This window comes from Lutra lutra, chromosome 1 (assembly GCF_902655055.1).
Source record: "Lutra lutra chromosome 1, mLutLut1.2, whole genome shotgun sequence".
Classification (NCBI taxonomy): Eukaryota; Metazoa; Chordata; class Mammalia; order Carnivora; family Mustelidae; genus Lutra; species Lutra lutra.
The window spans coordinates 36,071,642-36,215,820 of record NC_062278.1 but is presented as its reverse complement, the minus strand read 5'-3'; the positions used below and the strand labels follow the sequence as shown (position 1 = coordinate 36,215,820).

Here is a 144,179-nt window from a genome sequence, read left to right as displayed (position 1 = left end):
ATAAAAGAGTAAAACTGAAGTAAAATAAGTAAAACAAATACTCATCCAGTGAACAAGATGCCTATCACCCAGGTCACTATATTCAAATTGCCATAGTTAGCCAATAAAAATGCAGGGTGCCTAGTTACACTTGAATTTTAGATGAAGAGTAACAATTGTTTACTGTGAGCATATCTCAAATATTGCACACGGCATGTTTGAAATTAAAAAAAATTGTTGTTTATGTGAAATTCATATTTAACTAGCTTCCTATATTTTATGTGACAACCCTACTATAATCTTTTCTCCAGGCCTTTCTAATTTCTGTAAATGATGTTCTTGGATCCTTCTTCACTTGGCTCAAGGTAGAAAAGCTGACATGAAACAAGGGAATAATATACTTTGTGGGATATCAGCATCTTCCAAAACACAACCACAGTGTTTATTTTCACTCCTTATTTCCTGGGGAGAGGTTTATGGATATGGCAAATAATAGGGCTATTTATGTCAGCTCTCAGGAAGGCCCATAAGAGGGTAACATATTCCAACCTCTGGCAACTTTTTTTTTTTTTTATTATTGGAAAAAGAACACTTCAAGATGTTTGCCCTTTGCACTGTTCCTTAGTTGCAATTTAACTGGATAACACACACTCATATCCCACTAGACAACCTATTCTACACACAGTATCTCCCCATCCTGAAGCATTCGTTATTTTAGGAAAATCGAAGAGGAAAATTACCCAGAGCAGGCCCAGGTTGGCAGGCCCCAGTAGATGGGAAGTTACTAACAATAAGCTAGAGATAACCAGAAGCCCTACTGGGAGCAAGAGATAACCAGCTGTTGCTGTTTCTGCAAATAGGCTTCCCACCACAGGCTCCTTGCACTACTCTTCCCGCCTAAAGCAGCCCCGGCTCCCCCAGTTTAAACCCACCTACCAGCAGCCAGCATAACCCTTGGAACCTGACCCCCTGCACATCTCTATAAAAAGCTATTTAACTCCACTGCCCCGGGGCCCAGAATTTTGAGGGCCAGGTGGTCTGGGCCCACTGGTATAAAATAAATCTGACTTCTCCAAGTGTCACTTGGTTTCTTGCTGTTCTGATTTTTATTTTTCCCCAACATTGTTCAGCTCCTAATTCAGACAGACAACAGCTAATTCATTTCTGGTATAATTTTTATTCCAAACTCATAATTAATGACATTTCTATTCAGCAAGAAGGCAAGTAAATATTATTCTCTTTCCTGTGCTCTTCAGAGTGTCTTCAAGTCTTGCCAAAACTTTCCCAATTTTTTTACAAAACTGCCATTCATTTGTGTTGTTTCAGCCATAAGGCAGAGCCTTCATCCACCCAAACTCAACCTGATTCTAAATGTCTATAAAGCACTGCCTTTCTAACCTCTCCAGAACCAGCTTCTGCTACTCTGATCTGTCACACCCAACAACACCAAGAACCATCTTTTGAAAGTATCATTTTGATAATGCCACTCCTTTTCTCAAACTCTGAAGTACATCAGAGCAGACTTTGAGGCAAAGGAACATAACTTTGAACTATGATAAGCTTTATAAATTGTATCTTCTGTACTGAAATAACTTGCTGGTGTGCAATCTGGAAGTATCTTTGATCAATTATTGGTCATTGAGAGCCATTAGTCAGTTATAAAGCTCCTCTAGTGAAAATCCATAATCAGCTTCATAAGGCACTCCAAGTAACTACTAAATGTGTCTTTACAAGGAAAGACTGAGTTACCCCTTCCAAATTGGTTTTAAACAAATATTTATACAATATGGTCACAGTTCAAGCATTTGATCTTCTGTCACTGTCATGAAAAGGAAAAGATGATTCTGTCACTAACAGTAAAATAGTTGGTCATGTCTCTTAAACAAACAAACAAACAAAAAACAAACAACAACAACAAAAAAAACCCTATCATCAGGGAATATTCCAGTAGTCTGTTTTCACTCTCACTGACAGGAATTAGGTGACTGTTAACAAGCTCCAACTTGATGTATGTTGTCAAGATATTTTATGGAGATTTATCCATAATAGCACTGCCTGGGTAAGAAAAATGTTTATTTTAATATAGTTGTCACCTGCTACAATTGCAAATTATACCAGATAGTTCATAGATAACATATGCAGAAACCAGTTCACCTACTGAGAAGCCTGGAGGACTGAGGTATTCTGTATAAGTGCTTTTCCAGGCAATAGAAGTTAACTGACTTAAGTTCCAATTTGTGTTTAAGTGTAAGTGTATTAAGTATAGGGATTACTCTAAAATGCATTAGACACATTCCTGCCTTAATACATTTAATGTACCAGACATAGGTTTGTGCTTTTGTATTTTCATGACTTGAGCTTATAACTACACACTCAATTATTATCTTCTATGGAAATACATAACTTTTAAAAAGATTTTATTGATTTATTAAAGAAAGAGAGAGAGAATGAGAGGAGGGAAGGGCAGAGGGAGAGAGAGAAACAGATTCCCTACTGAGCAGGGAGCCTAACTTGGGGCTCAGTCACAGAACCCTAAGACTATGACCTGAGCCAGAGGCAGACAGTTAACCAAACTGAGCCACCCAGGTGCCCCTGCACATATATAAATTACTGCAGACTTTATATAACAGATGTATAAGACTGTGAGCCTGCTAACTAAAAGTTGGCAGATTGACAAGATTTATGCTATTCGGAACAGCTTTTGTTTTTTCCTGTCTTCTGTATTTCTTTCAGCTTTTACTCATTTTGTTAATATGTCTACCTCTGGAACTATTACCATCACACTTTATTTAATTAGCAATAATCACACCTTGGATTAACCTCATTGGCTATGATACCGCCACTGCACAAAGCTGACTTTCTTTAAATCTCACTGTTATAAGATGAATAAACAATGACCCTTATGTTTGGCCTGGGGAGATGGCCAGTAAGTCTACAATTATTGGATTAAGCATTCTTGGATGGCTATTTTTTTCTTTTAAGGATGAAAAAAAGTTTAATTGGTTTAGTAGAGGGAGTCTAGCCAGTCTAGGTGCTTCCTTTAAATTATATGAAGAATTTCTGGTTTCAGTTACAACATGTAAAGTCAGAGCTCTTATAATAAGAAAAGAGGCTAACAAATTGTATATCAACTAATTTTCTTGGATTCATCAGACTGTCAGACTGCCACCACAAAATCTAGAGTGGTAAATAAATACAGAAAATCACAACAGAGATCTGCTTACCTGTAGCAGAAGCTGCTGGAACAGCTTAAATGGTAGGAACACTTAAGTTCTAATTTTGACAAATTGCTAGAGGTTGAGTGTGAACTAGTAGGAGAATGAGAAAATCCTGGGGGCCTCAGTGTTAGGAGAAATTCCACATATTCGTGAGTCCTGTCTCCAGGAACTCCACTGGGTTCTCATGGTGAAGAATCAAAAAAATACTCTCATGTTTTGCCAGGAGTAGGGAAACCATTTGAAATTATACCAGATCATTCCCCATAACAAAACCCTATCTTGCAGGAAAGATTTCATCAGAGACTTATTCATCCAAAATGAGTGAATTTAGCAAAAACAAAGATACAGGGACAGCATCTAAGCCTGGTACTCTAGCAGATAAATTGTTTTCCACAATTTATCCACAAGGGTATCCACAACACTCAGTGTTGGAGTGGGAATTTACAGATAAGCAAAGGAGTAGGCTAAAATAATCCATGTAGTAATGGATTAATGTTGGAGGTATCATTAGTAATTCATGTTTAGCTTAATATAGATATGAATAATAATATATACAGCTTAGTATATATAGACTTAGTATACATACACACCTTAGTATACATAGATATATTTTATTACTATGTCAATGGAGAGGACCTACAAGGAATAAATATCCACTAGTAATGATCATACCTAGTATCCAAATCTTAGTTTTTAATACTATTATCCAATAAAAAGAAGAGGCCTCCTTGGAGAAATTGTTGATTCTAGGACTTAGGCAAGAAATAAACAAGATGAAACTGGAATGTCTTGTAGTATCAGAAAATAAAGATATGCCTAAAACAAAACAACTACATACCACACACACACACACACACACACACACACACACAAATAGGAGTATGACAAAGGAGCCTAGATCCTATTGAAAGAGCTCCCAGGGGCCAAAGCTGATACAATTTGATCAACAAAAAAAAAGGAGTAACATAACCATAGGATATCATAAATACCTACTAACCCTTAGTGATATAATTAGACAATTAAGCAAATTAATAAATGAGGGAGAAAAGACAAATTTCCCATACCTTGGAATTCCAAATATTTTATATAGATAATCTTCCCTCAAGAAAGTAATATAACTCCTGACTTCATAAGTGAGGACAGAACACAGTTAATTTCTTCCAAAGAGCACAGTATGGAAAAGGGGTGGGTGAATTTTATGGTGGAGAATCCTGACAAACACCGCATCAGCCAGAGGATCAAGGTCAACATCAATAGTCATACAACACAGTGATTTCTTTACTTTTGATACTATGTGAGGAAATGGCACTTTGCCTCTCTGATCTTCCTCCAATAACCCACAACCTTAGACTTCTCATGAGAGAAACAGCAGACAAATTTGTATAGTGGAGCATCCTAAAACATACTGACCATTATTTCTCAGCTCTATAAAGTTTCGAAAAACAAGGAAAGTTTGAGAAACTGTTCCAGTTAGAAGTAGCCTAAGGAGAGGTGCCTTGGTGGTTCAATGGGTTAAGCCTCTGCCTTCAGCTCAGGTCATGGTCTCAGGGTCCTGGGATCGAGCCCCACATTGGGCTCTCTGCTTAGCAGGGAGCCTGCTTCCCCTTCTCTCTCTGCCTACTTGTGATTTCTCACTGTCTCTCTCTGTTAAATAAATAAAATATTAAAAAAAAAAAAAGTAGCCTAAGGAGACATGACTAAACTACATGTAATTTGATATACTGGATGGAATTCTAAAACAGAAAAAGGACAGTGGATAAAAACCAAGGAACTCTAAGGAGGAGGAGTCAAGATGGCAGAGAAGTAGCAGGCTGAGACTACTTCAGGTAGCAGGAGATCAGCTAGATAGCTTATCTAAAGATTGCAAACACCTACAAATCCAACAGGAGATCAAAGAGAAGAAGAACAGCAATTCTAGAAACAGAAAATCAACCACTTTCTGAAAGGTAGGACTGGCGGAGAAGTGAATCTAAAGCGACAGGAAGATAGACCGCGGGGAGAGGAGCCAGCTCCCAGGAAGTGGCGGAAGAATGGAGCACAAAAGCAGGACTTTTAAAAGTCTGTTCCGCTAAGGGACATCGTACCAGAGGCATAAGCAGGGTGAAGCCCACACGGGGTCAGTGTGGCCTCAGGTCCCGCAGGGTCACGGAAGGATCAGGGGTGTCTGAGTGTCGCAGAGCCTACAGGTATTAGAACGGGGAAGCCGGCTACAGAGACAGAGCTGAGGAGTGAGCTCTCAGCTCGGGGTTACCTTGAACCGGTCACAGCCTCGGTCACCACGGAGCGCGGCTGGAGGCCATGGTGATGGGAGTAATTGGGTGCTGTACTCTGAGGGTGCACTGAGGAGTGGGGCCCCAGGCTCTTGGCTCCTGTGGGCTGGAGACTGGGAGGCCGCCATTTTTATTCCTGTCCTCCAGAACACTATGGAAAGCGCTCAGGGAACAAAAGCTCCCGAAAGCAAACCCGAGCAGATTACACAGTCCAGCCCCTGGAAAGGGCAATGCAATTCCGCCTGGGGCAAAGACACTTGAGAATCACTACAACAGGCCCCTCCCCCAGAAGATCAACAAGAAATCCAGCCAGGACCAAGTTCACCTACCAAGGAGTGCAGTTTCAATACCAAGGAGAGCAGCAGAATTCCAGAGGAGGAGAAAGCAAAGCATGGAACTCATGGCTTTCTCCCCATGATCCTTTAGCCTTGCAGTTAATTTAATTTTTTTTTCAATTTTTAATTCTCTTCTTCTGCTAAATATTTTGTAACTTTTACCCTTTTCTTTTTTAACATTTTTTAACTAGTTTATCTAATATATATATATTTTTTTCTTTTTTATATTTTTTCTTTATTCATTTTCTTTTTTTAGTTGTTTCTTTTTTTTTTTTTTTTTTTTTCTGAACCTCGTTTTATCCCCTTTCTCCCCCCTCACGATTTGGGATATCTTCTGATTTGGTTAAAGCATATTTTCCTGGGGTTGTTGCCACCCTTTTAGTATTTTACTTGCTCCTTCATATACTCTTATCTGGACAAAATGACAAGGCAGAAAAATTCACCACAAAAAAAAAAAAAAAAAAAAAAAAAAAAAAAAAGAACAAGAGGCAGTACCAAAGGCTAAGGACCTAATCAATACAGACATTGGTAATATGTCAGATCTAGAGTTCAGAGTGACGATTCTCAAGGTTCTAGCCGGGCTCAAAAAAGGCATGGAAGATATTAGAGAAACCCTCTCGGGAGATATAAAAGCCCTTTCTGGAGAAATAAAAGAACTAAAATCTAACCAAGTTGAAATCAAAAAAGCTATCAATGAGGTGCAATAAAAAATGGAGGCTCTCACTGCTAGGATAAATGAGGCAGATGATAGAATTAGTGATATAGAAGACCAAATGACAGAGAATAAAGAGGCTGAACAAAAGGGGGACAAACAGCTATTGGACCATGAGGGGAGAATTTGAGAGTTAAGTGACACCATAAGATGAAACAACATTAGAATAATTGGGATTCAGAAGAAGAAGAAAGAGAGAGGGGAGCAGAAGGTATATTGGAGAGAATTATTGTAGAGAATTTCCCCAATATGGCAAAGGGAACAAGCATCAAAATCCTGGAGGTTCAGAGAACCCCCCTCAAAATCAACAAGAATAGGTCCACACCCCGTCACCTAATAGTAAAATTTACAAGTCTTAGTGACAAAGAGAAAATCCTGAAAGCAGCCCGGAAAAAGAAGTCTGTAACGTACAATGGTAAAAATATTAGATTGGCAGCAGACTTATCCACAGAGACCTGGCAGGCCAGAAAGAGCTGGCATGATATATTCAGAGCACTAAATAAGAAAAAAATGCAGCCAAGAATACTATATCCAGCTAGGCTATCATTGAAAACAGAAGGAGAGATTAAAAGCTTCCAGGACAAACAAAAACTGAAAGAATTTGCAAACACCAAACCAGCTCTACAGGAAATATTGAAAGGGGTCTTCTAAGCAAAGAGAGACCCTAAAAGTAGTAGATCAGAAAGGAACAGAGACAATATACAATAACAGTCACCTTACAGGCAATACAATGGCACTAGATTCATATTCTCAATACTTACCCTGAATGTTAATGGGCTAAATGCCCCAATCAAAAGACACAGGGTATCAGAATGGATAAAAAACCAAAACCCATCTATATGTTGCCTACAAGAAACTCATTTTAAACCCGAAGACACTTCCAGATTTAAAGTGAGGGGGTGGAAAAGAATTTACCATGCTAATAGACATCAGAAGAAAGCAGGAGTAGCAATCCTTATATTAGATCAATTAGATTTTAAGCCAAAGAATATAATAAGAGATGAGGAAGGACACTATATCATATTCAAAGGAACAGTCCAACAAGAAGATCTAACAATTTTAAATATCTATGCCCCTAACATGGGAGCAGCCAACTATATAAACCAATTAATAACAAAATCAAAGAAACACATCAACAATAGTACAATAATAGTAGGGGACTTTAACACTCCCCTCACTGAAATGGAGAGATCATCCAAGCAAAAGATCAACAAGGAAATAAAGACCTTAAATGACACACTGGACCAGATGGACATGACAGATATATTCAGAACATTTCATCCCAAAGCAACAGAATACACATTCTTCTCTAATGCACATGGAACATTCTCCAGAAGAGATCACATCCTCGGTCCTAAATCAGGTCTCAACCAATATCAAAAGATTGGGATCATTCCCTGCATATTTTCAGACCACAATGCTCTGAAGCTAGAACTCAATCACAAGAGGAAATTTGGAAAGATACCAAATACATGGAGACTAAACAGCATCCTTCTAAAGAATGAATGGGTCAACCAGGAAATTAAAGAAGAATTGAAAAAATTCATGGAAACAAATGATAATGAAAACACAATGGTTCAAAATCTGTGGGACACAACAAAAGCAGTCCTGAGAGGAAAATATATAGCGGTACAAGCCTTTCTCAAGAAACAAGAAAGGTCTCAGGTACACAACCTAACCCTACACCTAAACAAGCTGGAGAAAGAACAAGAAAGAAAGCCTAAACCCAGCAGGAGAAGAGAAATCATAAAGATCAGAGCAGAAATCAATGAAATAGAAACCAAAAAACCAATAGAACAAATCAACGAAACTAGGAGCTGGTTCTTTGAAAGAATTAATAAGATTGATAAATCCCTGGCCAGATTTATCAAAAAGAAAAGAGAAAGGACCCAAATAAATAAAATCATGAATGAAAGAGGAGAGATCACAACTAACACCAAAGAAATACAGACAATTATAAGAACATACTATGAGCAACTCTACGCCAACAAATTTGAAAATCTGGAAGAAATGGATGCATTTCTAGAGATATATAAACTACCACAACTGAACCAGGAAGAAATAGAAAGCCTAACAGACCCATAACCAGTAAGGAGATTGAAAGAGTCATCAAAAATCTCCAAACAAACAAAAGCCCAGGGCCAGATGGTTCCTGGGGGAATTCTACCAAACATTTAAAGAACTAATTCCTATTCTCCTGAAACTGTTCCAAAAAATAGAAATGGAAGGAAAACTTCCAAACTCATTTTATGAGGCCAGTATCACCTTGATCCCAAAACCAGACAAAGATCCCATCAAAAAAGAAAACTACAGACCAATATCCTTGATGAACACAGATGCAAAAATTCTCGCCCAAATACTAGCCAATAGGATTCAACAGTACATTAAAAGGATTATTCACCATGACCAAGTGGGATTTATTCCAGGGCTACAAGGTTGGTTCAACATCCATGAATCAATCACTGTGATAAAACACATTAATAAAAGAAAGAACAAGAACCATATGATACTCTCAACAGATGCTGAAAAAGCATTTGACAAAGTACTGCATCCCTTCCTGACCAAAACTTTTCAAAGTGTAGGGATAGAGGGCACATACCTCAATATTATCAAAGCCATCTATGAAAAACCACCGCAAATATCATCCTCAATGGAGAAATACTTAAAGCTTTTCCACTAAGGTCAGGAACAGAGCAGGGATGTCCATTATCACCACTGCTATTCAACATAGTACTAGAAGTCCTAGCCTCAGCATTCAGACAACAAAAGGAAATTAAAGGCATCCAAATTGGCAAAGAAGAAGTCAAACTATCACTCTTCGTAGATGATATGATACTATATGTGGAAAACCCAAAGACTCCACTCCAAAACTTCTACAACTTGTACAGGAATTCAGTAAAGTGTCAGGATATAAAATCAATGCACAGAAATCAGTTGCATTTCTATACACCAACAACAAGACAGAAGAAAGAGAAATTAAGGAGTCCATCCCATTTACAATTGCACCCAAAACTATATGATACCTAGAAATAAACCTAACCAAAGAGGCTAAAAATCTATACTCAGAAAACTATAAAGTACTCATGAAAGAAATTGAGGAAGACACAAAGAAATGGAAAAATGTTCCATGCTCCTGGATTGGAAGAAAAAATATTGTGAAAATGTCTATGCTACCTAAAGCAATCTACACATTTAATGCAGTCCTTATCAAAATCCCATCCATTTTTTTCAAAAAAATGGAACAAATAATCCTAAAATTTATATGGAACCAGAAAAGACATCAAATAGCCAAAGGAATATTGAAAAAGAAAGCCAAAGTTGGTGGCATCACAATTCCAGACTTCAAGCTCTATTACAAAGCTGTCATCATCAAGACAGCATGGTACTGGCACCAAAACAGACATATAGATCAATAGAACAGAATAGAGAGCCCAGAAATAGACCCTCAACTCTATGGTCAACTAATCTTCGACAAAGCAGGAAAGAATGTCCAATGGAAAAAAGAGAGCCTCTTCAATAAATGGTGTTGGGAAAATTGGACAGCCACGTGCAGAAAGATGAAATTGGACCATTTCCTTACACCACACACGAAAATAGACTCAAAACGGATGAAGGACCTCAATGTGAGAAAGGAATCCATCAAAATCCTTGAGGAGAACACAGGCAGCAACCTCTTCGACCTCAGCCGCAGCAACATCTTCCTAGGAACATCACCAAAGGCAAGGGAAATAAGGGCAAAAATGAACTATTGGGATTTTATCAAGATCAAAAGCTTTTGCCCAGCAAAGGAAACAGTCAACAAAACCAAAAAAAAACTGACAGAATGGGAGAAGATATTTGCAAACGACATATCAGACAAAGGGCTAGTATCCAAAATCTATAAAGAACTTAGCAAACTCAACACCCAAAAAACAAATAATCCAATCAAGAAATGAGCAAAAGACATGAACAGACATTTCTGCAAAGAAGACATCCAGATGGCCAACAGACACATGAAAAAGTGCTCCATATCACTCGGCATCAGGGAAATACAAATCAAAACCACCATGAGATATCACTTCACACCAGTCAGAATGGCTAAAATTAACAAGTCAGGAAATGACAGATGCTGGCGAGGATGTGGAGAAAGGGGAACCCTCCTACACTGTTGGTGGGAATGCAAGCTGGTGCAACCACTCTGGAAAACAGCATGGAGGGTCCTCAAAAAGTTGAAAATAGAGCTACCCTATGACTCAGCAATTGCACTACTGGGTATTTACCCTAAAGATACAAACGTAGTGATCCGAAGGGGCACGTGCAACTGAATGTTTATAGCAGCAATGTCTACAATAGCCAAACTATGGAAAGAATCTAGATGTCCATCAACAGATGAATGTATAAAGAAGATATGGTATATATACACAATGGAATACTATGCTGCCATCAAAAAATGAAATCTTGCCATTTGCGACGACGTGGGTGGAACTAGAGGGTATCATGCTTAGTGAAATAAGTCAATCGGAGAAAGACAACTATCATATGATCTCCCTGATATGAGGGAGAGACATGCAATATGGGGGGCTAAGGGGGTAGAAGAAGAGTAAATGAAACAAGATGGGATTGGGAGGGAGACAAACCATAAGTGACTCTTAATCTCATAAAACAAACTGAGGGTTGATGGGGGGAGGGGGGTTGGGAGAGAGGTGGTGGGGTTATGGACATTGGTGAGGGTATGTGCTATGGTGAGTGCTTTGAAGTGTGTAAACCTGGCAATTCACAGACCTGTACCCCTGGGGATAAAAATATATGTTTAAAAAAAAATTAAAAAAAAATAAGAATCCAGACCAAAAAAAAAAAAAAAAAAAGAAAGAAAAAAAAAACAAGGAACTCTAAACTAAGAACTTTAATAATAATATATTAAAATTAGTTCACTAATTGTAACAAAAGCACCATATTAAATGTGGTAAAAATAAGGTAAACTGAGTGTTCTGATTATGAAAATTCTATTTTTTTAATTTTCCTCTAAAACTGTACTAAAAATTTAGTCTATGGGTATGTTACATATGCATACATAAATATATGTTTATTCCTGTGTGTTTGTGTGTGTGTGTGTGTATGTGTATGTACACAAATGGGTATTCTAGAGTCTGCTTAGTAGGGTGAAGGATTTATCAAACTTAATGTGCTATTGCTGTAAGTCAATAGTTGTACTAAAAGAAAGAAAAAATATAAGAGGCATTGCGATCAGATGAAAAAGGCACTTGACTCCACTTGGATGGGGGTCAGGAGGTCAGGATAACAAAACTAAGATCTGCTCACAGCCTGAGTAGAAGTTCATCAGACAGAAGAACATGGAAGCAGAACAGAAAGAACCATAAAAGGAGGGAGAAGATATGAGTTTCAGTTTGGTAGAAGTAATCTGAAGGCTTTTCTGTTTGATTATTTTCCTAATGTTATTGAATTAAGAATACAAATCGTGGGCTGAGAATCAATAAGGATATCATAGGGTCAGAACTTTGAAAAAGTGAAAAATGATTTAATAGGATAGTGTTGTCAAGGGACTGGAGAAGATTATTGGGTAGAAGGAAAGAAGAAAAGAGTGAGTTAAGGGAGCCAACGAATATGGAATGTTAGAGTGGGATTCTGACACTAAATCCAGTGTTGCTGTTGTTATTTTTCCATACAAAGCAATTCTTAGACACCAGCTGGGTGTCCTATAGTGGAACTCAATTCTGATACTACATATCTGGAGATAGTTACAGGTCCCACAAATTAAGGCCTCAGTCCCACAAGATTGGCCCCCTTCATTCCCACTTCCAATGCCAATTACAAGCCCAGATTGTCACCTGTGCTTTTAACCAACTGATAATAGAATGAAGTTCTACACACCCCTTCTTTGGGTTCAGTTCTTTTGCCCAAGTGGCTCTCAGAACTCAGAGAGACATTTTACTTACTTGATTACCAGTTTATTATAAAAGGGTATATCACTCAGGAACAGCCAAATGGAAGAGATGCCTAGGGCAAGGTATGGGGCAGGGGCTCCAAGCTTCCATTCTGTTTTTGAGTGTGCCACTCTCCCCAAATCGCCACATATTCACTAACCCAGAGGCCCCTGAATTCAGTTCTTTGGGGTGTTATGAGGGCTTCATTACATAGTGATGATTTAATTAGATCATTGGCCATTGGTGATCAAACTCAACCTCCAGCATGTCTCCCTTCTGGGAGGTGGGGAAAGGGGTGGGACTGGAAGTTCCAGTCCCCTATTACAAGGTGGCTCCACTGACCTGCCCCAGTCCTTAGGTGGGGTCCAAAACTCACCTCATTAACATAACAGAAGACACACCATTAAGACTCCTGTCACAGGAAATCCCAAGGGTTTTAAGAGCTCTGTGCCAGAAGCAGGACTAAATATACACACACACACACACACACACACACACACACACACACACACACACATATATATACATATATGTATATATATATATATTTATATATATATATATATTTTATATATATATTAAATATATATTAAATATATATATATTTGTTATTATAAATCACTTCATATACCTTTATTATTTCAGAGGTATAATAGTTTGAGGGAAATGACAAGATCTTAGTTTGTTGGCACAAAGTTTGTGGCTGAAGTACTGTGGAAGGGAACATTGTACTCAAGTGGATGATTTACAGTGCCTGCATTACCTGTGTGGAAAATAATGTCATCCAGCTGATACAGGTGGTAAGATAAATAGGAAGACAGACAATGCATCTCTAAAACTGAAAGGGAGTGATTTAGAAGGTGATTGAAAGGGAGTGATTTGAGTGGAGGGAGGGTATTGGGTGTAGAGCTGGCGGGACATAAGGGCATAAGAACAGATGGGACTTTATATAAGAATGGTAGAGTAATAGAAGGGGCAAGGGCAAATCAGAAGAGTACCCAAGTGTTCTCCCAATTTAAATTACATGACTTTGAGAGAATATATATATCCCTCATTACTGTACAGGAAGTGATAGATCCCAGGAGAAACCAAAAAGATAGAGAAAATACTTTGTGGATGTAGAGGGGCTACAGTGTGGATATTTTTTGTGTTTGTGTTTGTGTATATGTGGTGGGGAGGAGTCTAGCTACCTATCTTTTTGTCTATTTATGTTTCACAAAGACATTAAATTCAATTGTATGAAATATACCTTAAAAATTTAATGTAATATACTTTTATTATTCAAGATATTTAATATTTCTGAAAGATAACAGGAAATTTTGGAAAATACATTTTCTGTTTAACTTTAGAACATTGTTTTATTCATAGACCCAAATATGTATATGAGCAGCTTCTGCCATGCTGAACATAAATTAATATAAAGTTATAATTTTGGAGGGTTTATAGTGTGATTTTCAAAACACTCTTTTTGAAAATGGGCATAAACTTTATTCCTAAGTAAGAAGAGCCAGTTGTCCAGTTGCATAAAGGATGTCAATGAAGGCAAACTTGGAGAACCATCATCAGAAAGGATAGCTTTTTCCAATAATACACAGAATATATTCGGTGTGACTTTTAAAGTGTTATTAAATTTTTTAGCGGCAGCGAACAAAGACTACCTGATTTAAAAAAATAAAAAAGATGCCTTTGGGTAATTAGGAATTCAATAAGTCTGTGCATACCTACAGAGCTGGCAAGCCCTTTCTATTCTTGTTTTACCATACTTCATAGAGAAGTTCCCAAGATGTTTTAAGCTATTACCTTAGTTCTTGACTGGGTAAACTGGCATGTCAACTGGATTTAAAAATAAATCTTTCACACTCTCCTCTTTGACTTACATCTCCTTGTTTCTTAAGCATTTTGACTTTTCTGGTGGTTAATAATTCTTCAAAGTTAAACCAGCTTGTCTTCATTGATTCTTTTCCCCATCAGATGCTCTTGTTGCTCTCCTGTGCTTTTGGGTTGTTTCTGTGAACCACTATGGCCTTAAGGTGATCAACTTAAAAGGAAGGGGAAATGAATGCTTGAATCTTCTACTAAATAAAAATGAATTTGGCTTTTCTACTGTGCTGTGCCTGCCTTTTGTTTTCCACGGGTTGTTTTTTTTTTTAAAGATTTTATTTATTTGACAGAGATCACAAGTAGACAGAGAGGCAGGCAGAGAGAGAGAGGGAAGCAGGCTCCCCACTGAGCAGAGAGCCCGATGTGGGACTCAATCCCAGGACCCTGAGATCATGACTTGAGCCGAAGGCAGCAGCTCAACCCACTGAGCCACACAGGCACCCGGGGTTTTATTTTTTAACTTGGTCTTTACATCCTTTCTAGGTTTCAGTTTTCATTTTTCTTCCTTCTCCTCCTGTAAGTTTTATCTGTTCCAGGAAGAATTGTACAGTGATCTGACTGACATGTGTAGCTTTCCTTCACTGCAATGCTGAGCCAGGTCAACCATTTATGTTTGTCTTTTTGCTTTCAATAGCTTGCAGCCAATGCAGCCTTGTTTGACTTGACAACTGGTTTCAGAAGTATATCTAGTAGAGAGCAATTTTGCAAAATCAGCCCAGACCCCAGGCTCTTGAGGGCTCCATGTTGTTGAATCCTATTTAGTCATTGAAGGAGTTGAACCATGAGGGCTTTGCAAACTGAAACTAAAAAACTCAGGTGTATGACACCTGAACCTTTTAAAAGTCAGTCCAGAAACTCTGCCATCATTACCAGAATAAAGAAATTATTCTTCCTTAATATATGTGTATCAGGTTTCATTTTTAATGTATTATTTTCTTTTCTTTATGGCCACTAATATTGTTAATTTTGCTGTTATTGAAATGACAGGGTGAAAGAAATTATCAGGAGAATCATAGTATGATTTGCTTCAGTGTTTGTCAGTCTTTAGCTGATACTTAGTTTTTAGAAACTGATACTTAGTCTTGACTATATTATTGTGTTCCTGTGAGTTATTTTCATTTTCTCTATTCCCAACATATTTGAATACATAACATCATCACCTTTATCATAAATAGGTACCACATATGCATAGCAAATTTTCTCATTTCTAATTTCTCTTCTCATTTTTAGACTATGTCTCAAAACAGAACATTTTTTTTAATTCTTACATAATTTCATTGCTCAAAATCTGTAATTTAATTTCTCTTTTCCATCATACTCAATTCAGTATATCTTTACTTTTAAAAATCTTCTCCCAAACTGATTTCATCTTATTATCCATCTTATTTCATCTTATTATCTTATTATCCAAAGATATTTCAAATATTTATTTTTATTTTTTGTTCATATCAGCTGAGTATCATTCTTGTATGAGAAATCAAAGTCCTCATTTTTTTTTCTCAATCTTTTTGGATTTATGCATTCATGAATCCTACTCCATTTACCTGTGAGTTTCTCCATCCAACATTCTGCTTATCTGAATCCTGTATATCTCCAAGCCTCCCAGAGAACCTCTGTGTAGTCCTTCCCACTACTTTATTTTTTATTGCTTTTAACATCCCTGAATACTCAGCTATAATAACTGAACAATAGTAGTTAACAAATATATTTCTATATCTTCAGTTCTTATATATGATATATTCTGTTCTGTTCTTGTATACTGGATCTACAATTATATTCTTGGATCTTGGATCCACAATTATAACTTGTGCTCTTTGACATAATATTCCTATGTCTTAATTTTTCATGGTAAGTTTCTCTGTATATATTCTACAGATCTTGCTGAAAGTGAAACATATACCAATTATAATATATTCTACCTCTTTAAAAAGTGTTTCCTTATATATTTTCTTCATTACTGTTCACCCAGACTTTGGGATAGGTAAATATTACTATTCCCATTTTACAACTTAGAAAATGGAGTCTAAAAGAAGCTGAGTGAATTGTCCAAAGCCCAGGGTTGATACTTAACCAGTAAATACTAAGTAATTTCCTTGGAAAAAGGAAAGCTATTGGGCCCTTTGGAGCAAAAATTAAACCATCGCTAGTTTTACTTAGGAAATCTTAGGCACTTTAATCATTAATATTAATATCTTAAAAATTCAAATGTATCAAGTGCAAAACATATCACCCTTTTTTCTCTTCATCAAATACCTTGATGCAGACTCTGAAGCCCTTTTTTCCTCTTTGTGTTTTGTAATGTCTGGCTTAATAAAATAGAATGACAAATGTGAAATATTAAAGGAAGACAGCCTCCCAGTAAGACTTCAACTTTTCATGTTCTCTGGTTGTCTGGTATCAGGGAATTTTAGCCCTGGGCATAGGAAGTGAGAATACACCAAGTGGCAACATCTCAGCATCAGTGAGCAAACTAGCAATGAAATTGCTTATAAGGAAATTTGAAGAGCTATTCAGCTGACACAGAGTTCAATGGGAGCTTGACATTGAACTGAAAAGGTATGTGTATCAACTCAGCTGGAAAGAGTTGTGTGGCAAGAGCTTTTGATAGCCTCCTACTCCCTTAGGGAATAACATAGGGATTATCCATTTTTACAGCATAAAGCTACAAAAAGCAAGATTTTCCTTTACCCTGTAACATCTGACTAAATAAAGTATACAATAGAGTTTCTGGAGGATAACTATAAATGCTATGGGAAGGCTTAAGTTTGGAAGACATGACCCCAACTGTTTTTCTCAATTCCTCAGAGTCTTTTTCTTATTTGTTCCTTTCAGAATATATTTTTAACAAGAGTATACTGCATTTGTCTAGGTTCGTGGTCTATAAAGTGCTTTCATATGCACTCTTCTTTGTGAGGTAGCTAGGGCAGGGATTATTAACTGTGTTATTATATATTATATACATATATTTATTTATTTATTTATTTATTTTTTTAAGATTTTATTTATTTATTTGACAGAGAGATCACAAGCAGGCAGAGAGGCAGGCAGAGAGAGGAGGAAGCAGGCTCCCTGCTGAGCAGAGAGCCCGATGCAGGGCTCGATCCCAGGACTCTGAGATCATGACCTGAGCCGAAGGCAGCAGCCCAACCCACTGAGCCACCCAGGTGCCCCTATATACATATATTTATATTTAATATTTATATTTATATTGTTTACATATTTATATTTATTTATATATTATATTTTTATTTTATTATATATATTATGTCTATAGATCTCTATCTATGTCTGTCTGTCTATTTATCTATCTATCTATCTAAAGAGAGTGATTCCAGGATCACAAAGATACAATTTAACCCCTATCCTCTGGTTTCCAAATCAGAAATCCAATATTTTTTGCCCCCAAAAAGAGAATGTTTCTGATGAAATTGTGCCACTAACTCTCGCCCAGGTAAAATTCTGGCTTGAATACAATAAAAGTATTTTAAAATTTCTCTTACTGGGAATTCATTTTGATGAAAATCCCATTGTGTCACTAAATTCAATGTGAAAATATGCTTAGAAACTGAATAATAGATCACTGAATTAAAAAAAAAAAAAAAACAAAAAAACAAAAAACCAAAAACCCTGCACAAGATAGAGAATTCAAGGTCAGGTGAAAAAGTTGAAATGTCTAATAGTGGACTTATTTAGGTTTAATGTTGGAAGGCCAGAAACAGAGAGGAAATACCCCTAACACAGACCATAAAAAATTACCTCTGCATCCAAAAAAGTATGTGAATATATTAAAAAAAAAAAAAAAGAAAAGAAAAAAAAAAAAAGAAGCATCAGCAGAAATTACCTTCCTTTGACAGGTAAGGAGAAACACTGACCATAGACAGCAATAAAGCTTTTAATGTTGGAATAAACCTGTTACCTGTAGCATGGAATGAGAATCAGGCTGAAATGAGAAAATATCTCCTGGAAAAATTGAGAAGAATTCAAATCAGAACATCTTCATATCATGTGCCCTGAGGGTAATTAAGGAAATGTCAAAAGTCTTTGATGAACCATTTGCCATTATCTTGAGGAAATCATGCAGGACAAGGAGTTCCAAAAGACTGGAAAAAGGAAAATGTTGTGGCCATTTTTATTTTTCTTTAGTGACTTTGTTTATATATCGGTCAGTTGAAAATCCATTCTAGAATAAATCATTAATCCCGAAGAGTCACAGTTAAATTTTCCTGAAAAACTTTATATAATATGTCTAACTTAAAAGCTAAACAACAACAACAAAATTTGTGTTATTTGATATTCTGTGCAAAAGCATGGCTTGCAAAACAAATGTTTACTAAAGTAATTTTTGAAAACAACTTATTAAGGGATGTTTATATTTACAATAAATATTTGCAAGAGGAATAGATTATGCTACCTCAAAATAGGCCATTTTGGGATATTGATTATTTTGAGTTAAAGCTATTTACTTAAGAAACAGCCAGGGCAAGGACACTCTGACCCTTCTTTGTCACCGAAAGCAGGAAATGAACCTGCCATGTGAAAGGTACATTCTTTGTGCCATGAGAGTAGAAAACATCTTTGTTACCAGAGATAGGAAATTTTAGGGCCAAGAAGGCTGGCTGTATAATAAACTTTGTTACTTCTTTACTAATTTACTATCCCAAGCCCAAACCCCTTTATTTTATTAATTCTACACAATTTTATTGTTTCTTTATATAAAGGTATGTAAGATGCCTGCTATGGTCACTTCTTTGCATCTCATATTTATATGGGTTCCTGCATATATGAAATTAAATTTGTTTTTCTCCTTTTAATCAGTTTTATGTCAATTTAATTATTAGGCCAGCCAAACCTAGAAGGGAAGAAGGGAAAAGTTTCCTGCCCCTACAATTCTATCAAATAATTTGAACATTAAAATAAAATAAAATATATAAAATGCATCAAAAGGTCTTATACATTAATTAATGAGCAAATATCATGAGGAACATTTTAAAAACACTTAAAGGCAACACATGCTTTAGTTATAAATTATATTAACTAAAAATGAACTGGAAAACCAATTCAAAAAAATACAAAATTACAAGTAAACTAAAAAGAATGTCCAAACCTAAATGTTACAATAATTAAAATAAATTTATAAGAGCTGCTAAAGATAACTAAATGCATTTCTATAAAGGCAATTAAAATGAAACATGATCTGTGAATCCCCTATATTATCTAAATATGTGTGTAGATACACATGCAAATGACAGTAATATAAATGTGTACTATCTTTGTGTGTATTAAAGACCATAGCAAAAATAATATGGTCTTAGGAAATTCATATTACAAAGATGAACTTTTAAAAAAATATATAGAAAAGTCAAACAGAATCTAGAAGGCAAAGTTACATGCAGATAATACTGATGGAATCAGTTAAAGGAACTATAACTACAACTTAACTTTCTAAATTTAAAAAAAAAAGTTTATGGGCCGCCTGGGTGGCTCAGTGGGTTAAGCCGCTGCCTTCGGCTCAGGTCATGATCTCAGGGTCCTGGGATCGAGTCCCGCATCGGGCTCTCTGCTCAGCAGGGAGCCTGCTTCCTCCTCTCTCTCTCTGCTTGCCTCTCTGTCTACTTGTGATCTCTCTCTGTCAAATAAATAAATAAAATCTTAAAAAAAAAAAGAAATTAAAAAAAAGTTTATTGTAATTATGATTGCTGTCATTAAATAAAATATTTAAAGGAATTGAAGGTTTTATTGAACATAGTCAATAAATTGTGGTGATCTTTATTATTTATTATCATTCATTTTCCTTTATAACTGCCACATAACACAGAGAAGAACAAAGTAATCAGTTTAACTGAATTCTTGAAGTTTGCTTATTTTGATGCTCTCAGGAACTTTCATCCTAACTTTTGTTTCTGGTTGTGTTTATATTTTAGTAACAGGTTTTTGTCCTAACTCCTAAATCTGCTCACTAAAAATATGGAGACATTTGATGATGAATTATGATGAATTCTTGCTTCTTAGATGTTCTGACATATACTCCTAAGATTCCTTCATAAACAGAGAACCATACACCTACCACATTCAATCTTGATCTTAAAATATGAAAATCACATTTTTAGAACCTTCTATGTCCCTCATTATTTTAGCCCCTTTCTTGAAAAGCTATGAGAATTTGTTTTGCTAACAGAGCTCAATATGTAAATGTGTGCCATATTACATTAAGGTTGTTAATGACTGCTGATCAAAGTCTAGAAAATATTTTGGCCTCCATCTTTCCTTCCCACTAGATCTGTATATATCAGTGCTGGTGGTTAGACTAGTAATAGGCTTTGGGGCTGAACTGCAAGATAGTTGCCAATAGCTAAATGTGGGTGGGACATTGTGTGGTATCCAACAGGAAGCATTCTTTATTTCTGTTCTTTCAATAAAAAATAGCTGGATGATTTGGACACAGGAATTGCCAATATGCTCACTCAATTCACAGACAAGAATGATGTGTCAGGGTGCGCCTTGGTGGCTCAGTGGGTTAAAGCCTCTGCTTTCGGCTCGGGTCATGATTCCAGGGTCATGGGATCGAGCCCCGCATGGGGCTCTCTGCTCAGCGGGGAGCCTGCTTCCTCCTCTCTCTCTGCCTGCTTCTCTGCCTACTTGTGATCTCTGTCTGTCAAATAAATAAATAAAATCTTAAAAAAAAAAAGAATGATGTGTCAGGAAGCTAATATTGTTAAAGGTAATAACAAAATCTACATTACCTTTAAGATTTAGTCAACTGTCCAAAAGAAATAATAAAAACCAATCAAGATCAAAAACTTAAAAATAACATATAATATTGCATAGAAGACTGGCATAGCTCAAGTACAGATTAAAACAAGAAACTGTCAAAACTGATTATAATATATTATAATTATAACCAATGTAATATTTTTCATAGCTAGGAAACAATATAAATATTCAGAAAATACAGAGAGTAAAATAAATAACAGTGTAATTTGAATAAAGGTTAACAAAATTTTGTCATATTCACTTTAATTTTTGTACTAAAAAATAAATAATTAGATATAAGAATGAAATCAAACTGGTAACTACCTCATTTCCTTTTTCCTCTATCCTTTAACCACTATAGTTTAGCTCTATTATGAATAAGGTTTTTGAAGTCCATCCTCTGTATAATATATTACACACAAACACATACATGCACAAACCTCAAAAGCATTTATACCACTCTGTGTTATACAAATTTTCCATAAATTGTATGATACCATACATACCTTTCTGAAAGTTGCTTTTCACCCATTTTATGATTTTGACAATTATCTTTATTACTCATATGAATATAATACATTCTAACAGCAATATTTCTATATTACAAACCCCATTTTTCCTAAACTTTTCTATGTTGCTTGATTTCTTTCAAGTTTTCTTTATTACAAAACTATTAAAATTATTATTCTCTTATGTACATGAACATAATTATTCCAGAAAAGATACCCAGAAGATACTTTTATGAGTCTCCAGAAAATTAGTATCTCTACTAATTTAAATTCATGATATCAGAATATTAGAGATTCTTTTACTCCACATTCATTTTAATGTTTGATATATACTTATAAATAATTTTTATAACACAGTTTATATAATAACACTTGGTTTATTTTATTTTGGTAATATATTCTTATTAGAACATTAGTTTTAATATTGATCATATTTTAAGATAGACAGAAAATGAGAAAGTCCAGATAAAAGTAAAATGGTTGGTTAATTTTTATTAACAAATAGATTTTACAAGCATAATCTGTTCATGTTGGAATATGTAATACAAATATTTTATTAGACATTCTAAATTTTAGGGCATGCATTTAATCATATCCCTTCATATTCATGAACAAAACAGGCAAAAGACCTGAATTAAAAGCAGAATTAGAATTTGCTTCCTCTTGGGATGTAGAAAGGTAAAAAGAGCATTGCCCCCATCCTTATTACAAGAAAAAGTCAATTTTAACCTTTTTTTTTTTTTTAATTAAGTAGTACTAATTCAAGGAAGGGAGACCAGCCTCTCCAAGGAGAAACAGAACATAAACACTGGCGCATCTGTGGAAAAGTATGGGAGGAACAGCCTCTGGTTGCCACATAGTCAGAATAAGAATATAATTCTTATTACTCAGAATAAGAATGTTACTCTTATAAGAATAAGAATCAAATTCTTATTCTAAAAAATTTAACAAAGAGTTAAATGCCAAGTATGTGCTAAGCATGAAAGCATAGAAGACCTTAAGCTAAGATAAAAAGGGAGTTTGTATTGGCATGTATATTTTTCTCCTCTACAGGGGAATCATGAAAAAAAATTGAGAAAGGGAGGAAAATTGGGAGTCCCCTTTTATGGTTCAAACTTGAGGGAGGGCACCAATTACTGAGATACAGGAAAGATTTTAAAATGGACCTAGACCCTTCTCTCTTAAAGAGCAGAAACCAGAAGGGGAACAGCCATTTTTTTTTTTCACTCTGAAGGCATAGTTGAAGAATTATTGCCACTAGGGGAAGGAAGAGTAAAAAGATAACAAATAAAAAGCCTCTACATTGGGACGCCTGGGTGGCTCAGTTGGTTGGGCAGCTGCCTTCGGCTCAGGTCATGATCCCAGCATCCTGGGATCGAGTCCCATATCGGGCTCCTTGCTCGGCAGGGAACCTGCTTCTCCCTCTGTCTCTGCCTGCCTCTCTGCCTACTTGTGATCTCTCTCTCTGACAAATAAATAAATAAATAAATCTTTAAAAAAAAAAAAAAAAAAAGCCTCTACATTTGTGTGGCGCCTAGGTGACCCAATCAGTGAGGCAACCAACTCTTGATTTCAGCTCAGGGCATGATCTTGTGGTCATGATCAAAGGGCTGTGAGATCCATCCCCACATAGGACTCTGCACTGGGCAAGGAGCTAGCTTAAGATTCTCTCTCTCCCTTGCTTTCTGCCATCTCTCTCTCTCTCTAAAACAAAACAAAACAAACAAAAAATGGCCTACATGTGGGACAGTAGTAGGGACAGGAAACAATTATGGGCCCAGAATTCTATATTGGATAACTTTCCTTTTGCTGCTGTAAGAAATTATCACACACTTTGCATTTTAGCAATACAAATCAATTTGGTTATATATGTGCAGGTCAGAATTCCTATACATATCTCACTGAACAAAAATCACAGTGTCCGTAGGTCTGTGCCTCTTGGAGGCTCTAGGGGATAATCTGTTTCCTTGTCTTTTTCAGCTTTCAGAAGGCAACCACATCCCTTGGCTCTTGCCCCTTTCCTCCATCTTCAGAGACAACATGTCAAATCTCTCTCTGATCCTCCGTCGGTTGTCATATCTCTGACTATAGTCAGGAAAAGCTCTTCACTTTAAAGACTCATGTGAGCAAGTCAGACCCACCTGGATAATCCAGGATAATCTCTCCTCTGCCTCTGTAATGTCCTTCTTAACATTTAAGGTAGCATATTCACAGTTCTAGGGACTAAGACATGGACATCATCTTATCAGCTAGGGCTGCCATTACAAAATACACAGACTGGGTGGCTTAAATAGCAGACATTTATTTTCTCACAGTGCCAGAGCCTTGAAGACTGGGATCAGGGTGCCAGTATGGTCAAGTTCTGTTGATACCCCTTTTTGGCTGGTAGAATACCACTTTTTTGCTGTGTCCTCACATGACGAAAAAAGAGATCACTCTCTCTTTCTGTTCTTATAAGTCACAGTATTATCAGTTTAGCTTGAACACTTATGACCTCAGTTAAACTTGATAACATCTTCAATTCCTTATCTCCATATATAGTTACATTGGGGGTCTGGGCTTCAACATATCTAACATATTTGGACAAACACAGTTCAGTCCATAGAAGACACCTCTGGATGATCTTTTTTCTACTTATTACACACAGTTGACTCTTGAATAACACAGGGGTTAAGGGTACAGACCCTTGCAAAGTCAAAAAGTTGTGTATAACTTTTGATTCCCTCAAAACTTAACTGTTTATAGCCTACTATTGACCAGAAGCTTTACTGATAACATACATAATTGATTTAACACATACTTTGTATGCTGTGTGTATTATATACTATAGCCTTACAATAAAGTAAGCTATAGAAAATAAAATATCATTAAGAATATCATAAAGAAGGGCATCTGGGTGGCTCAGTCAGTTAAGCATCTGACTCTTGATTTCAGCTCAGGTCATGATCTCAGGGTGGCAAGATTGAGCCCCACATCAGGTTCCTCACTCAGCAGGGAGTCTGCTACTCTCTCTTTCTTCTTCTCCTTCTGCCCCTTCCCCTCTTTTAAAAATAATTCATAAATCTTCTTTTAAAGAAAATGAAAAGAAGAGAAAATATATTTATAATACTGTACTATAAAAAAAATCCATGTATATATAGATTTGCACAGTTCAAATCCAAGTGTTCAAGGGTCAACAGTATACAAATACCATTAGAAATTTCTCACAGCTGGCAGAGGAGATGGAAATTCTCCTACAAAGGTCCCCAAAATTTATAAGATAGATTTTGACAGCAATAAGGAGGAGAAGCAGGATCGTTTAGAAAACCCCACACTGGGATACAGGCAAACATACCTTGCCTGACTGGGATGAACGATGACATCAGATAATGACCAGCTTGACCACCAAGCTAGTAAGCATGAAGTAAGCATCAACAAATGAACCACTGGGAGTGGGGCAAGTACATGGAGAAAGCATCCCTTAATGGCAAAGGTGTTCAAGAAAGGCTGGACATGTTGAGGGGAGAAGGAAAACATTAATCAAATCTCTCAGAAAAAGGAGCAATCATCCTATGGCATCCAGAGCTAGAGGAATTTGAAGCTTTTGGCATTAATAAACAGCAACACAAATATTCAACCCCAGCTTAACTCCTGAGTAGATTGACATAGCCTGCCTCAGTGATAGCCTAGCAAAAGACATGTCCATTTCTAGGTATAAAAATTCTTTACCTTAGTCTCTGCCATTCTCTACATGATTTGGGGCATTCAATTAAAAAATCAACCCTGTGACACATACAAAAAGCCATAAAATATATTCCATTGTCAATATAAAAGCTACAAACAGAAACAGGCTCAGAGATAACTCAGATACTAGAATTCATAGAGAAAATTTAAACATCATTGTCATCATCTTCATCATCTTTATCACCATCCCCATAACTGATTTATAAGTTAAAAGTTCTAGTGGAAATGAGACAAAATGCATGATCAGTTTAGCAACTCTGATTCAAAGAGTTGCTAGAAACAAAATAAACAGTAAAGAAATGAAGAATTCCTTTAAAGTGTTCATTAGTAGTATTAATACAAATGAGGGGAGAATTAGTGAACTTGAAGGTGGTTATCAAAGTGAAAATTTAAAAAAGCACTGAAAAATATCAAATGAAGTAATATACATGTAATGGAATCCTAGAAAGTGAAAACTGAGAAAGAACAGTACAAAAAATAATACTTGAAGAGATTATGTCTGAGAATTGTCCAAAATTAATGAATGATGTCAGAGAATTATATTTTGTAGAAGTACCAAAACAAACGAACAACACACATGCAAACACATCATATTCAATATGGAAAGCAGAAATAAAGAGAAAATAATGAAGGCAGCTAGAGAAAATAAGACATTCCTTGCAGAGAAATAAGGATGAGAATTCTAGGAGGTATCTCATGAAATCAAAGACAATGGAGTTTCTCCAGCAATGGAGTTCTCCAACACAAGCTTGATATCCTATAATTCAACTAAATTCTGACACTATCTACTGAGAGCAACAGATTCCACAGGTCAGGGCACAGTCCCATAAAACTGTTTCCTCCTCTACCCCTCCAATACTTGAGACCCCAGTAGCAAGTTCAGGTTGTTACCCGTGCTTCTGACTGCTGGCTATAAACTGGAAGAACCAATGACCCCCTTCATGGTTTCAATTAATTTATTAGAGTGTCTCACAGAGCTCAAAGAAACACTTTACTTAATAGCTCCGTGATTTATTATAAAATAATATAACTCCAGAATAGCCAGATGAAAGATATAGGGCAAAGTATACCGAAGGGGCCTGAAACTTCCAGGAGTTCTCTTAGCATGATACTTTCCCCAAATTTCCACATGTTCACCAATCCAGAAGTTCTCTCAACCAAGTCCTTTTGTGTTTTTTTATAGAGGCCTCATTACATACACATGATTGATTAAATCATTGGCCATTGGTGATTGATTCAATCCCCTAAGCGGGGGATTGAACGTTCCGACTCTTCAATTACATAGTTAACGCCTCTGGCAACTAGTGCTTGTCCTGAGGTTGCGTCCAAAAGTCACCGCATTAACATAAACAGATTGAAAGGGGTTTGTTGTGAATATCAGGACACCTTTATTGTTTTTATCACTTAAGAAATTCTGCAAGTTTGGGGCGCTTGGGTGGCTCAGTGAGTTAAAGCCTCTGCCTTCGGCTCTGGTCATGATCCCAGGGTTCTGGGATGAGCCCCACGTCGGGCTCTGCTCAGCAGGAAGCCTGCTTCCTCCTCTCTCTGACTGCTTCTCTGCCTACTTGTAATCTCTGTCTGTCAAACAAATAAATAAAATATTAAAAAAAAAGAAAGAAAGAAATTCTGCAGGTTTTAGGAGCTCTGTGCCAGGAACTGGGAGGAAAACCAAATGTACGTTTCCAGTTATAAATCACAACATCACATCTATCAGTCCCTGAAGTCATTGATCTGAGACTTTTCTTTTATGATATAAACCTTTTGTTCTCTACATTTCTCTTAAAGTACTGCTTTAACAACTTTCCACGTAGTTTGATATGCTGAGTTATTGTTCCCATTCAGTACAGACACTTTCTAATTTTCATTTTAATTTCATCGTTTTCATTTAGAAGTGTACTATTTGGTCCAGATATTTGGAAATTTTCCAGATATAATTATATCATGGAATTCTAATTAAATTTCACTGGGGTTAGAGAGCATACTTCGGGTAATGAATAATATTAAATTTATTTAGACTCCTTTTATGTTCCAGAATATGTTCTATTTTTGTGAATGTTCTTTGGTGTAATTGAAAACAAAATATATTCTCCTGTTTTTAACTGAAGTGTTCTATAAATTTCAGTTAGGGTAAGTTGGTTGATGTTAAGTCCTCTAAACCCATACAGATTTTCTCTTTACTTTTTCTATCAGTTATTTAGAGAGGAATAGTAACTCTCTAGCTATAATTGTGGATATGTCTAATTCATCTTGAGTCTATTTTGAATATGTATTAATAGGTAGCATATTATTTTTTAGAATTGCTATGTGCAATTGATGTATTTACCCCTTTATGATTATAAACCAAAACTCTTTATTATTAGTAATATGCTACTTTGTATGAAATCTACCTGGCCTGATGTTTTAACATAGGTATCCCTGCTTCTTTTGTTTGGTGTTAACACTTTATACTGCTTTACATCCTTTTACGTTTAATGTATTTGTATTTGTTCTTTGTATTTAAAATATGCTTCTTATTGACAACATATAGTTAACTATTTTTTTTTTTCTGATAATCTCAGCTTTTAAGTTGGGTGGCTAGATCATTTATATGTAATATGATTATTGCTATAGTTGAATTAAAATTAAAATTATGTAGTCTTTTGTCCCCTTCCTACTTTTCCTACCTTTTTAATTTTAATTAGATTGTTTTTATTTCTTATTATCCTATTTAATTTTCTTTATTAATTATGTTTTTGTTTTATTTTATAGTCGTTGCTTTAGATTTTAAAGCATACATTTTATACATACCACAGTCCATCCTTAACCACATCCGTAGTTCATGTGCCTACACATATAGTCTAAAATCCTTACAAATTCTTTTCCATTTTTCTTCTCCTGACCTTTGTATAATTATTGTTATATATCTTATTTCTATGTATGTTAATGAGCAAAAGGACTTCACAAATATTTCTATTGAAATAGTCAATTATCTTTTTACAAGATACCTTTTATGGTTATCCCACAGCATTTCTGATGTAATTCTTCCTTGTCTAGGTGTAGATTCCTGAGTGTTTCTTTTGCCTAAAGGATTATCTTTCACAATTTTTGCATGTCAGGTCAGCTAGTTATCAATTCTTTCAACTTTTATATGTCTGTAAAAGCATTTATTCCATCTATATTTTTGAAAGATGTTTTCACCATATGTAGAATTCTAAGTTATCATTCTTTTTCTTTCAGTTCTTTAATGATGCTGACCCATTTTCTTTTGCATCGCTTTCAATGATAAAACATTGCTATCATTCTTTTTTTTTCCCAGTGTTCCAATACTCATTGTTTATGCACCACACCCAGTGCTCCATGCAATGCGCGTCCTCCTTAATACCCAATAGGCTCACCCAAGCCCCTATCCCCTTCCCCTCCAAAACCCTCAGTTTGTTTTTCAGTGTTCACAGTCTTTCATGGTTTGTCTCCCCCTCTGATTTCCCCCAATTGATTTCTCCTCTCCTCCCAATGTGTGTCTTTCTTATTTTTGTTCTTTTGTATATAATTTATATTTTGCCTTGCAGACAATTTTATGATTTTGTATTAATTATTGGGCTTAAACAATTTGACTCTGATAGGTCTATGTTTTCTTTTTCTTTTCTTTTCTTTTTTAATTTTTTTAAGGTTTCTTGTACCTGGAGTTTACTGAGCTCCTTGACACCGAGGAATTACAGCTTTTATAAAATTTGGATAATTTTCTGCCATTATTTCTTTCTTCTATTTTCATAATCCAAATTACTTATATTCAGGTGCTTGATGTTATTACATAACATATTGGTGTTCTATTTTTTCAGTTTTCTTTTTTAGTACTTTACTTAAAACAGTTTATACTTCTGTGTCTTTAAGTTCATTGACCTTTTTTTTTTTCAGTTACTAAACAGAATACCATAGATTATACATCAGGTATTATATTTATAATATTTATTAAATTGAATCTGATTTATACATATGTGCTATATTACCCATATTATGATATAATATATGATATAAAATACAAATATAATGTCTTTTGTGTCTCCACTTAATCAGCTCAAACTTTTCTAATTTTCTTATTTGAAATATAATTGCATTAATTGTGTTAACGTTTGTCTATTTATTCTATTTCCATTCCCTCAACACATAAATCCTGACAGTCTCCTCCAACTTCCCTTATCTTACACTATGACTTGCGGACTATGTCCATTCAGTATTTTGGGTTGATCATTAGCACTTATTTTATTTGTTTCCACTCTCTCATATATTAGAGTCCTGCATTGCCTAATGAATTAGGTACTAAATTTAGTACCTAAATACCATTTTGTTGTCACCCCTCACCCAGATTTTAAGTTGTACTTTAGGCAAAAAAAGCGAAGTTGTTCCCTGTTACTCTGTTGACCAGAAAAAGTCCCCAACTGGTGAATATTTCTATAGGTAAATCATACTTCAGTAAACATTACTTTAGAAAATAAATAGGTGAGTAGCTTTTAATGGGAGGGTGGGAAGGAAGAGATTAGTTGCTTTGTTGTTGCTGTGAAGAATAATTTCTTGAACATCTAGGTGAAAACTATGAAATAAGACAATGCATATGTCTTAAGGAGCAATCTATGTGAAAAGACCCATATGGTCTAGATGGTTTGATTTAGCTGTCCCTAGTTTTTAGAAATGAATTTTAATAGCACAAAGACAATTAGATGGAGAGCAAACTCAGGGACACAGAGAAATGAAAGATTCAATAGATTCAATAAAAGATTATTTGGGCTGAAATAATAAGCTTTTCATTAAGTAAGCAAACACATCCCAGATGTTTAAGCCTATCATTCATTGCTACTAAGTAGGAATTATTTACTCCATATAAAAATATTGACTTTTCTGTAAATTGATTTAAAGTAGTATTAAATGAAGTGAGTTTTATCTGGAGGAGAGGCAGCAGAGATTGGGTTGTCTTTGTAAAACAATCAAAACAATGGGGTGGGTTTGGGGAGTCAGAGGGAAGAACTAGAGAAGTTGGACAGAGTTGCACTAAAAGGATTGAAGTCTATCTTAAGCCTGTGCAATTTTTCCAGGAGCATTGACAGTAAGAATTTGTCTACTGAGTTGTTTCTCAAATAATCCACAACATTATACACAAATTGTTTACTAGAACAAGATTTGAACTCATGGAGTTAGTACCTACACCTTGACCCTCTTGTTTATCTCCTTTTAAAAATTAAGTAAATCACAGCTGCTGTTTTCTCCCCTGGCTGTGCAAGGAAGACATATTCATTGTTAATAATACATCATGACAAGTGTATAAATTAAAAAAATTAAAGTCACCTACAATCTCCTCTCTGCCACCACAGAAGTAGCTGTTATTGCATCTACTTATTCTAGTATAAATAATTAGTGCATTTATATTGTAAATTCAGTTAATGTCCTGATTTTTGCAATTATTATAACAATTTCTTACAGCACGTATATGTTTCATAAGCATTTAAATGAGTACATAATTATCCATCCCCTATTTCAGGACATTTAGATCATCTTCATTTTTCAATTTTATTAATAAAACTGTGATAACTTATAAATCTTTATTTCTTCCTCCCCTTAATAGGAAAATTTATACATTCTGGTTCAAAGTTAGAATCTGATAGAATTTCTGGGATAATTTGCCGGTTTATTGTTCTGCTATCCTCAAGTATTCCTATCATTAATGACTATATGTGATTTACCTGTATATATTTAATGAGATTATTTTTTAAATAATTTACATGGAATTTTCTTAAAAATTAAAAAATCTACACCACTACATAATAATTTACCTTTTATGTCTGGGGCCACATTTATTAGAATTGTAATGTCACTGTAAAATCATTGACAATTAACAGTAGACAGAACTTCTGACCCACACAAATAAATTAATCTCATAATTTCAGAGACACTGTTTCTGATGGAAGAGGGTTGTAGATTTTGGTAAGAATTTTTAGTTATTTCAGAAAGTGAAAGTTATCTTTTAAATATACAGAGCTGGTTGTAACCAAAAGAACATTCTGGCAGTTCTGGTAAAAAAAAAAAAAAAAAAAAAAGTTCCAAAAATAGCTTGAGAAATTTAGCACACTAACAACTCCCAAAACAATTACTCAAAGGGAAAGAAGCTTACATGAATATATGGAATTTTGAGTGTACGTTGTTCAGGTCACTCTTTTATAACATTATAATGTTAAGCAATGTTACAAGCTATAAGAATTAAGATTATTTGGGTCAAGGATATTTGACTTAATCTCCTGAAAATTGTGGACACTTGCAATATTCCAAGTTGCTTGAGTGCTTATTTGCAGAAATATGTTTTCTTGGACCTCATTAAACAAATTACTGTTTTTTAGCCTACACATAGTTTCATTGTGCTTACCCAGCTACCTTTAGAGAGACAATTCCCAAAAAAAAAGCAGGACAATTGTGTAGCTCAATGAGTGGTGAGAACAAGTAACTCCCAATGAATCATTTAACAAAGCATCATTACACATCTCTAATTTGGCTATCGGAGAAGAGGGAACAAATCCATGTTGGATACCTAATTTTCCTACTCTTACTTTGTTCAGTTTCTTGTTTGCTTGCTCTTTTTAAACTAAATTTAAATAACATATTCAGATACTCTGAATAGAATATTTTAATATACCTTACTGCACTCTACTTTTTAAATTGTCATAAGTCCTGTATATTCAGAAAAACTTTTCCAACATAAATAACAAAAGGGAATGAAGAAACAAAAGACTTCGCGGCACTTTTCAGAATGTGGAATGGTTCTTTTTACATTGTTTTTCACAAGGGGTATATAGATATTTATCAATTATTTAGGAGTATAAAAATCAAGATTTATGCATATTTTTAGCAAGAAAAATAGACAAATAGGCTTGCTTGTGCAAATTCATCTATAGATGATTAATTATGATTCCACATTTAAATGCATGCAATATTATTTTCTACTTTTACATGTAATTTGATGTCCTGTGAATATTACACAGTTGGCATTGGTTAAATATAACTAATAACAAAAACTCCAAGTTGAAATTGTATTTCAGATTTTCTTGTGTCAAAAGGTGGTATCTCATGTATACATAAGGTAAAATGTTCATATGCTTTGCCTATCATGAAATCTTACCAGCATCATCTCTCCAAATTTGATAATGTAGAGTAGCACAATTTTAGAAGATTTCAGAGAAACTAGAAATGGTCTTTGTAACATTTTACTTGGTAAAGTAATCCATTGTAAAGTAATTCTATTTCATCTGGGTAATCTCTGTCCTGTCTTTTAATAAACCAAAATATGACCGGATGCTTAAAATATGAATGTTAACATATCAAAAAACATCTTTATGGTGTAAATATAGGATGGAAATAACATAAGAAAGAAATATTTATATAATAAAAACTTACAGATGGGTGAAGTATTTTCAGTAAATTAATCATAACTGTTCCTCTAAGTCACTGTTTGCAATCCACAGTATTTCAGGCTTCTCTTCAAGCTGGCCACCTGTTAATTTACTTGATTTCTTGTTTTTGAACTACTCTGTGACTTGCCATTCCCCAAAAAACTGAAAAATAGAAGTATAGTTTTGATTTAACCCTCACCTCATGTGACTTCTCTGTGTCTACTCTCAATATCAAATGACTCAGTGTGAAATATAGAGTTCCCTCTTCATTTATTTGGTCTACATTCTTGCTCTTTTAGCCTTTGTGACACACATGATGTAGCTAAAAAAGGTCTGTGATTAGAAGATGGGCTCCAGCAATAATATGACTTTAGATGAGTTTGTGTTTCTGTCACACCTTCCTCATCTACAATATGAGAGATTGCAGTGAACATTCACTAAGCTTCCTCTTATTTCCAGTATTCTAAGATTTACTCTTCTCTCTCATAGAATCTTGGAAATGCCTATGGAAAATTTCAGGAAGCTAACGTTAAAATTATTTCCCAAATCATATTGCCTTTGTAATGAGAAAGATTTAAGCACAGGGACACATGCTTCTTTTATTTTCTACCCTTTTGTAGGTAATACCACAACAGATACTTTCAGGATGAATATTAAAAAATTTCCCACTAGCGTTTCATCTTTTAAATGTATATATTAGCATAAGTGAATTTCAATAATATATTCTGGCTGTGGTTCCTGTGTACCTAATAATAGCCATTCTTACTTTTAAAAGAGTCATAACTGTGGGGACATCTGGGTGGATCCGTCTGTTAAGCAACCAGCTCTTGATTTCAGCTCAGGTCATGATCTCAGTGTCATGGGATCAAGCCTTGCATCAAGCTCTGTGCTCAAAAGGGAATCTGCTTGAGATTCTCTTCTTTTCCCTCTGCCCTTCCCCCTGACCCTGCTTTTTCTCTGTCTCTAAAATAACTAAATAAAATCTTTTAAAAAATTAATCAATCAATTCTAATTGTGACAATAAATTATATAACCACCTAACCCTTAATCCATAGATTTTTAAAATTCCAAATAATCTTAAAACCTTAAAATACATCTCACCTCTAGTAGAAGGTATCATTTAAAACATATCTAGCTTCATCTTGACTATCTTCACCAAGCAAAAACAATTTGTGGAAAGAGAAAGAAGAATTTACAAATGTAAGATTTTGTCTTGAAGGAAGGGAAACTTTTTTTCTAATAACTGTAGCTTTCTTTCTTTCTTACTTTCTTTTAAGATTCATTTACTTGGGGGAGAGAGAGAGAGAGATACCACGAGTGGAGGGAGGAGCAGAGGAAAAGAATCTTCAGGCAGTGTCTCCACTGAAGACAGGGCTCAAAGCCGAGCCCAACTCATGATCTGAGCTGAAACCAAGTCAGAAACTTAACCAACCTAGCCACCCAGGTGTCCCTAACAGTTCTAAAGATGGATAACAACATCAAAAGTAACAACAATGACAGTGACAACAATTAATAATTATTCCATGCCTATGCCATGTTAAGTACTTTCCAATTATTATATCGTTTAACCCTAAAAACAGCTATGCAGTAGGCACTACAGTCATTTTAGAGAGAAAAGAACTAAATCTTGAAGATGTTAAGAAACTCTTTCAAACTTGTCAGGTCAGCAAGGATAGAACATGAATTTGAACATAGGTTATCTTAATGAGGACTCAAGTACATTGAAAGTTTTCAAGAAAACTTGCACATTTGCTAATATAATTATTAATATTCATAATTCTGATATTATTATTAACTCCTGAGTTTGGGAGATAGAAATTTTAATGTAAAGATAAATCATGGATTTCTTGATTTTCCCTCACTCTACTTATAGGACACTTATAGATGTTAAAATTGGCTTTCCTTTACTAGAAAAATAGTAAATTCAACTTACATTATATTATATTTCAAACAGACGGTTCCATAGTAATTGGCAACTACTGAAATATAAACTTAATTGAGAACTAGGCTAAACAGTTAAGCTAGAAGCAAACCATTTATGATACTGTAAAATAATAAAATAATCATAGTAACCAAATAGCACACCTTATTATATATATTTATTCTGTTCTCTATTTTCTCTTGCCATTAAATGGAATTTTAAGAAATTTTAATTTAAACACATAATATATGATAATAATAAAATATTAAACGGTAATAATGAAATTACTCCTTAAAATGTCAAGTGGTGTGTGAATATGGTTAGAAAGAAGGCAATAATAAGGCTTTTTTGTGGGTAATAGGAAAGGCAGGAAATTCTCATAGGGGATGCTGGAATATCTCTAGTAGCTCCTCAGTGCCCTCTGTACACAAGGTATTGTCACATCATCAGCATCAAGAGAAAGTATCCAACCTCCAATGTACCAAAGAAACAAAGGGCCTAAAGTGAGGTAAGTGAGGCCATTGTAACTGATGGCCTTTGAGCATTCATGGGACTCCTACCCTAGGAAAAGATAGAAAAAGGTATTGACATACATACACATTCACACATGCATATCTATGCAAACAGACAATGCATACCTGCATACATACATAAGCAAGTTTATTCTTTCAGAGTACTTACTTTGGTCAATCTAATGCACATGAAGGAGGGAGTCTAAAATCAGAGTACATGCTTGGTACATTTTAGTCATGTCTTATCCAAATAGACCCATGCATATCAGAGGGAAACATGCATTATGACTTTAATTGGCATTCTTTGTTTTAAGCACCAGACTTCAGAATTTCTAACATTGCTATCATCAAAAGCTAAAAAATAAAAAGGATTTGTTTTCCAATCAATTAATACAAGCAAACTAGATTTGAGGATACATTTAACTAGGAAGTTAATGAAGATAAATTAGGTCAATATACATGATAATAATTTGTGAAAATGAAAACAGTTTAGGAGAAAAGTGCCTGAACCATTGATTTGCTAATTTGTTTTGGATAGTTTCATTTAAACTCATGAGTATGTGTATACATATGTATGTATGTATGTATGTATGTATTCATTCATTCATTTAGTGGATGATGAGTTATAAGTGCAAGGATCTCATTCAGAAGTATCTGCAGACTGTTTAGGGTTTAAAACATCTTACTCACTTAACAGTGGTTTGCTTATGAATTCTTGCCAATACAGATCTGAAAAACTTACATCACCTTTCAAAGTGAGTTCTTTTTCTGCCCTTAAATTTACTAAATAATTATAAGAAATGGTGATTTTCACCTGTTTCCGGTGAATTTATATATTTGATACTTTATTTGACTCAGCTATTCTGGTCAGACAATATCATAAAGAATAAACTGAACTGTGAACCATATTTACATGGACCCAAAATGGTTTTCTCATATGCCTAATCCTAGTATGTGGGATAAAGAGGTAGCTTCATTGCAGTCTGCTCAGATTCTGTTTCCATATATTTTGGAATACTCTTGTATTTAATCTCTTCTTCCCCACCCCACTTTACCTTCACTTAAAGATGTTTTGGCATTATACATTTATTTTTAAGATCAGTTTGAGTATAAGATAACCATAATCTTCAAGGCATAAATGTTGCCTGCCTGAAAATTGTTCATCTAGTTCTCTATCTCCTTCCAAGGAATGGCTATCTCACAGCTCTCCTTCACCAAATCAATATTAAGTTATTCCTTCAATGCCATAAATATTATTATGTAACATTTCTGCAATAGACATGTTTACTTTCAAGTTATTTATTGTTTACATAAAGGTCATTTTCTTGGTTCAACTGACTTTATTGATAAGTTACTGGTAAAAATTATTCAGATATTTTGGGTTGGATAGTAATTCATTCCCTTAAAGTGTATGGAAATATCTTATTCATTTAATGTATTTTTAATTTGTGGCAGGTATTTCAGAAACAATGTAAAAAATTGAGAGATAGGGGCATCTCGCTGGCTCAGTCAGAAAAGCATGCAGCTCTTGATTTCAGGGTCATGAGTTCAAGCCCCACACTGGGTCTAGAGATTACTAAAAAATGATTTTTTTTAATTTATTTTAGGGGTGCCTGGGTGGCTCAGTGGGTTAAAGCCTCTGCCTTCAGCTCAGGTCATGATCCCAGGGTTCTGGGATCAAGCCCCACATCGGGCTCTCTGCTCAGCGGGGAGCCTGCTTCCTCCCCTCTCTCTGCCTGCCTCTCTGCCTACCTGTGATCTCCGTCTGTCAAATAAATAAAAATAAAAATCTTAAAAAAAATGATTTTAAAGTAGTCATAGTGAAAAATAGCACAAAATACAGAATTACAACTACAAAAAGAAAGGTACATTTATGATAGGCAGGCTTGAAAGGAAATAATGCTGTATTTTGGGAGGAAATATCCAGGGAAATTAACACAAACACAGCTTTTATGTTTATAGAAATAAATATTCAGTTACATTCAGCAGAATAACAAAAAGAACGAGAAGTCAATTCCCTAATGCAATGAACTACTGAAGTTCTCAGTTTATAAAATTCAAAATCCATTGATGATGTACATAATGTCTGAGTACATATTGAAATTCAGAGCAGTATTGGTTGCATCCTGCTCCAACAAGATTCCTAGCTATTCCTTGAACATAACAGCTGGAAGACACTTTACTGCTTTGGTGTCTTTGTTTATAGATTCCCTCCTTTACCAAATATCCATTTGATCTTTTCCATCACCTCCCTCAGGTCTTTGCTCAGATACTAACTTTTAAGTACGGCTGAGGCAGATGGTCTGTTAATACTTCAACTTGTCCTTCTCCTACCATGTCTAGCATTTCCAAACCTTCTTTCCTCTTCTATATTTTATTTTTCGATAGAATGTATCACCAAGTTACATACTATATAAATTATAGTTAAAGCCTATGAAGGCTTATATAAAATAGTTATTGTGATTAATAATGAGGCCTATCATTTAATATCTGGCTTCCTCATTAAATGTACTCTCACTGAGAGTAGAAATCCTTGACTTTTGGTTAATTCACATTGTTCGAGCACTCGAAGCATAGTTGTTGACTCAATGAATGAATAGACTATTCAGATTACTGGGTAATAAGACTTCATTTAATGATATTTATAATCAAATCCATAGCTGTCATTTAAGATATAATAGATAAGGGCTAGAATAAAAACTAAGGATAAGAAAGAAAGATTAATATAGAACCTAGGATAATAGTGGACAAAATATATACTTGTTTTATTTAAACAAAAAGCGAATTTGAGTTTCCAAATTAAAATAGGGAGTTGAACACATATTTTAGATCTCTTCTCTCTTGAAACTCAGGTTGAGAGAAAAAAATCTTTACCCTACTTCAAAGGAGTGTAATAGGATAAAGATAACTGACTAATATTTTGAAGGATGATAATAATATGAAGAAATAGCAGAGAAGAAAGCCTGAACACCAGACCAGAACAAGTGAGTTCTAACAAGAAGCAACATGAGTTTCTCTACTGAAGTCCCCAAATCCCCAGGCTTTGGATGTGTCTAATAAATAGGAAGGAGAAATAGAGGTATGACTGAAACAAAGGATTTGTTAGAAAGTCTATAAAGGAACAGACCATGCTATCTTCCCCATGTCATCCCCATGCTGTCTTTTAAGTGTGGAGCAAATTAACTATTTACTCTCAATTCCTGGCTTATTCTACAAGAGATGTAGCTAGAAGAGTCCAGACTCAGGGATCTCTGTTACAGAAGGAGCAGGGGAAAAGCAAGTTCCAAAAGACTGGGATTAAATGAAAATCTTTACATCAAATGATTAAAATTTCTGCCTTTCTTGGGGCTGCTCAGTTTTAGGATGATGATAGTCACCTGTCGACATTTATTCTCTTCCATTACTTCACATTAGTCAGCAACTATATGGTCCCAGAGGAAAGACTAACACATGCTCACATTTGGGAATCACTTGCCCAGAAATCCTAACAATTGCCAAGTCCCTGACACACCCCTATTTTTTCATAAAGTTTATGACTAGCTATTTAGTGTCTCAGAATCTCATATGAGTGGACATTCAAAAATATTTGGAGATTTGAGGAATGTCAGTGAGAAACAATATCAAACAGGAAAAAAATTCTTGAATAAAAAGGTAGAGATAGGGGCATGTGGGTGGCTCAGTGGGTTAAAGTCTCTGCCTTTGGCTCAGGTCATGATCCTAGGGTCCTAGGATTGAGCCCCACATCGGGCTCTCTGCTCAGCAGGGAGCCTGCTTCTCCCCTCACCCCCGCTTGCCTCTCTGCCTACTTGTGATCTCTGTCTTTCAAATAAATAAATATCGTAAAAAAAAAAGGTAGAGATAATCTCTGAGAATATGATATACTACAAATGGTGAGATATTTTTATTCATGAAACAATAATTAGCTATTTAAAAAGCGGACATTAAAGAAACCATTTTAAAATTAAAATTTGAGTCAAAATATAAAAATCTTGTTTTTTATATTGCTGAGAACATTAAATACAAGTCATACTGTAGAAATTATAGCAACCCCAACGGCAAAAACAAAACAACATAAAACAAAAACAAACAAACAAAAACCAGAAGAAAAAGAAACATGCAAAGTTGGAAAGAAAAATAAGAAAAGTAGAGTCTGGTCTAACATACAACTAATAAGAATCACAGAAAGAGGAAATGGAGGAAAGAGAATCATCAAAAGCCAATACAGGGAAGTATCTTAGACTAAATGACATAGATTTGTAGATTGAGGGTATCCAGAACAAATAATGAACAAGCGACTCACACTGAGCATATTGTTCCACCTGAAATCAGGAAGGCCTGAGATTTTACCCACTTAAACGCTTGTCTGCCTGCAGATCCCCAGGTAAGAGATTGAACCTTTTAGTACTCATAGCAGCAGGCAGAGTAGCATCAAAATACCAGTTCCCTACACCCCAATTCCCTGAAGAACGATTCAAGGGACAGAGCCAGCTCTAACCTGCATGTGCAGTAGTGTTGCACCACAATGAGGAAAAAAAAAACAAAAAAACTCCAAAATCTTGTAGCTTATACGGGGAGGATGAAACATCTGGCCCTCCTACCTCTTAGGAGATTGAGAGAAAGGACAGTGATAAAGGCCTTTGTTTTGGAATATAAACAAATCCTCTCTAGAAAAAGGAGAATATCTACCTTTAGTTCATCTCTTTGGAATCTAAAGAAATGGCTTCAGGAAAGAGAAGGCTTTAAATTCCCCCAGAGAAGTAGACATTTACTATGTCCTATGCATGTTTGCCATTCAAGCATACCTTTAACCTTGGTTGTTAGTAATCCTTGTTCAGTAAATCATGATCAATGTAAAAATATTCACAGAGAATTGTCTTCCAACACATATTTTCAAACTTCTGAAAAATAATGGTAAACTGAAGAGGCTAATAAGCAGTGGGGGAAAGAGATAAATACATGTAAACAATTTATGGCATTTGATTACCCAATAAAATGATCAGAAGTGAAATGTCAAAGGCATAATGCCTTCAAAATTCTAAAGGAAAATAATTTTCAACTAGGATTCTTTATTCATTAAAATCTTCAATTAAAAATGATGGTAAAATAGAAATATTGTCAAGCTTACAGTATCTCAAAAATGTACCATTTATGCAAATCAATATCAGTACTTTCCTGGAAGCCACTTTCTAGCAAAATGAAGGAGAAAACTGATCCAAAGAAGAAGACCAGTAAGAGGAAGAGCCAGCTGGGCTGCTGGCCTACAGAACTAGAGTACAAATAAGGGCAAAAGAACAGAGAGCGCCAAGAGGACCAACTCCAGGAAAGAAAATTAATTGGAACTGATACATCACCTGATGTGCTTCACCATGTGGGAAATTGTATTCTGATAGAAGGTTTGGGAGAATTATAAATAGTGTTATAAAATACGCAAGAGATGAAAATTGAACTAAATAACTCTAGGAAAAAAAATGTACAGAAAGAAAATGATGTCCTGGTACACTACTTGGTACCACACTAAAAATGTCCACATCATCATTTGAATTCTGATTCCACCACTCATTCAGAACACTGAATAGTTTCATTAAATTCCCTGGGTAAGTTATCTAATATAAAAAATGAGGAAAATAATTTACCTAACATAATGAGTATTGTGAACATTAATGATATAATGCACATTAAGTGATTAAGAATGTTTAAGTGTTCAATAAATATTAGGTTAATTAGTAACAGTAGTAGAAGTAGTGGCAGTAGTAGCAGTTAATTTTTTTAACCAGAACTAACCTTTTTCTCTTATTTAAATATTAGAATTGTCACCTGGAATTTACTTCAGTGACACAACTAATCAACAGAAGATGCTCTGGAAGAAATATATCACCACTTCCTTATTTATATGAATAAGCACAGTATAGTTTCTATGGCATTTGGATTGATAATGATCATATATCATATATTTTCATGGTTCTGTCCAAATTATTTATGGAAAAATGTAAAAACTATTCATATTAGTATAATTGATCTCTTCCTTTTTGTCAGCAATACCACTAATTCTCCAATATAGTAATTAGTTGTGCTATTCATCATAAAGTAAAAAAAGCTCAAATGATAACTCTTTTTGAAGACTCATGGATAGGGATGATATTTTCAAAGTTCTGGAGACATTAAATCAATTTTTGAGAGAATTGCATATATAGCATTTCTGAATTTGGAATTTTGTTCCTTGACATGATTTGACATAGCATTTCATTCCTTTCAAAATCTCAGTAGTGGTAGTTCCATCCACCCAAACTCCTTTTTTTAAGGCTATTTTCTCTAAGGAACTTCTTCCAATTAAGCATTATGGAAAAATTAAACACATTTTTTTCACAGATAAAAGCACAAAACAAATTACTTCCCTGTGAAATCTATAATACATTTTAATTGGATATGAAACAAGGAAGCATAAATATGCATCAGGATCACAAAGATGTGCTATCCTTGTCTTCAGGGAAGGCGCAAATATAGATTGTTGTATAAAGCGCAATGCTATGGATTCACTCAAAGGGTAAAAACACAACTTATTTTGATTGTTTTTCAGTGAATTTCGCAAGATTAAATTAACAAAGTATAGATAATGTGCTTGGATCATTCAGATCAAAAACAGTTGCAGTATATTACAGTCAACATTATAATTGATAGATTTGATGTATTTTAAACATCCTCCTGTAATATTCTGTACACTGCACTAAGATAAGTAACCTTTAGGATGAAGTTAACATCAACCACTTTAATAAAGTAGCTCTAATCTTTCCTTGTGAATGCCAAAAGACAGAGTAGGAAGTGCAATGCTTCTAGGGACCAGCAAAAAGGAGCAAGCATTTGGAAAGCACTCCTTTAATTGGAATTCAAGGGTTGGCATATTATTTAGTGTTTTGGTTCAAAGTTACATTCACCAAACGTCCCAAACAGAATTTTGTACAATGTTATTAACATTTCTATTTTAGCACTTATGAAATATTATTATTGCACAGTTTGTTACAGACTTTTCAATTTTTTCTACTTACCTTCTATTCTGAGGTTAAGAAATAGATCTTCAATTTCTTTGTATCCACAAAATTAGATGAGTTATTATATGCAATAGGTGTAAAATAAATACTTGGTAAAGGATGAAAAATATATAGAGAGGGTTATTTTATAGGAGGAGTATCTCCAACTCATCTTAATATATTAGAGAGTTTCTGGTGTCTGAATCCCCAACAGATAGCAATGTAAACATTATTTAAACAAACCCAGATTTCAGTCACAAACTGGCTGAAGATTGGGTTTGAGCTTTTCACTTACTACCTTTGAAGGGCTCTTTTTCTCAATGTGAACTCCATTTAGCCACGTCAGATGGATATATTTCTATCTTGAATCTACTCTAAGTCTCAGCAGTATATTCAAAAATAGGTGATCCTGCTCTTTAGAAAACGTTCTTCTATCTTACCGTCTGTGACCTAACTTTTTAGGACCTCCTTCTCATTTTCTGTTTTTTGGTTTTTACTCCTTTAAAATTCATGAAGCTTTTGATTTTCTCCACATAAGTTCTTTTTGTTTGTTGTATTTTCTCTGGTCTTGCTCTAAACATCACTGTCATTGAAGACTCATCCTATTTTCTTGGGTGAGAATCAATCATTGATTTGACATTTCCATTTTAAAGTCTAGCAGACCTCTGAAACTTATGTGGAAAATAGATCATTTGATTACCAATATTAACCCTGAGTTTTTCATTATACATTCTCCTTAATTTTAGGGAATTCCTTCACTATACAACAGTCACTTGGGTCCAAAACCTAGGAGTTCTTAATTTATACCATATCTCATTCTTCACATTGAATCTATTAGTAAGTCTTCTGGGTTCCACCAAAATGTCAAATTCTAATCCATCCACTTCTGTATGCATACTGCCACCCTTGAATTTAAGTCAAGATTTTCTCCCCTGAGCCTTGAAAATAATCTCCTAATCATGTTACCTGCTTTAATTTTTGCCCCCATCTTCAACTTTTTTTTATACAGAAGTCAGAGTTTTTTTTTTTAAACGTAACTTGGTTATTGCCTTCCCAATTTGCAACCTCTTAAATGGTGTGTGATATACTAAGAATATAGTCCACATCCCTTACCTAAAGGACTCTATATTATCTGGCTTCTGCTACTTTTCCAACCTTATCTTGAACTGTTAGCATCCTCACTCACCAAAATCAAGACACACTGGCTTCGCTGAGTTTTTCAAGAACTTTCTGGATTCAGAACTTAGCTGATTTTCTATTGGACTGATCTTTGTCTGAATCTTTGTATAGTTAGCTCTTTAGTTGTTTTTTTTTTTAAGATTTTTTTATTTATTTGATAGAGAGAGACAATGAGAGAGGGAATACAAGCCTAGGGGGTGGCAGAGCAGGGAACCTGATGCAGGGCTGGATCCCAGGACTCTGAGATCATGACAGAGCCACCCAGATGCCCCTTAGCCCTTTAGTTTTATTCAGGTCTTATGCCAAATGTCATTTCTGAAATAAGCTTGCCAGGTAAAACACTGGATGCTCAGTTCAATCTGAACTTCAGTTAAACAATATTTTTTGGTGCTATGAATATTGTATAGAACATAAACATACAAATAGAAAATGGTTATTTGAAATTTAGATTTAACTGGTATCTTTTGTATTTGTTTTTGTTTTTTTCTAAATATGGCAACTCTATGGCCACAGTCCATCTCTGGTGTCCTATAATTCACAATCTGTATTGGTTGTATTGTACTTAATACATTGTGTGATTATTTCATTTATTTGTATAATTGTTTCATTAGGTTACAGAGCTCAGGACGAAAGCGACCTTTTCAATCATTTTTAGCAGAATATTCTTTCTTGACACATAGTAGGCACTCAATACATAACTCAGTCCTAATGAATTAAACCAATACATTGTTTTGAAAAGTATGCCAGAGTAGAGCCCAGAGGCCCAAGTTCTGGCCTGGCCTCCTGTTAACGAGCTTATACGAATTGCATAATTTTTCTTAAGGTCAGATTTTCACCTCTATATTGAGAAAAAAATAATACTGGTTCTTCCTGCTTCCCAGAGTGATTGAAAAGACTAAATACATGTTTGTAATATTTTTATATTTTCTACAGTGCTGAAAGTAAAAATGTAGCATTATGAAAACACAATGTATATACAATAGTAATTTTTAAATGTCCATTTTGCCTGCTGACATGTGATAAATGAGACCAGATAAGGTACAGCTGAATGTAATTCAAGACTAAAGATATAGCCTTACTAGGTGAATCTGTAAAATACTGTTTAAAGAAAATGTAGACTATGTATTTCATTTACTTTAACTTCTCCTCTGTCATCTTGAAAATAATCAACTGAAGATTGTGTGGAACTAAATTGAATGTGGTATGTTTTTCTGACCATTCATTAGCCATTAAGGGAACAAGAGTTACACTAAAATTTTAGTTCAATAAGTAGAAGAACTAACTTCTGTCAATGTATGAGCATCACAGATCTGCCGTGAAGAGGAAAGGTACTGTTGTAAAACCCTGTGGAGCCCAGAAGGGACGAGTCTACAGGAAAGATATACAGTCACATATTCCCATATTCTCTGGGCTTTTTTCCAACTAAACTTGTGGAATGAGACAGCTGTGCCCTTTAATCTGTTCCCTATTGCCTCTTTATATGGTTAGTTCCAAATGAGATATTTTGCCTGGTGCTTCTATTGTCACTTTATGAATTCATGTCTAGTTTTGTGGAAGCACAATGTGTTGGCTTAATATTTATTGATCTCACACAATATGTTAGGAGTGAGACAGAAAATACATACAATGTGGTCCTCAGTTTCTAAGAATTTTTATTTTAAAGTCAAGTACTACACATATCTGCTGCGAATATATATCACATATACAAACACACTCTACTATTTTGTTAGTGACTATTTTTTAACTGTATTTGTCTGTATGACAAATCAGCATAAGCACTTTGGAAGACACGTGTGATCAATATTTTTAATGAAACCAATCTCTTTAGCCAATGTGGTTAGATTTTTTGATGGCTTGCTGTCAGAAGTTTCTTGATGGAATTGCTATTAGACAACATACATTTGGTAAACATTAATCAAAAAGAAATAAACCAAATGTGCTTCCTTCAATATCTTTGGAGGTTAGACAGTTTTTCTTTTAAGGAATTTATTCCCAAGGTGCAGTGTTTACAAAGAAAAATAGAAATTGTTTCTTAATTGATGTCATTAACAATTAAAATGTGATAGAACAGAAAATTAAATGAGAAAAAAGAAAAATATCCATGTCTCAACATTGTGGTTAATACATTAATTAATCTATCTCTTACTCTTTGAGGTAAGTATAATTATCACTTTTTTTCAGAAAATATAGCTGAAGTTTCTGAAAATTATTCAAATTCTCACATCAAATAAATCACCTAACCAGAAATCAAATCCTATCTTGCTGACTTCAAACTGAAAATTCTCTGGGAGTATTTTCCTAAAGAAACGCAAGAGAAAAGATCTGATGACATGTTGGATTGAAAGCTAGATTTGAGGGGCGCCTGGGTGGCTCAATGGGTTAAGCCGCTGTCTTCGGCTCAGGTCATGATCTCAGAGTCCTGGGATGGAGCCCAGCATCGGGCTCTCTGCTCAGCGGGGAGCCTGCTTCCTCCTCTCTCTCTGCCTGCCTCTCTGCCTGCTTGTGATCTCTCTGTCAAATAAATAAATAAAATCTTTAAAAAAAAAAAAAAAAGAAAGAAAGCTAGATTTGAGGGACGCCTGGGTGGCTCAGTGGGTTAAACCGCTGCTTTGGGCTCAGGTCATGATCCCGGGGTCATGGGATCAAGTCCTGCATCCGGCTCCTTGCTCGGCAGGGAAACTGCTTCTCTCACTGCCTCTGCCTGCCTCTCTGCCTGCTTGTGTGTACTCACTTGCGGGCTCTCTCTCTCTCTCTCTCTCTCTCTAGCAAATAAATAAAATCTTTAAAAAAAAAAGAAAGAAAGCTAGATTTGAATGAGTAATGTACTACCATAGTTTAAAAAGTAAGTGAGCAGATCGGGAAAAATGGTCATTCATTTGTGTTTCTAAATTTCTTCAAATATCCCCACAGAAACAGACAGGCCAATTAAGGTGACAATAGAGAAAAAAAAAATCAATAAAACCAGTGACATAGTATGCTGAAGGTTCTCAGAATATAAGTGAAGAGAAGATTAAGAAGAGTCCTGCATTCAGGCAGCAGGAAATGACATCAAATGCTAGACAGTGGTTTAAGGCCATACCCCAGCCACACAAGATGCGTCTCCTGACTGGTACCATCACTGAGCTCTCAGCAGACCATTCCACTACTCTGTCAACACAGGTGTTTCTGAATGTGGGAGTATGTGGTAGGAGCAGTAAATACTATGAACTCAATTTCATTGTTGCCTTCTTTCTTTTAAATGTTCTTTGGTTAGAAGTGATGTTGTACGGAACACGATGGCTATGAACTAGGCATTTCTGTTAAGTCTATGCAAACTGATGTTGGAGAAAGAATTGAAAACCACAAACAAAAATTCATAACTGGGATGCATTTTGTAATCCTATATGAAAAAAAAAAAACTGTCCTCACCAGGTTGCTGATTTCTAAAACAATACTTTGCCATAGTAACTAAAAGTTAAAAGTAATTTGAAACCAATGAATAGAACTTTTAAATCAAATTGGTGCTACAACAACACAGATAAAAATTATTTCAAATGACTCTCTATCCTTACTGAGATTTACACTAAAACAATGATCAAAATATCTTAAATAGCATCATAGTCTTCATTTTGGTAAGAACAATAGTATTTAGAAATATTAAATATTTAAAAACAGGTTAAAGCAAATAAGGAATGATGTAGAAGTTATTAGGAGCAAAGATTTTGTGTGTAAGCAAAACAAATATAAATAAAAGTAGAAGACGGGCACCTGGGTGGCTCAGTGGGTTAAAGCCTCTGCCTTCCGCTCAGGTCATGATCCCAGGGTCCTAGGATCGAGCCCCGCATCGGGCTCTCTGCTCAGTGAGGAGCCTGCTTCCTCCTTTTTCTCTCTGCCTTCTTCTCTGCCTGCTTGTGATCTCTGTCTGTCAAATAAATAAATAAAATCTTAAAAAAAATAAAAATAGAAGAAATTAAGAAGTTTAAATTGGAATTAGAAAAAATATAAAACACATGATTTTTTTTGTTTTTCTAATTGTAATTATTTTCTGCTTTGTCTTTTTAAATATTTATGACAAACCAGTAACAATGAACACATGAAATCTTCAGATTGTGATCTCTAAATGTGGATTAAAAGAACAAGAGCTCTTTGGAGAAATGAGTAAATCTAGATCTGGGGCAGGAAATATACAGGATGTGCCTGGGCTTTTGTTTTTTCAGATAGTATGGTAAGTATCAATCTCCCTAAAAGATCACAGGCTCCAATTTGAAGTGATAGGCACAGGCCAAGTCTTAGAGAATTGAAGCAACAAACAGAATATTGACTGTAAATCAATGAAACACATACAATTAATTATTAAAAAAATAAATGCATAAATATAACCAGGTATTGATATGACATTTCCTTTAAAACTCAATTTCAGGGTAACTGTAGCTGATGAATAAGAGTTCTTAAAAGAAGGACTAAAAGTAATTGCAGAAGCATTGATAGAATTAGAAAATCATCATTTGCAACCTATAATGAAATAATTAACTTAGAAAAAAACACATCAGTAGTTAGCAAAACAAGTTGGATACATTATGATAGAGAACAATGAATGAATCAGTATGACAACATCAGAAGTTACTGATCAAACTTAACAAAGTAAATGTCAAAAAATCAGAGACTGTGGACACCTGATTTGCTGTAGCAAAACATACCCAGAACTTTTTTTTTTTTCCAGAACTTTTAACATGAAGTATTTTTACTTTACTTTTACAAAAAAGATATGTAATATTAATAAGGCCTCTTTATTAAACAACCAGTTCATTAGAAATATAAAAAATAGAGGTACAATTTCAAATAAAGTTGAAATTAGACAGATGCTACAGGAAAAATTGTCCAAGTTCTTCAACCAATAATAACATAAAAGCTTAGGAAAGGGAAATCTGTTTTAGAATAAGGAGATAAAAAATATATCAAATGACATTGGGTGGCTCCAAAGAAGAGCTATAAATGGCCAACAGGTACTTGAAAAGATGTTCAAATTCACTAATTGTTGGGAAAATCATCACAATATCACCTCAAAGCTGTTTACTATTGAAAAGACAAGAGATAAAGGCTGGGATGATGTGGAGAAAAGGAAACTCTTGTGTACTGTTGGTAGGAATGTAAACTGGTGCAGTCACTATTAAAAAAAAAAAAAAAACAACAGTATGGAGTTTCATCATATATCTGAACTCCCATATTCACTGCAACATTTTTCATAATAGCCAAGTTATGAAAACAACCTAATGGCCATTAATAAATAAAAAAATTAAAAAGTGATTGACTATATATATCCATATTTCATATATATTATAGCAATATTATTAATATATTGCTATATATATGAAATGTGGATTTATAAAATATGGCATATACATATTTTCTATGTAAAATGGAATGCATATATACACACTGAATATATATTAATATTAATTATATATTATATACAATAAAAATATATAAATGTGATATACATATATTATCTATGTATATAATGGAATATTGTTCAGTCTTTAAAATGAAGAAATTTTGTATCTTGCAACAATATAAATGAAAGTGGAGGACGTTATGTTAAGTGAAATAAGCCAGGGAGAGAAAGACAAATACTGCATGCTGTCACTTATATGTGGAATCTATTAAAAAAAAAAAAGTTGAACTTCTAGAAATAGAATAGAAAAGTGGTTGCCAGGTATTGGAGGGTGGGGAATAGGAGGTGGTTGGTAAAAGGGAACATGCTTTCAGTTATAAGATGAATAAATTTTGAGGATCTATGTATAACACAGTCACTATGGTTGATAACACTGTATTTTATAATTAAAATTTGCTAAGAGAGTATAACATATATGTGTTCACTAAAAAAGAAAAAATAAGTAAATGTGTGAGATGATGATGTGTTAATTAACTCAAGGCGGGGAATCCTGTCACAACGTAAATGTATATTAAATCACCACCTGGTACAATTAAAGTATCTTACAATTTTGTTGGTTATATCTCAACAAGCTGAAAAAAAGCTGAATAAAGGACATATTAAGCAAATGTAAACTTGTTCAGATTTTAATTTAAATATCAAGAAGAAAAAATTAATTTTTGCAAATAAAATAAATACAGAAATTTTAACAGAATCAAAACCTTAGATAGCATTGAATAAATACTGTTAATCATATTGAATCAATAACTTGTGAGACTGTTTTTAGAGTTTTACTTGTTGGAGGTGAATGCTGTAATATGTATCAGCAAAATTCAACCATATCTGGGGTTTGTCTTGAGACTAAAACAGCAAAAAACAAATAAATAATTCTAGTAACTGAAGGAAAGTTTTCAAAATACTAGCAATTGTGAAAGCTGAGTGATGAGGGTTTATGACACTATCGTCTAATTTACAAATTTTTTAAATATTCAAAATACAGTGGGAAATTTACAAAATACCAAAAAATGGAAATTCTGAAGCTCCTATGGGTGAGTCATTCTAAAGCTGCACCTTGATAATGCTGTTCTGTTTAGGAACCCCTAAACTGAAGGATTATATAGAGTTCAGGCAAGAAAATAAATATTTAAGAAAATCTGTGGAACAAGTCATTATAAATGAGAGTTGGTAAAAATTTTAAAAATATATAATGTTAAGAAAATAGAGGTGTAATGTCTTTCCATTTTGATTATTTGGTCTAATTATTATTATTGATCATACCACTGGTAAATAAAGAACTAATGAAACCATTCCTGACTGTGGTGCTACATAGCCAATGTATCTTGTGAATTTGTTTTTTTCTTTGGAGACGTACTTTGATCTCTCACTCATGAAGCTGATCTCTTCTTTCAGTTATCTTTGTCCCACTCCTCTTTTCTTCAAGTTTAAGGCCTGCGATCCCCATGAAATATTTCCTGACTGGTACAGCTGCCATTATTTTCCATTTTCTTTGATCTCCTTATACAAGTAGTTATACAACTACTTACTACTAGATTTACTACAATATCACTATTTAATTTTATATCCCCTATGCTATTTTAATAACTCATGAATTACACTTCTCACCTACTATTATCAGAATCGTAAATTTAACGTTTAGTGTTGTATTGCTTGTTTTTTGTTAACATTGTGTGTATAGTGTTTTTTTTCCATACATTTATTTGAATCTATTTTCAGTGAATATTTATACAGGGAGTAATTTTCAACAATTTCAAAGAAGAAAAACAAAATATATGGAACCCTAGGATACCAAACACCATGCTTGGTTCTTTACTTATGATGAATATTATTACATAATTTTCCCAGGTTTAGAGAAGAATAAACTAATGATCTGAAAATCTATGGAATTTTTTCAGTGTTGCTATTAAATGGAGAACCTAAGATTTGAATCTCATATTTGAATGACTAAAAGTTGTATTTATTTTATTGTTTTTGTTGTCTTTATACGTGTGTTAGTAAAACGAAGCATGAAAATTTAAGGATAATGATGACAGTAACACTATCATGGTATGAAATTCTTTTTATTAAGATTTTATTTATTTATTTGAGAGAGAGAGAGAGAAAACAAGAGGAGGGAAGGGACAGAAGCAGATTCCTGCTCAGCAGGGAGCCCAATGCAGGGCTCCATCCTAGGACCCAGAGATCATGACCTGAGCTCAAGGCAGATGCTTCACCAACTGAGCCACCCGGGCATCCCTAATTCTTTTCTTATTTAAGAATGTTTTGTTCTATTTTCACACAATTTTTTGTTTTTCTCATTAAGTTTTATGCCCTTTTTGACACTTTCTCTCTAAAACCTAGTTGCCGGGGCACCTGGGTGGCTCAGTGGGTTAAAGCCGCTGCCTTCGGCTCAGGTCATGATCTCAGGGTCCTGGGATTGAGCCCCGCATCGGGCTCTCTGCTCAGCAGGGAGCCTGCCTCCCTTCCTCTCTCTGCCTGCCTCTCTGCCTACCTGTGATCTCTGTCTGTCAAATAAATAAATAAAATCTAAAAAAAATAAAAATAAAAAAAATAAAACCTAGTTGCCACCTTATTCATATATATTTGTTTAGCCTTGCTTCTGGATCAGTGACTCACCCCAGGAATATATGGGTAAGAGATCTTTGACCTTTTAATTAAAAATTGTAGACGCAATCAAGCTTTAAGAGATTAGCACTGTCATGCTAAGACCCAGAACAGTGGGAGTATCAACAGTATTTTCTTCTCTGTTAAGGTGTCCACTAAGTTACCTGTAATGTTTTCCACAATTCAAGGCATCTCTGTGAGAAAGCACATGGTTTCCTTGCCATCAGGAAAATAAATAACTTGTAGAAAACATAAATAGGTGATAGATAGATAGATAGATAGATAGATAGATAGATAAAATAAATTTGCTTCATGAGAAAGACACTCATAAACTCTGGATTTTCCTCTAGGATTGTTCAGTAATCAGAAAAGGGAACTCTTCTTGTGCAGTCCAAGAAATACATCCAAACTCTCTTATTTCCTCTCCTGCCAAGCCTATTTTACCTTTGATATAAAGATATGCCATACTCTCCATTAGTTGCCCCACCCTTGGTTCAGTGGGAAAATACTATTACTCCCACTGCTCTCCTTCACTTTCTTCTGTGCTCAGTACCACTGGCCCTAAATAGTGCAGGAATTACTGCTACTAAATGGAGCATGTGATAACAGACCAGGAGGAATGACAGGCTATAACAGCAAAAACAGAGGTGATGCTCCTCCACTCACATATTTTATTTTTTATTGAGAATTTCAGAAGCTTAATTACAATTTATTTTCTCCTATGCTTCATTCATAATTTTCTATAGCTTCTCCATTGTATTCATTTCCCTGAACCCCAATCTTTTGATATTTTTTCCTACAAAATTGATAGAAGCACACAATTTTCCTTTATCTTTTATGTTCCAAACCAACACCCTGAAATGAAAATGAAAGACTTGGTTTGCCATTTTAAATCAGTCCACACTAAATTAATATCATCCAGCTACTATAGGAGAGCCATGGAAGAATAGAATATAAGTAATACATAGCTTTGATTATCAGTGTATCAACAATTTTGAAAATTCATTGGACAAACTGATTAGGTTTTGTTTACCTTTCCCCCAGAATCAGAATTCATAAGTCTCCTCTTTGTTTTCCACTGAACTAATAGGTTTGCAGAGAAAATAAAATACAGTATGAATTTCAACCATTATACTTTTTTTAAAAGATTTTATTTACTTATTTGACAGACAGAGATCCCAAGTAGGCAGAGAGGCAGCAGAGAAGAGGGGGAAGCGGGCTCCCTGCTGAGCAGATAGCCTGATGTGGGGCTCGATCCCAGGACCCTGGGGTCATTACCTGATCCAAAGGCAGAGGCTTTAACCCACTGAGCCACTCAGGTGCCGCATCAACCGTTATACTTATATGAGTAATTCCCTATGTCCACTTACAAAAGAACAATCTCCATGTATCACCTTATGAAACACGCTACTATAGAGTCTCAGGATCATCTTTCTTTACCATTGCCCTCATGTCAAGCCTTGACAGGTGTGGCTTTCTAATTGAAGCAGTTAGGTTTCTCATTTTACCCATGATATATAGAAAATACCTTAAAACATAATAGAGTTTAGTAAATATTAAATTAATATATAATAATATCTATGCTTTAAATATCTGTTGACAATAAGAATATTAATTTTACTAGATTTGCAATTCATTATGTAGTTAGAAATTACAAATTAAGATCTGAAAAATGAAGTGTGTTAGGGAAATTAGCATTTTGAGCCTTTCTGGAACATGTGTTTTCATATTGAACAAATACTCAACTTCTCTTTTCTGTAATAAAACTATGACACTAACAAACTAAAGAAATTTTTTCCCAGAAATAACATAGATTCTGTCTCAGTTACTTAATGTATTTTGATTTCTCTTTTTTTTTTCTTTTATGAGATTTTTGCTTCTTGAGAATAGTTAACACATCTAACTCATATTTGTATATACTCCATCACTTAATTTCATGAATCAAATAATTATATTGTCAAATGTTCTGATAACCTAAAAAAAAAAAATCTCTTCTGTAGTAGGATGTTTAATATTGTACTTTGTTATAGTAAGTGTCTATAGCATGCTTAGCTGATGAAATATATAGGATATATATATTTTTAAATATCAGTGCTCTAAATAGTCCACTGATGGCTAGCTCCCTGTTCTATCATCAAGATTCAAGTCATCTTAATAATAGAATCTATTTTGTATATTTATAACCCTGTAAGGAAAGTTATGATATTACTTGACTTTGTGGGGCTTCTCTTTTATGCTCATGTTTCATTTTTGCAGGATAAAAAAGCAAATATTACTGTTGGTTTTGATTATTATTAACTATTAAGATATACATATGAGAAAACAAAAAACTTTTTCTATACATTTAAAGTACAGAATTTCCAATTCTGATTTCAAAATTATTTAATAATCTCTATAAAGAAGTCTATGACTAGGGGAGGAGTCAAGATGGCAGAGGAGTAGCAGGCTGAGATGACATCACATAGCAGGAAATCACCTAGATAGTTTATGAAACCATTCCAAACACCTACAATTCCATCAGGAGATCGAAGAGGAGAAAAGCAACAATTCTAGAAACAGAAAATCCACCACTTTCTGAAAGGTAGGACCTGCGGAGAAGTGAATCCAAAGTGACAGGAAGATAGACCATGGGGGGGAGGGGCCAGCTCCCAGAAAGTGGCAGAGCAACAGAGCACAAAATCAGAACTTTTAAAAGTCTGCTCCACCGAGAGACATTGCTCCAGAGGCTAAGCCAGAGTGAAGCCCATGCGGGGACAGCCTGGTCTCAGGTCCCACAGGGTCACAGAAGGACCAGGGATGTCTGAGTGTCACAGAGCTCGCAGGATTAGAGCACGGAAGCTGGCTATAGAGACAGAGATGAGGAGTGAACTCTCAACTCGAGGTTACCTTAAACTGTGATCTGTGGAACAGTCAGGCCACTACTCTATGAGCAGAGATCCAGAGAGACCCTCCCCCCCAGAAAAGTACAAGGATCTGCTGGGTTTGGAGAATCCAGGTGGGGCTATGTGCCAGAGACAGAGATGCTTGGTCACAGACTGGATGAGTTCGGAGTGCGGCAGGAGACCAGGGAGACGGGAGTGATTGAACACTTTTCTCCAAGGGTGCACTGAGGAGTGGGGAGCCGAGCTATTGGCTCCTCTGGGCCAGAGATTGGGAGGCTGCCATTTTCATTCCCGTCCTCCAGAGCTCTACAGAAAATGGTTCCCCAAAGCCAACCTGAGCAGATTACTTAGCCCAGCCCCTGGTAAGGGCGGTGCAATTCCACCTCAGGCAAAGACACTTGAGAATCACTAAAACAGGCCCCTCCCCCAGAAGATCAGTAAGAAATCCAGCCAAGACCAATTTCACTTACCAAGGAGAACAGCAGAATTCCAGAGGAGGAGAAAGCAAAGCATGGAATTCATGGCTTTCTCCCCATGATTCTTTAGTCTTGCAAAGTTAATTAATTTTTTAAATTTTTTATTTCTTATGCTAAAATTGTTTTTAACATTAACTCTTTCCTCTTTTAATGTTTTTTAACTAGCTTATCTTAACATTACCTTTCATTAAAAGAATCTTTTTTAAACCCTCATTATTATAGTCATATTTTATCCTTCATTGTATCTAACTTTATTTTTTGTATACATATAGGGTTTTTTTTTTCTAAAAAAAATAGGGATACAACTTCTTCTAATAGATCAAAATATACCCTAAATCTAGCACAGGGCTTTGTTCTAGTCTCCAGCCTGAACAAATTCTCTCCACTTTCTTTTTCTTTATTCTCCCAACCAACTTATCTTAAAAACCCCTTTTTTTAGAATTTTTTTTAAATGTTCATCTTTATAGTCATATCCCATCCTTCCATCGTGTTTACTCTTATTAGATATATATTTTCATTCTTTAAAACTTTAGGAGGTGGTTTCTTCTAAGAGACCAAAATACTCCCAAAATTAAGTGGGTGACTCTGTCCTAGTCAGCAGTCTAATATATATTTTTTCTTTTTTATATTTTTTTTCTTTATTTTTTTTTCTGAACTTCTTTTTACCCCCTTTCTTTCCCCCACAATTTGGAGTCTTTTCTGATTTCATTAAAACACATTTTCCTGGGGTCTTTGCCACCCTTTTAGTATTTTATTCACTCTTTCATATATTCGTATCTGATTAAAATGACAAGGCAGAAAAACTCACCACAAAGAAGAAAAGAAAGAAAAAGAACAAGAGGCAGTACTGAAGGCTAGGGACCTAATTAATATGGACATTGATAATATGTCAGGTCCACAGTTCAGAATGGTGATTCTTAAGGGGCTAACTGGTCTTGTAAAAGAACTAAAATCTAACAAAATTGAAATCAAAAAAAGCTATTAAGGAGGTACAATAAAAAATGGTGGCTCTTACTGTAAGGATAAATGAGTCAGAAGAGAGAATTAGTGATATAGCAGACCAAAGGACAGAGAATAAAGAAGCTGAGCAAAAGAGAGACAAACAACCACTGGACCATGAGGGAAGAATTCAAGAGATAAGTGATACCATAAGATGAAACAGCATTAGAATAATTGGGATTCCAAAAGAAGAAGAAAGAGAGGGAAGCAGAAGGTATATTGGAGAGAATCATTGTAGAGAATTTCCCTAATATGGTAAAGGGAACAAGCATCAAAATCCAGGAGGGGCAGAGAAGCCTGCTCAAAAATCAATAAGAATAGGTCCACACACCATCATCTAATAGTAAAATTTTCAAGTCTTAGTGACAAAGAGAAAATCCTGAAAGCAGCCTGAGACAAGAAGTCTGTAACGTACAATGTTAAAAATATTAGATTGGGAGCAGGCTTATCCATAGAGACCTGGCAGACCAGAAAGAGCTGGCATGATATATTCAGAGTACTAAATGAGAAAAATATGCAGCCAAGAATACTATATCCAGCTAGGCTATCATTGAAAATACAAGGAGAGATAAAAAGCTTCCAGGACAAATGAAAACTAAAAGAATTTATAAACACAAAACCAGCTTTACAGGAAATATTGAAAGCGGTCCTCTAAGCAAAGAGAGAGCCTAAAAGTAGTAGACCAGAAAGGAACAGACACAGTATACAGTAACAGTCACCTTACAGGCAATACAATGGCACTGAATTCATATCTCTCAATAGTTACCCTGAATGTAAATGAGCTAAATGCCCCCAATCAAAAGACACAGAGTATCAGAATGGATAAAAAACAAAAAAACAAACAAACAACAACAACAACAACAACAACAAATCAATATGCTCTCTACAATAAACTCATTTTAGACCCAAAGACACCTCCAGATTTAAAGTGAGGGTTTGGAAAACAATTTACCATGCTAATGGACATCAAAATAAAGCTGAGGTGGCAATCCTTATATCAAATCAATCAGATTTTAAGCCAAAGGCTATAATAAGAGATGAGGAAGAACACTGTATCATACTCAAAGGGTCTGTCTAACAGGAAGATCTAACAATTTTAAATATCTATGCCCCTAACATGGGAGCAACCAACTATGTAAACCAATTAATAAAAAAATAAAAGAAATGCATCAATAATAATACAATAATAGCAGGGTATTTTAAAACCCTCCTCACGAAAATTGGACAGATCATCCAAGCAAAAGATCAACAAGGAAATAAAGGCCTTAAATGATACACTGGACCAGATGGACACCACAGATATATTCAGAACATTCCATCCCAAAGCAACAGAATACATTCTTCTCTAGTGCACATGGAACATTCTCCAGAATAGATCACATCCTGGGCCATAAATCAGGTCTCAACCAGTATCAAAATATTGGGATCATTCCCTGCATATTTTCAGACAACAATGCTCTAAAGCTAGAACTCAATCACAAGAGGAAATTTGGAAAGAACTCAAATACATGGAGGATAAAGAGCATCTTTCTAAAGAATGAATGGGTCAACCAGGAAATTAAAGAAGAATTGAAAAAAAATTCATGGAAACAAATGATAATGAAAACACAATGGTTCAGAATCTATGGGACACAGCAAAGGCAGTCCTGAGAGAAAGATATATAGTGATACAAACCTTTCTCAAGAAATAAGAAAGGTTTCAAATACACAACCTAACTCCACACCTAAAGGAGCTAGAGAAAACAAGAAAGAAACCCTAAACCCAGCAGGAGAAGAGAAATCATAAAGATCAGAGCAGAAATCAATGAAATAGAAACAAACAAACAAAAAAGAACAAATCAATGAAAAAAGGAGCTGGTTCTTTGAAAGAATTAATAAGATTGATACACCCCTCACCAGACTTATCCAAAAGAAAAGAGAAAGGACCCAAATTAATAAAATCATGATGAAAGAGGACAGATCACAACCAACACCAAAGAAATACAAACAATTATAAGAACATATCATGAGCAACTATACACCAGCAAATTAGACAATCTGGAAGAAATGGTTGCATTCCTAGAGATATATAAACTACCACAACTGAACCAGGAAGAAATAGAAAACCTGAACAGACCCATAACCAGTAAGGAGATTGAAGCAGTCATCAAAAATCTTCCAACAAACAAGAGCCCAGGGCCAGATGGCTTCCCAGGGGAATTCTACCAAACATTTAAAGAAGAATTAATTTCTATTCTCCTGAAACTGTTCCAAAAAATAGAAATGGGAGGGAAACTTCCAAACGCATTTTATGAGGCCAGCATTACCTTGATCCCAAAACCAGGCAAAGATCCCATCAAAAAAGAGAATTACAAACCAATATCCTTGATGAACACAGATGTGAAAATTCTCACCAAAATACTAGCCAATAGGATCCAACAGTACATTAAAAGGATTATTCACCATGACCAAGTGGGATTTATTCTAGGGCTACAAGGTTGGTTCAACATCTGCAAATCAATCAATGTGATGCAATACATTAATAAAAGAAAGATGAAGAACCGTATGATACTCTCATTAGATGCTGAAAAAGCATTTGATAAAGCACAGCATCCTTTCTTGATCAAAACTCTCCAAAGTGTAGGGTAGAGGCATACCTCAATATCATCAAAAACATCTATGGAAAAACCCTCCATGAATATCATTCTCAATGCAAAAAAACCCAGCTTTTCCACTAAGGTCAGGTACACGGCAGGAATGTCCATTATCACCACTGCTATTCAACATAGTACTAGAAGTCCTAGCCTCAGCAATCAAACAACAAAAAGAAATTAAAGGCATCCAAATTGGCAAAGAAAAAGTCAAACTCTCACTCTTTGCAGATGATGGGAAAATATATGTGGAAAAACCAAAAGACTCCACTCCAAATCATCTAGAATTTATACAGGAATTCAGTAAAGTGTCAGGATATAAAATCAATGCACAGAAATCAGTTGCATTTCTTTATACCAATAACAAGACAGAAGAAAGAGAAATTAGGGAGTCAATCCCATTTACAATTGCACCCAAAACCATAAGATACTTAGGAATAAACCTAACAAAGAGGCAAAGAATCTATACTCAGAAAACTATAAAGTACTCATGAAAGAAATTGAGGAAGACACAAAGAAATGGAAAAAAGTTCCATGCTTATGGATTGGAAGAACAAATGTTGTGATAATGTCTATACTACCTAAAGCAGTCTACACATTTAATGCAATCCCTATCAAAATCCCATCCATTTTTTTTCCAAAGAAATGGAACAAATAATCCTAAAATTTATATGGAACCAGAAAAGACCTCTTAAAGCCAGAGGATGTTGAAAAAGAAAACCAAAGTTGGTGGCATCGCAATTACAGACTCAAGCTCTATTACAAAGCTGTCATCATCAAGACAGTATGGTGCTGGCACAAAAACAGACACATAGATCAATGGAACAGAATAGAGAGCCCAGAAATAGACCCTCAACTCTAGGGTCAACTAATCTTCGACAAAGAAGGAAAGAATGCCAATGGAAAAAAGACAGTCTCCAACAAATGGTGTTGGGAAAATTGGACAGCCCATGCAAAAAAAAAAAAAAAAAAAAAAAAACGAAACTGGACCATTTCCTTACACCACACTCGAAAATAGACTCAACATGGATGAAGAACCTCAGTGTGAGAAAGGAATCCATCCAAATCCTTGAGGAGAACACAGGCAGCAACCTCTTCGACCTCAGCCGCAGCAACATCTTCCTAGGAACATCACCAAAAGCAAGGGAAGCAAGGGCAAAAATGAACTATTGGGACTTCATCAAGAACAAAAGCTTTTGCCCAGCAAAGGAAACAGTCAACAAAACCAAAAGACAACTTACAGAATGGGAGAAGATATTTGCAAATGACATATCAGATAAAGGGCTAGTAACCAAAATCTTTAAAGAACTTATCAAACTCAACACCCAAAGAACAAATAATCCAATCAAGAAATGGGCAGAGGACCTGAACAGACATTTCTGCAAAGAAGACATCCAGATGGCCCACAGATTCATGAAAAAGTGCTCCACATCACTTGGCATCAGGGAAATACAAATCAAATCCACAATGAGATACCACCTCACACCAGCCAGAATGGCTAAAATTAACAATTCAGGAAACGACAGATGCTGGCTAGGATGCAGAGAAAGGGGAACCCTCCTACACTGTTGGTGGGAATGCAAGCTGGTGCAACTGCTCTGGAAAACAGCATGGAGGGTCCTCAAAAAGTTGAAAATAGAGCTACCCTAACCCAGCAATCACACTACTGGACATTTACCCTAAAGATACAAATGTAGTGATCTGAAGGGGCACGTGCACCTGAATGTTTATAACAGCAATGTCCACAATAGCCAAACTATGGAAAGAACCTAGATGTTCATCAACAGATGAATTGATAAAGAAGAGGTGGTATATATACAATGGAATACTACGCAGGCATCAAAAGAAATGAAATCTTGCCATTTGTGACGATGTGGATGGAACTAGAGCATATCATGCTTAGTGAAATAGTGAAATAAGTCAATCGGAGAAAGACAATGATCATATGATCTCCCTGATATGAGGAAGTGGAGATGCAACATGGGGCGTTAAGGGGTAGGAGAAGAATAAATGAAACAAGATGGGATTGGGAGGGAGACAAACCATAAGTGACTCTTAATCTCACAAAACAAACTAGGGTTGCCGGGTGAGGGGGGTAGGGAGAAGGTGGTGGGGTTATGGACATTGGGGAAGGTATGTGCTATGAAGTGTGTAAACCTGGCGATTCGCAGACCTGTACCCCTGGGGCTAATAATACTTTATATGTTAATAAAAAAATTTTTAAAAAGATGTCTATAACTAATAAGCATACTATTTTCTGTTTTACTCACACTTGCATCATACATCCCTGTACTTCCTTAAATTATAAAATGGGGTGATCAGTTCAAGGCTCACTTTTCCTTATAAACTATCATTTTAGAAAATATCATAAAAAGTTATAATAAATGGAATTTGAAACAAACATTACATAGTGTTAATACTCTATTTTTCAAGAGTACAAATGCAGTGTATCTGTGATACTCATAGGTTTGGACAAACTTAGGTATAAAAAGAGCAAAGTTTTCTATGTGAATTTAAAATCAGCTCCACAGGACACTTTGACTATGGTTTCTTTACTAGATAATATTATTGAATCAATGATAAATTTCCTGGGTCTGCTTATAAAGTAGTATATAATTTAAAAGCTGCAGTATTTGGGAGTGAGGTCATAAGATGTTTGCAAAAGGCTTCAAATGATTCAGCAAACAGAGAAAGAGAGCAAGAGAAAAAATGTGTGAATATGAGTGAAGGTGTGTCTATACATCTTTTTTCACCATTTTGGCAGGATTGGGAATTTATAAAGTCAAATTCTAGGTAGAAAAGCTTAAACTATATATCCAGAATAATTTGTAAAAATGAGACCACTGTTATTTTTTTTCCATTTGTTTGGAAACCTTTCCTAACTGCACACCACAGAATTTGATAATGACAAATGCCAGTGAGGTTTTTCATAATATACATTGAATTAGCACAATACTATTATGACAAACAGTAAACAGTAAGTTTCCTACAAGTTCTGGGTGCAAATGTCTTGCTTTTTTAAAATATCTTTTTTCTGATATTGAAGAGCTAATGTTAGACAAATCACTTTTCATAATTTCCCACTGTGCTTTACATAAATCCGTCTAAATAAAGTTGAGACTCTTATTTATATTAAGTTATGAATTATATGCAAATGGATATTTGACACATGGCCACATTATAATGAAAGCATACAAATCTAGGTAATAAATAAATCAGACCTTCTTGAAGTATGACATTGGAATAAGAAGGAACAACTGAAAAAACAGGCTGGTAGTATTGTCTTATGCTTAGCTGGAATGTAGGACATAATATTCCAAAAAGCATTGCAACATTTATTGTTCTTTATAGGGCCCTCTGTACATGGTTTTTTTTTGTTTTTGTTTTTGTTTTGTTTTCCAGAGGGAATCTCAGATGTCTGCTGTTGAATCTCAATGTTCACGTTTGTAAATTAAAGACATTAGACTAAACTATTCCTTACTTAAAAAAAAAAAAAAAGAATAGAAAAGAGAAAGAAGAAGAAAACAGAAAAATTCTATTTCTAGTATCTTTAATCCTGTGAATTATAGTAAGCATAGCAGGCTTATACTTGTTGTATGTGGACATCTTTATTAAAGATAAACTAAGCATAGGGGCAACTGAGTGGCTCACTGGGTTAAGGGCCTGCCTTTAGCTCAGGTCATTATCCCACAGTCCTAGGATCTTAGCCCCTAGTTGGATCCATGTTCACAGGGAAGTCTGCTTCTCCCTCTCACTCTGCCCCTCTTGCTCCCCCTCCCCATGCTCCTGCTTTCTCATTCTTTCTCTCAAATAGATAAGATCTTTTTTAAAAATTTAAAAAGTGATAAACTAAGCATATATTCCTTGAATAATGACTATGTGCTACACAAAGCATTTTTCTTATTTCCTCTTTAAAACAGCTTTGTGAGGTCTGTTTTATTATTTATTATTTTATTATTTATTATTTATTATTTATTTTCCAATTTAAAAACTTAAACTCAAACAGAAAGAATAATTGGCTTAAAATCTCACAGTACATTAATGGAGGGCCTGTGATTTAAATCAAGATATATCTGGTTGCAAAATAAATAAAAGCATGGAGGACAAGGGGAGACGGAGAGGAGAAGGGAGTTGAAGGAAATTGGAAGAGGAGGTGAACCATGAGAGACTTTGGACTCTAAAAAATAATCTGAGGGTTTTGAAGGGGCGGGGGGTGGGAGGTTGGGGGAACCAGGTGGTGGGTATTAAAAAGGGCACGGATTGCATGGAGCACTGGGTGTGGTGCAAATACGAGGAATACTGTTATGCTGAAAAGAAATTTAAAAATATATATATATTCCAATAATTTCTATAATACAAAACCATCCCTCCCTTTAGGTCGTATTGCATCCACCGTATTTACTTCACAATTAGAAATTCATTCTTCTTATCTAGTTCTGGAAGCATTTAATGTGTTTATTTGGCAATTATAGCAATAACTTAACTTCTTTTCCAGCTCATAACACCTAACACAGTTTTGTACTAAGGGAAGCCATTAAATAAACAATTGATGATTAAAATAATTGTTTCCATTTCTATTTACCACAGGAGGCAGTGACACTCCTGATTATGTTTTAATGTTAACATTCAGGCAGTTTTAGATTTAAGATATCATTATTTTTTTTACAGTTCAAAGGTTTGAGTTTTTAAATATCAAATTGTCAGCCAGTCGCCAATCAACAAGTATACATTGAGCAAACTCAGGGTACATTATCAGAATCTTCAACAGTAATTTCCATAAAAATGTAAGCTTTTCCAAAAATGGATGAAATTGGTCTAAACCTGCCTTTCCCAACAGATCAGCACTTTTCGTATATACTTATGTAGATGTTTATTTGAAATAACTGCATCATTTCTAAATCACGTTACCCCAATTCTCTGCATGTCCTTGAAATTCCTTTATCTTCCTCATCATTGTGCTGCATGTTCAGCCCTATTAGTTTTGAGCTTAATGCTGTGCAGTTTAGCTGGCTGATAAAAGCCTTATTGTAGTGTTTTTAATACCTACAGCGCCTCTGTGATTTTGCACAAATTAATTGTTCTTTTGTAACTATTTTAGCTTTTTAGTACTTTGAAGCTGTTACTGAGGAGATAGACAAGGGGGAACTGTGGTTTACAGCACGACAGCTTAATTTACATAGGCAATGTGAAGTGGAATGATGAGGAAATTAAATTGAGAAAGAAAAAAAAAGTCTGCATGATTGAAAAACATTTGTATTTGACCTGAGTGATCCAGCTTGAAAAACTACCTAAATGGAACTACACAGATGATTGCTGTGGCCTTCGCTTAAGTTTATTTGAATAATAGACTAAAAGAAACCTCATATTTCTTTAAAAAGCAAAAACAAACAAGATTTCTGATTAACATTCAATTTGTGATTAACACTCAATTCGCAGTAAAGGATAAGGAGACAACTGATAATATTTGAATATTTTCCAGAAAGTGATTAAAGAAATATGCTAGTCTATGTGCCAGTCCTTATACAAGGTGATATAGAAAGAGACGTCTTTTCCAATCCATTCTTTATTCGGCGACTGTATCTTCACAACCCTAATGTTATCATAAGGGATCATGTATACCGTCATGTGGAATGTTTTAATACTCTTTTCATATCATTAGGTATTCTTGTAATACATTTTTTAAATTAAACAAATCATGTAGGTCATTGAACTCTGAACTAGGACAAAGGCATGAACAAAAGAGGCACAACAGTTGCCTTATAGGAGCTAATATAGTATATACATATAAAATAATGTAAGTATGGATATATACTTACAAATTTAAAAACACAAAACTTAAGGTATAAATAATAATATCAATATTAAATGATATAATTAATATGATGAAAGGCATTGGCTGTGCAGTTTATAGAATCAAGAAAGAAGTTAGGGTAAAAGAAACTTAATGGTGGGGTGTGGGGTTTCCCTTGTGTGACTTGGAGGTAGAGGGGAATAGAGAGATGACTAAGGCTAGGGATATGTTTCAGTGATCATCATTTTCCATTTTCTTACTGAAATGTTGTGTATGTTTTTTCTACTCTTTGGGGGATGAGAGATAATCTTAATATCCCAGATATGGCTGGGATCCATCAGTTTAATTCATATTCAGTGTCATCATGATGAGCACTGTAGTTTGAAGCACGATTATTTCTTAATTATCTTTTGTTTCTAGAATGCTGGGACCCCTGTGGTACCGGTTCCATTATTTCCAGGATTATTAAAGAAGGTGAAGAAAGAGACAGTGTTGGAAAAGAGAAAGAAATGGTGGAAAGATAGAAAAGGAAAAAAGACAAGAGGAAGCAGAATGAGATGGAGAAAGAGGAAAGGAAAGAAGGAAGGAGGGAGAGAAGGATGACGTGAAAGAGAGAGAGAGATAATGAGATACAGAGAGAGATGGAGAAATTTTACAGAAAGTTTGGCAGTGATTTGGGTAAGGTTGACAAGAAAATTCTGATATGGAGGTTGCTACATTACCTCATATATAGGTTTTCAGTTTAATCTTAAATTATAATCTTACAGCTTACTATTTTCTTGACTCTTATTTCCCAAGGTTAGTCATTCTGAAGAGCAGTTAACAGCAGAGCAGGCTTACTGAAACAGATATGAAATTAAAGAAAGAAAAGCTGTCTAAACATCTATGAAAACCAAAAGTGTTGGTTTTAATGAATATTTGCTCTTAGGAGAAAGAAACTCATTTGATAATATTAATGGTTAGCCACTCAACTTTTCTAGATCTGGACATGGGACAAGTGTGTTAACTACTATGAAATACTTAAAGTATTGACTTAAAAATGGATTTTACTTATGAAGTGATTCTGTTTTTTCTTTTTCCTTTAAACTACAAGATGCATTTTACTAGTAGAATTCCCTGAACATTCTGATGCAAAATTTCTACATTTACTTAAACAATTTTCACAAAGTTGTGAATTTTTTAATATTCTGTGTCATCGTGATTATACTTATCCACCATTATGAATTAATGGTAAATATCAAATTAACAAAACAAGACTAAGAGTAGGCAAACTTTTTCTATAATATGCCAGATACTAAATATTTTAAGTTTTATTATCATATGGTCTCTGTCATAACTGTTTAACTGCATGATTGTAGCACAGAAGTAGCCACAGGCAATACCTCAACAAATGGGCTTGTCTGTGTTTCATTATAAGTTTATTTACAAAAACAGGAGGCATATTGGATTTAGCCCTCAGGACCTAGTTTGGTGACTTCTTTATCAACTATCTGTAAAATTCTCTGAAATTTTTATATATCTATAAGTGTATGTTTTAATTTACTTTTATATTATTTCTCATTTGAGAGGTGCTAGAGGTCAGGTGATAAAGAGAAAATTTGAGATAATTGGACAATCTGGAATTGTTAAAAATACAAAGCAGTTTGAAATATGCAAACACTAGGCAGTTGTGTTCATTAGCCCAAACTACTGGTGTTCTTAACCATTTTATTTGCAACATTTTTATGAAACAAATATTTTTTCATTCATTACTCTGAAGTACTCATAAATCTTTTATGTTTTAACACTTTTTAGGATATTATGTTGATAAAGTATTTTATACCTATTTTGAAATTAGATCGATTTCCTATAATAAAGGACATTACTCTGTCGTTGATGTTTTACCCTAACTATGCTCCCTGTCTCCCTCTTCATTCCTAACACCCTGTCACCTCACCACCTTTATAACTTAAAAAGACCACCCACTTGTGAATGCTGTCTGCCTATGCAGGCTGGTGGGAATTTCAAACAGCCAAGCCTCTAGTTCACATGAGAAGCCCCATTCAAATTTCATCTCCTACTCACAGTAAAAAATCTGAAACTATCTGTCACCCTTTTGTTCTTCAGACTCCTATGTGAGCTCTTTCCTTTCAGAAAATCTTCAACTTGATGTGAGCACTAAATGTATTTCATTTATATTTGTTGGTGAGTGATTTGAATCCTCTGACTCCACATCTAAATAAATTTTAGGATGGGTGACCATGCCAGCCTGTGGGTTGACTTATCAAAACTGTTTTATGAAAATATCTCCTTATATCAAAGAACCTTGCACATGATTTTCCATCTGGTTGGGGCCCTTTTGCATCTGAGACTCAAATATTTTCTACCTCTTACTTTAGGTCTCTGTTCAGTCATCCCCTTACTAAGGAATATCCCTAACCACCCTCTATTAAACAATAATTTCTAAAGCTCCCTTGCCCCTTCTTTTTCATCAGAGCATTTGCCATCTTCTAATATATATTCTACATTTATTTATTTGTTTATTGACCCTTTTAGAATAGAGGCTTTATAAGGACACACATTTTCTTTTTTTTTTAAGATTTTTATTTATTTATTTATTTGTCAGAGAGAGAGAGGGAGAGAGAGCGAGCACAGGCAGACAGAATGGCAGGCAGAGGCAGAGGGAGAAGCAGGCTCCCTGATGAGCAAGGAGCCTGATGTGGGACTCGATCCCAGGACGCTGGGATCATGACCTGAGCCCAAGGCAGCTGCTCAACCAACTGAGCCACCCAGGCGTCCCAAGGACACACATTTTCATCTGTTTTGTTTGTTGCTAAATCTCTAGCACCTAGAACATAATGCATAATAAATCCTAATATGCCCTTTGTAACTGAATAAGTCAATATATTCGTGTTGATGCTACATCTAATTTTTCTTATATAACTCTCCAATCCCCCTGTGGCATTCTAATATTATTCTGTATATTAAAAAATAAATAAATACATGGAAAGAAACACAAGATAGCTTTTAGATTTATGAGAAATTAAATATAGCAATTCCCATCAATGTCACATCTATTTATTCTCCTCTTAGTAATGCAGGCATTTTTTTTTACATTTGGTTCCATAAATTATTTTCCTGTCATATGTATTTTTTAAAATATAAAAGTACTCAACTACTCCTAATATACCCTGTTCACTCCCATATCCTGTTTCATCTTCATATTAGCTTATTATTTTTGTTTCTGAGTGATGCTGGAGCAAATACTTTGAGTAATAATAATAATACCAAGGCTTTTTGCATATATCACTGTAATTTATAATGTAATTTTATTGTATTTTATGAAATTAAAGATGACATCAATTATAAAATATACCATTATTATACACCCATTATAAAAGAAAAAGAATAGTTCTATCAAGAAAACATGACATACACTTTCATTAGGAAGTAATTATACTTACAATATTTTATATTTGTCAAGAAAACTCTTTTAGTTGAACTTGCATAAATTTAGACATAGATATAAATATATACTATTGATATAGATATTAGTAAATACACTAGATAAGGTATCCCTAAAATATTTTCTTTGGAATCTAATTCTTCTAAATTACTTCTCTACTTAGGGTCATCTTATTTATATTTCTTCAGAAGATATTCTCTGTAAAATTGAGATGCAAAATTTCTACAAAAGTTGTTTTTTTTTTTCATTATTGTCAACTGGAAATTTTTTCCAAGCTGTTAACTCTCATTCTGCAAAATTTGAGGATGATAATTTATTTATTAGACCAGAAATTTTCATCAGAAGTCAACAGTCAAGAATCATGTTCCTTCTTCAAATGGTTTTTAAATTATGTATTGATTGAAAGTTAAGTGTTTACATTTATCCTTTTGTGACAAGAAAAGTACCATCCTTGGGCACCTTGGTGGCTCAGTTGTTTAAGCCACTGCCTTCAGCTCAGGTCATAATCCCAGAGCCCTGGGATTGAGTCTACATCGGGCTTCCAGCTCCACGGGGAGTCTGCTTCTCCCTCTGACCTTCTCCCCTCTCATGCTCTCTCTCTCTCTCTCAAATAAATAAATAAAATCTTTAAAAGAAAAGAAAAGTACCCTCTTTTATGCATGTACAAACAATGGCAGTTACAAAATGGCTGCTCCTAGACAAGAACAAGGGAAATTCAGAGATGTCAAATGAGAACTCTTTGAATGGACTATCTATATCACATCACATGTCATTAATTTTAACAACCTAAAAGATCATATACTAAAACCCATGTAGGTAAGAAAATCAGGGCCTGCCGAAATTCAAATTAATTTGCCCAATAAGTAATCTAGGACTAATTTTAAATCCAGTACTCCTACACTGGTAATTTGAAATAAATTGTGAATATGCTTAAATTATTTAAGTTTAAATTATTATGCAAGGATTTCTTTATATTTGGTCATGTGGTCCCAATGATTCTTCTTATAACTTTGAAATTCTACTTTTCCTACTGATGCAGTTCTTTTTTAAAAGCACAGGTTAAAGTATAAAATATAAATTTAACTTTTATTACTTGTTTATATTTTAATCTCAGTTAAAAAACATATTTGACTAGAAAAATTGAAAAACCTATGTATTATCAATCTAGATGATTCATCTACTGGCAAGATGCAATCTTATAAAAATTTCAACTTTTGTTAAGTTGTTACCTAAGTAGAGACAATTTTGGATGCCATTCATTCATGGTTAATATTTTAAAACTTTAAAATAAGATGGGATTTTCCAGATATATACTCTCTAATATAATTTACCATTTTTTCAGGGCAGACTCTGTGAACAAGAAATGTTAATTAACTCTCTCAATGTTACACTGCTGGCTAGTATCTGCATCCAAACAAAATCAGAATCCTTCATACAAAGTTCACCTGTTCTTTCTACTACTTTGTTTTGGATGTATTATACCTGTGGATTTTTATTTCTGTAAGTACAAGTATTTTGTATTCTTCCTCTAAATACCCCTAGTGCCTAACTCTATGTACTGTCATACAACAGGTATTCTCTGGATTGCCAAATAAATGAACATTATGACCATCTGATCCCAAGCAAGAATTTAAAATAGAACAAAAACTTTAGAAACACCAACAAATTTTGTCTAGAACCAAATGACATCTGCATATGTGTGTGTGTGTATATGTGTGTGTGTGTATAAAATCCTATATATATAGGATTTTATTTGACAGATAGATTTATTTGACAGAGGGATCACAAGTAGGCAGAGAAGCAGGCAGAGAGGCAGACAGAGAGAGAAGGGGAAGCAGGATCCCCACTGAGCAGAGTCTGACATGGGTTTCATCCCCGGACCCTGAGATCATGACTGGAGCCGAAGGCAGAGGCTTAGCCCACTGAGCCACCCAGGCACCCCATCATCTGTATATTTTTTAAAAACATAGTATAGGGATTTTTTTGTCATTGCCTAAGTATAATAATAGACCAGTCAAAATGTGGCATCTATCTATAGATAATCAGTGTGTGTTCATACACACAAATACACACACACATAATGAAATGTGGTGGAATAGATGCAAGGCTGGTTCCTAGAACCTAAAAGTTCCTACATAAACCTCCAGGTGCCCTAGAATATGGTGAAACAATAGGGTGGATTGAGTCTGGGATCTATATAGAGTAGTCCCCCATGTCCTCCTTAGCAGAAGATGTAATACACCATTAGGCTACTATTGACCTTCCGACCATACATCAGAAGGAGTATCATCTGCTTCTGGACCAGAGTTGACAATGGATAACTGAACTGTGGAAAGTAAAATCTGGAGAAGAGGAGACTATTATATAAAATGCATAAGATAGATATAAAGATATTCTCTCTATATAGCATATATATGTTATATGTAACATATTTACATATATATAACTAGTTTGATTATTATTATGGTTAAGCAATTAAAAAATTAAAACACTTTAAATGATAAATATGCTATTTCAATTTTAGCAATTGAAGTGACAGAACTATATATTTATACACATAACACTGTTTATGTGTGCACAATTAAAGTATTGGTTTTGTTTTCTTTATGCCATTATTGGCTCATTGACTTGAACATTTCAGAATGTATATATTTTACTAAAAGCAGATAAAAACTGATTCTTTCCCCAAAATAATATTGAATCAAGACCATGATTTAATTTTATGTATTGTGTTTATGCACTATTCAACTTCAAGTTATTTATTACCAATGTATTTAGTCCACATCAGTTAAAGAATCAAATCCCATTGCACAAGTATATATAATGCTTTTCTGTAACATAGTAAAATTTAAATTGCAGTGCCTTCCAATCAGACCATAAGCAATGTGGTAATCAAGCATTAATTTAGCAAGTTCATTTTTCTATTACACTGTTTTCAACACAAAGTTAGTGTTAGTATTTCCATAGCTCTGAGGTCAAATTGAAAGAGAGTTTGCAAGAGTAACTATATGAAAACACCTTGAGCTAAGTGTAGCGGAGGTTGACTTTGAGACTCCCTTGGTCAAGCTTAAAAATTGGTCTCTTATTTAATCACAGTCAAAAGAAAAGGTAACAGTATTTTATTAAAATATCTAAAGCATTAACAACTTAAAAACTTACAGCAGAGGCAGATGTTCAGGGAAAATATTAAAACTCTAACATTTTCAAAAGTTCTTATTCAATCTCTCCATTGACTTATTTCTCCTACATTTTATGGTAAAATAATTTCAAAAATATACTTTTCTTAAATATTAAACCAATCTTAAGGTAATGTGCTATTTCAGTCTGATTATTCCTATCAGAGTATGAAGTATGTTGCATTGTCTTAAATATACATTTGTCAGGCCAGTTAACAAATTCTATGTTAAGCATAAAATAATTTGTTTGAGGGCGCCTGAGTGGCTCAGTGGGATAAGCCTCTGCCTTCAGCTCAGGTCATGATCTCAGGGTCCTGGGATCAAGTCCTGCACCAGGATCTCTGCTCCGCAGGGAGCCTGCTTCCTCCTCTCTCTCTCTGCCTGCCTCTCTGCCTACTTGTGATCTGTCAAATAAATAATTAAAATCTATTTTAAAAAATAATTTGTTTGATTGAAAAGTATGATGAGGAATAAAAAAGAAAAAGATACTAGAACTCCATGCATCTTGTAGATGTTGCTATAAAATAGGAGTGCGAAAACTATAGTCTGTGATCCAAATCTGGCCCTCTGCCTATTTGCTATATTAAGTTTTATTGGAACACAGTCATGCCCATTCTTTTTAGTATTTGTCTACAGCTGCTTCCACACACATAATGACAAAATTGAGTAGTTAAGACACACATTCATGTAGCCCATGAAAATGAAACTATTTACTATTGGTTCTTAACAGAAATATTTTGCCAAGCCCATAGTGAGACCTTGAGAAAAAGAGATCTAAGGACTATAACTTTTTTGGACTTGAACTGCCTGTCTCAAAATACAGCCATTTTATTCTTTCTAGAACACAACCCATGACTTTCCTCTATCGACGTTATTATGGACTGCTCTTCCTCCACTTATCTGAATAGCTTACTTACTCTTTCTTATTCAAGTTGCTACACAAAACTCTTCCAGTCAGGCTTTCCTTACAGATCATACTTAAAATATTGTCTACACATTTTCTGCATTAATCTTTATCATATTAATTGACTTTTTTGTCTTTATAGCAATTGTCACCATGTTGTTGAACATAGTTAGATGCTCACCAGAGCTATTTTCTGTTGCCCTGGGTAAGAAGATCATATTTTTCAGTCTTCCTTGAACTTAATGAGTCCTTGAGTTCTGAAATAAAGGGAATAAAACATAATATATAGACTTGTCAAATCACTATGTTGTACACCTGAAACTAATGTAACATTGTGTATCAACTTTACTTCAATTAAAAAGAGCAATAACATAATATTATTACACTGGCAACATTACCAACTTTCAAATTGTAAATTTAGTCAAAGCAGGTTTCTTTTAATGACTTCAGGTATCTTTCCTACTCTGACCATCTCCAAAAGATTTTATCAAATATCTGGGAGGTAACTGTCCACATTCAAGTCTTGTCTGGATTTCCTGCCCTTGCTATTCCACTCTTCTGCTCCACTAGTTACTGGTATTTTTCCTCTGGATTTCATCATTCCTATCTGGTCAAGAGCTCACACATACCACTCAGCATCCTCTTTATCCTGACTATAGACCTCTTAAAATCTATAGACATTCTCCATATATTTCTGTAGCTTTTTTGGAGAACACAGAGAATTATGAGACACTTTCATGTAACTATGGGTCTATAGTAAATTCAGAAGGTTTGTTTCAGGACTTCTCTACATGGATAGACCCTGCCAATGTCACATCCAGTTGATCATTAATGAATCATGTTAATCATGAATTAATGAATCATGGCAAGACGTGAGGGAATTCTAGTAAGTTGCTGATTTCCTCTGTCCCATCTGGGGGGAAAAAAAAAAAGCAGCTCTGGATTCCTCTGCCCAGGTTCCAAAATTTAGTTGAGAATTTTATCCTTCTCTAGGGGTTTTGACCTCATAGTGGGTGAGAAATCATTTCCAGAACTCCTGATGAATCTTCCTGAGCATCTAACTGGTTTTGTTGTTGTTGTTGTTGTTGTTGTTGTTGTTGTTGTTTTAGCCTCTGCTTTTATCATATAGAATCTGATTTTCTCTGTGGCAGGAAAAACCTGCCTTATGTTTAGATCTTTTGAAGGTCAAAATCCAATAGTACCTCCTATTTTTCTCTGTATTTCTGTGTATCAAACATTCTTTCAGTGCAGTGAGCACAGAACATTCTCTCCTCACATCTTCCTAAATGGGACTCATTATCAAAATGGGTTCCATTCTCAAAACATTTCTGAGACAAAAATAAATTATTAGTATCAAAACAAGAACAAAGAGTCTATGGCATTCACCCAACTAATATGAAAATCTCATCCATTAGGAAACAGTTTCATTAATCCATTGGGATTAACCTTAGTGTGAATTCTGTTCAGGATTTCAAAAACAAATAATAGCTGTAAATAAATTCCATGAGCCTTTTCTTACATAAATAAATATACTTTATATATATATATATACACACACACACATATATATATTTGCATATATATGTATATATATATGTGTATATATATATATATTTAGAAAGAGAGAGAGAGATAGAGGAGAGAGAGAGAGAAACAAAGAGAGAGAGACACATAGAAACAGAGAGGAAAATTGTGAATATGAAAGAGAAATCAAGGAGGACATCACAGAGCTATCGGACCCACAACTAAGCCCTTTTATGTGGTATATCATCTATACCTTAAAAACATCATTTGCAGTAGATTTTATTGTCCTCAAATTAAATGTAAGATAAAATATGGATTTGAAATTCCAATGAGGCCTGCCTGAATGTAAACACTGAACTTATATTGCCTCCAAATAAGTTGGAGTTAATCAAAAGTTAATAAAAAATGACAAATTTAATTCAATGTAATTTCTTAAAATTATAAAATATTATTATATTTTAAGTCTAAGAAAATCAAATAAAAATCAATCATTTCATTTTGGAGGAATATATCAAAATTTCACATGCATTTAAAATAAAATATGCAAATTTCAGGATTGTTTTTTCCAGCACTTTGGAAAATGCCAATAGTATTTTGATCAAGATGGCATTGAAAATATACAATCCTAAAATTTGTATGGAAGCAGAAAAGACCCCGAATCACCAAGGAAATGTTGAGAAAGAAAAACAAAGCTGGGGTCATCTTGTTTGCCTGATTTCAAGCTTTATTATAAAGCTGTGATCACTAAGACAGCATAGTACTGACACAAAAACAGACACATAGACCAGTGGAACAGAGTAGAGAGGCCCGATATGGACCCTCAACTCTATGGTCAAATAATCTTTGACAAAGCAGCAAAAAATATCCAGTGGAAAAGACAGTCTCTTCAATAAATGGTGCTGGGAAAATTGGACAGTTATGTATAGAAGAATGAACTTGACCATTCTCTTACACCATACACAAAGATAAACTTGAAATGGATAAAAGACCACAACGTGAGGCAGGAATCTATCAAAATCCAAGAGGAGAACATAAGTAGTAACCTCTTCAATATCAGCCACAGCAACTTCTTTCAAGACATGTCTCTAAAAGCAAGGGAAACAAAAGCAAAAATGAACTTTTGGGACCTCATCTAGATCAAAAGCTTCTGCACAGCAAAGGAAACAGTCAACAAAACAAAGAGGCAATCCATGGAATGGGAGAAGATATTCGCAAATGACATTACAGACAAAGGGCTGATATCCAAGATCATAATGAACTCCTCAAGTTCAATACTCAAAAAACAGATAATCACATCAAAAAATGGGCAGAAGACATAGAAATGGCTAACAGACACATGAAAAAATGTTCACCATCACTAGCCGTCAGGGAAATTCAAAACTACATGGAGATACTATCTTACACCAGTTAGAATGGCCAAAATCAACAGGACAGGAAACAACAAGTTTTGGAGAGGATATGGAGAAGGGGGGGCCCTCTTACACTGTTTGTGGGAACGCTAGTTGGTGCAGCCACTTTGGAAAAGTATGGACGTTCCTCAAAAAATTAAAAATAGAGCTACCGTATGACCCAGCAATTGCACTACTGGGTATTTACCCCAAAGATACAGATGTAGTGAAAAGAAGGGCCATATGTACTGCAATGTTCATAGCAGCAATGTCCACAATAGCCAAACTGTGGAAAGACCGGAGATGCCCTTCAACAGATGAATGAATAAAGATGATGTGGTCCATATATACAATGGAATATTACTCAGTCATCAGAAAGGATGAATACCCAACTTCTGCATCAACATGGGTGGGACTGGAAGAGATTATCCTGAGTGAAATAAGTCAAGCAGAGAAAGTCAATTATCATATGGTTTCACTAACTTGTGGAACATAAGGAATAACATGGAGGACATCAGGAGAAGGAAAGGAAAAGTGAATTGGGGGAAGTCAGAGAGGGAAACCAACCATGAGAGACTGTGGACTCCTAGAAACAAACTGAGGGTTTTAGAAGGGAGGGGGGTGGGGGTATGGGTGAGCCTGGTGGTCAGTATTAAGGAAGGCATGTATTGCATGGAGCACTGGGTGTTATACGTAAACAATGAATCTTGGAACACTATATCAAAAACAAATGATGGGGCGCCTGGGTGGCTCAGTGGGTTAAGCCGCTGCCTTCGGCTCAGGTCATGATCTCAGGGTCCTGGGATCGAGTCCCACATCAGGCTCTCTGCTCAGCAGGGAGCCTGCTTCCCTCTCTCTCTCTCTCTCTCTCTGCCTGCCTCTCTGTTTACTTGTGATCTCTCTCTGTCAAATAAACAAATAAAATCTTTAAAAAAAAAACAACAAATGATGTATTGTATGGCGACTAACATAACACAATAAAAATTTTTTAAAAAGAAAAATGAAAATTTTAAGGAAAAAAAAAGAAAAATAAAATATAGTATGGAGGTTAAGAACTTTGGCTCAACTGATCTAAATCCTTATATTACCATTTGTGTAACCTTGGGGAATTACCCAAGTTAAAATTATTCTCCTTTTTAATACATGGGAGTAATAATTTTGAAATATCTGGATGAGATATTAAGTGTACGTTTTTAAGGTATCTGGCACATAGAAAACACTCCATCAATATTAACTACTGATATTATTTAGCTCAAGTAACAAACCCTGAAAGTTAAGCTATTCCATCATACCAGTACTTAATTTCTTACTCTGTCCAATGATACTTCCAACCATGTAGCCCCTCTAATAGGCAGATGCTTACTCTCTAGGTGGTGACCATAGTGAATGACATCGTGGATCGGAACAATGTCATCATCCCATGTCACATATGTCTTCAGAGCTCTCCTCCGATCCTGACTGAGTCAGCAGTTGATTATACATTCAACTCCAGGACCTTTATTTATTTGTTTATTTTTATTTTTGTTTTGTTTGCACTTTTTTTTCATTTAAGGATATTTCCTTGATATTCCTTCTCTATATAAAAGCATAATGTAGGGGCGCCTGGGTGGCTCAGCGGGTTAAAGCCTCTGTCTTCGGCTCAGGTCATGATCTCAGGGTCCTGGGATCGAGCCCCACATCAGGCTCTCTGCTCAGTAGGGAGCCTGCTTCCCTTCCTCTCTCTGCCTGCCTCTCTGCCTGCCTGTGATCTCTGTCTGTCAAATAAATAAATAAAATCTTTAAAAAAAAAAAAAAGCATAATGTAGTCTATGTCAGTTCAATATGTGTTTACCCTTTCTCCAGGACACTTGCTTAGCCTTTGGTGAAATTCCTACAACATGTAGAGTATTCCAAAAAAACTTTTATTCCAAAAGTAAAATTTAAAATATATTTTTAAAAAGATTTTCAAACTCCCTTAAAGGAGGAAAAGATCTTTCTCATCAGGATGCATGAATCAGATAATAGCAGTACTTCTCATTGAAGTGCAAGTGGCAGAAGCTCAGCCTGCCTGTATTGTTCCTCCTTTCCCTCCCTGCCTGGCAACTGAGTAGCCCAAGAGACACAGCTTTAAAACCCTTGCTCTCAGCCTACTTCTGTCTTTCTTCCTAGCTTTCTGCTGTTTCTTCAGTTTCTTTAATATTATCACAAAGAACAAAGAACTCTCAAACTGCCTCTGATTAATTCAAATGTAAGGGAATGGAGACATAAAAATGCTGACCTTATGCATTGACTAAAATCTATTTTTCAGTTTAAGTGATCATCATCAATTATACCCGTATTTCTATTTATCTTAATACTTTTTTTTATTAGGGGTAGATAATTTTATATTCGACAAACAATGTATCACTTTGAAAATGTTTTTTTTTTTTCTCCATTGGTCATAATCCTACAATTTTTGAAGCTTGTATTGTGACTGAAGGCAACTTGTAAAACATTTCAACCTAACTTCCCCTGCCAATATTCAAAAAAGCAATGCTTCTCCAAGAATGGGAAAATAATTCTCTCCATTCTGAAATGTTTGTCTTATTAAACAAAAGGTCTCCAACAACATGATGATTCATTAATTATTTTTATCTGCAATGGTGAAAAAATGCTAATAAATAGAGATTTCTGAAATCTGCACTCTATCACAGTGCTGAAAAGCAAGCATGCTGCTTTATACTTCACAATAAGGAGATGACATGATTAAGCAGAGCTTATGTGTTCATAATATTTTACATTCATCAGTGTTTTGTTTACAGTGTCTAATTTTATCTTTAATATAACCCTTTGATATAGATAGCATGTACATTAATATTCTAGTCTGAGAAATAATGAAATTGAAGTCCATACAGCTTAAGTGGCATGCTTAAAACCACGCATCTGCTAAAGCATGACACTTCAGTTACCTTAATCTGGATCCTTGTTCCTTCTACTAAGCACCCTGCCAATTAAATCTTACACATTCGGCTAAATATAGATAAGCTTCCAAGGTCAAAAAAGGAGGAGGTGATTAAATGTACTATTTAACAGTCCATTTAAGGGAAATATGTTTTTTTACTTTGTTAAAGACAAAAGTAGCTTATTGAGACTGAGAAGAATGGGCATTAAGGTAGAAAACTTATTTTGTTAATAATATCAAATCATTATAGTAGAGAAATATTTTTCTAAACAAAGGGTTTTACCAGAGCTTTATATAGAAAGCCATATATCTGTTCAGATTTTTTTTTTAAGTTTAAAGGAACAATCAAATATCTGTGTAATTAATTTGATTTTATCAGCATTTATTTACATCCTCCTCTAAGCCAAGTACTGAACTAGGGGCTTTGGAGTAAAGATTAATAAATTCTAGCCTTTTGTGGAGGATTTTGTGAATGAATTGCCAACAGTCGAATCTATAATCCTGTTCCTTCTCTTGATCACAGAGCAAGATATATCTGATCTTTCTAGCCTTTAGGTGTGGCCATGTGGCTAAGTTCTCCACAGTGGAATGTGAGTGGAAACAGTGAGACTAACCATTTCTATCCACAGCTAAGGGGATTCCCACAATGTGGGAAATTCAGTGCTAAAATCAGGAAAGACCCATGCAAACTGAATTTAGTCACCTAAATGGAAATGGTGTTCCTATTTTCAAGCCTGGTCTCTAAAAACCTCACATATGAACTTCTCCATGTTCTTTTCTGTTTCTAGCAGACTCTCATGGACATAGCTATGGTGACCTTAACAGTCACAGCTTTGCAATGCTAAAACCTCTGTCAGCCTGGGTTCCTGTGTGATCACATATAGCAAAACCACCACAGATGAGGTCTTAAATTCAGACTCCCTAGGCTAGACTTGTTTTTATTTTTTAGTTTTTTTTTTAAGACTTTATTTACTCATTAGAGAGAGAGAGAGAGAGAAAGAGAAAGAGAGCAAGAGCAGGGGGAGGGACAGAGGGAGAAGCAGGCTCCCCACCAAGCAGAGAGCCATCCCAGGCCATGAACTGTGCCAAAGACAGATGCTTAACCAACTGAGCCATCCAGGTGGCCCTCCAGCCTAGACTTGTTGTAAATGATGACAATGAACTTTTTACAAAGCCCTTAACTTCTGTGTATCCCCTTTTTAACCATGTCTTATCTTTTCAAAATAAGATAAAACTCCTGATCTTAAATTACTTAAAGTCATAAGAAACAAATACCAGGGGAAAGGAGAGTAGTCTATAACAAAAAGAGAATTAAAAGAGTAACAAATTGAACTTTGTGTTTAGTGATATTTAGAATTAAAATAGAAACTTTTTTATGGTGTATTCAAGTACATTCCTAGAGACACATGATTACTTAAATAGATGATGGATGTAGCTAATGATTACTCCTTGACCCAATGTTTCAGTGAGATTATCACAAAAAAGTACAATTTTTGTCTAGATTTTTCTTTAATAAGTGGAAAATGGAAATGGAAGAGTTGAAATGACCCTCTACGGTGAAGATATATTATTTAATTCTTAACATTAAAGCACAGTTAAAATGAAAAAAGGTTTATTTAAACAGTCTCATTTCATAAAACTCCTGTTCTTTGTGATCTATGGTTCTTTTATTGGCAGCACAAATAAAAGGAGAGTTTTATTGTTTTAAAAAATCATTAGTCTTGGAGAGTTTTTTTTTTTCCAGCAAACTAGGTAATGGTTTTGTGAGTACAACTTATTTTTCCTAATGCTAACCATCCCTTCACACTAAGAACTATATAATTCTCATATTACTTGTCTCATAAAGAAAAGCTGTCTTTGGATATGTTGGATATCAGGATATGCTTCTTATAATTGAGCAACTTTAATTCCTCTAATTGTTTTCATAACCAGGGGAATTTGATTTATTTTATTTTCAAACAATATGGAGATTGTCAGTAAAATGTTGGATTTCTCTTCTATAACCAGATACAACCCCACAAAATTTGATTTTGTTTTTTAAGAAGAGACTTTCATAAAGACCTATTATCAAAAAATGATTAAAAGTGACCTAAGAATAAGACTCTATGGACCTCTGACAATTTAAAATACTAATTAATTAAGAATTGATCCATCATTACCTCATATAATCACTTTCCAAACAATGTTTGGTCAAGATACAAAAAATGATGTTGGTATCTCTTAAACAGTGTACTACTAATGGTTGATTTGCTCTGTCAAACTCCAGATATTTGTTTTCCTCATAATGAGGAAATATGGACTATGAAATTATTAATATATGAGTGTTTTCTTGGAGTGCTAAATTCATTAGAGATTTATGTAAAAAGAAAACTAGGTATGCAGAAACTTTTTGGAACAATCAAATAGTCACTGATATACTTTCCTCTTCATCAATTATCTCAATAGAATCCTTCAGTGAACATTACTTTCATAAAATATGTTTTCTCTTCAAACACAGTTTCTCTCAATACATATGAGTAAAACTTGCATGAGAATGAGTCCAGGTAGTGCATGAGAGTGAGCCAAGTTTTTATATGTATAACTTATGTCCCTGGTGATTTTCTCTGAACTATGTCCATGTATATGCTATGTACTATATCAGAATATAAATAATACAGCAAAATGCTTTGACCTGTTTTCAAGTTATAGAAATTATTTAAGAAGCAGAAGATAAAAATAAGGATGGCATATCAAGATATGTGGAAGCTCAAAAATCTCCAAAGAATAACACTGATAAGCTGAAAAAGTAACCAGTATGTTATCCAATTAAAATAGCAAGAAAATGTAAAAAAAAATCATTAAATTGCAATAATAAGTTCAATACAAAAATGATTACATAGGTTAAGACATAAAAGCCTACTTAGTTTGGGGCTGATGAAAATAGTTTATTATAATTAGCCTGGATCAAAAATATATTTAATAAAATAAATCAGTATTAGAAAATATAAAAGTAGACATTATAACTTTATATTGAATACAAATTTCTCTTTCTTTCTCCCCCTTCCCCCATATATACCATGATAAGAATGTAAAATTCAGAAAGATTAACTAGAATAAAGAGCTCCCAGCTAGCAAACATAATATCACCATACTTGAAAAACAGTATTCTATATTTGCTAAGAAATTATAGATGTTTTAGGTAGAAATTTTTAATTTCATCTAAAACTTATATATGTTAGGAAGAATAACTCATAATCTGAAAAATGATTGTTTTATTATACATCTTTTTGTAAAATAGACTGTGTTACTAAGGCTTCTTAATTTCCAATTTCCTTTTTGTCATTTAATTCTTCCTAACAAAATCAGCCAACATAGATATAAAAATATCTCTACAATATGAAAAGTTGAATGGTCTCTGAAACAACTGTTGTAAAAGTTCCTCTGCATATGTGCCTTATAAAATGACTGATCACAATAGTTTATCTTATGGATATGATCTAGAGTGCCATATCATTTAGTAAACCTCATCTTAAGCTCTAACAAATATATTTCACTGGGTTTAGCTTCATTATGTCTAAATTGACCCTCCATAAATTAAAATACAACTAAATCACAGATAATTCTACTAACATATATGATAAAAGATCAAATATATAATATCATTATTAATAAATAATGATATTTGGGGGGAATGTGAAATGAAGCTTCTTTTATTATAAAGAGATGTTTCTGTAAATTAACTGGTTAAATTATATGTGAACTTAATAGATTTTATATAATTTAATATATATATATAAAATATAATTTATTTCATGGTTGAAATATTGGCATAAGCTTGTTAGTTAGCAATGCGAATTTACACATTCTCTCTCAAGATTGTAGTATATTTTACTAGAAATATTTTACAAGAAAATTATATTTAAAACTAAAATACCAACATAAATACTGAAAAAGATGAAAGGTGTGGGCATTTTTCTGAAAAATTTATAAAGTCAGGCAGGATAACAGAAATCTAAGAAACCATTTTCTTCTTAGAAAACAATGTGTTTTCCTGAATTAATCTAGATAATTGCCTTAATTTTACTCTGATTTTGTAGACATATAATGGGATTTTGGGAATCATTTATGCACATAAATTAATTTTAAAGGAAAAACAGATCTTTTTAAAATTCAATGTAATGCTTTAATTCAGAATCTTTCTAAATATTTTATCTTTTCTTTTTAAAGATTTTATTTATTTATTTGTCAGAGTGACATAGAGAGAGAGAACATGCATCAGCAGGGGAGAAGCAAGCAGAAGGAGAAGCAGGATCCCTGCTTAGCAGGGAGCCTAAGGCAGGACTCAATGCCAGGACCCTGGGATCATGACCTGAGGCAAAGACAAACACTTAACCAACTGAGCCACCAAGGTGTCCCAAATATTTCATTTTTTAAAGGATTTTATTTATTTATTTGTCAGAGAGAGAGAGAGAGATTAAATCAGGGAGAGCAACAGGCAGAGGGAATAGGAGGCTCCCTGCTGAGTAAGGGGCCCAATGCCAGACTCAATCCCAGAACCTGGAGATCATGACCAGAGATGAAGGCAGACATTTAACTGACTGAGCCTCCAGGCGTTCCAAATATTTTAACTTTTTTAAAATATGTTTGGGTAAAGAACAATATTTTTATTTAAACACATTTTTCAAACAAAGCAGTCAATAAGAATTTTAAATCTCCTGCATATTTGGACATTATGTTTTTGGACAGTGAATAATTATGGTTGTTAAATTATTATTTTAAGGGAAAAGAGGATAGCATTCTGGCTCTCATTTTTATTGAACTTTTTTTTTTCTTTAAAATGAATTGTCCTTAATATAACCTCAGTTCCTCAACACTGATTAATCCTCTATGGCTAATCTTCTACATGTAGATGTAGAGCAAAACAAAGTAAAACAAAACAAAATCAGCATTACCAGTAATAAAATAAATTTATGTTCTAGATATCTTATAATAAATATGTTTGAAACAAAGAAAAATTTTACAATATAGAGTCCATGTTGGTAGCAATGGAAAAATATATGTGACTAAAATGATTTGTGTTTCTCATAAAACAAAAGAAATTAATAGAAAATGTGGTTTTGAACTGAGATCATTATCCAATGTGTTCTTCTAGGGGCGCAAGTGACCTCCTGCTTGCCTCCTATTCTCTTGATTTGTTAACCATCTATTTGTAAGCAGCAGCATTTCTAATCCTGACCTCAGGAGATATTACCAATTGCTTAGAAATAGGAAAAATTCTACTTTCCTGCTCCCAGCTAAATAGGTAAATGGACAAGTGTCTGAAGGATTTACCCTCTTGCTAAGCATGCTTTGCTAGACTTTCTACCAAAATCCAGCCGTTTGTGTTTAGATGTATATTTGCTTCTTTACGGAGAGATAGTTCTTTTCCCTCTTTCTGATAAGATTAATAGATCCAATTAGTCATGCTCCTTTAAAGGCAAATAAAGTTTGCCTTTGATGGCTAGAAACTCAAGACAGGTATGTTTCAATGCAAGGCATAATAGAATGGAGATGATAAATCTTGAGTGCTACTGTGCAGATGACAGAGTGCCTAAGGTAAAAGATTAGAGCGAGGTGGTGTGTTACAGCTTTAAGAGCACAGGGAAAGGAAATACCAGCTCCACATCACATGACCTTAAGAATAGTAAATAATGTTTCTGGGGTTCTTCCAGTCAAATGAAAAATATATATATTCTGCTTTGCACATGATTATAAGCCCAAACTTCTAAGCCAGTCTGCCTGGGTTCAAATACCAGTTCTACTACTTACTACCAGTAAGACCTGAGGCCCCTTACTTAAGCTCCCTGTAACTCAGTTTCCTTCTCTACAAAATGAAATAATAAAATATTTAATGAGTTGTTAAAGGATTAAATAAGTTAATTCATACAAAGTATTCAGGAGAGTAGCTGGCACACATTAACTACTCAATAAATATTACCTATTTTATGACAGATCTTGGTAAGGAAATTTCCCAAAATTCCTTTTAATTCATGATCAAAGTTTCTATGAGTCTGAGAAATTAATAAAATATAAGGGGACACTTCTGGGAGAGTCAAAGGGAGTGGTCATCAAACAAAGAATTATTGATAAAGTTTGTCTTCTCAGTTTTTTTTGCCTAGGCATAGTTTTGACTTTGACGATGATGGAATGATACACTGACTTAAATTCTCCAATATTGCTGTATTCAAAATTACTTTATGCTCTAGAGATGAAAATGCTGTGGATGAGCTTTTGCTAAACTGTGATTTCAGTGCAGTGCAGTTTCTTGGGTGATTTCAGAAATCACAACAGGCTTTTACCCAGAATCTCAAGGTTACATACATACAAAAGCTGAGATATAGAAAAGTTATTTTATTTTCTTAAATTTCATTGAATTTGGTTTCTTATAATGTCATAATGAAGTTTTAAGACATTATGTTATTTAGATAACACAAGTTCATAACATGAGTTGGGTGTTTTATTTCCTAGCAAATGGGCACAGTCAGTGGCCTCATAGAATTTAACTTACCCTAAGACATAATTTTAAATTGTCTTTAGCTATAATGAGCATGTTTCTATTCCTCATGAATTCCAGGAAATGCTTATTCAATAGGTTTGTAATGGGACCTAAGCCCATGTATTTTTTAGCAGGTCCCCAAAAATTTATCATCTGTACCCCTGGTTAGAAACACTGACTTATTTGATTTGCTTCAAATCTACTGAGACAAAAAAAAAAAAAAAAATCTACTGAGACCTTATTATATATAACTTACCCATGTCTACATTAGAATCAGCTTAGCTATTTTCAGTTCTGTTATATATACATCTACTTGATAGATAATCTCTATCAGTTTTCTTCTCATGACTCCTGTCTATTGGCAAAAGAGACAGTGAGAAACTTTATTTTCCCCTTTTCACTCTGCATGCCATTGTTTTGATGTTCTGGAGCTATGGTCTGGAAGTTATAAATGTGTGTTAGTGTGTCGAAGGACTGAAAATAATTATTTGTTTATAAGAAAAGCTCTATTTGGTTAAAAAGCATTTCATATTTGAAATATGTCACTAAGAAATAAAAGGAGGTTAAATATGTCAAAAATACATTTTAAAGACAATATAGGGATGTATAAAACATCAGAAGCAACATTAATTTGAGATTAATTTATAATCACGTTGGTAAACCATTTGGCCAACATGGAGATGGAATCACCAAAATCTCTTAAATTTGACACTGTACTGATGTAAATACACTTTGAAAATTGCTATAAATATTTCAAGAACCAGAAATAGCTAAACAACTATTAGATATGTTAGATGAAAACAATTGACTTGATTTAAAGTTATTATAAGACAGAAATAGTAGGAAGAGAAATTAAGGAATCAATCCCATTTATAATTGCACCAAAACCAATTAGTTACGTAGGAATAAACCTAACAAATGAGGTGAAAGACCTGTACTCTGAAAACTAAAGCACTAATAAAAGAAATTGAAGAGGACACAAAGAAATGGAAAGATTCCATGCTCATGGATTGGAAGAACAAATGTCAAATATCTCTACTACCTAAAGTAATCTATAAATTTAATGTAATTCCTATAAAATACCACCAGAAATTTTCACAGAACTAGAACCAACAATCCTAAAATTTGTGTGGAACTATGAAAGACCCCAAAAACCAAAGCAATGTTAAAAAAGAAAACCAAAGCTGGAGACATCACAGCTCCAGACTTCAAGCTATATTACAAAGCAGTAGTCTTCAAGACAGTATGGTACTGGCACAAAAACAGACTCAGAGATCAATGAACAGAATAGTAAAACCAGAAATGAACCCATAACTATATGGCCAACTAATCTTCAACAAGGGATATCCAATTGGAAAGTTTCCAATAGGAAAAATTCTCTTCAACATATTGTGGAGGAAAAATGGACAGCCACATACAAAAAAATGAAAACCCAACTGCTTTCTTAAACCATACACAAATATAAATTCAAAATGGATGAAAGACTTAAATGTGAGACAGGAAACCATCAAAATCCTAGAGGAGAACACAGGCAGCAAACTCTTTGACCCAGGCCATAGCAACTTCTTACTAAACAGGTTTCTAGAGGCAAGGGAAACAGAAGCAAAAATGAACTATTGAGACTTCAAGATAAAACCTTCTGCAGAGGGGCGCCTGGGTGGCTCAGTGGGTTAAGCCGCTGCCTTCAGCTCAGGTCATGATCTCAGGGTCCTGGGATCGAGCCCCGCATGGGGCTCTCTGCTCAGCAGGGAGCCTGCTTCCTCCTCTCTCTCTGCCTGCCTCTCTGCCTGCTTGTGATCTCTGTCTGTCAAATAAATAAACAAAATCTTTAAAAAAAAAAAAACCTTCTGCAAAATGAAGGAAACATTCAACAAAACTAGAAGGCAACCTATGGAATGAGAGGAGATATGTGCAAATATTTTCAAATATTTGCGAATGACAAATTTGATAAAATGTTAGTATACAAAATATATAGAGAACAAATCCGACACCTAAAAACCAAATAATCCAGTTTAAAAATGGGCAGAAGACATGAATAGACGTTTTTTCCAAAGAAGACATTCAGATGGCTAACAGACACATGAAAAGATGGTCACCATCATCACTCATCATCAGGGAAATACAAATCAAAATTACAATAAAATATCACTTCACATCTATCAGAATGGCTAAAATTAGCAACACAGTAAACAGTAGATGTTGAGAAGGATGCATAAAAAAAGGAGCCCTCTTACACTATTGGTGGGAATGCAAACTGGTGTGGCCACTCTGGAAAATGGTATGGAGGCTCCTCAGAAAGTTAAAAAGAGAACAACCCTACATCCCAGCAACTGCACTACTAGGTTTTTACCCAAAAGATACAAAAATACAGATTCAAAGTACACAATCACCGTGGTGTTTATAACAGGGTTATCAGCAATAGCTGAATTATGGAAAGAGCCCAAATGTCCATCAACTGGTAAATGGATAAATAAGGGGTGGTATGTATATACAATGGGATACTACTCAGCAATAAATAAGAATGAAATATTGCCACCTGCAATGAAGTGGGTGGAGCTGAAGTGTATTAAGCTAAGCAAAATCAGTGAGTCAGGGAAAGACAAATACCATATGATTTCACTCATATGTGGAATTTCAGAAACAAACAAAAAAGATAAACATAGGGGAAAAAGAGAGAGGCAAACCATAAAACAGACTTTTATAGTTAAGAGAACAAACTGAATTTGTTCAAGATGAGGTGGGAAGGGGGATGGGTTAAATGGGAGCTCTCTGTAAGTGTTGAATCACTAAATTCTACACCTGAAACCAATATTACACTGTTTTTTAACTAACTGGAATCTAAATAAAAATTTGAAAGTATTAAAAAAAACACTCATTCTTAATTAGGCATATATAATATGTACTTTCCTTGGTAAATATCAAACAACTTTTCACTCTTCTAATTCTCTACACATTTGTGGCTGCTTTGCTTCATCATTCCATTTATGCACAGTGTGAAACTAAAAGGGCAAGCATACAGAGTTTTAAAATACTATGGGTTTTCATTATGATCCCTACTCTGTCCTTTACTAGCCATTGGAAATTGAGCAATTGGTTTAACCTAAACCAAGTCACTTCATTTGTACAATGGGCAGGAGTACTAATGGAGACCCAACTGCCATATGTCTGATTTTAAAGTACTAATTCAAACTAATAAATGGTTAAACAAATTATTTTATATCCTCTACCATCATAAGTATAGTACAAGTTCATCACAAGGTGATTTGAAAGATCAGGTTTCAATTTAAAATTCTCAGGACTCTCAGAATTCTATGCCATGTGCAGTAGAGTGGGGAAATTGGTCCTCAGTCCATCTCATTTTTCTTTGGACACTAGCTCTGCCTTAGATGACATTGGGCCTTTCAAGGCATGTGAGGGAACGTCAGCTAGAACCTTCACCCTCTAGCTACAGTTGTCTCAGCAGCTACCACTTGGTCTTCACATGGACCTAGAGTTGTACACACCAACTCTGGCAGCACAGTAAGCATTTAGGAGAATTAAAACTAGGGAGCGTGGTTGTGGAAGTGGAAGTGGACATTGGCATTTTGGACAGACATTTAGAGTCCAGATTTACTCAGAGCATAGTCTGTAGTTGAAAAATGTGAGGGACGGGTAGTGATATACCACTGAGCCCTCAGACTTCCCACCTTGGAGAAGGGTGTGTTCAGAGGAAGAACAGAATAGAACCTGATAAAATGCAGGTCCCAGGTTATAGATTATAGGTCCCCATAAAATGGGTAATAATCATATTTAACTCAAGTAAGTTTTGAAAAAATTAGAATGGATGCAAAATTTTTATGATATTAAATATTTAACTAACATTTGATATTAAATATTTAGCAAGGAATTTTTTTTAGCACCTGGTTTATGTGGATATGTGTCCATCTTATTTCTGGATAACCATCCTTAAATATTCATATGTTTATTATAATATGGCTTATTTTTATCCTCTGTTATAAGAATTAGGACATGATGAAATAGAACTTGTAAGAAAATGTCTGGATTTTTATTTTGTAAGAAAATAGGCATAAAACTTTAATACTTGAAAGAATTTAGTGAACAAAATAAGGCTTATACATTATATCAAAATGTTCTAATTGCCTGTTTAAAGAAAATAAAGCATTATTGTTTATCTTAAATACATAGCTATGAGATCAAATTTGAAATACTTCATCAGAGCATGAGAAATTGCTTATTTATTTTTATTTTATGCTATTTTTAATTGGCTAAGTATCTTTATAACAAATTGTCTTATTGCCAATTCTGCTTTCTCTTTTTTTTAATATTTATTCATTTATTTGACAGAGAGAGATCACAAGTAGGCAGAGAGGCAGGCAGAGAGAGACGGGGAAGCAGACTCCCTGCTGAGCAGAGAGCCTGATGTGGGGCTTGATCTCAGGACGCTGGGATCATGACCTGAGCCCAAGGCAGAGGCTTTAACCCACTGAGCCACCCAGGCACCCCTTGCTTTCTCTCTCTATTATAAATTAATATAAATGATTATAATCTTTTTCAGACTATTCCACATTTTATTTTTCCACATTTAAATATTTTACAAAAAAATATTTTTTTTTACCAGTTAGGATGGGCTTAAAGCCACAATATTTATTTCTCATTTCTGCCCAATGCTTATGTTGATTCTCCAGTGGTTTTGCTTTATTTCTCTCCACTTACAGATCCAAATTGATGGTTCACACTTCTGTTGTGACACAGAGAGATTTGCAAATTACATATCAGTTCCTAAAATTTCATTGGCAAACCAAGATACAGTGTCATAGCTAGATTTAAAATGTCAGAGACATGTCATGACTATGTGGATTAGCTGGGTGAAGGCTAATATAGGCTGCACTTATCTGGATGTCTCCCCTGATTATGATTGGGTTTAATCATATCTCAGAGCTAAGCTCTGCCTCACACCTCTCTCTCTTCCTCTTCAGGGACATAGCCTGTTCAAGCATGTTCTGCTCTTAGTAGTGGTAGAAGTATAAGAAAGCAAATAGGGATATAAAAGTCCTTCTAACTTGAAACTGGGAAAATATTTTTATTTTATTCAAGAGGTCCAAGCAAGTCATATGGCCAAATACCAGTCCAAGGAGGAGGAAAATCTATTTTGCCTCTTTAGTAGGAGAAACTGTGACATCACATGGCAAAAGTCCTGGATACATGAATGGATGAACAGTGTCAATTGTTACTGCAATCTACCATACCTACCATCTTCTCAGGGACAAAGATTGGAAATATTTACTAATATCCCTTTACATACTACAGTGCTCTTCTTTCACATTGATTATAAATATTAAAATTTAATTTACCAAGGTTTCAGCAAAAATCTTCCTAGTTAAATAAGTAGCAATACTTGATTTGAAGAATAACTCTTTGCATCTTCGTAAGTAACATATGTATATAGAATGGGGGAAATGTTTCCTCATTCAGTACTTTTTAATTGCAAATGGCAAAAAAACTGACTTTCAAGGCTTTTACTCTGTGATGACCCTTTTGTCCCCCATGGTATCTTCTAAAATGGAAAATACAAAGAGTGGCTTTTGTGGGGACTCTTCTTTCAGAGTACATTCTTCTTTAACACTTAGTGTTGGTGGTGTGGAGATGCAGGACTTCTCATACAATCTGAGTATCAATTATTTTTTTTTCCTCAGCTTAGGGGTCCCCTGGCAATAGAATTCCATTAATTATTCCTTTGATACTTTTCAGTATTTGTATCTAGTCAATTTCTATTCAACTTCTAATCAAAGGTGGGCGAATTTGTCAAATCATGGACTGGACTAATTGTGGCTTGGGGATTTCAATCTAGTAATAGGGGCTCTGCCCATCTCTTGATCTCAGCTTTCTGATTTCTGCCCAAGGGAAATTTGACCCCATGACCAAGGGATGGCTAGGCATATTTGCTATTTGCTTGCCTAAAGGTATTTCATCAGCATTCTTTTTGGTAATTAAGGTAAACTTTGTAAGACATTTCCACTTTTATGGGCGGAAAGCTAGCTGGGAAAGATACCTGTCCCCACAGATGGCATAATCTCTAATGCCTGCTTCATTTTTGACAAAAAAAAAAAATGAAAAAAGAAAGAAAGAAAGAAAGAAAGAAAGAAAGGAAGGAAGGAAGGAAGAAAGAAAGAAAGAAAAATAGAACCCTCCTGCTTCATTTTTGACAAAAAAGAAAATGAAGAAAGAAAGAAAGAAAGAAAGAAAGAAAGAAAGAAAGAAAGAAAGAAAGAAAGAAAGGAAGGAAGGAAGGAAGGAAGGAAGAAAGAAAGAAAAATAGAACCCTCCAAAGGGCAAAGCCAAAAGCTAATCACAAGACATATAATCTGGGTCACAGGAAGAAATATTTTATACAGCCTAGAGAATGGGACATCAAAACATCTGCTCAGCAGTACTTTAAATTTGCTATGAATCAGTAACTATTGTCTACCTTTAACTAGAATAAATCATAGTATTCACGACAATTATTTATCCCTCTTGGGCTACTCTATATTCTCATATTTTAGTTCTTAAACATCTAGGTCAAGAGCAGCACATCTAGACCAGATGTATAGATTACTGTGAAACCTGAGACTTTGAATCTACATCTTGATGGGATGAAACTTTTACAGTATCTTCCCTGAATATGTGCAAATGTGTTTTGCATGCAGAGGTAGGAAGTGAATATAAAAACATGACAGTAGAGAGTAGTTTCCATTATTGCTTACAGGCATTTACTTCATTACCAATAAAGAGATTTTATATATACATATCCTGGCCATTCCTACCCCTATGCAAGTAGTATATCTCCTTGCCTTGTGGTCATGTGATTTGATTTTCTGGCTAATGGAAACTAAGAAGTAGAAGTAAGGTCTGCTACATCCAAGCAGTAGATTTAAAAGCCATTCGCATCCCTTTTTCCACATCCAAGGTAAAGACTACACCCCAAGTCTGGATCCCAAGTTGAAAGAAAAATGAATTAGAGCCAGAAAGCTGCAGCCAATATAGCCAACATACCACATGAGTAAGCTACAATTATTTTTTAACATGTGACACTAAAATTTAAGGGCTGTTTGTTACCATAGTCTTACCCAATAAAAAATAATACTCCTTGCCCTTTTAAAAAAAAAAATAAAATCATCTATGCTAATAGGTGTTACTCTTCAGGTAAGCTTGTCTCTTTCTATTAAGACCTCACCAAAAAAATTACAAATTGAAACTAACATAAACTAATAGCCTCACTTTTTCTTACGAGTTTTCTAATGTTACAGCTTTAGTAGGTACAAGAGTCCAAGTCCTCAGGTACTACAGAAAATACCAAAATTATTTTTTTATTAGTGTATGAAAATTATTTTCTGTTCTAGAAAGAACTTTGCTTCTTTAGCCCTACTTAATCTCAGCCAATTTCACATTTTGGCACATGTCATTTACAATTAAAATAATATTAATTTGCATACTTGGCTAATTGTTATAAAAATATATAATAAATAATATAGAGAACTTAGTGATAACTAAGAAAGCCCAATTATAAGTAATCTTAAAATAGCCTGGATTTAGATATCACATTCCTTCATATCTGTTAAAGTTTCTTCATTTTCTGGTTTCTTGTAATTATCAATATATATTTTTAATATCTAAACACTTCATTCTACATTTCTGACTTAATAAATTTTATCTTCTTTAGATTCTATAGTACATTGACCATTCCATTTTTATGTTTGAACTACTCTATTAATTTTTCTCATGCTTATCTATGATTTTTTTTGTGCCTATGACAGAAAACTAAGTCTTCAAATTCAGGAGGAATATTTCTATTTTAATTTGCTTAACAAATTACTTGACTTTACAATATATAACTTGAATTATAACATACATAATATGTATAATACATATAATCTCAAATACTGAACAAGTATAAGACATTAACAGGAATTTTATTTGGAGATTTAGTCATGGTCTTTAAAATGGAAATATTAAAATCCGGTTCATAGGATGGTGCTACAAGAAGTCAATGAGATAATGTCTCTGATATACAATGAGTCTTCAATTTTTGTAAGAACAAAATTATTTCCATTAAAAACAGTAATGTAAGTATAGTTCAGTTTGTGGTAGGAGGCCAAAACAGGGACTTAAAGGTTAAGTCCAATTTTCAAAAACAGTTCAGGAGTTTCAGGAAGATCTGTACAGAGTCCAAAACAATGATATAAAGATGGGGAATTAGTTTCAGGAAAAACCAGCAACTAGTACATGGCATACATGCATTCCCAATAATCTAAAACTTCAAGGGGTACTTGAGAATAATAGACTGGAAAACAAAGAGTGGTGGGGATTTGGGGAAAAAAACTAAGGAACCAAGCAGATCTCAAAGGCAAGGACTGAGACACAAATTTAAATTCAAGTAAAGAAATAAGCAAATGAAAAACAAGTTTGCAAATAGAAATCAGAAAGCAAGAAATTGGTCTGATGCTGGGGATCTTGACAAGAGCCTGTATATAAGAGCCAGGTGAAAAGAGAAGTCCAAATCTGTAGTAAAATAGATTAGCTCATAACATTAGAAGCTACTGATCTAGATGTCCTTCTATTTTTACTGCTTAAAATAGTTCCAGTTTCAAAGATTAAGCTGATCATTACAATAATCTCTTATGCACATACTTACTGTCAAATGTAATCACTGGATAATGTGTCTTTGTTGATATACTCTATTGTAAATGCTTTTTTTTTCTCATCTTGTTCAAATAAAGATTATTCTAAAGACTTTAGATATTTCTGTCTTTTCTGTTTACATATACGCACATAACGTGTGTGAATTTTTAAGTTTGTATGTGAATGGTGAGAAAATCTGTAAGAGAGATTAAAAGAATGCATGTGTATGTTTGGGTGCATGTGTATATGAAAAAGAGAGAGAGAGATGAGCTCTAAAAATAACATGAGGTCACCCAGTCTACCCACCCTCCCAACGCATCAGTCTATACTGCAACAGCTCTGAAAGTTCATTTGCTACCTCTAAGTTGAGTATAGTCAGAAAGAACAAGTTTAAGAGAAGCCTCTTCAATTTCTGAACAGTTCTAATTATTAAAAAACAGCTTTCTGTTATAACAGGAATATCCTTCCTACAGTGTTCCAGAACATCTTAGCTCTACACTTTGCAAGTGCATGGATATATTTAAATGTGGCAATTCTTAAAATATTGGAAAATCGTGTTCATTTACCCATGTACCCTTCATATTAATTTCTTTATATGAAACAGTCCCATTCTTTTAAACATATTTCAATGTCATAATGTCATCAATTTTTATTTTCCTGAATACCATTCCTAGAATTGTCCTACTTAGTTTTTTCTATCCGTTTTTAAACATATCTTTTTTTTTTAATTGAGGTATAGATGACACATAATGTTACATTAGTTTTAGGTTTACAACACAGTGATTCAACACATGTGTATGTTATACTATGCTCACCAAAAATGTGATCATCTGTCACCATGCAACACTAATATAACACCATTGGCTGTATCCCCTAAGCTGTACTTTTATCCTTGTGACTTATTCATTCCTTTACTGGAAACCTGTATATAATAGCTGGGTGATAGTCCAGATGTGGTCAAATTTTTAAATTGTAATTTAACATGATTTTCTTCTCATTTCTGGGCACTAAATATACACAAATCCAGACTAAGTTTTTGTTTTCTTTTTTGGCAGTCATCACATTGTTCACTCATATTGAACTTATAATCAATACATACTTCTAATACTTATAATCAGTACATGAAAATTATAGGATCTTTCCTTATTCTTCCTCTGCATATTTTACTATTATTATATTACTTTGTTATCATTTACTATTACCATATTACTATATCACTATTACTATACTACTACTATTTTACTATTGCTATAAGAAGAGAAAATACTATAGTTTGGTTGTAAGGTAGTTGACATGAAGGAGAGAAGTACAAAATAAAGTCAGACAATATAGACTGGTTTCCTTTCTTTTTCTTTTTCTTTTTTTTCCTTTTTTCTTTTTGCTTTTTGTTTGTTTTATTTTTTGTTTTGTTTTGTTGTTTTTAAATCAGGGAAGGATTTTCGTCTTTACATATTTCAAGGAAGCTCAAAGTCTCAATATCCTTCTGTGTCCATCAGTTTTAAAATCTAAACCTAAGGGTAATTTGTCAAATAACACCCCCCCAACATCAGTGTTCTGTTTCTCTCCGCTGTCTCAACATCTTACCTCATGTACTTCTAAAGAAAGGATTTCTTCCTTAGTAATTCCTATTTATGTTCCAAACATAATCAAGGAGCCATTAACTTTCTCAGCAGTCGAACATCATAATTACTTTTTGTAATTGTACTTTATGTACAATTACATTACAATGTAATTTAGTACTCTTTAGTACTAAAATACATTGTATTTTATTTATTGTATTTAGTACTCTTTAGTACTCTTTACTACATATTTCAAAGTTTCATGATTTTTTTTTTTTTTTTTTTTTTTTTTTTTTACAAACCATACCAGTGTATGCTGGCTGGGCCACTGTTTAACAGGTAAGAATACCACATTAACCATCACTGCTTACTACATACTGCTTACTGTTATACTACATTCAGAGGCTCTACTTCACCCTCAAGAGTGGGGAAAGCAAGTTTCTGAGAGAAAGAAAAGAATCGTGATACTGGGATTTCCAAAACATCACCTACAGAGGTTGGGGATGGCGTGTGTTCACCAGAGATTAAAAGCAGAGAAGTTTGGCTGTGACCTTAGAGAAGCCCATAGGTTACACAATCAAGGGACAGATTACTCATATCTTTATAAAAAAAAAAATCGGACTGAATCTGACTTTTCAGAAAGAAACAGATAATGTAGGGGACCCAATAAATGATGGTGTTAAGGAATAATGAAGTTATACTTGTAGACATCTTTAGGGATTTGGGAGGTGGTATTTGCTGCTAGCAGATGTGTAGGTGTTGGGAACATTGCTTGTGATGTAGATATTGATAAAATATGGAATATTTGTCCTCACTGAAAGGCAAACCCTTAAAATATTAGTCATATACCAAATTATATAGCGTTGCCTTTTAAAGATCAGGCTCCAGAGCTAGGAGAGCATATCAGTAATTCCTTCTTGTGTAGCTCTCTTTCTTCAAATATTTGGGATAAGTATTTAAGGAACTTTGATCCTATTTACATGTCTACAGCTCTACAGGTCATACTGTATACATCTGCTGTCAGATTTTACTTATTATTATGGCTGTGAATAATCACTAAAATGACCAGCTTTTTGGACTTCTGGTAAATATCATTCTCTCCCAACTGTCAGACCTAGAGCTGTCAATTCTCTTTCTTATATCTGTTGGCAATCTCCTATCAATAGAGATGGGAGATTTCTTCTAAAATTATTTATAATAATAATAATTATGGGCATGATGATAATAATAATAATGCTACAGGAGATTCAGACAATGTATTGTAGAAGGTATACTCCCTAGCAAAAACAAACATCTTTATAACAGACTAGCTCCCCAGTTCTCTTAGTGTAAAATAGGTATGCTAATAATACCTGCTTTTTGTGTTTGCTATTATGAAGTTTTAATGGCATTTAATAAGGGCACAATAGATGGTAGCTATTGTTACTCTATGATCTTTGATGTTTCTTTTCAAAATTGAGCACCTTCTCTCCCAGCTGAGGATTAAGGAGCAAAATAATATATTTAATTTTGTTCAAATTATTTGTTTTAGAATAGAAGAATGAAGGGAGGCTTTAAAAATATGTTTAAATCATTTTGCTCTGTTTTACTCATATTAATTTTGAATACACACATATGCATATTTACTTAAGTACTTTGAGTGTAAACACATTAATAAAGTACATTTTCTGTTTTAGTACACATGAGAATCTCCTCTTGCATAAAGGGTAATATCTGCATTTGTCTCTAGGTAAGTTATTTCTTTAATAAATATTTGATTCCTACTATGTGCTGAACAAAATAAACATGGTCTTTTCATAGACTGTGCTTTCTAATAGATAAAACATATGATAATTAAATAATCTCAAATAAAAACAAAATTACACATAGAGAAGGAATGATAGAGTTCTAGTAAATTACCTGATTAAGAAACCATCTTGGACTCTGGAAGGTCAGGAGATGAAGAGATGGGAGCTGAAAGATTATAGACTGTAGCTTCTGCTCCCTATTTTTATACTGGTTTTATAAAGTAACTCTTCTGTGATGAAAAAAAATGATCGAATTATTTATTTATATTTTTGGATTCCAAATATGTGTGTTTTTTATGCTATGAAGATGTGGAGAAAACAAGGGGAAAGCTTTAGTACTACCCCAAATTTGGAAACTACAGATTTATTAATATGAATTGTTTCATTCTGTGCCTTGGTAAAGGAAAACATTATTTATCAACAGTGCAAGGATTAATTAGCAAATGTTTGTAAAATGTTTTGAATAGTTGATTACTGTTAACACCATTACTTGTAATATAGTCTTGCTAAAATTAACTTGAATTTTGTGTTTTGTTCCCAGTCGAATTATCAGAGGATATTAAACTTTCTTATAGTCTCTATGAACACACTGTTCTTAGCTGACAGGTCACCTGTCATTTATAATTAATGTCAGAAAAGCAATAAAACAAAATGATGAGTTTTTGCACCTGATATAACTTATCTTCTGTCAGGTCTCTCTTTAAATCTCTCACTGTTCTTTATCTTCACGGACATGTACTTTCTAAATTTTGTTTCATATTGTGTTGCTCTGTTGTTTTTTTTTTTTTTTCTTTTTTAATCTCTTCAGCCATTTGATTCTATTTTCTTGTATTGTGCTTTCGTATCATGAAACAACATTTCCTTAATTAAGAAATAATTAAATTCAGATTTCACTTACAAATACCAACTTCCTATCACTTCTTGTACTTCACTGAAGAAGACAATCTGTTGGAACAGCTGCACAACCACAAAATAGTCTTTGTACTTAGAGGCTAATAACTGCAATAAAAGTTGCACTACAATTGTCAATACCCAGAAGGACATTTTGTTTCATGGCCTTATCTATTTTATATCTTTGAGTAGCAGGAGATCTCAACACCCCTCTGCCAGACCTCATTTCCATATTGCCAGCATTTCTTATGAGCTTTAGAAAATCAGCAAAGAGAGCTAAATTCAAAAGACAAGGCGAAAATTTAACATAAAGGATAGGAAAATGTACCTTTTAATAAATAGACCTGCCGAGAAGATAGCATATATCCAAAGAAAGCAATGGGGAAAAAAGATGCTTAAGAACTATTTAAAAATACACCAATCCTTTTTTTTTTTTAATTTTATTTATTTATTTGACAGACAGAGATCACAAGTAGGCAGAGAGGCAGGCAGAGAGAGAGAGAGTGAGAGAGAGAGAGAGAGGAGGAAGCAGTCTCCCTGCTGAGCAGAGAGCCCGATGCAAGACTCCATCCCAGGACCCTGGGATCATGACCTGAGCCAAAGGCAGAGGCTTTAACCCACTGAGCCACCCAGGTCCCCAAAATACACCAATCCTTTGATATATTTTATGCAATTTTCATCTGTCAATGGAATCCTACATCCTTCAGGTAGAATACAATATGTGAGAAGAAAAAGAAAAGAAAAAAAAAGCAAGATGCATGGGGCGCCTGGGTGGCTCAGTGGGTTAAAGCCTCTGCCTTCGGCTCAGGTCATGATCTCAGGGTCCTGGGATCGAGTCCCGCATCGGGCTCTCTGCTCAGCAGGGTGCCTGCTTCCCTTTCTCTCTCTCTCTGCCTGCCTCTCCGTCTACTTATGATCTCTCTCTGTCAAATAAATAAATAAAATCTTTAAAAAAAAAAAAAAAAAAAGCAAGATGCTGCAATCAGTAAAAATCAAATCCCAATCTCTAATTTAAGTAATGAAGAGATAGAGAAGAAAATATAAACATCCAGAAAGAAAATTAGTTATGTATGTTAGCTTATTACAAATGAGATTTTATGCACATCAAAGTCACACTTCACATCTGTTTGAATGAATATCACCCAAAAGACAAGTGATAACATATGTTGGCAAGGATGTGGAGAAAAAAAGGCTCATGCACCATGGATAGCAATGTAAACTGATGTAGTCATTATGGAAAATTGTATGAAGTTTCCTCAATCAATCAATTGATCAATAATACTGCTATATGATTCAGCAATACCACTTCTGGATATATATCCAAGGGAAACAAATCCATTATCTTGAAAGTGTATCTGTACTCCCAGGTTCATTGTAGCATTGTTTATGATAGTCAAGGTACGGAAAAGCTTAAAAATCAATGGATGAATAGATAAAGAAGATATGAGATATGTACATGCAAAGGAATATTATTCAGCTACAAGAAAGAAGGAATTCCTGACATTTGCAATAACATGGGTGGATTTTGAAGGCACTATACTGAGTGAAATAACCCAGACAGAGAAAGACGAATACTACATGGTATCACCTAAATGTGGAACCTTAAAAAAAAATGTCAAATTCATAGTAACAGAGTAGAAGAGTGGTTGCCATGAGCTGAGAGTAGGGGAATTAGGGAGAGGTTAGTCAAAGGATACAAACTTTAAGTTATAAGATGAATCAGGTCTAAAGATTTAATTTATACTGTGGTAACTATAGTTGCTAACACTGTATTGTATAATTAAAATTTGCTAAGAAAGTAGAACATAAATGTTCTCACCAAAAATAAAAAAAGATAAATATGTGAGGCGATGGATGTGTTACTTAATTACATGGGAGAATCCTTGCAAAATGTATATTTTTATCAAGTTAAGATGTTTACTTCAAATATCTCACAATTTTGTCAATTATACTTCAATAAAACTGAAAAATATGAGATTTTTTAAAAATTCTGGCAATGAGATGTAGTAGGTTGGAGTTTATATTTTAATTTTAACAAAATTTCATATAAGCTGTTAGAAATAGGCAGGCTTGGATACAAATTTATCCAGTAATCAGAAGGAAAAGAGATATATTAATTATATGTTTAATACTTTTATAATTTTCTATGAGACTACCAAAGGCCAGAGCATATTATTTTCTTCTTAGCACAAGTTTTTAGTGAGAAGAGTAGGAATTAATGTAAATAAGTATTTACCTTTTCAATAAATGACAGTCATGTTGATGCATCTGTTAAGTCTAGGGACTTCTAAAATTCTATGTGCAGGTTATCTTCTAATGCAATATCTTCACATATTTTAAAGTTATATCTAGGGGCACCTGGGTGGCTCAGTCAGTTGTGCATCTGCCTTTAGCTCGGGTCATGACCTTGGGGTCCTGAGATCGAGTCCCTTATCTGGCTCTCTGCTCAGTGGGGAGTCTACTTCTCCCTCTCCATCTCCCTCTGTAATCTCTCTCACTCTTGCTCTCTCTCAAATAAACAGATAAATAAATAATATTTAAAGTTATATCTAAAATTAAGTCTTCCAGTCAAGAAAATCATATGTAACAATAACGTTCAGAGAAGAAAGTCATGACTATTCATATGGTTTTAAGGTTTGTATTTAAGTTATCGTTTCATTCTTCATACACTTCTCAATGAACTATTACAGATAATATTCAGTATATATTCAATACTATAATTTTGAAATCTAATATAACCCAATTATCTCGTTCTCTAGCTACATTTGATCACTCCTTTTAAAACACATATATTATAGGGTGCCTGGATGGCTCAGTGGGTTAAGCCTCTGCCTTCGGCTCAGGTCATGATCTCAGGGTCCTGAGATCGAGCCCCTCATCAGGCTCTCTGCTCAGCAGGGAGCCTGCTTCCCTTCCCCGTGCCTCTCTGCCTACTTGCGATCTCTGTCTGTCAAATAAATAAATAAAATCTTAAAAAAAAACACCACATATATTATGTATCCCAAACTTGTCTGTAAGCATTTTAATATAAGCATCCATAAAATTTCTTCCTTGTGTGTCACATTCAATAAAATATTTTGGAACTGGTATATGCATAGTACATATTATTGACTGAGTGAAATTATACATTAAAGTTTTAAAAATTGTCAAAAAACTCTGAGTATAAATTTAATTAGGATGATATTTACTTGTTAGAGGAGGCAGGATCACCTACAGATGACATCAGTGTCATTTCAGGATAAGAAATATGAATATTTTATTTGAAAGAATTGCTATAATTGTTGAGATTATTTAAATATGAATGTAATTCCTGCTTTTGGGGGAAGAAATAGTGATGCTTCTAGCTGAGGGAGTAGAAAGAAAATTTGTTTAGGACTAAGTTAAATATTAAATTAAAAGTACACATCCCAAGTTTTAAACTCTCTCAGTTATTAACCTTATCTGGAAGACCCTATGTTATTTTTTTTAACAGTCGATTAAGAAATGCCTATCATAGCAATATCTCAGCAGAGTGCCAAATTTGGTCAGTGACCATCAATCTGAATTCTGCTATACAACCATTTGAGTGTGTTCAGGGGTTACTCAGTACCAAGTGCCATCAGCCTTTTGAGTTATATCTCTCAAGGCATAATTTCTCAAGGCATAATTCTTCTGCCAGAGCTCCAGATGGAAGTCCATTTAATCATAATGTATCTTATAATTATCACAACTGACACTTTGACATTCCATTTTGGCCTGGAAGATTGACCCAGCTGTACAGTATATTATCTTTTCAGCATATCCTCTCTAATTTTTGTGGCATGAAAAAATAGCATCTCCAGATTCTTTATCTCACTGTGTGCTTGACAAATAATATTCTAACATCTGCAGTCTTGCTGTAAAAAGTAGGTACATGGGTGACAGCAGGTTCAATCAAACCAGCTACCAATTACTCTCAACTGGATGCTAGATTCTAGAACAACTTTAGTGCTAATAAATGGCAGAGATTGAAAAATTTGGAGGCTGAAATTCTCCCCTCAACCCCAGGAACATCAAAAACCAAGCTTACCCATCATCTGGGTAAAGTACATGACATTCTCCTTACAAGTATGCTTTATTTTTGCTCAAGAGTCCACCATCTACCACGTCATTCATCAAATGAAGTAATAAAGTTATTTGGCCACATTGGACTGCACAGTAAATTAATGTTTCATTTCATTAAAAAGGACAATGGCAACTTATCTAATATCCCTATTGCATCTCATCAAGATCCTCACTGAAATCTTGCCCAAAAGAGAAGCCGTTCTCAGTCAGAAACTATAAAGGGTTTGAGGTTTTGCCATACTTGCAAGCTACAAATATACCCTGTTACAGTGTCATAGATGATGCCTGAGGACATGAAATTTCTGGTTTAGAGACAAAGGATTATTACCTATGGCACAACAAATAGCAGGAGTTATGTTCTCATTGGTTCACCTTGCTGGCCCAAGTCCCATAAGGGGAGATGCAGAGTAAACAAGACAGATATTACACAAATATCCTTAAAAATATATTCTAGTGCAAATGTTATAACAAATATGTAGAAATGCAATGAAGACTTGCCCCCTCCTACCAGACACTTCTCTGTATTAAACATTTTCACTGGAAATGAGATTTCAAAAAACTCTTCATACTAAGCAAATATAACAGAATATTTCTCACATTTCCTTAGAACATTTAAGGGATTTTTAAAACTCCCTTCCCTTTATTTCATTCACTTTTCCTTCTCCTTTGCTTCCTTCCTTCTTTCCCTTCTTCCTTCCTACCCATCTTCCTTCCTTCTTTCCTTTCTTTCTTCCTTTCTTCCTTCCCTCTCTCATCCTCTGTTTCCTACTCCTCTTCCCCTTTTCCTCTTTCTCCTCCTTCTTCTTCCTTCTTTGTGTATGTGAAAAATATTTTATATTAGATTAACTATATCAGTTTGGATAAAAGCTGAGTTTGGATATGTTAGAAAAAGCACTAAAATGGAAATGTGGATTCAATAGATGGATAGATGATACAGATGAATAGACATAATAGAGATGATAATGATAGAAAGACAGATAGATATTGATATAGAGGATATAGTTACATACTTTTTTCTAATTTTCAGCTTTGTATTGCATGAATTTTCTTGGAAAAGATATGAATACTTACTCTAGGCTTCTTTTTTTTTTTTTAACCTATAATTCAAGATTGACCAGGTAATCTCTTCTATTTCTTCCAGCTCTAGAAATCTGAGAATTTTTCTTTTTCTTTTGTTAAATAGAACGACATAATTTTAATGAGGGATACTTCACTTTCTTTGTTGTAGTTTTAGAAAATTGTTTTGTGTATCTGAATAAGACAGACACATTTAGTAAAGTTTGTTTAACTTAAGCGTTAGAAGAATATAAACAATAAAAATTAACATAAGCATTAGAAGAATATAAACAAGATTTCAACTAAAATTTCTCTGGTTATCTTTCTTAGTACCTCTAATTTTGGTTGCTATATTTAAGAACTGCCTGGTTAGCTACAGTAAATGTTTTTGACTTCTTATTAAAATGAGTGACAGAGGGGTGCCTGGGTGGCTCAGTGGGTTAAAGCTTTTGCCTTCCGCTCAGGTCATGATCTCAAGGTCCTAGGATAGAGCCCCATATGGAACCTGGCATCAGGCTCTCTGCTCAGGGGGGAGCCTGCTTCCCTTCTTGTCTCTGCCTGCCCCTCTGCCTACTTGTGATCTCTATCTGTCAAATAAATAAATAAAATCATTTAAATAAATAAATAAATAAATAAATAAATGGCGGAGAGGAGAAAAATGGGTTCATTCTTTTAACTTTTCTCCCTTAATTTCCCACTCTCTTACTTTTTGATTTTCAAAAGTTTGTGAATTCTCAGAACCATAAAATGACATTTTGAGAAAGAAATAATTGTTTTAATGCTTTGAAAGAGGATTCAGATAGAAAAAAAAATGAAGATAAAGCAGTAGAGGAATAAAATGGTCTACATAAAAAAGAAGAAGGGGAGCATTTTATTTCATTAACAATGCTAATATATGGAGATAGTGATATCTTTAAGTTTAGAAGCTTAAAGAAAATAGTCTGCTACTGGACAAAGATGAATTGGAAGAAGGAAACAAAAGATACTCCTTATAACTGTCATGCTGTTGTCTTAATTTTAACTTCAGATGGAAAGAAGAACATTTAAAACTGGGTGGTGCAGTCAGAGGGTAAATTGACAGCAATTTCAGATTATTGGTGTTTTTCATAACTAATGATAGGAATTCATATAGCAAATTTGGCAGCATTCCAAGGCTCATTCCAACTCAACCGGTGTTTCATGAAACAAAGTGAAAGAAGTCACCCTTCTATTCTGAAATACTTTCTATGAAAACATCTTTGTTTTCTCAGTTCTTAGAATCTATATTGTCTGGTTTCTTCCAGGAGGATTCCATATCTTATATCTAAAAGAACATTTAGAATAAAGAAGCAGTTAGATACATATAGTCATGTCAGTTTTCTTATTTCTATAATCCTAGTAACCTTTCCCCCACATACTTTGCACTCTATCCTATCTCTGCGATGCCCTCACTTCTCTATTCCAATACCAACAATCCTCCAGAATCCATTTCCTCTGTGAAGCCATTGTTGAGCTTTCCTACTCTTCAGCCTTTTACTTAGAGATCAGATTCTTCACGGAGAAGAAATATACTAGTTTATAGTAGTAGAATATGGTATGCTAGCACAGTGCTACCCTGTATCAAAAAATGCAGTTATTTGAATACAAAATTTTAATTTAATTTATCCTATCTCTTCAAGTAGATTATAAATTAATGAATAGGGAATACTATGTTCATTCTACCACAATGCAGAGCACATTAGTATTAGTTTGTACAGCAGTTTCTAATTTGTGTAGTTCTAACATTCTATGTGATATTTTATTCAATAGATATTAAATTTCCTAAACACATTTTACTTATCTTCCAAGTTCTTTTATTTTTACCTAAATATAATTTATTAAAATAATATTAACACTGATATCTTTGATAGAACAAAAATAACTCATCAATAAGAATGCTTAATTAAGAGTCATTCCTGCCTTTTCTTGCTCTTAATTTATAAAAGCCTAAAAAATTACATAGGGTTTTTTAAATATTTATGCCTTATACCTAGTATGATAAATTTTATTTCACCTAAAGAGAAAATTCACAGTGACATACATGAATTAATTCAGGAACATCTGCCTCCTTATAGATAACAGTCTCTTTTATATCTCAGCACTATAAAAGTTTTGACTGGTGAAATGATATTATTTCTTAATATCAACTTACATAGAAGTGTTCTTTTAAAAAATCTATTTACTTTTCCATTTTATTTCAATTATATTGGAATATTTCAGCATAATTCTTTCAATTAATTTCTAGAATTAAAACAGAAAAATAATTTTATAAAATTTGGCCATTTGTCTAGAAGTTGTCAAAAATATTAGCACACATGACTTACATCACATCAACATTATTATAATTACTTTAAATTATATAAACTCTGAATTTAAAAAAGCAGAACGGTTTCACTGAGACAAAGCAAAAAGAAAGATAAAATCGCATTCAGAAATGTGCAATTTTATTATTTCTATCTTTAAAATAATTCCCTAAATTTCTCAGTGTACATTCTGAAGCTGATTTGATACTAAGAAAAACTTCTTAGTATCACTTTCTCAAGGGTCAATCTTACAATACATGTTAAATGCTGTCTTTTTAGAAAAGCAAAATCAGTAAGAAGTCCATACTTAAAGTACTTTTTAATTTTAATTTAGTTTCTAATTTCATGCAGCATATATAATAAGTCTATAATAAATGGGGAAAGGGAGCAAAAATGTAGATAAAAAAAGAATAAAAAACCTTAAAAAAACCTCCATAAAAAAACAGAATGTCCAGGTGCTCTTCTAATTATTTCTTAGACATATCAACATCTCTAAAACATATTTTTTATTCCATTGCTAGAAAACAATTGAGATACAACTATAACAAATGTGTTTTTATTAAACCAATATTAATATACTGAAATACCAAGAATGAAATGTCCTTTATTTGGGAAACTCTGTCACATGTGTGTTTTATTGAACTCATACTGAAAGGCTGATCAGTAAAACATAGCCCATTTAGCCATCTAAATCAAAATGCTCGGTCTAATAATGTTTTCTGTGTATTTGACATGCTGGCCATTATGTGCCAGGTTTATGTTTCCAGTCATTAAACCACCTTCAACCAGACAGAGGTGAAACATTCTTTAAAAAAGTGATCTTGACTTTCTTTAAATTATGGATTTGAACGCAATGGGATGCTCTTTCTTTCACTCGGATTAAGTTTGACCCTTTTAAATGATTGCCACTAATTATTCCTCTTATAGAGAACAGTTGCCCTGTGCTTCTCCCCCTGTGTAGGCAGCTGAGACGTGTGTTCTGTCTGGACTGCTGCTTGCACTAAAAGCGAGCAGTTCATCAGCCAACAGCCGGGTGCTTGGATATTGAATAGCTAAGAAGGAAAAGTAGATGCACCGGTGGACTACTTCACAGAAACTGAAGTAGTAATAGAGCCCTGTTGACAGATGCATCTTTTCCCAATCCCACCTGTTTTGGAGGTAGAACTGGGAAGTTTTCCAAAATACTGTTCAAGAAACGAGGTGTTAAAACTATCTCACTGAACAGGGATCTTCAGTTTGAAATGCTGCCACCAGCCCCATCAAAAGGCTTCTAATACAAATGGTTGTGACATACAAAATAAGGAAGTAAAGAAAGATACCATTTGGATCTGAGTAAATCAGGTAAATATTGTAGTTTCCAGAAATATATTTATGAACATATATTTATTCAACTACAAACATTGACTGAGTATTTTATGGGTCCAGGAACTACAGATGTAGAAATGAATAAGCAAGTAAAACACAAACACAAAATAGAGTTTGGGTTAATCATATATAAAATATTATGTCCATACTGTGAATGCATGCACTAAGTTTTCATATTTGGGGATGATTACCTCCAAGTGATATGGAATGCTGATCTTAACAGACTGACAGTATTTCCTTCTGGGCCAATGAGAAATTTCATGCGCTGACTTCGTGATATACTACTCCAAATAACCATGCAGGTGTAAAGCATTTGGCAGCTTCTGCTAACACTTTGTATTTGGGATACAATGTTCCAAGTTACAACTGGCAGTTATTATGATCTCATGTTGTCTATATCTGTTTGGTAACTGGAGAGAAGGAAGTCATCAGGATATAGGAGAATATTTGATTTACATTTACTATATAGATATGTAACTCCCCTATACTATGGACACATAGACTATACAGGTCAGGTGTTTTGTCAGTATAAAGTCAGATTTCTCAAAATGGTATCAAAAACACCTTTGTAATTGTTAAAAACACTGAAACGCAGGCCACATCTGCATTGACTAAATTTACATTTTTGGGGTGTGGGGAGACCTTCATTTTGAACAATGCCTTGGGTAATGCTTAGGCACTCTGGAGGATGAGATTAAATAGAGATTTAGTATAATAACAGGGAGTCATATGAGGTTATTTAACTAAGTTTTAAATTTCTACTTCCTAATTTGAATCGAGAACATTTCATTAGCTGCCACAAGATTTCTTTTTCTATATCAGAATAGAACTTATGTAACAGATTTCTTTATAAGGTAAAGCTAAATTGATCGGCTGTTTGAGAATGGATAGAGAAAGGATTAGACGTGGTAAGAAAAGGAGGTGATTAAAATTCAGATTACATAGTGCCTGTGGTAGAAAGATGCCATTTCTGCAGCTTGAAACTGGTGCTGATGGACTGTTCACTGGAGCTCCTGAAAGGGCTTCCAGAGAACTTGTGCAGAGCTGCAAGAAATATTTTTCCTTTGCCAAGTAATTTTAGAGATTCTCTTTAAGGGGCATATATGCCTTTCATTGAGCTATTGGATTTCCTGCATTAGGATATGAAATGGGTGCAGCTATTAACATATTCTGACTGCTTGAATCTAACTGTTAAAGTGAAGATATGCAAATGAACAGCAGGCAGTGGGTTATTTCAGGTGAAGAGTTTTCTTTTTTATATGCAAAGTTCTCTAATTACCAGTTTTATATTCAAACAGAAATGTATTTCTAAGTATATTTTACTCTAATGGCATCTAGATTAATTTTTCACTCAAGAAAAATCAGCTGAGTGAATACTGCATAATTTTAAGAGCATTCCTGAGACTGAGGAAAAGACAGAAATCAATGCCCCACTCTCCCAGACCAGTACCCTGGAGCATACAATCATTGGAATCACAATTATGGGAAGTCTAAATTGAGATAAGATCAGAAACCAATAACTTCCTTGGAAATGCTACTCCTGGGTACCAAAGGAAACCAGCTTCTTCCTCCTGCAAGAGCAAACCTGAAAGTGTAATGGAACTAACACCCATAAACAACCCCTGAATAAAGGGGATAGGGACTTCTTTGTGCAGAAGATTTTGAGGTTCATGCCCAGTTGCTTTGATAGATCTGAATGGAATTGAATCCATGGGCCCCCAAGCAGGACCAGCTCTTTCATCTATCTTTGTACTGGTTTTCTCTACTTGCAGCCTTCATTCTTCACAGTTTTCTATACTTTTCTTTCTCCTGGTATTACTTTCCAAAAGAAAATAATCTCAAGCATGATATATTTCTCAATCCACAAAACACCCGCCTTTTAGCACCTTTTCAAACCTCACACTAGTACCTATACCTTAGAAACCTTTCCTGAAATTTGTATTTTTCTCTTTACCATCTCTTCTCATAATTGGTAGTAAATATCGTTTAAGTCAAATGCAGATTATTAGTATGTGATATATACCATAATTTAATGACAATTATTTTCATTGTACTATGTTGATGTTCTATTAAGAATGCAAAGATCAATCCTAGAGCAAAAAAAATGTGCACATTATTATAATGTATAGTGATGATTTTTGATACAATAGATTTGGTTAATTACAATGTCTGCTTGAATTTATTGTCTTAGAATATAAACAAGGGCAGAGAATGTGCATACTGCTTTCCAAAACACTATTCTAACACTTCATACAATATTTAACATAGAGTAAATGATGTTAAAGTTTCAAATACGTAAATGATAGAAGAAAATTGTTAGTTTACGTGCACTAACTTTGCAGGCTCACAATCTGCTATGGAACCACATGGAGAGTGTCCTTTTTTGAGTACTGTCCCATGGTTACTTCCACAATGAGAGCCCATTTAAGTGACACGGTCTCACACCAACATTCCTGGCCTACAGAATGTAGTCATTGTGTTTTTCAGAGATGTTTGCCCTAGCCCCAATGAAGTCTTTTTCAATATCTTGATAAAGGCTCCTCTGACACACTACTAGGAAGAGAATTAGGATTAGTGGGTAGTTGGGCAGATGCATAAGATAAATCTATTCTAACCGCCTGGCTCCTTAAAGCTTTGCATACCTTCATTTACATTATATCACAAGATTTCTAATATATCAACTTTGTTTTTGGTAGGTTACCAAAAAAATCTATGCTTAATTCAAAATACTGAGAAAAAAAGAAAAGAACTATGATGAGCTCCTTGAGTTTAAGCATCGATTCTGGGATGTCTGGTAAATGTACCCTTATGGCTAAATTTAACCTGAATCAAAATTAAATTATTTTTTCCCCCTCTGGTCTTCTGAATCTATTCATAGGTACATATTTTATGATTGTTGTAAAATCTCATAATTCTTTCCATGTGTAAGCCTTTTTCCTCTAAGATTTGACTTGATAATTGGCCTCATGGGTTATGTAGGCAATTATCTCTAGTTATGAGGTTAATAAAAGGCATCAGGGTGGGAAGTAAGAGGTGGCTTTCGAAGGAGAGTAACTATATCATGGGATGTCATTAGGGTCATTAGGCAAAGGAGAATCAGCATCATCAGCAAGGGAAAGAGGTGGCATTTTTGCTGGCAGAGGAGAATCAGGGAGGTCTGGGGGGTTAAAGTACTCTGGGTGAACTGAACACTCCTATGCCCCCATTACAAATCAAAGGGCCCACTCATTTCCTACTAATGCTTTCTCTTTCACAGTGAAATTTGATGAGTCTGAATTCAAGTCATGATCTAATTAAAAAATAAAACATGGGACATTTTCAGGTTGACTTTTGACCATGTCACCTTTTCAATCTTACTTGAGATTCTTTTACACTAATTTTAGAAAATTCTTATTCTCTGACAGTTCCTGATGCTAGGATTTTGGACTTTGAGCTCATAACTTTCAATCTTTAAGCTATATACAAAACTCCATAGTCCTTATATTCTTCTTGCTAATGATACTGCTTCAAAAGCTTTTCTTTCAATGTATATTCCTTTCCAGATAAATCAGGGACGACTTTAATTAATTATTATAGCATTTCATTCTATAGGCTGATGGAAATCAATTTTTTTTTTTTTTTTTTTTTTTTTTTTTTTTTAGTTATAGCCACCATCTCACTGCTCTGGAACCCAAACAGACCTGATAATAAATTCTAGATTCCCATATTCTTTAGGCTATTTGATTAGAAACCACTTTAAGTACCAATTTCCATAGCAGTAAAAGTTTTTCAGTTGGAAAAAAAAAGTCTGTATTTCTAATTTGTCACTAATTCACTCTGGGAAGTAATGAATTATGTTTCTAGATAGCTCATAGAATAACTGAGTGGAGCAGAGTTTCCTAGGAAAAAATGCCACATCACAATATATGGATTTACTATAACAAAAAATTTACCATTACCACCTTCTGACACTGATAGATCAATTTCTATAGACAAGGAAATGACCATTGATATTGTTCAGGACTGGGATCTACAAGTTTCACAACTGTTACCTCTTAGAATTTAGAAATATATCCCATCATGTGTGACAAAAGATAAATTTACCCTTACTTCCTCATGTTCCTCTCTTCAAATTATGATTTTTGTCTGAATGATTCGATTGTGGAACCTAAAAACATGCCGACACTCTATCCATAACAACGCTTAGAAGAATGAATTTTAATTGTACTTTAAGATGAGGGGATTCATGTATGAGCTAAATAATGGACCTACCAAGGATATTCATATTCTAATTCTGTGGATATGAATCTGTGGATATGTTTTGGAATGCCAAAGAACTTTATAATTGCAAGTCTCTCTCTCTCTCTCTCTCACACACACACACACACACACAGAAACACACAGAAACTGAGGGAAGGAGAATTCAGAAAGGAAAGATAACACTATATTGCTGCCTTTGAAGATGGAGGAAGGAACCACAAGCTGAGAAATACAGTGGGCTTTCTGGGGTGTTTGGGTGGCTCAGTTGTTAAACATGATCCCAGGATCCTGGGATCAAGCCCCACATCTGGCTCCCCGCTCAGCTGGAAGCCTGCTTTTCCCTCTCCCACACCCCCCGCTAGTGTTCCCTCTCTTGCTGTGTCTCTCTCTGTCAAATAAATAAAATCTTAAAAAAAAAAAAAAAAAGAGAAAGAAACAAAGAGAAATACAGCAGTCTTTTAAAAGCTAGAAAAGGCAAGGGAATAGGTTCCTACTCCTATTCCTCCAATAAGAATGCTGCTCTGAAGACCCATTGTAGATTTCTGACCTCCAAAACAGTAAGAGAATAAATTTATGTCACTTCAAGCAATAAGCACATTGTGCTCATGTGTTACAATAGCAACAGAAAAAAATATAACTCACAAAGTGGGGAATTCTATGGACACCAAAAGGATGTTCAAACAAATGTGACAGTCATAAATAGCTCAAATATCCACTATGAACAAGAAAATAATGGAAAGTCTTTAAATAAGAAAGTAATAAAGTGTTCCTTTAAAAACAACTACAGCTATAGATCTATGCAACAACATGGAGAAATTTCACAATTATTACACAGTGTGAAAAAAAACAGGTGGAAGTGCATGCTCTAATTCATTTATTATTCTATTTATGAATCAATTTATGACCTTAAGAGATAGAAGACAGATTAGTAGTTGACTAGGGGTGGAGCAAAAGCAGAGGAAGGCAGAACAGGAATGAGGATTTATAAAGGGAACTTTTGGAGCTAGAGGGTATGTTTATTTTCTTGATTTTGGTGATGGTTTCATGGATGGTTTCATGTTGAATCAGCAAATTGTACACCTTAAATGTGCAGTGCTAATATTTAAAAATAATTATATTATTCATTAAATAGTATAGGGGAGGAAAATATTTTCTTCAACTTTCTTAGGGTTACTGGATGTTTATGAAAATTATAGTGACAAAGATTAAAAGGAGAGAAGCATAACAGATTTAAAAAAAAATCCACATACATGGGAGCCTTCACAAGAGAATGAAGACCCATAGAAGTGACTATAGCAGGAAGCTTTTATGCCTTTAACACATTAAACAATAAATTTGTGAAGAATTGGCAAGACATAAGGGTTTGAGCTCTGGGTTGTCCAACTAGGGCTAGGTAGTCCTCTTCCTTAACTAGGAAGGTAGGGTTTGTTTGCAAATGCCTTTGGTATCCTCTCTGGGATGATAAGTCTCTCTCTATTAAAAAGAGAATTTATTTTCTATCTTTAAACAAAAAAGGGAAGCTTTTGCTGCATTCACTGCTTCTTACTTGCCTTCAGTTCAAAATAGTTTTTGTATCAAAGAGGCATACTTTGTGGTGATATATTCTCATTTCTTTCAATAGGGAAATGAGAACATAGAGGAAAAGTGAATCACTTAGGGGTATATTATGGTGATTGACATGACATATGATGGAGGCTTGGATAAAAAGACCGTAGTACAAATATAAATCATGCATTAATTCAAAATACTTTGGCAAGTAGCCAAAAGGGCCTGCTGATATCTTGGACATACGAGATGATGGATATATAAGCATCAAAAGAGACTTCTACATTTCCAGTTTGACCCCAAGATAAGGAAGAACAGATGAGAAGCATTTTGGGTGGTAAGATGCAAATATTTTGATTTAGCCATAGTAAATTTTTGATGCCTAAGCAATATATAAGTGGAAATATCAAGTAAGTAGTATGGCTGAAAACCTAGAGCTTAAAGGAGTGTCTGGCCTCAGATTAAAAATTTGGATGTCAATGATGCATAGAAAATACTTAAAGGCATGAGAATGGATATAATACAAAAGGAGAATCAAAAGGAAAGGAAAATATATATAAAGATATATAAAAATTGACTCAACCTTGGAAGATCATAAAGTAAGCCAGAACTTAAAAGGCTGTGGCTATTGTAGCAGCAGTGGAAATAAGAAGGACAGAGCCTAGATGTGCTAAGAATGATCACTTATTCAACCATTTATTCAACAGATATCTATTCAAAGCAGTAGAAACATCGGGATAAACACAAGAGCTATAGTCCATCCCTTCATGGAGGTTATATTTCTGTAATCACTATAAAGTATAAAAGACATATATTAAAAAGTAAATGTAATATGTAACACCTGTTTTGATGTCTAAAAATTTGCTATATAAACAATAATTTGCCATTTATGCACATAGATGAGGTAAAGATAAAATCAGAACAATCCTTCTAGCAATATCTTCCTCAAATATATTCAATGTTTTTCTAGTGCAGTAAAATTAGTAATACAAATGACCAGGGCATGAAAAAATTAAGGGCTGAATTTAACAAAAATAGGAATACTTGTACCTAAACTTTTATTTGAGTTCTGAGGTTCTTTCTAAGAACTGGGGGAAAAAAAAGTACATGTGTATCCAAAAAACATCAGACAAATAAATATAACTCATTATTCTGAATACTTATGATCTAGGATCTGATTAAGCATATTTATTTTCACCTCAACATTTTTTGATATTTTAAAGAAAAATCAAGGTTTTTAACATAGAAGGTAAAGCAATGCAAGTAAAACAATAAATCATAATTTTAGTGCCATATATATTGAGTGAAGATTTAACAAAATCATACTTTAACTTTACATATAGAAAAATATAGTGCTGTAAATCTGAAGTTGCATTTTAATATTCCTAATATCTATAGTACCTAACTTTTTTTTTTTTTTTAAGATTTTTATTTATTTATTTGACAGAGAGATCACAAGCAGGCAGAGAGGCGGGCAGAGAGAGGAGGAAGCAGGCTCCCTGCTGAACAGAGAGCCCGACGCGGGGCTCGATCCCAGGACTCTGAGATCATGACCTGAGCCGAAGGCAGCGGCTTAACCCACTGAGCCACCCAGGCACCCCAGTACCTAACTTTTTTTATGTTTATCACCAAACATTAAAATAATATGTCCATTCAAAATGTAAAGATATTAATCCAGTTTTTTGGAGTCAAGTAGTATTTTTCAGAGTCGAGTCTATAGCAATTAAGTATCTCCTGTAGGAGTACAAAATAATCCCCAAATGTACCTCCTTCTATCAATTCTTATAAGTCAATAATAATTACTTATATTGCAAATTTATGTATAACTAAGAGCTATTTACTATTAACCTATGAAGTAAGTTACTGGGAATTCCAAAAGTTGTTATTCATACATTAAAATGAGTGTGTAAAAATAAATAAATAAATAAATAAAATGAGCATGTTCCTAGTGTTTCCTGAGATTTCTCAACCAGTATTTTGCCTGGAAGCCAGGCTGCCACTTGCCAAAACATTTCCTTTATGTTTGTACCACAGCAAGAGAGATGGTTCAGATAAGGAATTGGGATATATGTGCATTATTTTAAGCAGACCATGGTACTCTAAATTTGCTACATCTATATTACACATATTTTCAGGGATGACATTAGATAGGCCTTTTAATCTCTTTCTGTTATATTTTAGATACTTTGTTATATTTTAGATAGAGTATCTAACATCTTGGCAATTATGTTAATTATCCAGTATATAAGGTCTTCACTACTCTTTTCTTCTCCACTTTCCATGCAGTGTATTGTCTTTGCATTTCTCTTGCCCTCATCAGGTCAGCCATGATCAAGTTTCTCTTTATTAAAAATAGTATCTGCAAAAGACTGAGATTTCTCTGCCAACTGTGACCCCTTATAGCTCATAAAGAAAGACTTGACATGTGGTAATGTCAGTCATATTATATGAGGTAATATACAACTTGCTGCTTGGTTGCTGTTACCACCAACCCCAAAGTATATTTTTTCATAGTCAAAACCACTAGAATATAAGCAATAGATTATGTATTTACTCTGAAGCTATTTGAAGTAAAATCAGATTTTATCACTCTAGTACTGCCCCACTCAATGTCCCCCAATACCTTCTCTTCATAATTAGTATAATTTCTAAAATCCTTGCCAGTGGCTTGCAAGTTTCCATGTGACATGGAACTATGTCTTTAGGACTTATCTTAAACCTACCACATTGTTTCCTTTTCCTCTCTGGTACAACCGTACTAGGCTTCTAATTTTCCACAAATATGCAAAGCATTTTTGCATCTCAAAGTTTCTGACCTTGCTGTTCCCTCTTCCACAAATGCTCTTCTCCTATACATTTATATAGCTTGCCTCCAACCTCTTGCGTCATTGTTCCGATGTCCAGTCTTTCAAGAGAAGTTTCTCAGTTGCCATCAGTAAGAGCAATTTCTTGTCATATTTTATCCCTGTATTCTGCTTTTTTTTTCTTTCACAGCACTGTTCACTGTTTGACATTAAATTAAAGACTGATTTATATGTGATTTTTTTTTTCACTATAATGTAACCCTTGAGGACAGGGTCTATCCTATGTTCACTCCTGTATTCACAATACATAATACGGTTTCCACAAAAATGCAGTCATGGAACCTATGCTTAGTGAAAAAAGAAATATCCTAATATTTAACACCTGGCACTTTGCATGTTCTTAAGAAATATTTATAGAATATGGAATGTACTAAATTCATTGGGAAGTGTTCACATGGCCCTCTGTTGTCCCCATGCTTTATTAGAATGGATAGAAACATCTTACACTTAAGATCACCTTGTCTAACCTTCACTTAATACATGTCCCAGGTCAATCCCTTTAATTGAATGCAAATGTACTTAATGAGCAATATCCATGAGAAAAATTTTATCTATCTTTGCCCAGCTCCTCTTAAAAGAAATTATGCTATTTATTGTTTCAAAATGATTTTATTTCTGGTTCATCTTATTCTGCACTGTCTTTCCTGAAGGTCAGACTGGTCTCCCTTTAAAAATATCCTCAATCCCTGATATCGATACTTCTAAGAGTGTGGCTCCATTTTAATATCAGCTCGTGTGAATATCAAATAAGTGTGCATAAGCTTCTCCCACAGCAGAGTTTTGACATTAAGAAAATTAAAATATGCCCTAATCATAGAATGTTTTAACTGTTGTCTGACATTTTAAAGGATTTTCTCATGAATTTCAGAATAGATTATACTCCTGCCTGGCTTCTTGGGTATAAAAAATAATCTTCTGAGTGATTTAAACTTTATTTCTAATTTATAATAGAAAAAAATGCAAGAGAGAGAAAGAGAGAGAGTCTGCATGATGAGAAGCTTTCTTTGTCTATTTGCCTTTTTGCCTCACAGGAAGCCAAGGAATTTTTTTTTCTATTATAAAATCATATATAGCTTGTTATTACAATTAACTTGAGTCCTGCAGGGATATGGTAGACTTATTTAACAGGAGTAGGCTTAGCTCTTTGCATAGGCTCTAAGGAAAAGAAATTCCTAAAAATTTTTCATATTTCTGTATGAGGCCAGGCACTTAATTATCCTTAGGACATTCTTTTTTTTATGTGAGAATATTTAATATTTAATATTTAAATATTTCTTGTTAGCCAGCGCTAAACAAGCTGAGACTATTATATGTCATGTGACCATTTTACATCTCTGAGTGATCCTTGGTATTTAAAAATACTAATGTTTATCCTTTAACATATATTTTTCATGTTTTAATATGAGCCTGAGAATTTTCTATCTTATTTACCTAAGATAAATCTATTTCTTACATTTGACCTATGAGACAGAAAAGCCTTTGCACAGTTTTTAAAGTGATCTCCAATCTTGACAGTCAAGCTCAAATATTCTAGCAATTCTAAACCACTTGAAGTTTTCAGATGGTCACATGGCCACTCTTCTGTAACTTTTTACACATAACATTCTATTCTGCTACATATTTAATAAATATATTTGAGCACTTACTATAGGTGAGACCAAAAAAACCCAAAAAACAACAATAACAAAACAAACAAACAAAAAAAACGTTTGGGCATTTGGCATGCACAAATAATATTTTTAAAAAAAGGAAATATTTATGGCTTCATATAGCTTAAAATCTTGGGTGTAGGAGATAAAGCATACAAAAAAGTAAATAAATATAATAAGCAAGTGGAGTGTATACTGTGTTAGTTGGTACTAAACGTTATTAGGAAATGCTATGGTGAAAAAATAGAGCAAGGTCAAAGTTCAAAAAGAACACTAGTACCACAGGAGGAATTTCTGATGTAAATTCAGGTGATCAAGTTGGGTAATATTGAGAAGTGGCATCTAAGTAAAGAAAATTAGGAAAAAAATCAAGTAAAGACAAGTGAATAAAATACCAGGTCCAAAGGTCCTGAGGAAAAGTCTGTCTATCATTCCCTGAGGCAAAACAGACCAGTCTTCATGGAGTAATGTGAACAAATAAGAAACAGAGAGGTAAGGAGAGGCGACAGGAGTCACAGAGGGCCTTGTAAAAACTTCCTCGTGGCTGGGTAGAGTTTTTTAGAGACATCAGTTTGTGTATTAAGAACTGGTTGTAGGTAGAAGTGGAAACAGGAGGACCAGATACTAGGCTATTGCCATAATCTGGGAGAAAGATATTAGTGATTTGAACAAGGTTCATAGCAGAACCTTGTTCTGCAATTTCCGTTTTTACCTACAGTCTCCCTTACCTTCATTAGTTGCTCTCCCTATAAAATTCTGCTTCTTCACCTCCTTTGTGAATCCTTTTCTAATGTCAGTGTGCATATAGGCATACATACATCTGATAAAATTACTCATCATATGGGGTTTCCTAACACCCTATATTTATTTTGGTCAGAATGTAACTTACTGTATCTGTTATTTGTTTCCCATTATAGATTATGGTCCCCTTGGAGTCAGTAATGCTTTCTTCCAAATCTATATTTCTAGTACTTAAAATAATTAATTCAATGTAAAAGTTAAATTAATGTTAACATAATGCATTACCTATCCTAATCAGAATCCATATAATAGCGCTATAACTTTTTGATAACTGTCAAATAACTTACATTGCCTTCAAGAAACTACACTTGATCATTTAAAAATTTTTAATTAAATGAATATTCAGATATTGTGATATCTTAGCCTAAGCCTATAAAGTGTATTTTCTTTTAAAAATCATATCTTAATTTTTCTGTTCTTGCCTTTCCATCATTTTCAAAATGGTGGAATTTACCAGGGTAAATATCAGGGTTTGTCATAATTTGCCATAAATTTACCAGGGTTTGCAATACTTTTAAGCACTTTTACTTCATTTTTTATGAAAAATATAAATGACAATGAATTTGTTTCATATAATTCAATAATGTAACAATTGAAGAAATATTTAAAATATTTTAATAATATAAGAAATATCTCTTCTGTTGTAAGGCAGATTACATTTCACTTAATATTTGAATTCCCTTATTTATTACATATTATAAATTACATATATATTTTTCAGCAATATATTATATGTAAAGAGAGTAGAGGATATGTGCATATACACATATGTATGTAAATTTGTGTAAATAAGTTGTCATTAATATTTTCAATGTCAGGTTATAACAGGAGTCTACAAAATTTTGCGAACTTGGCTTTTTTACCGTATGTTTTATTTTATTTGCCAACCAATGTTCCTTAGTATCTGTTCCTCTTTTTTCCCACATCCTCTGTATTGGACCATGAACTGAATTTTCCTTAAATAAGGAATTTTCAAATAAATTAAATGGAATATTTCTTTAAATAACAAATGTCAAAATTCCAAATGACTAATAAGCTGATTTTTAAAATTATATGTGCAATGTTGTGTACTAAAAAAATGCATGTTTATATATATATATAATATTTGCACATAAATTTTTACTATGGATATGAGCTTGTTGTTAGACTTCTCTTTGCTTTAATTTGTAAAATGGGAAAATTTTAGCTCCAATTTTAGATTGTTGTGTACTTCAAGTAAGAAAATTTTTATAAAAGTGCTGAAAAACAGCATCTAGAATATGAGTTCAGTAAATGTGAGTGACCAAATTTAATTGCTGAGTTTTCATTTTTTATATTAAGTTTCAGGCTGACTTCTAATATTTTGTACAAAAATGCAGTTTTATCTTATTATCAATTAAAATTTAGATATTTTTGGATCAATTTTAGACATAAAACTGAAGCTATGCCAAACATTGCACTGTTTCTGAAAGAAACACCATCTGTAAAACTAAACCTAAAATATCATGGTGATTTTTCACTGGTTGTTCTGTTTGTCACGTATATGAACATCAATAGCAACATTCAGACTAGCCTTTTAAAGAATATATCAATAGAAGTAATTTTTTCTCACTATTTTTTAAACAATAGAAGTAATTTTCTCTCACTATTAACACAATTTTTCTGCTGTATTAATGAGAAAACATTGTAAAAATATATTTGCTATAAATCTGGTGAATGAGAGTCCCTTCAAAATGTTTACCTACTTTTGTCTAATAGAACTGGAATGAACTTGCAAAATATTTTCATATCTAGTACCATGAATCTAATTAAGTGAAAACCTGGATATGATTAAATTTTGAATTTCCGTTATCTAGATATTTTTTACATTCTAAACATCTAGACCATTATTTTGTTTCTCTCCTCAGAATCCATATAGTCACTGTGGAAAAAATCTAGTAGAATAATTAAGCAAAAGGACTTTGAAGCCAGATAAATGGGAGTAAGGTCTCTGATCTTGAATCACTCTCATTTTGATTAAACCACAGTCCCGGTCAAATCTAAAGCTCTGTCACATAGCTGCATTCATGTGTCTGAAAATGGCTAGAGTAAAAAATGATGATACTCTGCTGACTGGTCTCCATTTATATGCATTTATATCCATTATCCTGAACTTCAAGTCAGCCTTAATGCTGCAGGGCGACTATAAACATCCCTACTTTATTCAGTTTTCTACCTTCTTAAGTGACGCTTTCATAATTATCCCTCTCTTTTCAAACTTCTCAACCTCCTACCCCAATCTCACTCTCAACTAATGAATTTCACTCTCATGTTATTGAAAAAATAGAAATCAGATAAAGATTTCTATGAGCTGTGGCGTATCTATTTACCTGTTTGTATTTGTAGGCATAATATCCTTCTTTCCTTTTTTGGGTGAGATGACCATGCCTTAGGTAAGACCAATATCTATATTTGTAAGCTTGAACACAATCCCTCTTCCCACTTAAGGATATGATTCCAGCAATTTTCCCTTATTTCTTGTTACTTCCAAGTGTCCTAGCCTAGTAGTTCATTCCTATTATCAAAATAATAAGCTCTTTGTTCCTGCTTTAAACAAATTGTTTGGCCTAGTTTCTTCTCCAGGTGGTGATACAATTCTCTTTATACCTTTGGAGAAAAACACTGGGAAAGAATTGTTTTTATTCACTTTTCACAATTTCCCTCCCCTCACCTTCAATTTCTTCCAATAAGGTTTTTACTCCCAAGTGGCCAACATTAACCTAATTTCAGTGTTGCTAAATGTTGTCTGTCAAGGTTCATCTTTCGTGGCATCTTACAGTAATTTAGATGGCTAATCACTCTGTCTTCCTCTGTTTCCCCTCCATATCCTGGCTATTCTCTGTTTCTTTTACTGAGACTACATCATATCCCCAACCTCTAGCTTTGAGAATGCCCCCACAGTTTAGTATTTTTGTCTCCCATTCACTGTCTACATTCTTTTTAAGGGATAACACATAGCTCTATACTTTTAAACATCATACATAGAGATATATAGATACATGAACATATAGGTTGATCTGATATAGTTTGATAGATGTTAGATGCTAGATAGTTCCACACTGATAATTCCAGCACAGACTATTCCACTGAATTTGACACATTTATCCAACTGCCTATTTGACAGGTTCACTTGGGTGTCTAATAGAAATTTCAATTTTATAGAGTTCTTGTTAGACCATATCCAAACATGTTTTTCTTTTGACCTCTTGCATCTTAGTTAATAGAAAATCCATCTTCTCAGTTTAGGCCAAAACCTTGGTATCTTCCTTGCACCCCCCTTCTTTCATGGTGAACATCCACTCATCAGGATATGCTGTTGGCATCAGTTTTATAATATATCCAGCACATGCTCACTTCTCAGTATCTTTGCTGCTATCGTCTTGGTCCAAGGCACTGTGATCTCATAATTCTATCATTGAATGAGCCCCAGGCAGGTTCCCTGAAATTGCCTTTCCCCTAGGACTCTCTATTCTCAACATTGCAGCCAGATGGAATTTATAATAGCTTTTATTGAAACACATTTGACTTTTAAAAACTACATATATTTGAAATGTTCAATTTGGTAAGATTTGGCATATGTATATACTCTTTGAAACCATCACTGCAATCAACAGAGTTATCTGTTTAAAACATAAATCATATTGTGTTTTTCATATGCTTTCCTCTTCAAGTACCACCTGGAATCCTTTGACCTAGAAAGCACTATGTGATTTGTCTTGTCACTTTCAAGAGTTCATTTTTTTATTCTACTACTCTCTTCCTCCTTCACACAGCTCTTACGGAATTGCTTATTATTCTTCCTTAAACATATCCCATTCACTCACAGCCCATTCACTTGCTGTCCTTTCATCTAGAATACTATTTTCCCACAACTTGCAGAGCTAGCCCCTCAGTGCCCCTAGTCTTCATTCAAAATGCACCTTCTCAGTGACAGCTTTCATAATCACCATACTAAAATTGAATTTCCATACCTTTTCCCTGCTTTGTGTTCTCTATTTAACACTCATCACCCTTTATACTGAATATTTACTGTATACAGTAACTCTGTTAGGTAGAAGCTACATAGGAGCAGTAGAAGAAATACCCTGAGGCAGAGTTCTAACTCCTAGAAGGGGAATGATAGAAACATGAGGTGGAGACAAGGACCTAGACAAATAAGCTACACATTATAAGCCTGGGAGCACAACATCTTGACCTTGTGGCTTCCAAGAACTTGGGCCTGATGGTTCAAGAGCTACAGGTGCAGAGCATGTATTCTTCTCTTCCCACTCTGTCCCAGGGTAGGTAGCCCCTAGACTCATTATAATAACACACTTGTGTTGTGGGAAGAACCCCAGCCAGTGAAGAAAGGTTGCCATGAGGGTTCCTGTACAAACTTTGTAAGGTCAAAAACTCCCCCTTCTAAACTGTGGGAAGAGGTTCCCAAATGTTTAGAAGCACCCTCCATTAAACACCACCCCACAGTATGTCACAGATCCTTCCATCCCAGAGACACCTACTAATATCTAATCTCCAAACAACCTAGGGACAGGTACCACTTCCTGGAACCTGCCAACTCTCCACCTTGATAGTGCTTTGTTCTTGCTGCTTTCCTTCTGGCTATCTTCATTTTGATCAGATACCCATGTAAATCTTCTCATGGGGAATCCAAGGACTAAGACCACCATTCACACAATGCAGACTCTCTCTACCTATAAAAACTCTATATAAATTTCTGCTATTGTACAAACTATCTCTACATGCTATATAAATTACCATAAATTCCACTTAACCAACTTATTCATTGTCAGTCCTCCCTCTAGAATGTGAGGTCCATGACAACACTTATTTTGGTTCTTTTTGCTCACTGTGTTTTCTTAAGTGCCTAGAATAGAGTGTGGCATATAGCAAGCACTCACTTAATATTTGTTGGCTAATTAGCTGAATAAAAATTTCATAAAGTAAATCAACTAAAGTGTTGAACATAATTTCTTCATATACAATAAATATTCTACATGTTATCAATTTGTTATTAAACATTTTACTAATCTGTCAATTCCCGTGTAGCTGTTACCACAGATTGACAGATATCATATTCTTAGATTTTATTTGTAACTCTCCCTGCCTATTAGCACCTCTTCTTCCTTCTTCCTCTTTTGTTTTTATTCCATGCCCCAATATTTAATTTAAAATAGCATATGATTTTTTTCATAAACAATAACTTTGTGGAAATTCCGTACCTTTATTTTTTTTTCCTATTTCATTTATTTGCCAGAAAGAGAGAGAGTGAGAGCACACAAGCAGAGGGAGAGGCAAAGGGAGATGGAGAAGTAAGCCCACCGCTGAGCAGGGAGTTTGATGAGGGACTCAGTCCCAGGACCCTGGGATCATGACCTGAGCTGAAGGCAGATGCTTAACCAATTGAGCCACTCAGGTGTCCCAATTCCTTACCTTTTAATGATAACTAAGCTTAGGCATGTATCCACCACAGTCATAAACACAATTTCCATTAATTAGTTCATTTATACTTCCTGTTCCCTCTTATTTTTACTGTGCAAATTCATATGTATGCATCTATACATGTGTCTGTATACATGAGGTGTGTATTCTAAAAAATCACAACTGACATAGTCAGACAAGCTTCCATAAGACATGCCTAAACTCCATATTTGTCATTTCATACACAGCAAACCAGAAAAAGACCTGCCTCTTTTCAGCAGTTAAAAAGAAATCCCCTCTGATTTACTCAAAGCAGTAGCTTTAGGGAACAAAAACCTTTGGTAAGCTTTCAACACCATTACAAAATTAATAAGATTTCTCAGAGTTCTCTGACCATTTTATTCTTTTAACATTTTGACTCAACTATGGAGTTTAAACTATATGAGAGCCAGCAAATAAATACCTGAGTTAATAATTTTTCTCTGGAGCCAACTGAAAGGCAGTAGTTTGAGGAGATTGAATCTGTCATAATACTGGACAGCTTTCTTATCAACAAGGCATTCCTTTTTAATAGGAATAGAATCTTTAAAGGGATGGAAACAAATTAAATGATGTTTATCAGTACTTTCTTCAAGATGTTATTGTGCTGTCTTCATTTGGGGACAATTTCAAAAGAGAAAGCAAACAGAATGTTGTATCTGAAAGAAGTAATTAAATCCTCAATTTCTCTACAATCATTTATTTGTAATGGTAGCAAATCCAAAATTTGATTAATTGCATGATCTTCATCTGGTAATTAAACATTCTGCCAAATTTTCTAAAATCAAGATGTTTACAGATTTCCAAAGCTTTAAGAAGAATTTCTCAAGACTGAGGTTCTACTAAAAAGTTTCAAAATTCTTATAGCACTATGTGCTTCTAAAAAAGAGCAAGATGACTGGAGTTTTCTATTCCACTGAAGATGAAGCCTGATATACATTTTCCTTATTCCATGTGACTTTTCTTTCTGACTGTGACATCATGCAACCCAGATATCCAAAAAAGTAGTCTTGATCATATCAGTGGGTTGAAAAATGCAAGTCATAATAATAGCATAGAAACATGTACAAAAGTCTTGTATTACAATTCGCCTTAGAGTTGGTGTTAACTTTCTTAGGTTCTTTAATGATTTTTAAACCATATGGTTCCACAGAAAAACTTTTAATATCTTTAAGGCAAGTAATCTTGAAAAAGACATAAACATCTGACTTGAATTCAACTTTGCAGAATGTTGCTGAATGACAGGAAGTAAGAGCAGAAATGGTAAGGTGTAGAAAACAAAAAACAGAATAAAAAGAATTAGAAGTGATTTGATGAATCTTGGAACACTGAAAAAATAAAACAAAATTAAAATAAATAAATAAATAAATAGCTCTTAGTTGGGAAGAAAAAAAGAATTAGAAGTAAATGTATTAGGGTGCCTGGGTGGCTCAGTGGGTTAAAGCTTCTGCCTTCTGCTCAGGTCATGATCTCATGGTGCTTCGATGGAGCCCCACATTGGGCTCTCTGCTCAGCAGGGAGCCTGCTTCCCCTCTTTCTCTCTGCCTGCTGCTCTGCCTACTTGTGATCTCTCTCTGTCAAATAAATAAATAAAATCTTAAAAAAAAAGTAGATATATTGAATGAAGAAAGCAGAGGTTGTAGCAAAAAAAAAAAAAAAAAGAAAGAAAGAAAGAAAAAAATCAAGTACATATTGTATAGAGGCATATTATCTCCAGAACTGACATATGTTTCTTTTGCAAACACAAGAATTATATGTTGCCTACATCTGGCCTATATTATCTGATTGTTATTAGTTATAGATGCTATAGGATTTGTGTTGACCACAAAGAGTCTCATTGACTCTTCATGGATTTGACTAGGAATATTTATCTCAGTAGGTGGTAGTGAGTTATCAACCACCTAGTAAAATTATTTAAAAGTAACTAATTAAAGAAAGAAAAACTTGACATGGGATGTTCTGTTTGTAAAAACACTTTCAAAATAGTGCAAAAGTCTTAGAAATAAAAATTCCATAAATATGAGTTAATTATACATCAACAATTTTACTTTGCTTTTTGTTTTGTTATTAAAATGTAGACTGACTGGGAAGAAATCCAAGAGAGAGACAAACCATATGAAACTTGAGTCCAGGAAACAAACTGAGGGTTGTGGAAAGGGAGGTGGGTGAAGGAATGGTGTAATTATGTGATCGGCATTAAGGAGGATATGTGATGTGATGAGCACTGGGTATTACACTCAACTGGTGAATCATTGAACATTATATAAAAAACTGATGTACTATACCTTGGCTAAGTGAAATAAAATAAAATGTAGACATTTAAGTAGATCACCTAATGGACATTTTTAAAGAGAAGTAAGTATTTGCTTAAGTAAAAATCTAAATATGGATGAAGAGAAATGCATGGAATAAAATATAATTACAGAGAATAAAATTTCTAAATAATTAATGTGAAGATTAATGCCTGATCACAAATATCATTAATTTCAAATGTCTTCTCCCAAATAACAATGGTCATTGTGTAACTAGAAATAGAATGAGCTTGCCTTGCAGGTCATGAAGCTGTCTTCTCATTTCTATATAGAGCTTTATTTCTGCTCAGTTAATTCTTGATTATCTGTACTAATAGAGAAATGCATTCTGTAGAATCTATAGTTAGTATATATTCTAGTAGATATTTTCCACTTAAATCTTCACCCAGGAATTAAAAGAGATATTGAGTCTACCTATTGAATTCACATATTTCCCTTCATCTGCTTTGATATTTGGACTCCCTTTGTTTAAATTCAAGGAAAACAATGAGGCTTCCAGAGAAGTAAATATTATGTTCTGGATAGACAATCAAAGATAAACCTAAGGAAATAACAATATTTCCAAGCAGAAAGAGATGAAATAGTAAGGAAAATCCATGCTTTATTATTATTTTTTCTTTTTTTAACTCCAAACAAAAATTTTTGAATAATAAATATTGGCAATTGAGTCACTGGAGAGTAAATTGTCAAGCTGACACTTCATCACCTTCCAAAACTTTTGTGTACAATTTTTATAAACAAGCTATTTTCTTTCATAACCTTGAAACAGCCATCAAAATCAAGAACTTAGCAAGGATATGCTATTTAGTAACTATGTTTAATAGTTATCTCTATTGCATAAAAAGCCCTAAAATATATTTACTTAAAATAACATTTTTTATTTCACAATTTCTGTGGGACAGGAATCTGAATGTGACTTAGCTGGATCTTTCCACTGGGTCATAATATTGCAGTAAAAGTATTACTTGAGCTGTGGTCTCATTTGAGGACTCAGCTGAGGAAGGACCTGCTTTCAAGCTCACTCACATGGTTTTTGGCAAGATTTAGGTGCTGATAGTCTCTTGAACTAAGGGACTCAGTTCCCCACTGGCTATAATGATCAGAAGCTTCCCTCACATTGCCACATGAGCTTCTCCGAAGAGCAACTGACAACACATCAGACACCCTCCCTCAGAGTGAGAAGGTAAGAAAGCAAGAGATGGGGCAAGTTGGAACCCCCATTCCTTTTGTAACCTACGCTTGAGGGAAGCATCTTATTTACTTTTGCCATTTTGTTTTCATTAGAAGTGAGTTTTTAGGTCCAGTTCACACTTAAAGGGAGAGGGTCACACTGAGATGTGAATAGTAGGATCAGGAGTCACTGGGAACATCTTGGAAGCTGTTTGCTATATCATCTAATTCTCAGACTCTCTTCAAGTTTTGTCAAAAATTTAAATAATGTTATTTATACCAAAAAGTTTCCATTTAACATCATCTACTGCAGTTAATTATCTTGTTGTCTTAGTCTCTTTAGTATGGAATATCTCGTCAGTCTTTCCTTGATTTGCATGACCTTCACACTTTTGATATTATAGGCTACTTCTTTTGTACAATGACTCTTTATTTGAGTTTGTCTAACATTTTTCTCATAAGATTTATGTCATACATGTTTGTCAGAAACATTACAGCAGAGATGGTACTTTTTTTAACGACTTCTATCAAGTGATATGCAATATCAATTTGTCTCATTATTAATGATGTTCATTTTGATTGCTTAAGTGTTATTTGACAGGTTTCTCCAGTATAAAGTTACTCTTCTACTCCTTTGTAATTAAATATGTCTTTTATGAGGCAAAATTTTGAATTTGTAAAAATATCCCATTTATCATCAAATTTTCAATGTATTTATTTACTTATTTACATCTGTATAGACTCATGGTTTCTTAGTTTATTCAGTGCAAAATAATCTATTGTTACTATTATTCTAATGCTTGAGTTATTCCAGTTTGGCCAGAAAGAAGAACATAGTACACATGGCTTTTGTGTTATTTAGACATGTCTCCTTCATTCTTTAAACACTTTCCTGTTTGGGGGCAAAAGATGTTGCAGTCTCATCTTCTTGTCTCATCATTTCCCCTCCCCAATCTTTAAACTAGACATTTCTATAGGAAGCCTTGCTTTACTTCACAATGAATAACTGTATGCATTACTATTGAAGTGTCATTATTCCCTAAATCTCCAAATAAGTAAGTCTACAAGATCTTATGTGTATGTGTGAATTCATATGTACACACATATGAATTCACATATACATATATGTATATATGTTCCAAGAATACATAGAAATATATATGCAACAAATATATGTATCCAACAAGTATATACAAATATAGAACTAACACCACAATTTCGATGTTCTGCCTTTCTATAACTAGAAGGTCTTTCTTAAACAGTAAGAAAACTGGTCATTATCCTTATTATATTTAATTTCTTGATCAATTTCTTCATATGTAACAAATGTCCTGTTTTCATTGTCACCTCCTCCCCTCATGAGTGGTTACTTTCCATGCCCTCTTTGAGTTCTGACCTCCTGGGTCAGACCATGTATCATTTAGAAACTGCCCACTTTGCTTGGGATTTGATACTCCCTCTGAGTAGTTTCTGTGGAAATGTCCTCCTCACACTTCTCAGTGACTGACAACCCATATTGGTATCACCAGTGGATGAATGAATGACTTTCTTACTATTTTAATCTTATATCACCATACCAGCCTGACCTCTCTGCATCAAAACTGCACTCCCTACTACAATCCAAGATCTTCCAATCACATGGCGGTCTCTGCTCTCTGATCAGGTTATAACACCTTATGTTGGGTCACTGATCCAATACAGAGGCCCCTGTGGCTATTTTTTGGATTCCAATATCTCAAAACAGTTAACTTCCCACATGCAAACCTTTCTTGCAGTGTCTGGGATATGATACCTCAAAGCAGACCATCTTCTTCAAATTACTTTTCCTACTACTCTGTGTGGACTTTCAACCCACCTCCTGCAAGCTCTTACACCCTGCTCTAGGTCCCTGTGGCTTCTGAACCCCAGAACTTGCACCATGGACATCTTTGTTGCTTTGTTCATACTAATGCTTTTAGAACTAAATTGCTCAAAAGGGAAAGAAAAAAGTAAAGATAAAGGAAAGAAGAGCAAGGCAAGAGGAAGAGAAAGAAGATAAAAAATACTTTAAGGGACGCCTGGGTGGCTCAGTTGGTGAGCCTTCGGCTCAGGTCATGATCCCAGCGTCCTGGGATCGAGTCCCACATCGGGCTCCTTGCTTGGCGGGGACCCTGCTTCTCCCTCTGCCTCTGCCTGCCATTCTGTCCGCCTGTGCTCGCTCTCTCTCTGACAAATAAATAAATAAATAAATATTTAAAGGGGCGCCTGGGTGGCTCAGTGGGTTAAGCCGCTGCCTTCGGCTCAGGTCATGATCCCAGGTCCTGGGTTCAAGCTCCACATCAGGCTTTCTGCTCAGCAGGGAACCTGCTTCCTCCTCTCTCTCTGCCTGCCTCTCTGCCTACTTGTGATTTCTCTCTGTCAAATAAATAAATAAAATCTTTAAAAAAAAATACTTTAGATTATATTTTATGAGAAAAAAGAAATCTGCAACCCAGTGATTTCACTCAGAAAAGAGGGTTGCCAAAACACAAATTTGTATAAATAGTTCAAAATTGATCATTATTTAAAAGACATCAACTGTTAAGTTTCAAATATTATTTATAAAAGAATGCAAATTAAAACAAATCCTTTACCAATTTGGGCATACAGGAGAACTTATTAAAAGTCTTTTCCATGAATGTCCACTCTATAATAAATCATTCCCAAGGGCTATGCTGGTGATGACAATAGGCATTGTAAAGCAGCACAACGTATAATTTCAAGCATTTTTTTTCAAAATTCTGAAAAAGACATCCATCCTTTTGCTCAGACTACACATTAGAAAATTGACTCAAGGAAATAATTAAACAATTGCACAATTTCTACACTGCATTGCTCACAATAATAAAGAGACATTGATAGCTATTGCTTAATAATATGGGATTACTAAATAATTAGGTTACATATGTATAACATAATGCTAGGAAGTTATTAAAATCATGATGAAAGTCTACAGTTAATGGTAGAGATAATTTGATTTTGTTTATTAAAAAAAGCATGGAATAAAAGAATATCTATATTGTGTTAAACAGATATTTTTTCATTACTATATACCTAAATAAATTCTACAAAATTATTCACTAGTCTGTATGTGTGTTGGCCTCTAAGTTGTTGTTTCTAGCTAGCTTGTATCCTATTCAAAATATTAACTCACCTATACTTTTTCTTCTTGTTATTTGATGTGTGTTTTAAATTAATTCAATTAACATGAGATTCAAGATCTAAATTTGGTCTGAAACCCTTTCTATTTAATAGTCTCTGGAATACAATGTCCATTAGTGTTCTTGGAGGTTATTATTACATTGGATTAATTTTCCACATGATACTTAAGAGGTCGCTATCATCTCAGGAAACATTTATTCATTTAACTTCATGTTCAATAACTGAGAATAAATAGTCATAAGAGCACTATACCACCACATATTGATATAAATAAGTTAATGAGCTCATAAGAAAATGGTTAGGTGAGATAAAAGTGATGGAGCAGGAGATCCCTAAATTACCAGTGAAGTTTAGAGATACAGTTTTAGATATATTTTTGTTAATTTGTTACTTTAGACAACAAAACTAAGTTGAAAGTTGGAGAATTAAAGAATATGAATTGTATGTTGCATTTTTAACTACTCATGATATTTGAATTTTTGTTCACATGATATCATAATAATTTTTATGTGTGTTCCTGTGGGGCATAAAGGACAATGTGATGATGCAGATATTTTGTTTGGCATAATTATTTAATTTTAATTCCAAGTGATATTTTGGCAGATTTTGAATCATTTATAAAGAATCAGTACTAAACAAACACCTTTTCTTGGTAGGGGGAGGAGTGTCACCCTAATGGCAATTATAATAACTCATGAAACAAAGCAGAAAAGTTCCTTCCTTTGTTATTTGGATCCTACTCATGATGCCACAAGAATATCTGTTAAGAGTAGTTTCCATGAGGAGAGGAGTCAAGATGGCAGATGGCAGAGGAGTAGTAGGCTGAGATGACATCAAGTAGCAGGAGATAAGCTAGATAGTTTATCAAACCATTCCAAACACCCACAACACCAACAACAGATCAACGAGAAGAAGAACAGCAATTCTAGAAACAGGAAATCGACCACTTTCTGAAAGATAGGATCTTCGGAGAAGTGATTCCAAAGCAAAGGGAAGATAGACCGTGGGGGGAGGGGCTGGCTCCCAGCAAGTGGCGGAGCAATGGAGCACAAAATCTGAACTTTTAAAAGCCTGCTCCACTGAGGGACATCACTCCAGAGGCTAAGTGGGGGTGGAGCCCTCACAGGGACAATGTTGTCTCAGGTCCCATGGGGTCACCAAAGGATCTGGGGTGTCTTGAGTATTGCAGAGAGTGCAGGTATTAGAGCAGGGAAGCCAGCTACCAAGACAGAGCTGAGGAGTGAGCTCTCAGCTTGGGGTTACCATAAACTGTGATCCATGACACAGTCAGGCCACTGCTCTTTGAGCAGGGACCCCACAAGTGGCAGTTCTGGGGAGACCCCCCTGAAAGAGCAGCAGTGATCTGCTGGGTTTGGATACTCCAGGCAGGGTTATGTGCCAGAGACAGAGATGCTCAGTCACAGGCCAGGTGAGCTTGGCACACAGCCAGAGGCCAAGGAGATAGGAGAGATTGAGCACTTTTCTCCAAGGGTACACTGAAGAATGGGGCCCTGAGCTCTCAGCTATTCAGGGCCGGAGATTGGGAGGCTGCCATTTTCAATTCCATCCTCCAGAGCTCTATGGAAACTGTTCAGGGAAAAAAAGCTGCCCAGATCGAATTGGAGCAGATTACTTAGACTGGCCTGTGGCAAGGGCGGTGCAATTCTGCCTCAGGCAAAGACACTTGAAAATCACTACCACAGGCCCCTCCCCCAGAAGATCAGCATGAAATCCAGCCAACACCAAGATCACTTATCAAGGAAAACAGTGGAAATCCAGAGGAGAAGAAAGCTAAGTATGAAATTCATGGCTTTCTCCCCATGATTCTTTAGTCTTGCAGTTAATTATTTTTTTTAATTTTATTTTTAATTTTATTCTCTTTTTTAACTTTTACTCTTTCTTCTTTTAACGTTTTTTAACTAGTTTATCTTAAAAATACCTTTCATGGGCGCCTGGGTGGCTCAGTGGTTTAAGCCTCTGCCTTCAGCTCAGGTCATGAACCCGGGGTCCTGGGATTGAGTCCCACATCAGGCTCTCTGCTCAGCAGGGGGCCTGCTTCCCTCTCTCTCTGTCTACCTCTCTGCCTACTTGTGATCTCTCTCTCTGTCAAATAAATAAATAAAATCTTTAAAAAAATAACTTTCATAAAAAAAAAACTTTTTGAACCATCATTATTATGGCCATATTTTATCCTTCATTATACCTAACTTTATTTTTTGAATACACATGGGGTTTTTTTCTTCTAAAATATTTTGGGATACAACTTCTTCTAATAGATCAAAATATACCCTAAATCTAGCACAGGGCTTTTTTATAGTCTCCAGCCTGAGTAAATTCTCTCCACTTTCTTTTTATTTCTTTCATAACCAGCTTATCTTATCACCTCCTTTTTTAGAATTTTTAAAAAAAATTTCATTTTTGTAGTCATATTCCATCCCTTCATCATGTTTACCCTTATTTGTGAGGGTGTTTATATATATATATATTTTTTTTTTCATTCTTTAAATTTTTGGGAGGTAGTTTCTTCTAAGAGACCAAAATACTCCAAAAATTAAGTAGGTGACTCTGTTCTATTCACCAGTCTAATATTTATATTTTCTTTTTCCATTCTTTTTTTAAATTTTTTTAAACTTCTTTTTTCCCCTTCCTTCCCCCCATGATTTGGAGTCTCTTCTGATTTGGTTAACACACACTTTTCTGGGCCCTTTGCCACCCTTTTTATATTTAATTCTCTCCTTCATATATTTTTATCTGGATAAAATAACAAGGCATAAAAACTCACCACAAACAAACAAACAAATAAACAAAAAAAAAAAAAACCAAAACAAAACAAAAAACAAAAGGCAGTACCAAACCCTAGGGACTTAATCAATATGGGCATTGGTGATATGTCAGATCTAGAGCTCAGAATGGCTATTCTCAAGGTGCTAGACGGGCTTGAAAAAGGCATGGAATATAGAGAAACCTGTCTGGAGAAAGAAAAGCCTTTTCTGGAGAAATAAAAGAACTAAAATCTAGCAAAGTTGAAATTTAAAAAGCTATTAATGAGGTGCAATCAAAAATGGAGGTTCTTACTGCTAGGATAAATGAGGCAGAAGAAAGAATTAGTGATATAGAAGACAAAATGATAGAGAAAAAAGAAGTTGAGCAAAAGAGAGACAAACAACTACTAGACCACGAGGGGAGAATTCAAGAGATAAGCAATACCATAAGATGAAGTAACATTAGAATAATTGGGATTCCAGAAGAAGAAGAAAGAGAGAGGGGATCAGAAGGTATATTGGAGCAAAATATTGTAGAGAATTACCTTAATATGGCAAAGAGAACAAGCATCAAAATCCAGGAGGTGCAGAGAACCCCCCTCAAAATCACTAAAAATAGGTCCATATCCAACCACCTAACAGTAAAATTTACAAATCTTAGTGAATAAAAGAAAATCCTGAAAGCAGCCCAGGACAAGAAGCCTGTAACATACAATGGTAAAAATATTAGATTGGCAGCAGACTTATCCACAGAGACCTGGCAGGCCAGAAAGAACTGACATGATATATTCAAAGCACTAAATGATAAAAACATGCAGCCAAGAATACTACATCCAGCTAGGCTATCATTGAAAATACAAGGAGAGATAAAAAGATTCCAGGACAAACAAAAACTAAAAGAATTTGTAAACACAAAACCAGCTCTACAGGAAATATTGAAAGGGGTCCTCTAAGCAAAGAGAGAGCCTAAAAGTAGTAGGCTAGAAGGAACAGAGAAAATATACAGTAACAGTCACCTTACAGGCAATACGATGGCACTAAATTCATCTCTTTCAATAGTTACCCTGAATGTAAATGGGCTAAATGTCCCAATCAAAAATGAAACAAAACAAAACAAAACAAACAAACAAACAAAAACCCATCAATATGCTGTCTATAAGAAACTCATTTTAGACCCAAAGACACCTCCAGATTTAAAGTGAGGGATTGGAAAACAATTTACCATGCTAATGGACATCAGAAGAAAGCTGGGGTGGCAATCCTTATATCAGATCAATTAGATTTTAAGCAAAGACTATAATAAGATATGAGTACTATATCATACTCAAAAGGTCTGTCTAACAGGAAGATCTAACAATTTTAAATATCTATGCCCCTAACATGGGAGCAGACAACTATTTAAACCAATTAATAATAAAATAAAAGAAACACATTGATGATAATACAATAATAGGAGGGTATTTTAACACCCCCTTCACAAAAAATGGACAGATCATCCAAGCAAAAGATCAACAAGGAAATAAAGTCCTTAAATGACACACTGGACCAGATGGACATCATAGATATATTCAGAACATTCCATCCCAAAGCAGCAAAATACACATTCTTCTATAGTGCACAAGGAACATTCTCCAAAATAGATCACATCCTGGGTCACAAGTCAGGTCTCAACCAGAACCAGAAGACTGGGATCATTCCCTGCATATTTTTAGACCCCAATGTTCTGAAGCTAGAACTCAATCACAAGTGAAAATTTGGAAAGAACCCAAATACATGGAATCTAAAGAGCATTCTACTAAAGAATGAATGGGTTAACCAGGAAATTAAAGAAGAATTGAAAAAAAATTCATGGAAACAAATGATAATGAAAACACAATGGTTCAAAATCTGTGGGACACAACAAAGGCAGTCCTGAGAGGAAAATATATAGCGATACAAGCCTTTCTCAAGAAACAAGAAAGGTGGGGCGCCTGGGTGGCTCAGCGGGTTAAAGCCCCTGCCTTCGGCTCAGGTCATGATCCCAGTGTCCTGGGATTGAGTCCCGCATTGGGCTCTCTGCTCAGCGGGGAGCCTGCTTCATCCTCTCTCTCTCTGCCTTCCTCTCTGCCTGCTTGTGATCTCTGTCTGTCAAATAAATAAAATCTTTAAAAAAAAAAAAAAAAAAAGAAAAGAAACAAGAAAGGTCTCAAATACTCAACCTATCCTTACACCTAAAGGAGCTGGATAAAGAACAACAAAGAAAGCCCAAACCCAGCAGGAGAAGAGAAATAATAAAGATCAGAGCAGAAATCAATGAAGTAAAACCCAAGAGAACAGTAGAACAAAGCAACACAACTAGAAGCTGGTTCTTTCAAAGAATTGATAAGATTGATAAACCCCTGGCCAGGCTTATCAAAAAGAAAAGAAAAAGGACCCAAATAAATAGAATCATGAATGAAAGAGGAGAGATCACAACCAACACCAAAGAAATACAAACAATTATAAGAACAAATTATGAGTAACTATACACCAGCAAATTAGAAAATCTGGAAGAAATGGATGCATTCCTAGAGACATATAAACTACCACAACTGAACCAGGAAGAAACAGAAAACCTGAATAGACCCAAAACCAGTAAGGAGATTGAAGAAGTCATCAAAAGTCTCCCAACAAACAAGAGCCCAGGGCCGGACAGCTTCCCAGGGCAATTCTACCAAACATTTAAAGAAGAATTAACTCCTATTCTCCTGAAACTGTTCCAAAAAACAGAAGTGGAAGGAAAACATCCAAAATCATTTTATGAGGCCAGCATTACCTTGATTCCCAAACCAGACAAGGATCCCATCAAAAAAGAGAATTACAGACCAATATCCTTGATGAACACAGATGCAAAAATTCTCACTAATGGTTCCAATGGTACATTAGAAGGGTTACTCACCACGACCAAGTGGGATTTATACCAGGGCTGCAAGGTTGGTTCAACATCCACAAATCAATCAATGTGATGCAATACATTAATAAAAGAAAGAACAAGAACCACATGATACTCTCCATAGATGCTGAAAAAGCATTTGACAAAGTACAGCATCCCTTCCTGATCAAAACTCTTCAAAGTGTAGGGATAGTGGGTACATACCTCAATATCATCAAAGCCATCTATGAAAAACCCACAGTGAATATCACTCTCAATGGAGAAAACCTGAGAGCTTTTCTGCTAAGATCAGGAACACAGCAGGGATGTCCATTATCACCACTGCTATTCAACATAGTACTAGAAGTCCTAGCCTCAGCAATCAGACAACAAAAAGAAATTAAAGGCATCCAAATTGGCAAGGAAGAAGTCAAACTATCACTCTTTGCAGATGATATGATACTTTATGTGGAAAAATCAAAGACTCCACTCCAAATCTGCTAGAACTTGTACAGGAATTCAGTATAGTGTCAGGATATAAAATCAATGCACAGTAGTCAGTTGCATTTCTTTACACCAACAACAAGACAGAAGAAAGAGAAATTAAGGAGTCAATCCCATTTATAGTTGCACTCCAAATCATAAGACACCTAGGAATAAACCTAAGAAAGAGGCAAAGAATCTGTACTCAGAAAACTACAAAGTATTCATGAAAGAAATTGAAGAAGACACAAAGAAATGGAAAAATGTTCCATAATCATGGATTGGAAGAACAAATATTGAGAAAATGTCTATGCTACCTAAAGCAATCTTCACATTTAACGCAATTTCTATCAAAATACCATCCATTTTTCCCAAGAAATGGAACAAATAATCCTAAAATTTGTACGGAACCAAAAAGACCTCGAATAGCCAGAGGAATGTTGAAAAAGAAAGCCAAAGTTGGTGCCATCACAATTCCAGACTTCAAGCCCTATTACAAGGCTGTCATTATCAAGACAGTATGATACTGGCACAAAAATAGACACATAGATCAATGGAACAGAGTAGAAAGCCCAGAAATAGACCTTCAACTCTAGGGTCAAATAATCTTCGATAAAGCAGGAAAGAATGCCAGTGTAAAAAAGACAGTATCCAACAAATGGTGTTGGGAAAATTGGACAGCCCATGCAGAAAATGAAACTGGACCATTCCCTTATACCACACACAAAAATAGACTCAAAATGAATGAAGAACCTCAGTGTGAGAAAGGAATCCATCAAAATCCTTGAAGAGAACACAGGCAGCAACCTCTTCAACCTCAGCTGCAGCAACTTCTTCCTAGGAACATCGTCAAATGCGAGGGAAGCAAGGGCAAAAATGAATTATTGGGTCTTCATCAAGATCAAAAGCTTTGCACAGCAAAGGAAACAGTCAACAAAACCAAAAGACAACTGACAGAATGGGAGAAGATATTTGCCAACAATATACCAGATAAAGGGCTAGTATCCAAAATCTATAAAGAGCTTATCAAACTCAGCACCCAAAGAACAAATAATCCAATCAAGAAATGGGCAGAGGACCTGAACAGACATTTCTGCAAAGAAGACATCCAGATGGCCAACAGACACATGAAAAAGCGCTCCACATCACTCGGCATCAGGGAAATACCAGCCAAAACCACAGTGAGATACCACCTCACACCAGTCAGAATGGCTAAAGTTAACAAGTCAGGAAATGACAGATGTTGGCGAGGTTGCAGAGAAAGGGGAACCCTCCTACAAGGTTGGTGGGAATGCATGCTTGTGCAACCACTCTGGAAAACAGCATGGAGGTTCCTCAAAAAGTTGAAAATAGAGCTACCTACGACCCAGAAATCACACAACTGGGTATTTACCCTAAAGATACAAATGTAGTGATCCAAAGGGGCATGTGCACCCAAATGTTTATAGCAGCAAGGTCCACAATAGCCAAACTATGGAAACAACCTAGATACCTAGATGTCCATCAACAGACGAATGGATAAAGATACACTGATAGATAGATAGATAGTTATAGATCTATATCTATCTATCTATCTATCTATCTATCTATAATGGAATACTATGCAGCCATCAAAAGAAATGAAATCTTGGCCTTTGTGAGGACATGGATGGAACTAGAGGGTATTATGCTTAGTTAAATAAGTCAATAGAGAAAGAAAATTATCATATGATATCCCTGATATGAGGAAGTCAAGAGGCAACACAGGGGGTTTGGGGGGTAGGAAAAGAATAAATGAAACGAGATGGGATTGGGAGGGAGAAAAACCATAAGAGACTCCTAATTTCACAAAACAAACCAAGGGTTACTGGGGGAAGGGAGGGTAGGGAGAGTGTGGTTAGGTTATGGACATTGGGGAAGGTATATGCTATGGTGAGTGCTGTGAAGTTTGTAAGCCTGGCAATTCACAGACCTGTACCCCTGGGGCTAATAATAGATTATATGTTAAGAAAGAAAGAAAGAAAGAAAGAAAGAAAGAAAGAAAGAAAGAAAGAAAGAAAGAAAGAAAGAGTAGTTTCCATGAAGCTTCACCCACAATAAATAAATAAATAAATAAATAAATAAATAAATAAATAAATAAATAAAAGCATCCCCAAGAGCTATAATGGATCAAAGAAAATAAGTACCACTGGTGGGCTAAAGTTGGCTTGGTCAGAAAAATCCAAGTCCTAGTCTGAAGAAAAAGAAATAGAAAAGTGCTATCAAGCATGAAGACTATACAATATCATGAGAAAAAAGAGGAAAGAGAGTAACTTAAAGCCTTAGAATAAGGATCAAATTATGAAACATATTTGATGTTTATCTTAGAAGGTATGAATATCTGCAAATGTTCTCTTTAAGCAGGTGCCCTTTGAGTTACCACTGTTCTTAGTCTACTTGTTCTGTCATAACAAAATACCTTACATTAGGTAACTTACATGACAAAAATTTATTTCTCACAATTATGGTAGCAGGGAAGTTCAAAATCAAGGTGTCATCAAGGTAAGTTTCATTCTGAGATCTCTTTTCTTGATTAGGTGTTAGCTGCCATTTTGTTGTATGTTCACTTGGCCTTTTCTTGGTAGATGCTCATAAAGAGAGAAAAGCATCTTCATCTCTTCCCTAAGATGACTAGATCTATTGGATTAGCGCCCCACCTTTATGACTTTATTTAATTTACCTCCTTGAGACCCTATCTTCTAATATAGTCACACTGGGAATTAGGGCTTCAATATATGAATTCAGGTAGGAGGGGGGAGCAGAATTCATTTCATAGCATCACTTGAAGGAAGAGAGAGTATACTAGAGAGATTTTTAAGGAAATAATAGTCTAAAGATTTTATTTATTTATTTATTTATTTTTCAGAGAGAAAGGGAAGTTAGGGCTGTGGAAGGAGAGAGGGAATCCTCAAGCAGACTTCCCGATGAGCATCAAAGCCGATGCAGGGATGATCCCAGGACTCTGAGATAATGACCTAGCTGAAACCAAGAGTCCAATGCTTAACAGACTGAGCCACCCAGGTGACCCCACTTTTTGTTTTAAGATTTATTTATTTATTATAAGGAGATAATATTCCAGGAAGAAGAAACAGGAAGGACAAAAACTTAAAGGCTTGAATCAGCTGATATGTCCCAGGGACAGGAAAAAAAAAAAAAAAAAAAAAAAAGCCTGTGTAGCTAGAGAAAAGAAGAAAAATCATAGGTAAGAAATAGAAAGGTATAAGGTCTAGTACATAACCTAGCCAATATTACAGTGGGGCTTATTAACATAGTTATCAATGAGTTTGAACTTTATTCTACACTAATGAAAGTTATTAGAGGGTTTGATCTAATCTAAGTTTAAAACAACAAAACAAAACAAAAAACTGCTTGTCTATTAAGGGAGTAAAACCAGCAGCATAAATATCACTGACCTTTCTACTAGTGGTTAATATTCATCTATGATTAGATATTTTTCTTACAATCAATCCTTTTATGATAAATATATTTTGACTGAAAATTGATTTTAGAAATCCAGTAATTCTAGTATAATTTAGGAGTTCATAAAATCATGTCATTTTTTAAAATAATAAAATAATTATATTGCATTAAAATACATTTGAGTACAGTAGATATTTGTGAATCCAAACCATTAATGATTTGGACATCTTGCTGAGCTTTTTAACCTCTTGTTGAGGAAGTTGCTTAATTTGGGCTGTTTGTAGACCTCTTGATAAGGTCTTGCCATTTAGTATAGTAACTTTCAGGAGATGGAGGGTTGGCTTTGGGGAAAATATAATGTTTATAAAATGTTTACAAAATACCTTACATTAGGTAACTTACATAACAAAAATTTATTTTCTCCCTTTTCTCACATCCTTTTTCTCACATCCCTCCCTTTTCTCACATCCCTAAGGAAACTGGAGATGGTACTCAACTGGTATTCCCTCCCAAACCTAAGGAAGAATTGTACCAAAACCTTCTGAAATATGTGGTTATCTTTCAAAAACTAGTATTAACATCTCAGTCCAGTTGGATATATATTTATACATGCCATAGATTAATCTCTTCTAGTTTAGGAAAAGAACACCGTAAACAAAAGACTGTCCACTGTGATGAGACAGAGGAGGACAATTACCAGTCCTAATTCTCTTGTCTTGAAGAGGTAAAAAAAAACTGATTCTACTTTTGCCTACTATCCTCTGAGTTAGAAATTTGGAGCTGGTTGAGATTGGGCACTATGGAATTGGTGGGGATTGAGTCTATACCACTATGTAGTATGATGTTATCATATGGAAAACATATGATATAGTCCCATCTCTAAAGGAATCTCCAAGGCCTAGGGAGATGTTCACCAGCAAGACCTGCTAGGGGTTCACATCCACACCCAGCTATAGGCTGAGTAATGAATTATATCACCACTGGAGTCAATATGAGGAATTTTGCAATTATTCACAAAATAAATAGTATTTATACTAGTGTGAAATATAACCTACTCACCAAGGGTGGTGGTATAAGGAATCTTCTTTTCTTTATTCTCTTCTCACTAACAGACAGGAAACAAGCCCTGGAAAGTTGGATGAAATTGAAAGAGAATAACCAACACTATACTATGCCTTCAGTTCAGAGCTATGAGTCTCACCTCAGCTGTGCTAAGAGGGATTACTAAAAAGATTAATGTCAGATTGAAATCGAATTATCTACACAAAGTTCCAAATCCAAGTTACATTTAAAAATCTAATCAAAATCAAATGCATTAATGAAACTCATTTCCCACTAGCAAGGTGGATTTGACACTGTATAGCTATTAGCAGTTATACAAAAAAATAAAGCATTTTGGGGGGGATGGGAGGGATGGGGTGACTGGGAGATGGACTTTAGGGAGATTATGTGCTATGGTGAGTGCTGTGAATTGTGTAAGACTGATGAATCAGAGACCTGTGCCCCTGAAACAAATAATACATTATATATTAACTTAAAAATATGAAAAAAAGTAAAGCATTTTTGTGTGTATCACTCCAATTGGTTGAAGCACCTCTGTGAAATCAATTAGAAGGATTTGTTAAAATGTGATCAATTAAGTATGAACCATCTTTGCTTATCCCACCTGCAACCCTCTGTATCTATCACTTTTTGCAAGAGGTATAAATAGCATAACCATGTATTGTATAATGGCCTAAGGTATACTATTGAAAACTTTTTTATAAAAATGAACTGACTTAAAAGAAAATTCATTATTATGAAGAAAATGCAGTTTAAAAAAAAATTACTGCTTATTTTTTTTAAGATTTTATTTGTTTAAAGCAGAGAGAGATAGCAAGAGAGGAAACACAAGCACAGGGGAGCAAGAAAGGAGAAGCAGACTCCCCGCTGAGCAGGGAGCCTGATACAGGGCTCAATTCCAGGGCCCTGGGATCATGACCTGAGCCAAAGGTAAGTGTTTAACAACTGAGCCACCAGGCACCACACCTTTACCTCCTTACTGAGTGGAAACAAAGTTGATCGGTAAGAGGACTTGAGAATTACCATTTAGCCCTCATGTGGCAGGCAAATCCTTCTGCTCTTGAAAGACTGTTTCAGTTCCTACACTTCTCTCACATCAGTTCTTATAGACACAGTAATAATAACTCCTAGCTCTGAAGGCCTCAATGAAGGGGGTAACATCCTCCATCCTCAGGTGGATTCTTCTTTCAAAGATTAAGTTGTAAAGGGAAATTGGGAGGAGGAGGATGGGGCCACATAGAGTGTGAAGATGTAGCACATACCCATTTATTAGTTGATTGTAATACAAGAAATCCATCTCACAGAAACCTGAAAGTTCCTCACCAGGGCAAGTCCCTATGGAGTAAGCTTACTTGTTTCCGAAGAGACATAATCACAAACTCATTAAGGGTACAAAAATAAAACAAGCACACCAAGTATTAAATGCAAATATAAAGGAAATAATTGAAAAGATGTTTGAAGTATTTTAAGAATTTTACAAAATACCTGGTATTATATAATATATATATATATATTTTTTTTAATTAAAGACAGAAAAGAAAGAAATCTCACTAGGACAAATAAAACTGTCAGAGACCTATGGCTATGAAAATTAAGCCAAAGAGCATCCAAATCTCTCAGTGGCTTAGTGCATTCATTTTGGAATTTGGAAAGAATTACATATTAAGGAATTGCATCTCATCATTTTTAAAATACATTTATATATTCTAGATTTCCCTAAAGCGTGAGTAAAAGCATAAAAACAGGCAACATGTAATCACCAACAATATTTATATTTTGCTTGTGTAAATCAGATTAATAAATTAATTATTCCACTGATTAAGACCATATGCATGTTCAACTTTCCTGAAATTTGAAAGGTTATCATTCTGTTCATTGTTGCTAATAATAATAAAAATAATAACAACAGAATGGATGGATTTCTGTATAAAATAGCTTATAGTTTATAACTGAAAGAAAGGATAAAGCCCTGGACAGTACAGGATGAAGAATGGGAAGTGATAGGAAAGATCACTGGGGAGAAAAATTTTAAGGTTGAATTGCTTTTCTGAGTCCATTCAGATTCCTAAAGAAATTGTTTTCAAGGTAACCTTTGGGAAGCACTGCCCTAGTAATTTCTTCAGTGTCTTCTGTGACTACAGTCTCCATGTAACTAAAGAAAATTTTACCTACTCCAGATGATTTAGGTCAATTAGATGTTATGTTATTTTGTTATTTTCCCAAAGAGCCTCAATCCTTCTAACACCCCAACCTTTGGTACCTCTTCTCTCATGTATTTCTAACTGATGAATTTCTTTTCTTTTTTTTTTTTTTCCAGGACAGAGATCCCCAGGATTGAATGTGCAATGTATTCCCAATGCTCTACCAGAACTTAGTAAAGAGGAACTATTACCTTCCTACTCCCTGATATGATTGCTCTCTGTATGAAGTCTCAAATTATATTAGATTTTGTTGCTGTATAATATTAAATTGTAATGCCTCCTGTGCTTTCCGTGTTCACACATACCTTACTTCAAATGTAGGATTTTCAGGAACACTAGTTTTCAGTTAATTCATTTTAGGTGTGTGTGTGCATCTGTGTGTGTTCCTTTATGTTGTTAAAAGTTAAAGTGACTTTATTTTATACGTTATATATAAATGTTTCTAAGAAGTAGAAGTCTTCTCATGCCCTCAGGTGCTCTTTCCAAAATAAAGATGGCAATTAGTAGCCTGTCCATATCTCATTATGGGATGAAAAGTCCTATTAAGTGCATGTTAATTTATCCTACTTGCTCTTTTCCCCTTTTAACTTCAATCTTGTTTGCTTAAACCTATACATTTATGAATATATACACTCTGATAAAAGTATTACACCCAATCCTGTTATTTTCTCAGATCCATCCCAATATTTTTTTTCTTTTTTTTAATATTTAAAGTTCTTAGAACAATAACATTTGCTGGCTTATATTATCCATAAATTTATCCAAGTAAAAAATGTATGGTCTATTATACAGATATTAGGCAAATACTGAGAACACAAATACAACTAAGACAAATCTCTACCCTCAATGAAACTACAAATAAATAAAAATATATATATTCATTAATACTAAAGGGTAACTTTTTGAGATATTTTCTCCCCCCCCCCCAGCTCTTATAAGAAGTCTCCATCTTATTTCTCTATGATACATATCAAAGTATCACAATCAGGAGTCCTTAAAAAGTATATTGTCTCAGGACACCTGGGTGGCTCAGTGGGTTAAAGCCTCTGCCTATAGCTCAGGTCATGATCCTAGGGTCCTGGGATCAAGGCCTGTGTCGGGCCCTCTGCTCAGCAGGGAGCCTGCTTCCTCCTCTCTCTCTCTGCCTGCCTCTCTGCCTATTTGTGATCTCTGTCAAATAAATAAATAAAACCCTTAAAAAAATACTGTCTCACTTTTTCTATAGATCAGATATCTGGATTCAGTGTAACTAGATTTTCTTGTCAGAATTTCACAACGCTAAAATCAATGTCACCCAAGTTGTATTCTCATCTGGAGCTCAGGATCCTCTTCCAAGTTCATTGGCTATTTTTAGGATTTATTTCCTTGAAATTTATTGATAGGTATCTGTTGAAAGTACCTCTCATATCTCAGAGACCACCCAGAGTTGCCTGTCACATGGCCCAAAATATGGCAATTTGCTCATTTAAGGTCAGCAGAAATCATTTGATGTAGCTTTAAATTGCTCTGGTTTCCCCTGTCTTGGTCCTTTAGACTCTCTTTTAAAAAGTCTCATCTTATTAGATCAGGCCAACTGACACTCAAGGAGAGTTACCAAGGAGAAGTCATAGTGCCATCTTAGAATTCGACTAGCAATATCTTCATCCCAATAGGTTGTTAAAGTCTTTGTTTTTTGTTTTTGTTTTTGTTTTTCTTTCTCCAAGAGGTTGTTAATGAACTTAATGTTTGAGAAACAGAGGAAAAATTGGCAAGTATCTACAATTTAATCCCTATCCTGAACCCTAGAACAGGTGGAATTCAAAGGTCCTGGAAGGCTAAAATGCTAAAGTTTAGAAGTGATGTAAAAGTGTCAACTTGAGGGGAAAAAAATCACATTTTTAGGTGACTTTCTTGAGCAAGAGAGAGAGGATGGCTATATAGTGTCACTAATTATAGAGAAATGGCCCATAGAAGCTATCAGTGAATACCTTGAATGAACTGTTAATGGACACTGGATTTTAGGCTTCAGGCTTCTGACCTCAGCTAAGGTAGTCCAAACTTGACAGAGACCAGAAGAATATCTCAATGAAAATTATCAGCAGTGATGACTGTTGATTAAGAAGAATATCTGTCATTGAGTATATCTGATCTCATGGGGATCTTTCCTGGCTTTCAGGAGAAAGTTCCTTTTTAACAGTCCTAAAATTAGCTTTTCCCCTGGACAGGAAGTTGAGGCCTTAGAACAGATGATCTGGCTTAAAGACCAAATTTAAAGAAAATGGAACACTTATTATTGCTACATATAATACATAATACATAAAGTTCAACCCCTTCATTTGTGAAAACCAAAACATGATAATGCAGTGTGATAATGGCTATAATAGTGATAT

General features: G+C 34.5%; 1 pseudogene; it reads right to left on the bottom strand.

Annotated features, from left to right (window-relative positions):
* Positions 1–2,709: 2,709 nt before the first annotated feature.
* LOC125089543 (uncharacterized) lies at positions 2,710–2,833 on the bottom strand (annotated as a pseudogene).
* Between the last annotated feature and the right edge of the window lie 141,346 nt (positions 2,834–144,179).